This window comes from Anarhichas minor, unplaced genomic scaffold, assembly GCF_050575085.1.
Source record: "Anarhichas minor isolate MPS153535 unplaced genomic scaffold, ASM5057508v1 ptg000042l, whole genome shotgun sequence".
Lineage (NCBI taxonomy): Eukaryota > Metazoa > Chordata > Actinopteri > Perciformes > Anarhichadidae > Anarhichas > Anarhichas minor.
Genome location: NW_027466488.1, coordinates 4,973,694 through 5,116,618, shown reverse-complemented (window position 1 = coordinate 5,116,618; position 142,925 = coordinate 4,973,694). Strand labels below are relative to the sequence as shown.

At 39.9% G+C, this 142,925-nt stretch overlaps 2 protein-coding genes across 2 annotated transcripts; both read left to right on the top strand.

Moving 5' to 3' along the window:
* The first annotated feature begins 40,295 nt into the window (after nt 1-40,295).
* Nucleotides 40,296-101,207, top strand: spon1a (spondin 1a). The gene is made up of 16 exons (XM_076110128.1): nt 40,296-40,530; nt 41,618-41,724; nt 45,906-46,039; nt 53,844-53,917; nt 54,391-54,513; nt 68,209-68,357; nt 86,906-86,970; nt 92,402-92,603; nt 94,791-94,931; nt 96,368-96,443; nt 96,590-96,772; nt 98,959-99,129; nt 99,231-99,398; nt 99,756-99,920; nt 100,658-100,924; nt 101,044-101,207. Exons 1-16 carry the CDS (start codon nt 40,296-40,298, stop codon nt 101,205-101,207), a joined length of 2,424 nt encoding a protein of 807 aa, XP_075966243.1.
* Nucleotides 101,208-122,208: 21,001 nt separating this feature from the next.
* Nucleotides 122,209-140,888, top strand: syt9a (synaptotagmin IXa). The gene is made up of 8 exons (XM_076110145.1): nt 122,209-122,356; nt 130,218-130,426; nt 130,517-130,680; nt 130,837-131,407; nt 138,207-138,327; nt 138,424-138,595; nt 138,873-139,002; nt 140,826-140,888. The coding sequence occupies exons 1-8, from the start codon at nt 122,209-122,211 to the stop codon at nt 140,886-140,888; spliced, it is 1,578 nt and encodes a 525-aa protein (XP_075966260.1).
* Nucleotides 140,889-142,925: the final 2,037 nt, after the last annotated feature.

The window sequence follows — 142,925 nt, the reverse complement described above, 5'->3', positions numbered from 1 at the left end:
ATTAGATGAAACAAAAGACTGCAAACATAAATAAAAGCCAATGAGCCTTCCGATAGCTACTGAAATGAAGGAAACTCGTGCTTGCTAGTATTATTCCAGCAGCGACAAAAGCGAGGGAGGTCAACTCTTTAATTAGTGGAAGATCGGGACATTCATGATCCAATTAAGCTTTTTTTGATGACATGATTCAATTAATATCTTGAAGCTGCACATTTGTTTTTTTTTATCTCAATCACTTAATTGGCCATCTTAATCAGCTTTGTCACCCTATTTTATTTTGTCTGTCAGACTAAAGCCGCCATACCAGGGCAGTGCACAAAACATATATAAACTATTCAATGAAACGAAACGTCGTCGAATCATCGAGGACTCGTATTTCACCGTGGCATAAAATCCTTCAATTGTTTAAGGTGAATACTTAATGCAGGATTGCTGGCCTGGGAATGGAAAGTCGGACCGACTGCAGATGAGTACCTGTAAGCCTATAGCAAGGGTGCTGTAATGTGTTTGCATAAACATTGAGATGCTATAGATTGCCTACTTTTACTATATTATTGAAAACCACATGGAATGCTTTGCTGATCAGTAAAGTCCATGCTGTCATAAGATAGATGGCAGTTGTGACATAAGAAAGACAACTATGAGTGAAAATGCCTTTATATCATTTCCTTTCATAGGACAGTATTGTTATTGCAGCAATCCTGGATGAATTTAGCCTTTTTGCATTATGTTTTTTGAACAAACCCTCGCCCTCTTCCAAGAAATGTTCTTTTATACTCATGCCTGTTGGTGTCTACGTAGGTATAAGGAAATACTGTTTGTCTTAAACTCAACAAGAACTTTGTTGTTGCTTGTTTTCCCAATATTCCTTTTACCCATTATTCAGAGGAGCACTTAATGTCTTAAGAACTGTACTTAATACAGTTAAACCATTTTTGTGTATACCAGAAGTGAACACTTTTCCACATTCTCATGCTGGATAACTGAGAATACTTGGCGATATTAAATAAAAGGGTTTTATTTGGTTTATTGGTTTAGAAAAATGTATTTATTCCATAAAATGATACATAAAGTGAGCTAAACCTATGAAAATCTATGTCTTTTTGTCTTCCTGGCAGGTTTCTCATTTCCTTTTTTCATGTGCTTGATCTTGTTATATTTGATGTTACTCCGAGATTGATTTGAAAGTGAGACAAATGGAGAATGAAAGAAATATTAGCCTACATGATTGAAATTAAATAAAAGATTTTATTAAAAGAATCGATCATTAATCTGTGTCTTCAATACCTCTTTTACTTTCTGTGTGACATTTTTTCTGATGAGCAATACCAATAGAATTGAAACAATTGCTGTACTGATGCTCCCCTTCCCCTTTAGTCTTCTCTGGTATTTCAGTTAGCCACTTTTATCATTTTGGAACAAATTAGTAGTAGAGGTGATTATTATTGCCTTCTATTTACACCACTCTTCCCTTGCTCCATGAGGCAGAGTAATGGTTGATGGTGAAGGGATACAGAGGTGAGAGAAGCATATTGTTATCTGAATGGTAAATAAGTCAGAACTCTTTCTCCCTCTCTTCCAGAGAGAGAGAGAGAGAGGGAGCTGTGCATTCAGCTCGCAGTGTTCACGGTTTGATGGCATTCTTTCAGAGAGTTGTTGATTCTGTTGTGTGTATTTGTTAAGCTTAAGTTTGGCGTGGTGCTGTATCAAAATGCATTATATTGAATGGTGTTTGGAGAATGGTACATAAGAATATTGCACCAGAGGTAGACAGTGAGGGATGAGGGAAGTAATAATTAGCAATGTTTGGTTGTTCTACTGTAAACACTGTAAACAACCTGGCATTGCTGCTGTCATGATCTCTAAACGCACACAGTTTGCTGTTATCTAATCAAAAAGAAAGTTGTTTGACATTGTTACGCTCATGAAATGTGGCTTCATCTGTCACTTATCTTGTTGCCATTTCTAATCATAATTATTATTCACTCTCAAATCAGGTCTGTGTTGAAACACATCAGGAGTTTATCAATGTCATGTGCAATGTCGTCAAGGCAATAATACATTACAGCATTTCTTTCTATAGTTTACACTGCTGCACGTGTGTAGACGCTTTTATCTTTGTGCTCCGTTAATCTCTGTGTGTACAACACTTGTAAAACGACTCATACTTACTCTTTCTCAGGTAGAGTGTACAAAGCCACAGCCTAATGTGATCTGACTCTTGAGTGCCTATAATCTCTAATAAAGGATAATTAAGTATACAGCCTTCTCTTGTGCAGCACAGGCATTAGCTAATTACCACAATGGTCAGTGCAAGGACAGGTCAAGGAAAACACACTTGAAAGCAAATGAGTGAACAGAAACTGACACTGAAAGTGATGTTTCCACTCGCTGCACTTTCACATCATACCCTTAAATGATCCAATGACAACGGATATGCCAAATGATAACATTAAACTCTTCTATACAATTAATTTGATATGGATGAAAATGACACATTGTTTTCCACCGACTGAACCCTTCGCCAGTGGTGCAATTTTAATATGTGAACTCAGTGGGTGGTGTATTGAAAGTCAGACTCCAAACCAGACTGACTGAGTCTCATTAACTGAGGCGCCTCTGAACTGCTCAGTGGAATAAAACATGAAGATTATCTTATCGCCTGTTGTGCCTCTGCAACAGACGCTTGTTTCAAATGAATCATGCGTGTAGAGTAAATAAAGCTTTGCAACTTTTTCTGTGTCAGGGCAGTTGAGCTCTAAATAGACAAACCTTTTCATAACGGCGGTCTTGTGTGGTTCAGCCTGCATGTAATTCTATCGATTATTTCTCTGCCTACTGCGGTCGGTGCATCTGAGAAAATTCCAGTCCACATAACTTGTCCACCTCCTCAAAAAAAATGATCACACCACTGCTATGACCTGGTTACCGTGAGTGTAAAACAAGAGGAAGATAACTGTGTGTCCCCTTCAGTCTTCCCCCTCATATGCTGCTCCCTCTCCTCACATTTGTTGCACTGGCTGTTTGAAGACACTAGGGGTTGTCCAAGATACATTTTCATTATTTTTTTGAGATTCTCTGCATGCATGCAAAAACTTACCTAACTCAAAGTTTATTGGATCATAAATTGGTCCTTCACCTGTTCACAATAGCTTTTTATCTCCAGTATGAAATCCCCTTTTTGATTTGACCGGTTTGTTTTCTTTTACTGTCTCTACACAGACTCTGCAGCACGTCATTTAAAGGCATTCAGTAACAAATGGGTGCTCTCCACCCGTGCACTCACTGGGTGTTTGCTGACAGGAATGTAAAAATGTAACTCCTCATTTCTCCCAGCAGATTTGCCTCTGAACTTACTCTTCACTGTGGCTTGAAGTAGTAATATTTGTCATTTTTGCTGAATAATACTGATGGAATATTATTGGACCAGGTTGCTCAGGAAAGTTTTCACTGTTTAACTTCTGGTAGAGAATGATTCATGATAATTGTCCGCATTTGATATTTAAGCGTGATCAGGTATAGCTAATGTAAAACTAAATCAGAGGTTTAAGAGGTTTAATGTGTGGCATTATGGCTGGATAGGGAGAAGAGACTGAGTGTTGAAGGAAAGCTGGCATGGTTAGTGTGGCTTTGGCATCTGAAAGGAATATTGAAAACCTTAAGCACACACAGTGACAACCCAGTTTAATCGCAAGACCATTAGAAATGTGATCATGGTATGACTTAATTGACAGCTTTCTTTCCTCTTAAGCTGTAAGCTGTGATGCTGTATGCCTCCCTGCTTGTGCAAGTACATAGGGAATAGGTTTAATATTTGTCTCCCGACAACAATTGACATTTGTATTTTTCTGCCAGTAAAATTAATAGAGTAAGTCAGAACTCGGGAATCCACACAGTATGGCATCATTTATTTACTTTCACATGAATGGATCTCTTTTTTTTTTATGGCAGTTGTACTGGAACTGGGTTCCAGTTAACTCACTGAAAATTAAATCTACATTTCCTTTAATTTTGTCGGCAAGTGGCTTAAGTGTCCAACCAGGGATTGCGTCCAGTCTAAGAAAAATGTCAAATTGTCGGCTCACTGCAACTTAAGCAAACGGCTGAGAGGAAGCTGATTAACTGTTCATTATGCACAGGTGTGCACACATACACACTCCCACACGCACAAGCTCTCTGTCTTGCCACCACTTTACACAAGACAAAAAAAAAGGGAACCAAACCAGTAGTGCTTCCATCTGCCCTGAAGGCCACTGAATTTATAATTCCTCCTGAGTGCAAAACTCTATAAAACTAGGTAAGCCCGTTCTCCCATGCTGTCTGCCTCAAGTGTCTGATTTGGCTCAATAGACAGTGAGCCAGCTGTGTATGGGCTCAAGTATTAAAAAGCTCCTGCTGGTGAAGCTATCATGTAATGGCCCTTTAATCCACATCCCTGGTCTAGACTCTTCTCCATCATTTACTTACTGCTTTTACGACTTATCCCTACTCTGGGATTTTAACTATTTGGCCAAAACTGCAAACAGCACAGATCTATAGTTCAATAGATCATAGGCCAGTGAGGTTACATTTTGGATTCATTTTAGAACTCGGTTGGAAACTATTTGGTGGTGCATAGCAGGCTGGGTTTCTCCTTTGCAGCTTGGACATGAAATTACAACTCTGCCTCGGTTTTTAATTGAAAGCATCTTTGGCTGTGTGGGATATGCAGAGCTTTGGCTAGAGCAGGAGCAGAAAATCTGGCAAAGCTTCGCTCTCTTATTTGGATTAATATCTCCAACACATGTCTTTGGGGAAATGAATGTTACTGTAAGCAGCTTTCTTTCTTCCTCAAACCTTTTCTGCTGATTTCTTACTTTCTTGACCCCTTCTCCCTCTCTCTGTTGTCCCTCCCATACTCGCCCTCTGTAGATTAATTGCTCAGTGATTCCGTATGATAAGGACAGCTGTGAGTTTCCCTACCCAGCTGTTTGAAAGTGCAGGAGTCAGCAGGATTTGGCTGCTTGGTCCTCACTTCCCACTTCTTATGCGCTCCCTCCTCTCTGTTAGAATTCTCCTTCAAGGCTCCTCCTCTTGTCCTTTACCCTTCTCACTCATCGGCCTGCTTTCAGTGCAATTTTCCCTGCTGGTCCTGTCATGATGTGGGGAAAAAAGACTAAAAAAGCCCTCCAATTTGACTTTAATATTGCCACACGGATGTTTCAGGGCAGACGCCCTTCTTCAGCGTGTATTCTGGCAATTTCGCAATCAATACACATATAACAAGAATAACATACATACATCAAAACAAGGGCAGCCCCAACCTCTCCAGGAGCAGATTCTCATGATGTAGGACACAAAGAAGAAAACAACACAAATTAGATTCACTTCACAAGAAACAGTTTAGAACTGGGGATGAAAATGAGCTTTCAACTATATTTCTATATAATGCATCAGTTTTTAAGTATTGAAATTTATTTTCATTATATGTGGTCCCTGGTAAATAAATAATGAACGAATAAATAAATGAACTATAGTTTGTTTATGCTGGTGGGAAGGTTGTCAATAGAACCTTGATGCGGACAAAACAACCGTTTCCTTGATACATTGGAAAATGAAAACAGATTACAGATTATTTTTTTCCTACTCTGTCTAATTTGGCAGTTCCTCATTAAAAAGTAAGTGAAACATAGTGACCACACAGTTACTATACCTTTCATAATATTATGGTAAAAGACTGGAACCTGTGCTTTGTTATTCATAACACGAGGTCAAGTTGCAGTCTGTCCTCGTAAAGCTGTTTCTATATCTGTTCTAATTGTCTAGTCGGCATAAAAACAGGGTAAAGATCGTGCTCTTACCTGTAGTTTAATACTGTTGCATACACAGATAGGAAATGTGTGCGTCTTCTCTCAGACTCTGTGAAATATTATATATATGATATTCCTGCACATGTACAAAATATTTCTACAACTACAAAAAGTTTTTACACATGCTAATTATCTGTGTGCATTTTTTTGAATCGGATGCAATTTTTTTCATATGCAAACAAAATGTGATATTCAACTGCAGGCTGTACAATTATTTGTAAAAATCCTTTCACAAGATCAAAATACTAATGACCCTTATTTGCCTCCATATTTGTTGACTAAGTGTCCAGAGAGGAGAGCGGTAGCTGGAGTGAGCGCAATTACCTAAATACTGCTTGTTTTGCGGAAACCCAAAATCCCTGAAAGAGAAGGATGGGAGGAAAGGAGGAAAACTAAATAGAAAGCAACAGAATAATGTCTTCTATCATAGCAGTCCTGCCTCCTAGTAGTACTTTGTCTGGCTGTGTGTAGTGTGATTTACGGAGCAGTGGCAGAGATCCATTAACAATAAAACAACATACCCTCTATCCAGGAAGTGATTTATGTATTCAATAAGCCTCTCTGGCTTTCAGTCCCTCCTTCACCACATTTCACTTCCTTAATCTTGACAGCAGCAGTAACAAAAGTCAGTGTGGGAAGTGGAATCTGCCAAGCAAAGTGTCCTGTAGGTGAGAATACAACTGCACCATGGACCTGACGTAATGGTAGTTTGCTTTGGCTGTAACTCAATGTATCCCTGTAAAAAGCTCCAGCAAAGTTGTTCAGCTTTACAGCGGGTTAAGAAAAAAGCAATGACTCAAAGTAACCGATTTTAACTTGAAACACAGAACATCAGGAAGAGATGATTTATTGATCAGGGGATATTTATAACCGTTGCGTAGGTACAAAACGGGGCCTGAAAGAGGCAACTCTGACCCATGTGTACCAACATTTCAATTGGTGCTGTCTGCACCTCGGAGCGCAGAGGAGAGACCGAACTACCGACACTGGTGGTCATCTGTGGAGCAGCTGATGAAATTATCACCGGCTGTAAAATACCGTCAACTAGCGTTAAAGAACTGCAGAATAGAGCATCATTAGTTTTCAATATTCTTCTAATAATGTGCATATATCACCAAGTACGATATGAATTTGTGAGAAGTGTTTGTGAGTAAAATCGCTGCAGTGAACACGACTTTATTTATTCATTCATGGTTTATTCCATAGTGACAGATACAGCATACTGTACACAGACAAACTGTAAACAGCTATCTGATGAGACTATCTGAGCTCACGGGAGCAGAGGAGTAACCATCTTCATCACCTGCACATAACGATTGTGGAAATAAGCAATGTGTGGAACTAAAGCCGGTGACAGCTCTCAGACGATCACTCCATATCTTCAATATCAGTCCTAATCATAACGCCGTTAGAAAACACAAGTAAATGAATAAATTGTATTCACCTATCAAATTTCCTTTAAAAAAATCGATATCCAGGGTGCTGGATACCACTGAATGTCGCGATCATTTTAAAAGCACTCAGTCTGACTGCTGTAAACATATGTGTTATGCTGCACAATAGATACTCCGGCACTGTCAGGACTGCGTAAATGGAAGAATTAGGCGGGAACAAGTGTTCTACCTCTCAGTAGTCTCCATATTTCCCCGTAAAGACCCACTGATCAGCAGCTTATTTCTATGCATCAACAGTGGATTAAAATAAATAAAATAAATAAAGTGGATTACATTGACCATTTATGGTTGAATGTGGGCGTGTACAGGGCGGGATGTGAGGCTGAACCAGCTGTGCACATTTACAGGTTGATTTGGGATTTATGAAAAGAAATAGCTCACTGGCAGGCGTACACAAGGTTTTATAAATCTGAATATGTTTTTGGCTTACGTGCATTTCCTCCTTTGAACGTACGCAAACATTGAGTGGGGATCCTAGGCACTGTTTTATAAATGAGACCCCTGGTCTCTATAGTCTATACACAACCGAAGGGTGCCATCCTTTTTCCTAACGCATACGACATGTGAGGAATATGAAGAATTAGACTTCCTTACCAACCCTGTGCTATCAGGGGATGGAGGTAGCCCTTCGTCTCCTGGTACAGTGGTCTTGGCACTGATATATGTGTGCGTTTGACTGGTTCAGGGTCTTTGAGAGAGATCATTTGCAACCTTTCATTGCAGCCGATATCACTGTCTGATCTTGAAAAGGAATGAGACTATTTTTCTAAGCGTCTGTCTAACTACCTGTCTCAGACCTTCATCCAGGTGACTTACGTCTCCAGGTGGATCCTGTTCACTAGCTTTACAGGGAGTTTGGGTCCTGTTGTGATTCACTGTCGCTGGTGTTGTAACTTTTTCAAAGATCTGGGCAGGCATCACAGTGGCATCAATGGCTTGTACTGTTCCAATTACAGTGTGCCCTAACAAAACAATGTCATGATCAGTTGGGTTAGAGACATCAATCATGATGACTGGTAAAACACCTTTCCTGACTGGTGTGGCGTCAGTCCAATGTTGTTTTTGACATGCTCTGGAACAATACAGCGTCTCTTTACAGGATGAGCTTTGTTTCAGCTTCTTTGGTGAACCCACACTGCCACAATTTGCACATTTCTGGGACATTTCACTGGCTACGGTTAACACTCGTCCCGCAGGGGTGAGCACCTCCCGTTTAAAGGGGCCTCTCTTGATGGTCTGATTTCTCTAATTTTTAGTGGTGTAACGGATCACGGATCGATCCGATCACCCCTCACAGTTTGGCATACTTGTGAATTTTTGTTTTACAGTTTAATCTTCATAGTCTGTAATAAAGCTTTACTGCTGCTGTTCCTTTTCAAGTAACAAATCCACGAATATCAATGCAAAGTTGCAGTGAACAGAAATAAAGCAGTAGTGACTTCATGTGAACGGAGCCGGTTAAAAGCATTAAACGGTGAAAGTCATGGCGAGCGGAGGAACTTGAGAAGCCACCGGCGTCATATTTTTGATAATCGAGTAAAGTTAACTAGTTGAATGTAGGTCTGGACAGCTATTACATTTTACAGTGTGCTTGCTGCTTTTTAAAGTTTGATGTTGACTCAGTCTGTCTATTTCTGTGAGGAGTGACTTTGGCTTTGTGCTCCTAGGCTCCTGACTCCTCATGCTTCACTAGCCTTACTGCAGCGATTGCTAAAATCCCTCAGCCGGAAAAAAAGCTTCATTAGAAGGGGGAGAAAGTTAATGAACTCTGATCCCATGCTCACATCTGATAACGCACCTTCACTCCCAGCTTTCACTCCCTCGCAACCCTTCACCCTCTTTACCTTTACACATGCCTCTTCCTGTTTGTTCTGTAGACCAGAGCTGCATATGAGATGGCACTTCCTGAAATCAGTTGTCTAGACCTTTCTCAGATAGTAAAAAAAGGAAAAGGTGACATTTTGGTTTTTGGTTCCAAGGCACAATAAGGATGGTTGAATGGAGCAACCTCCACAGCCTTAATAGTGTTTGATTTCTATAGTGAGATGTTGAAGCTGTGTGAGAAATAGCAGGCTGCTTTGTGCATAGCTATTTTCTATTATTATCAATCTAGTTGAGTTTGTGCTGTCTTCCCCACAGAGCCTGACAGGTGGCAGAGGTAAAATGTATGATTATTTCATCACAAATTATTAAATTGGGCTCTTGAATGAATTATTCCGCCCCATAAATTACTGGATTCTCCCTAACCGTAATAATTAGTTGTTTTGATTGACGTTGATTTCTGGTTGAAATTCTGTCTGACCGTCTAAGACCTATTTTCACCGTCTTTTCAACCGGCTAAATTGCGGCTACAACATCAACGTGTCACAAAACACCAATTTATTTTATACTATTAATGGTTTGTTCAGTTGTAGGTTGACAGAGAGATAATATACTTTGAACGTATTCCTCCAAAGTCATATTACAAATCCGCTGCCTTATGTTCGACACCCAGCTGTGCTCACTCACCAGAGCAGCTCCAGTCTGCGTTCAGACAGTGCTGTGGGCGGGACACTGAGCGAGACTACAGAGTGGATAGTGGTGACTACAGACTGAGAGAGGCGGCTGCATCAGAGCCAAAAGAGCACATTTTTAAATTAAAATATCTTATCAGCAATCGCATAAACCCCCCCCCCCCTCAAAAAAACTAAAACAAAACAACAACAAACAATTATGATAACTAGAAATCCTGACTATTGCAGCCGTTAATTGGCCACGGTGATAATCGGCTGACCCTTAATCATAAAACAAGACTGTAATCTGTGTGTGTATCAAGCAGTACCCTACAGGTTGTGATAGTGAAACTACCAAATTAACATACCACAAGTGCATAGTCTCCAGATGGCAGTGCTCTAGTAATACGATTGAACTGGGATCACTGCCATATGTATAAATGTGTCCATTTCACCATTGTATTTGTGATATTAGTTTGCCATGTAAGAGATGGATTCCAATTGAAGAAGCAATTCTACGCATGGCTGACTCCCTCTCTTCTTCATACTGCCTTTCCGTCTGAACTGAACTAAAATGGGAAATAGCTTTGATCTCTTCTCAACACATTATTCATCGTTCACAAACTCTTTCATTTCTTTCCCCTTTCTATATGAAAATATGCTGCTTAAAAGCAGGTGAACGGCGTTCCTGTCTAAATAGTTATGCATATAGCTATCCTCTCTTAGTACAATAGCATTTCAGCAATTCCAGGTTCGGTGAGGCAGTGATTCTTACAATAGATGTCCATTTTCCAGGATAGGAATGATTTCTAAAGTCGGGAGCGCCTACAGCTTGGAAATCGCACTTCTATCTCACCTCCACCCTCGCTGGTGAACACTCAAACAAACTGACATTGTTGAATAGTGTAGAGAGGAAGGCATGTAGATATGAGAAATTTGTCGTACACTGTTGTATAAAAGGAATGGGAGGACACTGCTTTGTCCTTGTGGTGCTCCTAAAGCCTGCATATTAAATGTCATTGCCCCTTAATCATCCACTGTGTCCTGGTGCTGGCTCTTTATGTGCTGTCACTTTCTATCCAGGGACAATGGACTGGTTTAAAGTCCCCTTCAGCCACCGTGTGAGCATATGGTCCTAAATAGGGAGAAGTTAGTACTTAAAGTTGAGACCATGAAACAAAGTTATTGATCGCACACACACAGAGACACTCTCTTTCTCTAGACTTAATGCATACTTAATCTACAAGGTGGAGACACATTTCAGGAAGATGTATGTAGGCCTGTTGCAATTATCACATAATTGCTTAATGACAATTATTTGAACTGACCGTGACCATTTTGCATCATCGTTGGATTCCACAAAGTCAATGTTACAAATGTAGCAACATTAAATGTAGCAAGTGAATTAGGTGCGTTTTCTTCAACTGGGTTCAAATCCCAGGAAAACAACATCACATAAGAAAGCTTGACTGTCTAGATCTTACTGGTATTGGGCAGGTTCTTCAGTTTCAGCTCGTATTTGTTGCTTTCCGAAGCAAGATGATGACAGAGAGGAGCCCATAATGGATCTCTGGATTTGTAGCGGAGTGTCGCTACTACGGATGGAGCACAGTGTTTGACAGCTCTGGGGAAAGTTATGTTGGAGTTGTTGCTTCCATCCAGATTTTGTTATTAGATCATTTACATAAAAATGTTTGGATGGTCTGTGTGGTGTCAGTGTGTAGTGCGAGTGTGTGTGGTCGAGGGCAAGAGAGAGACGGCGAAGGCGCAAATAGCTGACAGGTGTTGAGGATTGAAGCAGAGAATAAGCAGATAAGGAACAGAAAAAGACAATTTAATCGTTAATCGCAATTATTTGTATGACAGTTAATTAAGAAAACTAAACGTTGACAGCCCTATTTGTAAGTTGTCAAGTTTGCTCAACAGGAGCAAAAAGTAGTTGCATGAATAAACATACTTTACTTAAGTAAGAAACACTCTAGTCACAGTTAATTACATTTTGATATATTCAACCACATTTGTTTTTCAGCATTTGTACTAAAAATAAGTGTTTAATTGCTCTGAAAATCTGTAGTATTGAATAACTGCCTTGGCACCACGGAGACAACTTTAAAATTAGAATTCACTCTTGACTGCGGTCAAGGTCATTGTGCTGTGATCCACTCATTTACCTGAGACATACACGATATAGATCCCCTGGTTAGTATGGAACAGCTGGAGTCTTTGATTGCTTTGTCCTCTGTGCTCATTTTCTCATGAATCTAATTTAGGATCTCAGTGGTGGAGAAGGAAGGAGGTCGTAGATGACAGTTCACAGTTATTACTCTTTTGAGGAGAACATGCTTTTCATGAGCTTTGAAATGGTACATTGAAAGAGCTGTAATATAAAATTAGTGTTTGCGTTTAACATCTTTTATAACTAATTATTTTCAGCACTGACTGTTCCCATATTTGCCTGCTGTTGTATTGTTGTATCAACAAGCCTAAAGAGAAAGAAATCAAACAACAACACTAAAGCATTCAGTTGAGTCGCTGTGATGTGAAGTGGTCGCTATTCTGCTAAGCCTGCTGGCCATCAACCAGTCTGCAGCTCTGCCAACAGACAAACATAATGCTCTGGTTCAATGAGGTGCCAACAAATAACAGATTATAGTTATTTTTGGGATACTCTTCTTTTCCAAAAGACTTATTGTCTATTGTTGTGAACGTCTATGCCCCGTTCTCTCCCCGTTAACGTCGACATTTTGCCGGTCATAAGGAAGAAGAATCCCCTTAATTTCCGAAGGAGCCTCTCTGCCAAATAGAGGTTTATGGCCGCGTAGCTTGGAGCTCCGGTGCCGAGTTCGAAGGATCACGTGGACCATTAGGAAGTCATCTCAGGCTTAGCTTGGTGTCTGGGCATAATTAGGTCATATGGTGTTTATTGCTATAACGTGTTGTTGTGTATGCTCACGCACCGCCGAGTTCCGTCAGTGCTGTGAAGGAATTACTGTGTTTCATACTGCTGCAACCGTGTTGTGATCGATCAGTCACCGCGAGTGAAGTTGGGAATTGTGATTCTATCACTTCCGAATCTAAGTTTCGCCGGGCAGGTATCTGTGTGATAGAGTAGCGATATCTGTATTTTACCGCAGCGGTGAGGATCTGCTTTGTTTTGAGGATTCTTTTACTTTGTTTGGTTTGGTTTCCTCTTCTTTAAATCATACTGGTTTAGCTAACTATCTCAGACACGTGTATAAACGCGGTCTCTATTGTCTCTCACCGTTTTGGAGTCTTGCGCCATTTTATAGTCTTGCGTGGCGTGGTCACGTGCAAGACTACCCCCTCCATTTTGATAGTCCTATTTATCTTCCACGTGTAGTCTCACGTGGCATGGCCACGTTTTAGATTACATCCGCCATTGTCTGAGTAGTTTCTCGCTCCTCCCTGCACATACACACAACCATATACATGCACATATACACACACGCACACACTCTCACCGCAGACTACTTGTTTGATTTTAGATAGTAGGCTTATAATTGTATAATGTTTTTTGTTAGCTTTGGATATTATTTGACTTCATCATTATTATTATTTGATATTTAATAAACTCTGTTATATTTTAATAAGCAGCTTTCTGTGATTACTTTGTGCATGTGTGTTGTGATAATATCTGTGCTCGAATTCAAACCTTCGCTGTTCACTCTGCATGTGGAATAGTACTTTGACTATTGACATTATGAGTGAACACTAATTTTACTGACATTAATAATTCTATTGATGTCAATAATTTAGTTTTTTAATATTTGCTGATAACCAAACACGCTCCTGATAGATCCCAGCATACTATTAATGCTGCCAATCGGCATTAATAGTATGAGTTGAGATGTTGAAATTGCTGTAATGTATGCTTGCAGGCATATTTGAAACATTTATCTCGGAATTTTTTTTAATTATAGTAAACGAGCCACTAAATCACCAGTTTACTGGAGCGCAGAGCTGAAGCTATACTGTATGTTTTAGATGATGCTGTAAAACTCTATGGAGGGAAACATTTAAAGATACAAAAGAAGCAAACAACACAAACCTTTGCTGCTAAGATACTCCAAACAGGCTATTAAACTTCACTCCCTCCAGCTGCAGCCCTCCTGAGGTTTGAATGAGCTTTGCCAACTGCAAACCCAGCAGGAGCACCAAATCTTGCATTGAAATGAGGCTCTGTAATGACCACTTAGTACTCAAAAGAAAGTCAAAGTGACTCTGCTGCTGCTGCAGGCACCAAATGCATCCACAACTAATTTGATATCAACTTTCCCAGTACAATGAAATTAAAATATGGACGTCCTGTTTTGTTTAATGACTGGTGTTTTAATGATGTTCTTTACTTTGGGTTTTTGAAGTAAACATCATGTGGTTTTCTGGTAGATTTGACTGTTTTTAAGCGTGACTGAGTAATCCAAACTCATTTAATATTTACAAAAATACCATGTGGAAGACTTGTAGACATCTGTCAGCAGCCTACTGCCGTCATGTTGGTAGCAATGTTTTTCACTCAAGCTTCAGATTACAGACTTGGAGATTGCATTATGCACCCTACAGGTTCAATTTATGAGAGAGAATGGTAGATAAATAACCAGACTTGTCTATTTGTTTGTTGTTTCCCCCAATGTCCCAAAATGTCACCCCCTGGTGAAACTATAGTTTTCTCTCCAGCTTCTATATTTTTCACACACGCACACACACGCACACACATCCAGCCCAATACCAAGATATTTATACTCTGGGACCCTGTCAATTATTATGTCTATTCAGAGTGATAATATGCAAACTATTGTCCGCAGTACAATTGTGAACAAGACAGGACCCAATATAGAACGTTGTGGAACCCCCTTTGATAGTCCTAAAAATACAGAACAGTTAGTTCTCAGGATCACGCATTATGGTCTATGAGACAAGTAGTCCTGAAACCATTGACCGGACTTAAAATCAAATTAAATGTCACATGATCCTCCGCGTAAAATGCTTTTGTTAGATTGACTAAGCAGATTTATAACCAAAGTAACAGCAGTGTCAGTACTATGTTTAGCTCTGAAACTAGATTGACGTGGGCTTGATATAGAATTTCTTGAGAGGTTTCATTTGAGCTGATTATTAACTAATGACTTCAGGACCTTAGCCATGTAGTCTCATTTTGAGGTTTGATTTATACTCCCATGCCGTCATCAGGTGGCCATGGATACTCTTGTGATTCCCTGTCAAACACATGAGCAAATATCACCCGATCGAGGCATTTTATAACACACTCTCTGTACCCTCACTCTATTGTGCCTCTAATTTTAGAACCTTGATTTTCAGTCTGACAGAGCTGCGTGTAACAGTATTTGACATGCTTATGAAGATTGTGTACTTTGCGATGCACTGACACACACCGATTACATATTTGAGAAATGCTTTGTAATATAATCTGACATGCATCTTGAATAGCGTAACATACATGAAAGCTGTCAAACGGAACAGAGAGATGGCTGATGAAAGCATCACAATAATCAGGGAGGGCAGACACAATATTTGTGCTTTGGCAGTATCCTCCACTTACTGACATGCTGCAAACTGAACACCATTTAACACAAACAATGGCAATTCCCTTACAATGGATAAATACAAAGTATTGGCTAAATGCAACTGTTGAAACATTAAGCTGTTCAACATCTCTTTGTCTCATTCTCAACGCTTGCAACCCCTCAATATGAAGCAACATCTCACTGCGACCTTTTGTCATATAGGTTGCATGTCTAGGAGTCAATCAAAGAGGGATTTTTCCCCTCTTCAATTGTTGTATATGAATTATTTTTAGTGGCCTTCTGCTGGGCCTTCCTCATTATCTCAAAGAGGATCCCTCGTGTCTTTTCAAGACTGTGGAGGTAAATCAGTCAAATCATTTAAAATGTCCGGTTGGTCCTGAAAAGTAATATTAACCCAAACACCTAGTCAAGACTTACTTTCCAGACTTAAGAGTGCACTCCATTCCTTTACAAAATAGTTACGCTAAAAAGAGCTGTCCAGCTTTAATACAATTGATACATATGACAACAGGTTTAGTCTTAGTCAGCAAATGGAACTCACTTGTCATTACATGAACTATCTATGGCCCTTACGTCAGGTGATAATAGGTGGTCATAGCTGTGAAATGGTAACGCAGTCTTAGTTCAAATATGGTCTGTGGTGTTGGATGTGAATGTCATCTGTGATCTTTCTGTGGGTCTCAACTGTCTCGTGGTCCATGACTTGGATCGCTTCCCACTCGATGCTGACTGGCTTTTCAGTCTCTTCTCCAGAGTCTTTTGCCATTTCCCTGCTGTAGTGTTCCCCACAGCTTTTGCATTTTATGTCATACACATTATTTAGGGTGTAAGACCAGAGATCTTACGGTATAGTGTCTCTAACTGCACAAGCGGTTAGGTACACTACATCGGAAACCGACAAATATCTGTGAACACCAGAGCAAAACTGGTCACTGGACTGGGAATAGATCAGAGGTTGTTGGAATTAGTTGAGACAGAATAGGTCAAGTTGAATTATATGCGAGTGACAAACTGTGCTACTCTAGTTTATGCCTCATGCTCTGATATCCAAAAATGAATAAACATCGAGCCATGTCATTGCATTCAGTGCTATATTTATTCTAGCATGTCTGGCATGATTACTTTATTCTGAAAATGTATATATATATAATATATATATAAAAAATAATAACATTGGTAAAGTCAACAGTATGCCTCTGTTATTTTATGAATGTATATGTATAATAATATAAATAAATGCTGCAGACATTTAAGTCATTGTCTAGAATTAATAGAAATTAGAGAAAATATTTATTTTGTGAGCAATTTCTACTTTAAATATGAGATTGAATCCTAGGCCCAATGCCAATCTCCCCCCTTACGGACTCACGGACTTTGAGGCGCACTCCCGCGAAGTCCGTGAGGGTTTAGGGCTGTCCCACTGTCACATCATTGAGTGTTTTAGGGCTCTCTCGCAGACATTTTGAGCCCTTTATGAACCCTTTCCGTAAGGGAATTACCCACAAACCATTGCAATGTGACGTTAAACACGGGGTAACCAGTGGACGCATGGAGAGGTAAAAAAAAAAAGTTAACAAAGAGGACGACTCACGTGTGTTCAGCCTGTCTTATTAAATTTACTCAGAAACATTAAGGGTTAAAGATGGAACAAAAAATAAACTTGACATCATCAAATATTTGATTTTGTCATCGAAGCCGTTTTGACAAACACGTGTAAATAGATTATATGAAATCACCTCTCATCTTGTGAGGAAAGAGCCTGGAAGACGTTCAAATCAGGGAGTGCAAAGTATGAAATAAATACCCACAATTATACATCATATTTTTTGTCGTTTTCATGACAACATGATGTTGCAGCAAAGTGCTGTCCCATTCCTATTTATACCATTTCAAGCCCTCACAGTCTCTCACACTCGACCACTTACCAGGTGACGTCAGTAAGTCCTTGAGGGTTCAGGGTTTGAGGCTTTAGGGAGGACATTGGGATTGGGCCCTAGACTTTCAGGCTCCCCTTGTAGATGCAAACTGCTAGAACAAACTGAAAAGATGGTAAATGCTATTTTTGCTTCCTTTCAACTCTTGTGTAGGCGACATACAATGAGGACGTGTGGACTGACTGAATGAGAGTTGGCATTGTGATGGTGAAATAAGGAGAAGTCAGTGGTCCTTGAGGAAGCAGTCATCCTGTCTGATCTGAAGGACCTACCAAGCGCCATGGCCATGCTGATGGGTTTGCTTTTTGCCCTTAACATAGACTATCCAAAGGAACTGAGGTACACATTTAAAGTTATTCAGGTCCTCATGAACATTGGTGCAGGACTGTGTTCCTCACTGCATGGTTTAAGAAACACTCCTGAGAAAAGCTATGTAAGATTGGGCTCTGATGACTCAGTGCTCAGATTTATGCGTCTTTTAATTAATACAACCGACAAAGGAGTTAAACAAATGTACTCATTTAGATCAAATGGACTAAGACAAAGTTAACAAAATAGGCTCCATTATTTATGTTGAAATGTATGTTTAAGTTCAAAGACCTGTTGGATATGTTCAATAAATTGATCAATTCAATTAAAATGAACATACCTTTTTAACTGAGCTGAAATAGAGTTTCAAGTTCAAACTACTACCCTAGGGAATAGCCCTAGGTAGTTCAATCAATGAACAAATCCAAATTAACCAAAGTAAAACAAAGGTTTACATTTAATCAAGATGACATTTGGTGAAGTTCAAAGAACACATTCTATTATTTCACTTAACTTAGAATTTTAAAGCAACCCTTTCACTCATACTTTTAAGTTCAAACAACATGTTAGATTTTACAGTGTAGCATGGGACACATGCACACACATGCATTTACTCACGGCACCACTGGCACGCAATTAGCCAAGTTAAAAGGGATGTTTGACAGCAGTGTTAACACTGAGTACATAATTCTCCCCCTCAATGAGTTTCTACATCTATTATTATCCTTGTATATAATATATAGCATCGTTTAGGTGTAGTTAGTACAAAGCAGCTTTCAGTACAAGTTTTTACTGATGATTTACATCACTTTTTGCCTTTCTTTGTGAATCCCATGCAGTGAACACTTCTTTGACTCTGCAAGGGAAACACTTCCTGTGAGCGCTGCTCTGTTTAGCTAATATTTTGCCCTATATGGCTACCAGCCTTATTTATGGAAAAATAGAATTAGCTGGCAATAATAAATGTGTATTTCCATGTTTTTAAATGAGATGAAAGCATGAAAGGATGGAACATGTACAGATTGAAGGTTCTTGCTAAAGGTAAAAGGGAAATTATATCAGTTCATAACCCGAGAGGATCTATGAAGTAATATTTTTGAGGACAGTCAAACAATTCATTCACTGGTGGACAAATGTCAACTTCACCACAAGAATTGTCTTGGATTCAGTAAGAAGAGAAGGTGGAAAATTGATAACACTCCATTCAGGCAGTCTGGTTGCTAAAGGAGAGCACTGATGTCAAGCTAGGTTTCTTGGTCTTGAAGAATGTCTTTGTGATGCATGCTTTGAAACTCATTAGTCCTCTTAAATGAGTTGCATGATAACCCCGCTGAATTGGTTTAAAGTAATTAGTTTTACCTTAAATTATTCATCAGAACCCACCAGAAGTGAGAGAGCAGAGAGGGAGAGACTTTAAAAATGCACACAGCCTTTACATCATTGTGATGATGGGGCTTTGGAAAGCCATGGAAGTGTTGTAAGAACGGAAGTGCTAGTAGAATATTTGCTAGTTTGTTAATGCTAAAATTATAATCTTTGCTAATGGTGGTATGCTAATGACATTTTTTTTTAACTTGCATCAAGTTCAAAGACAATGTTAAAGCATTGAGTTAGCGAGTAAGGTACTGTGTAAAATGATATCATAATGATAGCAGTTATAACCAAAACTATGAAAACAAGACCCAGGTTGGTTCGCCTCCCTTGATTGGACCGCACCCATCTTGGAACTTGGCCTTCATCCTAACTTCAAAGATAATTTGTTGAAATGCAGTCGTAGCACTTTTGCTACTCAAGAAAATCATGACAAACAACAAAACAAATACAGTGGTGCATTCCTGTGCATTTATTTTACCAGGGGGATTGTAATAAGCAGAAAGATTTCTATGGGCAATATGGCTGATATCCTAACATAACAAATTGGAAATCAGGGAAAACCTTTAATCGTTATGGCGTACATCATTGAACAGAGTCCGCCTCTGGTTGATCTGGGATATCAAGATTGAGCCACGTAAAGATGTGGGCATCGACTTCGCATTGCTCAATTTAGGCTGAAGTTTCCTGCAAACAGACATTAGCCAGGAGCAGACTGGGTGGTGGACTAGCCCTAGGTCCTAGCTGGGTTAGCTTAGCTTCCATATCGGCTCTCCGCCCTCTTCACTTCGCTTCCAGTGGCGTTTGGTCCAGCAGGTCTGGGCGGTGATTGTCTCAAAATCCGCTCCCCGCGAATTTATCCAATCCCCAATTTATCCAATCCCCAATTTTGATGAGTTTGATGTCCTATTCCTATAAGAGCTCCAGAAATGAAGACGAAAAGACAACAAACTAAGACAAAAATGTAGCAAAACTACAACCACACACCTGAAAAGTTAAATGACTTCCCGTTGCACGGTTGCGACACTATCGCTCTTAGAAAATCTATCCACAGTCTGAAAGACAGACTGACAGACAGACAGAAATATAAACACCTCGCAAAGTACTCAAAAGTGCGTCTGTGGTATAGTTCCCGCTATAGTAGGTGTCTCCAGGGCCACATTTAGCCATGATGACTCACACACTTATAGTATTGCTGTCGTGGTTGGTAATAAACACGTCTCTGAAACAGTTTCAACAAAATGTACTTCATAAACTACAAACTGACACATACAGTATAATTTTTCACTTAAAAACAATTAGATTTACTGATTACCAATTAATTCACCAAAGTGTTAAGGGTAGACGGGTGCTTTATCTTTTCTTTCGTGTATCTGCAGCTGTGATGTTCATCTGTCCGTATGTGCGCACACTCGTTTGTCTCATATATCTGTCTGAGTCTATGACTGGCTTCTCGCTGTGCACTCATAAAGTGACCAGACTGAGAGTTAATAAATGGAGCAGGTTCAGGACAAGTTCAGAGACCTCCGGCAATGACAGTCTTTTATTTATTTTTCCATGTTCAAGGACACCAGCGGCATACAAATTAGAGGTAGGAATAGTACAGCATAGATCGCCTGAGGTTTTTAACATCTAAATTGGTTGAATTTGGAAGTCAGATAATTCTAGTGAACTGAGTCAGAGCAGCGGGTGTTGTTTTATAAAATACTTGGTGGTCGTTGGAGGCCAGCTCTTTGATTTACTGGGTATTTTTTAAATTATTGATTATAAAATGATACATTATAAAGGGTGAATGACTGACTGCAAAGAGCTTTGTGTTTTGAAGACCTGACTTGAAAACTGGGAGCGTGCATCAAAACTCTGCATGACCTCTACAGCTTTTCTGTTCTTTACTCTTAAAATGGGACTTTTGCTTGCTGGTCATTTCAAATGTCATAGCCAATCAGACAGTCTCACTTGTTTTCTTTATTGATGTAATCAAACTGCCTCTCAGGTGATGAAACTGCAACTATTAATATTGATGATTTTCCATGTTACTAACTGCTGGTACACTTATAGTATAATGAGTACATACAGCTTTCAGTTATATTTTAGGAGCTTGTTATTCTGCTGCATATTGAAATATCTGGCATGATCTTTATATGCTGTGGGTTTCCTAAAAATTGTGAGTGTTGTGTCAAGGTGCTGCTATAGCTTCCTTATGTTAAACCCTGTTTGGTAGCACTCACACTGTAGGTTTTGTCAAACCAGTGAGTTTGTCCATGTCTTTGGCAACTGCCTGTAGGTTTGCTTATCTTTGTCTGCTATTATTTTTTTATAGATAATGCGTTGCTACTATTTTCTGTATGCTTGATTTGGGGATTAAAGCCTGTATTCTCTCATATATTGTGTCTTACGGCTATGATGAGAGTTTCAAAAGTTAAAGATGGTTAATTGTATTCATTATCTATTATGGTAATCATACTAGCCATTGTAGCTTTGCGTGTCACCTGCTATTACAGTATTCTGTTTCCCTAAGATTGAAGAGGGTAGCGAGTCTTCAGCAGAGCAGAAAAGGAAATCACTGTTATCAAAGGACTTGCTGTTCTACCTGTGTTTGATGGGGAGTGACTGTATCAGTGCTGATGAGGTACATCATTTAGGTACAAGATGAGATAGTGAGGCAGCAGATTGGTCGAATTAAAATCACCTTTCCATATGGATTTGATTTATTTTGCTTCTTTGTGGATGGTTTATCTATCGCATTCAAATATTGTAAAGAAAACTTATTTGGTGTAAATGCATAATTTAAAACCTTGTGGAGTGAATAAGGTAGGTGTGTGAGTGTGTGTGTTTGTGTGTGTGTGTGTGTGTGTGTGTGTGTCTATAACTGCTTAATAAGATCCTTCCGACTGGTCCTCACTTCTCTTCGGGACTGCTTTAGGGTAGGACTTTAGATCCCATTAAACTTGGACTGGGTATGAATGTAGGCTAAGAATAATTCTCAAGTGTGTGTGTGTGTGTGTCTATAACTGCTTAATAAGATCCTTCCGACTGGTCCTCACTTCTCTTCGGGACTGCTTTAGGGTAGGACTTTAGATCCCATTAAACTTGGACTGGGTATGAATGTAGGCTAAGAATAATTCTCAAGTGTGTGTGTGTGTGTGTGTGGATGGGTGTGTGGGCTTGTATGTATGTGTAATGTTCTGGATGCACTCGATAGGGGGTTCTTTGAGAATGCTCATGGCATTATTTTAATAGTGCCTTGTTGCAGTTGAGAGCTCATTTGTCACATTTAGTCTGTAGGTTTTGGTCCTCTCGCTGGGCGGCCATATTGTGCTCACGAAGCTCTTGCCTGCAACCCTATGGGATGAATATACAGTGGAAACCACGTACAAGAAGCACATCTGTCTGGGTCATATTGATCACAATAAGTGGATGATTATTATATATTACATATTATATATTTTTTATCATTTTATTTCTCATGGAGATTACCATCGAATTGACATTTATTACATATAAAGTAATGAAACGGACAGCTTTGCTATTTACTGAATTTCATTATCTGTTTAATTAAAATAAAGTACAGCTGTTTCAAACGCTTTTCAAATTACATTACTGTACACATTATATTACTGTACTGTGTATAACTGATATACACAAGTTTAGCTGCTGCATCGCGGTGGCCTGTTTTTGCCAATTTGTCATAAGCTTTGAGGTGACTGTCATTGGGAAGAAATAACTTTCTTTTACTCTTCATGATTTCAATATGCAGCACGAGTTACCACGAGGCAAAATAGTATGGGATTAAAGAATACAACATATAATTACCATAGTTTATTTGCATTTGCATTTGTTTATTTGCTGCCGTTGTTGATGTGTTGATAAGCGTATTTTCCCAAAATAATCAATACAGAAAAGTACGTTGTGGCCTCTTGTGTTGTGATGCTCTGCTCACATTAAACATATAATTTTTGCGCCTCACGTCATGGATTTGTCTCAATCACGCTGCGCTTCTTCTCTTGTCTGTTTCATCGTGAGTAATGAGCGATTTCAGACACTTGCAAAATGCACAACAGAACCTCAACTAAAAAAACAAATAAACTAATGAAGCACCAAAGATACCACAATTACAAGGAACTGTAATTATCAGTAAATTTCTTAGTATGGCTGTTTTAGTGCTACGGGTGGCCACAAAGGAACATTTCTAATATACTGTTGTTATTCAGATAATCATATAGTTGGTTAGAAAATCCTCCCCATAAGTTTAGAAGAAAACATTAGAGATGAGCCTGTAATTACCAAGAACAACACTATCCAGTCCTGCTTCATAAGCAGAGGTTATTATAATAGTTTTAAAAACCTTAGGGAAAATGTCTAATTGCAAGTGTTGATTATTGGTCTTGTTTCCTGGGAGAGCCACTCACACTGAGTTGTTACTAGGGATGCATTATAACTTCATGGCTACCAAACCACAAGTTACCTTTTGTGTTTCCCCTCATGTAAATTACCTCACCATCCAACCCAACTGACAACTATGAGCTTTAATAGGGTAACATTAGTTTGTGAATGGCACAAGGCAAAGAGATCATCATATTTAGTACACACTAATATACTATTGTATTGCTTTAGCTAAAACAGCCACAATATGTACAGCAGAGATTAAGATAAGTATTAATACAAATTGTATATGTGTTTCTATGCACCATTTGAAAGCAGACACATTGAAGCCCAATAGATTTGCTGCTGTTTGCAGACCCAGACTTTGCAGGACTTATGTAGCTTGACCAATAACATTGCACTGAACGTGAGAGCTGGAGCAGAACATCTGGAATAGCATTGGAGTTGTCATTCTCTTTTAATTCACAGAATAAGACAAATGTTTATGTAGACATAATTATTAACAAATAGGGATAAGGGATACATGTTTTATCCCCCACAGGCTGAGCTTGTTATCCCCTGTTAAAACCAACAAAGCTTCAAAAAACAATCCTATTGTCGCCAACTTAGATCTTCCCTCAATGGCAAAGTTCTGTGCACTTTTAATGCAGTAGACCAAAATCAACAGAGATAATGGCCAATCACAATACATATTGACTTTTGTCTCTGAGTTTTTGTTGATGGAATCTCTTTGGCTGTTGCAATCAGCTCATATCCTCAAGAGAAACATTGCAGTTATATCTCTTCAAAAATGTTTAATTAGATTTTGTGGTAAAGTGCTGCAACTTAGAAATTGTAATTGAAAATTAGGAACCCTTTGTGCATACAACTGTGATTTGAAGAGTGAAACCAGAATGATGATATTGAAATTGCCATCATCCTTTATAGAATGCAGTAAGTGCCATCTTTACTGCCATCATTTAGAGGTCTCTCCTGGTCTTGTGGTCACAGGAAATATGCTATAACTTTTATTGAGATTTAAAAAGTGTTTCCTTCTTGTTTGGCTGTGTTTTAAATATACAGAAGTATGAAGTATTAGTTCTTATTTGTGTGAAGTTGTGGACATTATGGAAGCAAAGGCAGGCTGCTTCAGTCATAGTGTGTACCTCTGTTGCCTTTTGTTTAAGCTGCAGAGTACCAGGACTACTTTTTAATAGAGATTTGATATGCTCAATTACATGCTGAGAAAAAGCATACTCTAGAGTGCAGTGAGATTGAGTGGGAGTCAGTGTTACCAACAATCGACATCCACGTCAAAAGACCATGCTAAAAGAGATGCTGGCATGTTTCTAAGCAACACACAAATGCACAAACACACACAGATCCGACCAGGAGTGGGAGATGTTTTTCACAAAGTGTACTGCAGCTTCTTCTGATCCCTGATAGTCCTCCATTTTTCTGTTTCCAACTACAAAACATCTCTAATGCTCCCCACAGAGCCCTACGCCTCCAGTCCCAGGGGATCAGTCAACCCTTCACATCACTTTCACTTCAGCACCTAGCAGTTCTAAACTCCCCTCTCTCCCACTTACTTTTAACTGAAGTAGAAACAAAGTTTAATCAACATGAATTAATTGCTTTTCAGAGTATATGGAGGGTAAAGTGCTTTTCCCCTGGAGTGCACATTTAAGTAAGGATAATGAAATTGAACAGTAGAAAAAAGGACAGATTCAGAAAGGTATTGCCGGATAAGTAAATTGACCATTGCACATATCTAACACACAAAGCAATATCACATGCTGACATTTTCCACTTGCCCATGTCACCTCTCTGCCCTTCACTATTTCTCCTGTTGATCTTCCATAGCCCACGCAGACAGCCCCCTGCATGTCTCTATCTCACACCAGCAGACTGCTTGACATTGTCTCCTCTTTGCTGTCAGGTTAAGATCACAAGCTCGTCATTAGTATTCAGGTGAAGGATAGCTCGATAGAGCTGAGTCGGCCTCAACTCTTGGCCAAAGTCTGGCGCAAACAAAGAGCTATTGAGAGCCGGAAAACAATAAGCATCACAATTCTTCATTCATCAGTGCCAGTGTGCAATATTTTTTAATTCCTGCCAACCTTATTAATCCGAGCATTATTTTGTTTTGTTCCGAGCGAACCTTCAATTTACCCAATTTAAAGGGCATTCCCATTCTAAGACTTCCACTACCCCCTAGGGTTTCTGCCACAGTTTCATTACACACTATAAGTGGAAACATATATTTTTGTAAATTGGGTGAACTGACCCTTTCGTCAATAGGGTATGGGTAGTTAAATATAAACAAAAATGTCTCTTTTTTTTTTGATTTAACCTTTTTTTTGTCTTGAGCAAGATAGCCTACTGTACGTGATGCAAATAAATGGTCTGATTATAGATAAGAATGCACGTATGCAGTGTATTGTAAAAGGTTCATATAATAGAAACCATGAGACGTCATTGCTATCAGAGTGTGTGTAAGAGCAGAGAGAGGCAGCTGCTGTTTGCACAGATGGATGGGGCAAAAAGTCCCATACAGGAGCCATAAGTGGAGAAGATGTGCCTCTAGCAGCCACATTTCTTCTTCTCAAGGTCAAAAATGAAAAATACAAGATTATTGTAGACAATTTGTGGTTAATTAAGAGGCCATAATCACAACTGGTTTAGAATGGTAGCTGTGCAAAGGAAACACAAATCTCATTATATCAGGATCAGTTTGTGTCTCTCTCCAACCTGACAATCTCATTGTTGCAGTTCATCCTGATCTGGACCCCATATTAGCTTTCATTCTCTCCACCACACTGAATCCAGTAGACCTGCACTGTATTAACACATACATCTTCAGTGAAGCGACTCTAACATCTTCTGCCATCTAAATGTTTCTCGTCACTACTTTCATTTTATTCCCGCACATTCTGATTCTCTCTGCAGTCTGAACCACATCTGTGCCCAGGGTAGTCATTTCAAACTAATGATGCCTGGAATAGAAATGTAGCCCTAAATAAGTTTTTTTTTCCTGTGTCCTTCTCACTTTCTTTATCTCTTTCTATCTTAATACTATACATATTCAGTAAAAAATATGGAAGATGTGACCTTATAATGTCCTTCTGATGTCCGTCTGACTGACCTCCGGCTGTGGAAATAGTAAATACATAAAAATACTTTACACTTTATTTTCCTGCTTCACGACTGGTCTATTCCTCCTTTAACAAATTGCAGGTATTGAGGGCTGTTAATAGGATGGGACTTTGTCGTTTAAATGCCTCATTTTAAGTAGAATTTAATAAGTAGAGGTAAAGTGAAAAGCTACGAGGCTGTCAGCACACAGCATCGAGCATCAAACCACTCTCTGACTGCAGTTCAGCTTCAGACACACACACACCATGTGCTTATTTTGTCCACAGTGTATTGAAACAAACCTCCCAACATGCCGGGCAGAAATGAGTAATGCCCCAAGCAGAGATTATATCGAGAAAGAAGGGATCGGAAGAATGGTTTAATGCGCAGGTAGCGGGATTTGGCGGAGTGGATAGTGTGATGGAGAGACAGAGGGAGATAATGCTCCACTACTATACGTCTGTTTATTGCCTGTAGGCCTGAGCCTGTTTGTGTATGTGTGTGGGTAGGGGTGGTGGATGGATGGGTGTATACTCATCTCAGAGCTGAAAGCGCTTATAGCACCGTAGCTTTTATGTCTATGACAATGTATATTGGAAAATGACTAGTGTGGGTGGTCTGTGAAATGAGAATTGCTTTCTTGTTAGATGAAGTTCATGTCACTATATAGGGGTAGAAGGAAGGAAGGAGAAACACAGGAGAGGAATCTGATCGCAGACACACAATAATTACATTTTACACAAGTCTGGACAGCAATAAAAAAAAGTAAAAAAACACATCCTGGGTTTAGAAATATCTGGTTTTATTTAATTTCTTCCTTTAAAAACTTTGGTTTGAGAAGACTAGTTTCGGAACAGACTGTTTACAGATGGAAGCAATAAAAATAATAGAGTTTGAAGCAGATTCCTTCAGTGATTAATGCTGGCAACAACCCCCCCCCCCCCCCCCCCCCCAGCTTGTTTATCTTAACTGTTAATCTGGATGGAGTCAAGATCGTAGTGTGTGGAAGCTAGATGTTGAAATCAACAACAGAAGCAGCAGGCGACAGCTCATTAGGTCTATAACAAGCATGCTGATTAGGGATTGGCTCCGGTGAGAGTAAGAGGTATTAATGGTAGTTTTAGACTGAACCAGGAGGTTGCCTTTCAAATTCTAAATACAAAGAAGCAGGTAAATATATGAAAGGGTAGGAGCAAAGAAGTGTGGTGGATAAATTAATAGAAATTAAGTTGTCTTCCTGATTGAAGTTTTATTGAACTCCATTTTCATCAGATTGATGAGGAGCAGCACTCTGTATAAAACGTTGTGTCTTTGTGTGCTTGCTTAAAACCTTTTGAAATAAGACAATAAATGAACAGTGTATACAGAATACAGCTGCCTCTTTCTTTTGTCTAGAGCTGATCTGTGAGAGGACTGTGGTGCTCATTGGTAGGCGGGATGGGTATGCTGGAGGTGGGTGTTCATGGTGTTCAAACAAACATGCTGGCTGACAAGTTAACATGCAAAGAACACCTGTGCGTTATTCGTAGCTAATGGTTGAAGTTGTCTGAGCAGCATTGGATGTAAGACTGAAAAAAATCTATTAGCTCCACAAGAGCTGCCCAAGATAGGCTTCTGCTGATACGATTGTCATAAGTTGAAAGCAGCAAACTTGTTCGGCTGAGCCTGGCTCCTGACGTCTTTACTTTTATTTTGATTTGGCTGGTCGGTCCCCCACTTTGGTCCAGAATGAAATATCTCAACAACTACTTGTTCAATCAGGAGAGACTTGATTAGAATTTAACAATGATTCATTATACATGCATAAAATATGAATAGTGCAAAGTCTTTAGCAATTGGACTCCATCCTTAAGTAATATCACCGAGGGTAGAGGTACTGGAGTCCAGACACTGGTGGTGGTGGTGGTGGTGAAGGGAGTTGCTGCAATCTGCTGATGAATGAGGAGCATGACTGTGATGCCGACTGGAGGTGACTGGGGTGGAGGAGGGTCGCATCTGCTTAGAGCTGAAATGACAACTGACAGCAGCAGAGAGAACACTTTTTAAAGTTTGACAGCTACGATGTGATTGGCTTCAAGGAAACTGCAGAATCTGGTTGGTTAACTTAAAGTGAACGCCCACAATCAGCTGATAGAGCAATCACAGGGAGAGAGAGATTATGAACGAAAAGAAGAGTAAAGATAGTCTTCCTGACTGCACTTACGCTTCAGCTTTATATGGTTTGAAAGGGCATTTCGGACAGACATTCATGGTCTGTAGCCAACAGCTGTGTTTTGAACCATCAGTTTATAATTTGAAGAAAGCACCATCCATAAATGGAGTTGCAAAATACAGAGATATGATGCATATTTCCCAAGCAATGAAGCTGGTGCTTTAACTTACCTGATAGGGCAGTGAAGCTTGAGCTGCTGCCCTTCAACTGGGTAGCCAGTGGTTCATTTAGAGTTTGACTCTTGTACCCAGTCTGGAGACATTTTATCTGTATGGTGTCATTCGGCTGAACCTCTCTAATTTGAATCATTTCTTTTCACCTCCTCTTTCTTGTTCCTCTCATACCTTTTTTTCCTCGACACGTTGTACTCTGATTGTAATAGGGTGAGCATGTGCTGCATATATGTGTGATTAATGGAAATTAATGGAAATCTCTCCCCAGAGGAAAATGTCTTGTCAGAAGCAGGCCTATTTCAAAGGCACTTTACTTAGATATGCGCAATTATTTGGCTTTTAGCCCTTTTTCTTGCAATCCATCCACTGCAAAATGATTTTCTTCTAACCCACTTCTCTGTGCCACAGAATTTCTGCCTGCCCTTCTGCCTGCTTGTCTGCTGCTTTGCCCCACTCTCGTTCTGCCATCTCCCCTTGCTCTTCCTTGTTTCACCATCAGCTCATCTCTAACCTCTGCCAACACCAGCCGGATTCTCAGCCATCTTCATACTCTGCAACCCGTTGATACACTTCGCTTTATCGTTCCACATTCAGAGTCTTATTCCTGCATTTGGGTTACCCCTGTGGATCGTTACAATTTCACCGCAACAACTCAAGAATATTCACTGGTTATCTGTCTTTTGACTGGATGTGATGCAGACCACGACTACTTCAGAAGTTCCCAGCTCCTGCTCATTTTATCTCCAAAAATCTTCACTAAAACCTTTTAGGATAATTTTGTCTTTCAATTTTTTTCTGCATTTTTCCTGCAAACAGGAAAACCGTTTGAAGACATGACTGCAGTTACATCATAAAAGGTCACATGTTGCATCATATCTTTTAGAATCAGCTGCTGCACCTTGAGTCATTTAGACGGGCAGTAATCCCAACAAAACTCATGACATCCTGGTGAGCCTCTGGATTGATATTGTAACATGTGCATTCCCAACATCTTTCAGTACAGGTATCCATATATTCTTTATGTGCACGTTTCTTCGTTGTAAAAAGCTGTGAAATGTCCATAAAGAGTGTTACATTGTCGACTGAAGCCACTGTACCACTTTCTCAACAGTATTTTACAGGGCCATATAAAGAACACCTGGACAACATAATGCAATCCAACACAATAGCTCTGTAATATATGCTGTTTTTTATATAGTATAACTGTCGCACAGGATCAAATTCAAGAGTCATTTTTGAGTCCAGTCAAGATTTGTTGTTGCCCTGGATAACATTATATTATAAGATGTTATTGTTATTTTATCCACCCCGTCACCACAAATAAATATGGCCTCAATAAGTTGAATCACCTCTCTGACACAACTCATTATAAGCTTCCCAAATGTAATATGTATGCAGAGTTATTATGTTGGATTGTGCCTGCCCCTATTATGTAGTGTAGTCTATTGCACTGCATTGTGATGCCTCACGTGATCTGTGAATTTCATTCAAGTCATCGTTTGAAACATCAAAGTGACATATAAGTGTACATATTATCATGTCATTATTGTGATGGTGGTTTGCACTCTTCTGTTATGATTACTGTACTGATGAGGTTAGTAAGATTATATTCAAGGGGAGACATTAAAGCAAGCCTAAATTAATTGCTTTTGAGTCACTGCTGTTCTTTAGGTGTAGAAAGTGCATAGACTGAATCTACGCTGCGTTCAACAGTGTACACAAAACAGTTCTTCCTGCACCCTTTTTAGTAAATGTCCTATGTCTCCATTGGAAACACCCTGCAACGTCACCGGTGCACACTTCAGTTCCTGTGTGCGTTACCCTGGCAACGGTGTTATTCTTTGCTCATTTGCAGATTATTATGTTTTACGCCAGCCAAACAGATCGAACTTTAGCTTGCTCGTAATTTTAAGGTCAACAGTAGACAATAGATATTAGAGTATTTGATTTATAGATTATTTTAGCATTGTTGTTTTTAGGTACTTTAACCACTTAAATTGTCAATCATCAATAATAAAGTTATTTACAATGACAATACATTTGTAAACCCTTTTATGAGCTCCATTGTTGTTGTTTTTGTGAGGTGCGTGGGCTGATGGGTAATCTTCCATCTCAATTTATGGCCAACTGATGAACCGCTACAGAGGTTCCCTTTGAACTGATCATTTTTGCTTCTTGATGGTTTGAATCTTACGTAACAGCTGAATACCCTGGACAGTACACTTGGCAGAGAGCTAATAGTCGATTGGGACACATCTTGATATGTGCTGAATTATATATTGTTCAATTCTTATCTCATTTTAAGTCACACTTGGCATTAGTAGAAAAAAAATCGGGCTCTTTTGTGGTCTTTTGATATGGTTTTGAGCGGCAATAGAGTGGGATGTGTTTAAGAGAGATGCAGGACCTGAAGTACAGGCATGACATTCCAGAAGAGAAAACATCAGTGCGTCTTTTGCTAACGCGCGTGGTTTCCTAGCTAAAGGTCATCAGCAAGTGGAGGCTGAGAATCAGAAAAGGTCAAAGCCTCTTTTCAAATGCGCGTAACAAAATGTATCATAACCAAGAGAAAATACAGTACAGGTCCCTGAACTCATAATGGTACAAATAGTACCATTGGTTGTGAGAAAACACAACAGATTATGAATTCATGTGATCCATTAGACAGACCTGTTGTACAATAGGATCCAGTTGTTGAATGTTAGTTGTGCCAATGAGAGTCTGTTGGCCGGACCAGTGTTGGAGAATGTCACAGCACTTATGGCACAGACCTCATAGATGTTAATGTGACATTTAAACCAGACATCATCTCTTGCCCTTCAACTTCGTAAGGACGTTGAGTGTCACAGTCCTCTAAAAGATATAAACTAAATGTCTACTGTCACAAGCATGACCTCACATGGTCAGTATTTGCATAACGTCAAAGACGTAAAGAAGTATTCTGTTTTACATCTAGGATTTACATTTCAATGTGACTCCACTGTAGATGCAATAATTGAATTTATATAAACTGTAAAGGTTTTGCTGGCCCCGAGGTTATCCAACGGACTACATCTACAATAAACAATTCCCCTTTTAGGGTCAATTGATGGCCAATTGATATCCTGAAACTATTAACACACACACACCATCCTGGTTCTTCAGTCTGTCACTGTTGTGTAGGGGTTTCAGTCTGTGAATTGACCCCTTCTCTGGTGAAGTGCAGTGTGATGGCTTATAATAGTGATTTATATAATTTTTGAGGACACCTGAGTGCCATATCTGGTTTCTCTAATGGGCCTTTGTTCATGTTGTGAGTATTTCTTTGCTTTACTTGTGAAGAGAGACATAGTCGAAGCACCTGACGCACATCATTTTACATATCATTGTCCAAACATATTGAAGACAGCCAGTCTTCAGCAGTTTATTTTGAATTTGTATTGTCATAGACTAGTGGCAAACTTTGTCTGAGACAGTTGGCTTCTGAGACAGATACGTAATAGTTCCTGACAGGGTGTGTGATTTCCTCAAAGCCATTTAGATATGGCCCAGGTCTCCTAAGAGTTAAAGACAGGATTCAATAAGTAATGCCTCAGCAGGTCCCAGAACCTGGCGATCCCGTCACCCTCTGGCTGACTGTAATCATTTGTGATAGCCCCCGTACGCTGGCTGGCCTCCCAACAGCACATGTTTCACTCAGGCTTTTAGATGGGCATCAAAATGCATTAGCTCCAGAGCAGTAGATGGGGGGCCTGTATGCGTGAAGCCAGGGTGGAAATAAAGACATTAACTCAGTCTGCCGACCAAGATTGCTGAACTGTGCTGAGTGACATCAGAGCCTGTTATACCATTAATGCACTTAAGTTCAGGATAATGTCTGTCGTTGTACTACATACATTGAAGCCTGCAGATGTGAAATATATTTCTGAAAACTATACATTAATGCAATAACACTCAAGGACTAAAACTTTGTGAAAAGAGTTTTAGTCCTTCTTTCCTGTCCAGATCATCTAACTGCTTCTTTTTCTCCTTCAAATTAAGTGGAAACGACACGGCAGATCTTCTCAGGTTCTCTGCATATTGTGCTATTGCATGGTAAATATGGCCTTAATGACTCGGCAGCGGGGGGCTCGGCTGTGAGCAGGCTCTCCTGCTCCACCACGATCAAATAAGAGCCTGATTTGATTTTCCCCCTTGACCTCTATTCCTCTCAGAAAACAACAAAGTACAAAGGATTTTTTTCAACGGGTTGTGCAGGAGTAGAGAAATTACGAGGCATGTAGAATGAGAAAAAAGAAGTGAGAGAGTCAATAATGGTTTTGAAGATTTTGGTCATGAAGCTATAAAAAAGTACATTATTCTCTCCTCCAACACAGACATGCAGCATATAAGGCACACTTATTGTGTGCATTCATACATGCACACACAAAAAGGTTTCACGTGCAAAATGTATTCATTAAAAGGAATAGTTTGACATTTTGTTTTTGCTTTGGCTGCGAATTAGATGAGAAGATTGATAGCGCTGATGTGTGTTGGTTAAATATAAAGCCACCACCAGCTGCCAGTTAGCTTACCTTAGCTTAGCACAATGACTGGAAACATTTGTCTTAACAAAAATGACAGTTTGGCATATAACCCTCCCAACACTGCAAATTGTACGGATTGTACGAATAAGATATAACAGTTGCAGGTAGACGTTCCCCTTGTCCAGTATTTGTGCTAAGCCAACAGCCTGCTCGCTTTTTCAGACAGACATCTGCCTTGTATTAAGCTTATCACCTAACTCTCAGCAAGAAAGTGAATTTAGCATATTTACCAAAATGTAAACATTTTGCTTGAAGCATAGCCTGTGTTTTATATTTTGCTCAGTATTAAAAGCAATTTAGACAAGCCAAATATCTTATTTAAAATGATAGCCGTTTTTAAGGAGGTTGTGGGCAGTGATAAAAATCTGTTTTTGCAGAACTGTTGGAAACCCTTCCTATAATTTGATCCCTTAGATGTGGCAGCATAAGAGACCACTTCAGAGGAAACCAACAGACCATGGCATCACTACAGAGGAATACACACAGTGGGTGTCCAGACCAACAGTAACAACCTCATGTGCTGACTACCACATCCACAAACCACATGTGTCCTGTCAAACTGATGTCAGAGGCGAGAAAGACTTCTGTTTTCCAACACGAGACATGAATCCTTAAACGTCCTGCTCCCCAGTGCTGAATTACTAACATTACACCAACATTTCAGCTGCATTGGGTCCATATTGCTTCCTGTTGTTAAGTTTTTGCGGTCCATAATTTCCTCTCTACATGATTTTTTGAATGAGCCACTTAACTGTCACTCTTTGTCCATCTTACCCGTCGCCAAATATCACACTGTATGCTGTGAGATTGCATGTTGTTAGTTTATCTATCTGTATAAACTACTTTTTTCTCTTTGGGGGGAGTAAAATACATGCCGATTTTCCAGTATAAGTGAGGTCAAAGCTGGTGTCATTTTTTATTCTTCTTTATAGAATCCTCTCTGAACAACATGTCCACCAGCCCCAAACTTTGTATATATTGTATTTTTGTGTCACCCCTCGCAATGAAGTCAGTTTTAATATAATAATGTTTAAGTAAAAAAAAAGTGTCCCGAAAAGGTCAGCTAAAAGTCAAGGCTATTTTCAGCATTGGTGTTTTTCACATCCCTAGTTGCATGCACATGTACCTGGCAGTGACATGACATGATTCACAGTCTCCTACTGTTGACTCTGAGTGGCTCCCCTGGAGCTGTTGGGGGCTAAGTGCCTCGAGGGAAACTCAAGAATAGTTGTTCAGGAAATGACTGCTCATAACTCATTCAACTTCACCACTCAGATTTCATTGACTTGTTTGGGAATCAAAGCAGATCCACCTGGCCACAAACTACTTCCTTAACAATATTAAGCAATAAAACATTGAGAACATTGTCATCTCTGCAGAGGGTATGAAAAACATATGCTGTTTTAAATATAGAAATCCATATTCAGGAACTTCAGTCGTAATTGTTTATTCATATACAGAACTTGTCGGAAGAATGACAATGACAACAACCACCAAACTTCAAAAGGTTTCATATGCCCTATAGCATATATGCACATGTGCTAAATGCAATCTCGAGCTTTACTGTAAATCTAGAGCTATTGTTTTATTTTTCTGAAAGTGGAGAGTGATCAGCACTTTTATAATACCTGAGGGAAATGTCTTTGAAAATTCCTTTATGCTGTGCGTAATTACACAGGTTTTCCTCAGCTTTAAGGTAACGTGAAGATCTTGCAGAAATTGTTCTGCTGCACGGTATATATATTGTAAAAAGGCAGGGAGTAACCTAAGGACTGAAGGTGAAGAGATACAGCTCAGCAGGGCTGCAAGACAAAATGCTTTCATGACACCTGCTGGTGTATCGTTCTGCTATCCAAACTCTGTTCCTCTCCTGCCCCATCATCCATCCATCAACCCAGCGGTAGATGCACAGAGCTCGCCACTCTCAGTTTTTCAGTGCCCATCAGAAGTGGTTACATTCTCATTACATGCCTGCTGATGCTTTTGAAGACTGAAATAAACTCTGAGGGTGTTGCAAGAAAATACCACAAAGGATAAAATGTATCCTTTCTTCTGTGCAAGATAAGGAGGCAAAGAAAAGAGAGGGATTACATCAACACTTTTCTTTGTTTAGTGCCTCACACCCAGCGTCGTGTTGTCGTTCATGTTGTGTAACGCGTCATGTCTTTATTTCAGTGACTGGAGAACTGTGGTGAACAGACAACTATCAAAACCAACATGCTTTGGAAGACAGAAGGACATATGAGTGAAAAGGCAGAAAAGGTGAGGATGATAACTGAAGCGAGGCAGTGAGCGATCCAGAGATGATCATTTATTTCTTAGAATTATTGTTAATGAGACACAGAAGGTCAAAATAAGCAAACAGGATAGATTAAAAAGTGATTAGTCTCCTAGTCTTACAGGTTTGGTCCAAACACCCACTATGTTTTCCAGACTCGTGCTTCAATCATTAAGGCTTTAAATGGGCAGCAAGTGGTAGAGGTTGGGTGAAGTCCAGCTTTTGGGACCATAGCTAAATACCTATGCTTCTATGTTACTGAGCTGAACAATACATGGTTGATTTTAATATTTCTATTTTAGTTGCTTATTCCAGCAATCAATATATCAATGTAGGATAATATGTTATATAAAAGAATAGTCCAAATGTCACTCCAAACACTCATGTATTCTTCATCATTTATTAAATTGCATCATACCTGGACACAAAGGACACTTTCCCTAATGGCGAGCACTTGGTCATGATCATGAGTAGTACCGGAACTCTATTGACATTCTGATTACTGATTCTGATTTTTAAAAAGTCTAAAGGTGAGCAGGAAAGCGTGTGTGCACATACAGTATAATGAAAGAGACAAAGCAGACAATAAAGACAAATCCTTATCCAAGGATTATATAAAAACAATTCTAACAGCGTGTGTCCCTTCCAGGGACTTGTGAATAACAATAATTCAAAGTTAATTGTTGTTTGAACATGAACATAATTGGCTTTGCAAACAGTGAACACTTTTAAAAACTTGCTCTTTCCCAAAAATCTCAAACTTGATTCATTGATTGGATGGATTTTAAACATGTTTTACAGGAGGTGGCGGATAAAGAAATCGCAGCATTACCAAGAGACAAACTAGCGAAAATGAGTAAAAAACTTTTGGAGAGCTTCTTTGCAAAGGGGGAAAGGCCCACTAAGGAGACAGAAGAAGAGCCGACAACTTCCAACAAAATGAAAGCTTCATCTAACAATAGCAGGAGTCTAATTAACTATCAGGAGTAATTCTGACCTGCCAAGCCCACTCTGCAGAATATGTGGCGACAGAGGAAGATCAGCTGCTGGAGATTGTAAATGACGGTGGCCTTAAAAGTATGTTTGAGACAACAACTCTGCTGGTGTTTTGGATTAAAATCAAGGCTGAATATCCTGAGATCGCCACAAAAGTACTGAAAACCCTGCTTCCATTTCCAACATCCTCTGTGAAGCGGGATTTTCTGCAGTGATGGCAATCAAAACAAAAAGGAGTAGACTGGACATAAGGAACAGACTTCGGGTGTCATTGTCTCCCATTACCCCCAGATGGGACCGTCTCGTTGCAGAGAAACAAGCTCAGGGCTGCCACTGATTCAGCGTTATTGTGAGTTGTATTTATTTATGCATTTTATATTTGTTTTCATGCCGATCGTATCATTTTATTTCGTCGTGTTTTTCCCCAACACCTTGAAGGCCGGTCCGTGAAAATATTGTCTTACATGAAACCGGTCCGTGGTGCAAAAAAGGTTGGGGACCTCTGAAAGATGGTACTTTGTCAAAAGTCATGGATTATGTCAGATAATCATAAAAAAGTCATAGTATACCATGTTGAATAAAGATCTTCAACCGGCCCCTACTGCTTTCAACAACTCCACAGAGGACGGACAGCTCTGAGGCAGGCCGCGGCAAAACCACTGCTCATAATTTCTATTAAAGTTTTATATATGACTGTGGTCAGGCTTCCTGAGGGGCTCCCTGGTAGTTGCCCTGGCTTCTCGGAGCCAATGCTGACGGTTGGCGTTCGAACTGTGGGGAAGACTCAGTCGCGCTCTTAAGCCCCACATGCGTGTGGGGCAAGCCACAGGCTGCCGTCAGCAGAGTGTAAAGATGGTCGACCAGTCTTCAATGCGACCTGGGGGCAGGAAGTCTGCGTGCCAGTCTGCCTCAGAGCTCACTTCAGGCTTCCGGTGTGTCCGATGTAGGATGCTGTGGTAAGATACTCGCACCAAACTCCTGTCGTGTAAACCAGTAACATATCTGACCTGTAACTTTGGGACAGTCTTTTTATGCTCTCATTCACTCACAACTCTCTCTGGCTCTCGCTCTCTGGCTCCTCTATCAGCTGACAGTGGGCGATTTCGCCACGGTCTCCCTAAGCCAATCATATGTTTCCCGTCAAACTTTAAAGACCTGTTCTCTTCTGTGCAGTCAGCTGTCATTTCAGTACGAACTGATGTGACCCTTCTCCCCATTCATCATCACATCCGGTACTCAAGGTTTCTTCCATTGAACTCAGTCCCACGCCACATGCCATCATCTAGATCTTCAACCTGCCCCTACTGTCTTCAACACCCCCACCAGTGTCGACTCTCCAAAATCTTTACTTTGCACAATTTAATAAATGTATTTGTTCACTGTAAATTAAGTTTCTCCTGATTGAACAACCTTTGCCTACCTGTATAAGTGTGTCAATTATCTCCCGTTTGTTTCAGTTCTCATATTTGTTATGTTTTATGTTATTTTATTTCAAACTAATTTGCAATCATAAGAAGGTTGGTCTCGAAAATATAGTAGAGTCAAATCTTTTAGGTGTGTTTTCTAGACTTACACTGGTTATGAAAAAAAGTAGGAAAATAATCCTTGTGTTGATTTTGGAAGTTTGACCAAGCTTCAAGACCTGAGAGACGATCATGATTTAAGAGTCTGCTTTTGAACAGCAACCTCCTGGCTTCCGTGTAGTATAACTCAACCTATCCACAAACATTTAATTAAACGTTGGAACGCCTCACCTCTACTGCAATGAGTTCGGTGCCATTGTGCTCCGGCAGCCACGGTGGTATGGGAAGTAAGGGTTGTCTGGGCCTGTACAAAGGATGTAGAGAACAATGATGATGATGAAGGCAAACACTGCGACAGGCAAGTCCCAGCGGTCCAACACTGGGGAGAGACCACTGAACAGAAAGACACTGGAGATGGGGACGGGGGGTGAGAGAGCGGGGGCGCTGATCATTTTTAATGAAATAGACCTGGTTTACAAGCTTTTTGCAGACACATGTTCACATTCACACTAAATGGCTTCACTGGCATCCATTTCTCTCATACTGTACGTTGTAAGTGGAGGCACACTCTGATGGTGTGGTGAGAGGCTTTGGGGTATTTCATTATTAGCATTCAGAAAAATGCAAAGTAAAGTATGTTGAATAAAGTCATAGTATAGCATGTCGAATAAAGTCATAGTATAGCATGTCAAATGAAGTCATAAATAAGTCATAGTAAAACAAATTCAGTTTATAACAAGGAACACAATTGAAATGTAGGTAACTTTGTATCTGAAATGCACATTTGCACTTCCTTAATGACTTTGACCCTTACCCATTAAAATGGCACCTTTGTGATATAGCTTTGTGGCAAAAATTGATGTCATTTTGGTTGCCATTTGCAGGCTATGAGTTTCAACTGTGGTGTTGTGGGAAATTATACTCTCCACCAGAAAGTATATAAGTGAAATATCTTTTAGCTGATGATTTGGAAACCATATATAAAAAAAACAGCTGATGGTCATTGTGATCAATAGTTGATACTACAATACATATAATTACATTGTGGCGTCATTCTCCAATTCCAATATAACTTTTAAAACTTGTATGAAACAAGACTAAATCTACCGCCATGGGAGTGGCTCTTTGAGGATGTATTTACACAGCTTTGCTTTTAGATAAATATATCAGCATGCAAACATTCTCACAGTGACAATGATTATATGCTGATGTTTAGAATGTATGTTTTCCATGTTCATCTCTTAGTTTGACGTGTTAGTCTGCTACCAATTGTCAATGCACGAAACAGTGTGACATCGTATTTATTGTTCTCATCAGTAGCCTCAGCAGTTCCTTTGAGTCCCAAACGATTGAAACCCTCTTTACTGCGATATGACTATAATGCATACATAGCTTCCTTCTTTTTTTTGCCTGATCGCTCTAATGTGTGAAACCAGGTGGGACACTCACATGCTGCCATCAATTCTGTTGCAATGTGTAAAGTATTTGTTCTGTTTAATGCACCAGCAGCCGATGAATTCAACACACATCACCTATCCTTTATAATTAGTCACACAACCGTTTGGCATGCTTCGTCGATTCGTTAGTGCGTTCGTGTGGTCCGTAAAGCTCGTGAGTGATGACACACTGACACACTGAGAGTTCAGTCCAAGTATGTCAAACGTGTTGCCTCCTCTCCGCACTCATTGGTGTGCATGTTGGTCTTTGTTCTGTCTGTTGGTTCAGAGTTTTGTTCACGCAGTCTGTTTTGTAACTAGCTGTGGCCTTGGAGACGGCCACACGGCGCTCGTTCCTCTCTCGGTCATTTCCTCGGACCCCTGCTCTCTCGCCTAGTCTAACCTGCGGCACACTGTGCAGTGCTCGGAGAGAGCGAGAGTGCACAGCGCATCCCGGTCAGTCCTCCTCCTCGCTATCTACTCACGCACCAGGATGGCTCTACTCTCCTAGCAGAGCAGAAGTCTACTTCACCAGTTGGCAAGTTGAGTTATATTTGCGGAGTGAAACGGGAGCTGAAACAAACGTCTTCTCCCGCTGACAATATTCTCCGCGCATCAACTCCGCTGTCGGGAACCTACATGATGACACCGACCGGGCTACCATCGCGCCTGATGCTCCTGCTGTGCTTCATCTCCACCGCAGCGTGCAATATGTTTGCATTCACCGAGGAGCCCTCTGAGAGAGCCGGGAAGGCAGACGGGTATTGTAGTCGGATATTACGAGCTCAGAGCAATAGGAAGGAGGGCAACAGCGAGTTTCGCCTCCGCGTTGAGGGAGACCCGGAGAGCTACCAGCCAGGGAGCACATACAGAGGTTGGTGTTTATCCGCGAGATTTACGCACACTGCGTTGGTTGGCACTATGTGCGTAATGTGAAATAAAAATGAATCCGCGGTCAGTAGGCGATGCAAACTTAAAACAAGTTTTACAGTCTGATGCGACGCAAGTGTATGCACCCTGAAAGTAGCCTAATCTATATTTCTTTCGTAAAGAGATGATCTTTTCTCCCACTGAAATATGCATTTGAACTGTTAAAAGCCAAAGGTGATAACAATTGACTTTGCTTTTATTTTTATTATGTTGTTTTATATGATCATTTTAACTTGTGTAAAGTATCTTTGAGTACCATGTGAAGTGCTTTATTAATAAAATGCATAATGTTAATAATAGTACTTATTATTATTAGTATTATTAACAAACCTAATATGGACAGCAATGAGTAAATAGGTTACGCATTAAAATCTCCTTCATAATCAAATATTAAAAAGGTTTATATAAAGCTAAGTCCCTCTGTGAACTCTTCCGTTTTGGTATTCTCTTTCAAACAGATTTTTTTAAAGCCAGAATGTCCCTGATTTCATAGCTTTTGTCTAAAGTGGAAGTTATTGGAAGCTGTTAATGGGCATGTGCCATCTGCTCTGTGAATCTCTAAGGCTCATGCTGTTCTGGACTCATATGTTGCATTGTGGTTAGTCAGCTTTTTTGGTTTTCTAAATAGTTTTATATCATCCAAAGCCATTGCTGAATTAGTGGAGAGTTGGTAATCACATATTTGCACTCACTAATACTAGAAATGAGTCATTTTGAAGTATAAAAATCGTATCCTTAAGAAGCTGATAAAGTTGTTCCCTGCAAAAAAGAAAGACATTTTTTTAATGTTCTGCTAGATTGCAAAATGTATGAAAACACTATCTTAAACATCTTCTGGACATACTGCCAGGCAGAGATTGAACCATTATATTGACTGTTATCTGAGTTACATCCTCAAAAACAGGTGAAACATTTGCTTGTGGATACAATCAGGCGGGAGTTAATCAAGCCCACTTTATGGCAGTGAGGATTGTAGCTCAGCTGCTTTCTCGGTCAAGTGATGCTTGTCTCTCTTGTTTGATTACATCCAGTGACTGTGATTGCATCCATCCCCTCCTACTTCAGAGGGTTCACCCTCATTGCCCTGAGGGAGGGCGCAGAAGGGGACAGGGACGAGGACTACGCTGGAAATTTCCAGGTAAGGTTGCAGCTAAAGACATGACTGCATGTAACAATTGGAAAAGAAGACCAGTATGTGTGTTATCTCTATTATCACAGTGCAGTCACATGGCAATTAATTAAACCATATTAGTCCACCACACCTGTAGTTAAACCATGGTACTTTATGTCTATCTTTCCTCTGGACTGCAGCACAAGCACTGTGCATGAACTGTGAAGAAAGAAAAAAGGCAGATCTTACTGTAGATTGGGGGGATGGGGGTTTTGACAAATTTTCTTTGCACAGCCTTCCTGTCTTCACATGTCAATGTGTGATTATTCTCACCTCACCTCCTCTAATGGGCTTGATATAACATATGAAAAGAGCATACTCTCAGCTCAGCTTTCCAGGGGGTGAAAGTACTGTGCACGTGTGTGGAATTTAGGAGTTGTGTGCCCACAAGCAGACATACAGTTCATGTATGTAGGAAGTGTACAATTGATGCAGTAGAAAAGGCTAATATGCATTTCACACAGGCAGACCACGCTGGAGTACTGTAGAAATGCAAGAGAGTTACACGCATGTGATAATGAGCAAATATGTGAGGCCTTTGTAATTTTAACACAGTGTGAGGAGTTGAGTCATAGAGAGAAGCAGAAGAGTGGTTGATGGGTTATATGTATGTGGGTGAGTTTGAACGAGGAAGGATAATAATCATGTAATACAACAATAAACTCAAGACATTTATTTTATTTCCTGAACGCTACAAAGCAATATACATGCTATAAATAGAGCAGCATGTAATGTGCGTAGATGCTATTACAGCACATTCACAGTGTAGAACTACATGACAAGTTGATGTAATATTACATTGATAACCTTTGAATTCATTCCACTTCACTGGTTCTTGTTGTTCTCTCATGCATTTAGCTCACTTTGTCATACCAATGTTTATGTCATCCAAGTCTAGGCTGCCGTTTCAAGAAATTAATAAAGCTTACAGTGCACAGGATGCTATCCTGTTTTTAAAGGATTCAAATTAAAATGTTAGAGTAATACTTGAGTGTAGTTTAAAACTGTAAAACCATGATGCAGTGTATTTCTTTTTTAAGAAAATGCAAGGCACACATAAAGTACATGAAACCAAATTCCCAGTGCTGAGAACTTCAAATTATATGTCTTCTTAGGGCAGACCTTGTAAGTAAGCAGCCTTTTAATGGGTTTAACTGCATGTGTGGGGTTCTCTTTTTCGGCTTCAGTCACTTCCCACATAAAACCCTATTATTTTATTGAACCTAGTAGAATACATGGGGAGATGTGCACAGCAGCCCTCAGGCTGCTCAGATCACAGCTACTGCCATGCTGTGGCACTCTCTGTGACCTGAGCCTTGAATATGGGAGGACATACAAAACAGGAACATTATATTTTTGTTCTGTCTTGTACGATTTTCTTTCTGTTTTATTTGTCCTTGCAATTGATTTCATGCTGTTGTTATTTAGTGCCAGCCTTGAGCGTGCTCTTCGGCAGTATGGCAGAGGGTGGCGTGGTGTGACAGGGCGCTAAACTTCAGGAGCAAAGAGGGGAAACACTACATCATTTAGTCATGTTCAGTCACTTTGCTCTCCACACATGGATGAGACTGAGTGTGGAGTGCACAGCGAATGATAGATAGATGTGTGACCATAGTTTTTAGATGTTGGCATCTAAAGTAAAAAGAATGGATATGTCTGCTAGGTTGTAAGAAGTTGAAGGTCTCTTTCACAGCTGCAGATGATCACCTGTTTTGTTACAAGCACCATGTGACATCTCAGTAAAAATAAACTGCCGTCCAAAGAGATATCCCTCTATCATCACCTGCTCAGTTAGACTTTCATGTTTTATGTCTTTTATGTCAAAAAACACAGACACACACACACACACACACACACGCACACATATCCAGAAGCACACACACCATTCCTCCATTCTGAAAGGGCCCTGGGTGGGCCGGCCTCCAGGCATTGAGAGAAGAGAAAAAAAAGAAGCAGCAACAGAAGACGTCAGGCTTTATTTATCATACAGCTCATTTGAAATCTGTTGGTGTGCCCCATCTCAGCCGTCTCAGGACAGCTCCCGACTTGATGAAAAGCACTTTTATTGAGCTCTCTGGGAAGGTCAGATGCCACTGTGTGTATGTGTGTTTGTTGGCAAGAGCGTAAACCAGCGGGCAACGCTGGCGATGTCTGATGAGACATTACTTCTCAGCAGGGTGAGATGATAGAACAAGAAATGGCAAACGTGGCTATGCAAAGGGTGAAATCATCGCCACTTTGAGTGCAACATGACATAATCGTAGATGAAGACATAACGGAGATTGTGGGTGCATCGTCTTTACGTCACATTTCCACAAAGATGATCAGATATAAGGGCAACAAAGATGTTTGACACGTAACCCTTGTGAAAATTGTTCCATTTGCATTCACTTTTCCAGTCAAGTCTTCATGTTATTTTAGATCAATGTTATTCTTTTGGTCTGACCAGCAGCTGTAGAGCCAAGCACTTATACTTTGATGCACACATTTGTGCATAAATCATGAAACACAACTCAGTTTTTTCAATTATGTGTCACATTTTTCTCTTTTCCCAACACTCAAAGTCTGTCTCTTTTGAAAATGTTCTAGAAGAAACATGTCACAGGTCATTTAGCAGAAAATTGGTTACTTCTGTTTGCAGATGGTGTTTAATGCATTCCCTAAGACTTCACTGGTTTTAGAATGTGTTGTAGTCCAGTCAGGCCACCCCGGGATGCCTGTTAGAAACCATGGGAACATGGAGGGGAGGGGCTGTATAATCCGCCAGACTGCATACACATGCACCGCACGTGTAACCACACACTCTCACACACACACACAAAGCTCCCAGGCTCCCCTTCTGACTCCATCTCTCTTACACTCTCTAACACACACACACACACACACACACACACACACACACGCACACACACAGAGGCATGCACATCCACACACAATCCACTTTAAGAGGGAACTCATTCATAACATGGCATGACAAAGGAAATTCTCTGCTGACAGCTTTATGGAGTGAGAAAGTTTCCCCTTTTTACTGCCCTGATGTCACTTCCTATCAAACAGATCCTTAGTCTCTGGGCAGTGAATATTAGCTGGCTGGCTGTGCTCCCTCATGCAACCCTCTCTACTAATTTCCTTGTCCAGTTAAAATCAATGAGATGCTCAGTGTCTCAGTTGTGCACCCGAGTAGAGGGCAGCATGGATTTGGACTCTTCAGTTTGACCCAAAGAGTCTGGGGACTTTTGTCATGTCTATAGTGATGGAGTCATGATTGGGCATTTGGGTGTGAACTCTCGATTGATCGAGCACTGATGACTTCACTTCAATTTACTTTATTTCACCAGTATAATTCCCTCAGTATTAATACTCGATAAGGAAACTGAAAGAAGTGTCACCCATTCACTACACTGGATTGATTACTTTGCTGTTTGGTGTCAAATGCCTTAACCAGCTTTGTGTCCTTGTCCTCAACAAACAAACAATGACAGATTTTCACAAGAAATGGAATGAGGACGATCAACCGGCCTATCTGTCTTATTCTGACCAAGTGATTTTACCTTACGATACTTTAAAAAGAAGCAGTATCTATACTCCTTGTTAAACGTTATATGTTGTGTCCTGTAGCTCAAGAAAAAACCCGTAAATATTAGAGAACAACATATATAACTTCTGTTTTATGTGGCAGAACGTTTTTGCTTCTCGCTTCTCTTGTTAATGATATCAAATATTCAACAATCAACAATCATATTGATTATGGGGCCAATAGGAGGAATGCTGAACCTCAGGATGCTTAAACAAATATGCACTAGTGTTTGAACCAGTGCATGTGGGAAGATTCTGTTCATTTCAGCGTATTGCTGCTAAAGTCAGATGTGTTTGCTGTACCAACAACTCATGTTGTGTAATTTGGATTTATTTTTGGTTAAATCCCCTGAGGGGGTGTACAAATATGAAATGAATGTCAGTTTCACCTTCTAATTGTATTCATAGGCACTTGAGCTAACAGTAGCAGAGGAAATGAATGTGGAATTGTCCAACGCATAATGTATAAAATCACATGCAGATGTTTCAAGGGCTTTTGATGAAAGACTTGTCTGAGGACATTTTTATTCATCACTAATCTCTCTCTGTGTGTGTATGTGCTTGCATTACAGATAATTGATGAGGAGGAAACACAGTTTATGACCAACTGCCCCCCTGCAGTGACGGAGAGCACTCCTCGCAGACGCACCAGCATCCAGGTGTTTTGGACTGCGCCCCCCAGTGGCTCCGGCTGTGTTGCCCTTAAGTACGTATACTGCGACTGATGCTGAGCCTGATGAGGAGAGGCGAGTCCTCAGCTCAAATGCTTAGAGATACGCTACACACTAATGATGGAGGATTAACTTTCAGCTAAACAGGTCCTTGTACTTGGTGAACGGTAATTAATTATGTTCTATGAGGTCTGGTAATGTAGTGAGTAAGGCTGCCCCTTTCTAAGTTTAAATATCGTTGTTTTTCTCCCTGCATCAATGCCCACGGATCACTGGAGAATATAAGATGGAAGTCTCAAGGATAGATTGATTTGTGATGATTTCCTGCTGATCATTGTCAAAGCCTACTATACGCTTTTAGATGGTGTAGTTCCACCTTCCAGGCAACCACTTGTTATTGTATTTTTTGCAATTGAAATTTATCATAGCAGATTGATAGCGTTTATATCAACGAGGACTAAATAACAGAAAAACCTTTTTGTGTAATGCAATACAGCACAAGAAGCTACAGACACAATTAATGATTCATTGCTTGTCTTATGTGTTAGAGTGCATTACTTTTAGCAAATAAACTGGCAAAGTAAATCTGTTCTATGACATGCCTTCCCCCAAGCTAAGCACAGTTAAATACAGAACGTCTTGTCAGATTTTCATTTCCCTGGGCTTTATAAACGATTCATTACTTTTAATAATTATATGGCTGATTGTCACCGATCAGTTCTGCTTTTGCTTGGAAGGTAAGTAATGTTCACCTGAATCAAGACAGATCATGGTCTAAATACAATGGTTACTCCAGTACTGTGGGGAAATAATGTGAGTACAGGAGGTGGAAAGATAGGGACTGTGACTCACAAGGCCCTGTGATCAATGCATTATTTAACTGTGTTTGTACCCAGCGGGTTTCTATGCGGCCTGGGCTACATCTCTGCTCTTCCTATGTACAAAGGGATGATGAAAAGGTTACATTTTTTAGTAACGCATGTTTTCATGTGACTGATACAGAATGTGATGAGCTTTCCTTTTCTATGTCTCTGTGCTTTCCATTCCCCTTGTGCTTGTCTTTCTGGAGTATCTTCATGACCTGCCCTCTCAATAACGTCTGAGCTTTCCGATACTCTCCCTCACTCCTCGCTGTCTCGTCCTCTTTAAAAAAAACCTGTTGTCCTCTTCGTTTTCATCTTCACTGTGGTGTTGTCATAGTTTTCTTACAGCAGGTTGTGTCATACGGAGCCTCTGCGCTCTTCATAGAGACCAATGGGATGATGGCAGGATTGTACTCAGATAAGCTCATGGATAGAGCGTAGAGTGACAGAGCGTACAGCCTAGAAAGGAATACTTGAAAGTGCAGAGGTGTGGATGTAGGGCACAGGCTGTAGGGCAAGGGATAGAGTGAGAAGTTCAAAAGAGATGCCTCTGGAAATCATGAATACAGGTTTAAAGTGGATATTTGCCACTGTTCTTCCCCCTAACTGGCACTCATAAAGATGACAAGGATGTTGTATGCCTTTGTGCTGCAACAGAACAAAAGTCTTAAATAAGTCTTATTGATTGAGGAGGTTCAACTCCTGTAACTGACTGATTTTTATATGTAAACTGTTCAAAGGGAAAGACATTCTTGTACAATACGGCTGTGTAGGCTACTATGTATCATAGACACACACCAGTAGAGAAACAAGGGAACATAAACAAGAACATACTGTGTAGTCAACAAATATACATAATGTGAAATGATTGCTAATTTCATAGATACGCGTAGAGAGGACATTTTCATTACCACCACATGGCAGGGCAAATGTTTTTTTTCTCCAATTTGTATCCCAAGAGAGCTCGGTCAGTCAGTCTGCCTTTACAATATGGTAATTTAATTTAAAAAAAACATCTGGCCATACAATTAGAAGTGTGTGTGTGTGTGTGCGTGTGTTCCATATATGTTTCTGTCAGAAAGCTCCTGTGACTCAAATGTTGTCCGAGAACTGTTTCACCTCTCGAGTGGTTTGTTGCAGTATAATTGACAGTCAGCTGATTTAGATTTTAGATGGAAAGACTGAGCTTGGTGGTTTGGTTTCGTCTATGCTTGGTCTGTGATGATAGGGTCAGGCAAGGAAGCTCATTCAAACTCCTGAACTCAGAGCACAGACTTTGAAAATATTACCATCAAAGAATCACATTCAATCAGGCCAAGGTTTCTATCACTGCATCTCAGCTGCTGGTATCCCACTCTTGTTTTGTTGGGCTGTGTACTCACCCCTGCACTACCAAAATCGTGTTGAGCTACAAAAACAAACAGAGTAATGTGTCTTTCCACTTTCAAAGGATCTTTGGTCAGTAAAGGCACTGGCATGCAGAGAACACTGAACACAGTTTTTTTGTTGGCTACACGTAATCACTGCCAGTGATGTTGGTCATTTTAATCTGTAAAAGTGTTGTTCACACTGGCGAAGAAGCTGCCTCTTTGATTTTTTGCTCTTTGCAAATAAAACAGAGTGAATAGAGATAAACATTCGATAAGGGTTGGATAAGCCTCTAAGCTTAACAAATCACGGTATTCTTCCAACTAGAAACGGGATCTTCTAGAATTGAACTGGTTATTAGAACCCAACTCTAGTACTCTCAATTCTACTCTACTCTAGTAACTCTATAGGCACAATATACTTAAAAGACTACAACCTGAAGAAACCAGTGAAAGGGTTGTTTTTCAGTGTGTTGATCCAAATCATTACCTCTGACCATTCGACTTTTTTCAAATCAAATGTTTAGCTTCATGTCTAATTGGATTAAAAAGAATTGGCTTCCATTTTGCTCATCGGGGGCACTTAATGATAACATCGAGCATGACCTGTGGTTGACCGATCAGGACTTAATGTCACAGGGGAATCCTTGTGGCTGAAGCCAGAGTAAGTGACATCAAAATATAGTCCATATATTGCAGACGCCATTGAAGTTGCAGCAATCTTTTATCTTTCCCTTTGTCTGTAGGAAGCAATACATTTGTCATCCCTCTCTGGCACTGTGCAATATGGGGGCAGTGCGATATATTCTGATGGGCTGTTTATTCTTTTTAATATTTTCCTCTTTTTCTCTTTATATTAAGCTCTTAAACTTGCATCCATCCATCCCCCCCCACACACATTAAATCAGTGCACTTTCGGGGTGATTAGGATCGGCGCGGAGGTGTGGATACGGCAAAGTGAGATAGAATTTAAATTGGATGTTAAATAAGCATTACTCCGCTTGATTGTCTGGCCAGCCTGGGAGAGTGGGCAAGCAGTGAGGCAGAGGGTGCTCCTCTCTCTCAGGGAGATATGTGAAATTGGGGTGAGATTGAATTAAAGCGTGAACAATTAGAGATGTGCTGGTTCACTCACTTACCTTGAATCCTTTCATCCATGTTATTTTTTTAGGCCGTTTTCATACTTGCTTTTACAGACATTATCATAATCTCACATGTACACCAATATACCCTCGAGAGTAAACAATATATTTTTATGAGAGAGAATAATGGTGTGTATCACTGAAATTATAAAGACAGAGAGAAATGATAAAGTGAGAGAGAATAGCGGTGCGTGTGAATTTGTATAATGTGTGTGAGACGGAGTGAGTGCACTGACGGTGTACTGTAGTATAATATAATCGTATAACTATGTGAATTTTTCTGTCATTTTCTGTTAGAAGGAATGGCAATGCATGTGGTATACATTATTAGTATGTAGGAGAGAGCTACAAAGGTAATTTGACTGAAAAGGAAGGCTGTGTACAGCCTTGAAATCAATACCTGAATCCGATCAGTGGCACTGCTGATAGCGTTGAAAGACTAAATAGAGGAGCATTTAACTCAAGATAGTGTGTTTTAAGACAAATTAAAATCCTTATGTTTTGTTAGAACGATAAAAATCTTTTCTCATTGTTTTTCTTTTCATCTTTTGGGTGTAAAAGCTTGTCACAAGATGAAATTTGAGAATTTACCATTTACCATTTTACCATTTCGATCAACCACTTTGAGCTGAACTTTTGTCGGACGCTCTGTTTCTATTCTTGTTGCTTGCTTTGAAAGCCTGCAATGGACGAGGAACGGCTGATTCTTGAAGTTGAAATGAGGAGTTATCTAAATGATACCTCCTCATTTCACTACATAAACCTAAATAAGGTGGCAGCTGGCAGGAGGGAGATTGCCAGGAGATCGGCTGAAAGTTTCCTACTTACTGGCTATATTGTCATTAATGTAATTTCAAGTTAATCTCACAATAGAAAACATGTTTATTGTTTAAAAAGTAAGTACTACTCATCCATCTTTTAGGTGGCTGATCTCTGGAGCGCACAGCTGACACGTCGTTTACGTGACGTAATGCAGCACTTGCTGTAGGGACACGGTGTCCCTCTCCTTGTGGCCAAGTTCTGTGGCATTGTTACAGTTGCTGAGTTATTCCTTGTTCAGCCTAACCTTGCATTTCATTTGCAATCGATGAAAGGGACGTTATGTGACTAAAATCATGCCTTCAATGTGCATGAGGCAGACTGCTGTTGTGCTGCTTTTTTTAAATCAAATCATTGTCATAAAACTGTCACAGTATTAAATGCCATAAAAATACCATAAAAATGTCATATTATAGTATGTGATTAAAATGTACGGTATAGTGTGTCACAAAAAATTCATAATAATGTCGCAGTATAGTAGGCCAAAAAAAAATTCTTTGCATGCTATAATAATGTTCTAAAAAGATCATACAAACAAATATTAAATGTCCAAAAGGGAGTCGGGAGAAATACACACAGTATCAATATTTATCATATAAACCTTTGTGACTGGCAGCTTATATATGTTTTATTTTGAATTCCTACCTTGGTAATGAAGTAATATTTTTGCCCTGGGTGTCCACGTTTAAGACAACATCATACTTTATTCCACGGCGGGGACATTTGCAGTGTTACAGCAGCAAAAGGGGTTATTGCAATCACAACAAGTATCAGTTAAAAAGGACAAGATAGGTCTATAGTCAGTAATTAAACAGTAAAAGCGTAATATAATTGAACGGTTGAATTCACATTATGCCCATAGGAAATACTAATATTGAACAGTTGAATTTATATTGCACATGAATGAATTGTCAGTTTTGGTTTATGGGATCTGCTGGAAGCAGTGTTCATTTTACCCTGCCTTCGCGCAATCTCAACTGGGATTGTCAACGGGGATCAGCCCCCCCGCGACCCCGAACAGGATAAGCTGTTAAAGATAATTGATGGATGGATGAATCCATCCATTATGCGATCTGCTGGAAGCAGTGTTGATTGTAAAGTGGGAAGGCAGGAGGATGGAAGTAGCTGCAGTATCTCTCCTTTACACACCGCAGCCTGTGACTGAAGAAGCTCTTTATATAACCTGCATTACAAATGATGTTAGAATGGGCGAAATGTAAGACACGCTTCTTGGAGTCCATCTACAACGTAATGTCACCATGCCAGCCCCGCTTCAGTGACTTCCGCATTCGCATCATAATTACGTAACCTAGTGAAGTGAAGTAGGATTCTCTGAGCAGCGCGGTTGTCTTGTCAACATACTATATTGTAACTTTTTACGACTTTTTTCGACATACTATGCTATGAATTTTTTTTCGACATGCTATACTATGACCTTTATCGACATACTATACTATGGCTTTTTATGACTTTTGCAAAATACTACACTGTCTTTTTTCAACATATACTTTTTTTTACATATATACTATACACCGTAGAATCTGGACCCAGACCTAAAACTGATAGATGATTGAGAATTATTAAATGTTGACAGAGCGAGTTTATTTATTTATTTATTTTTCCAGCCTTTATGGCACTCGTTCAGCGGTCCAGGGAACACACCAACCAATTACATGCATTGTAAACCATCTCACTACTTGGCCAATCAAATATGTGTGTGTCTCAAGTTCAGAGACTGTGGCGATTATTATAAGTGGTGATGTAAAGCGTTACTACGAGGTAAAGCACAAATCTTTTGAACAAACGTACCCACTCACATCCAAAATGAAGTTCATGACTGAACTACATTTAAAGCTGCAGGGCAAAGACAATTCAGTTAAATTCATTTTTCTAAAATTAAGTACTTTATTTTAAGAGTCACATTTTTTTAAAGCTTTCTGTTATGTATTTTATTAATTTAGTATTATTTTACTTGAGATGATGGAAGATAATGTATTTATCAAAAAAAAGTATTTCAAATAAAAAACATAATCGAAAATGACATACTATAATGTGCTATTAAATATCATTAAAATATCATGGTATAGTCTGTACTAAAAAATGTCTCCGTATAGTATGCCATAAAAAATGTCACGGTGTAGTAATCCATTAAAGATTCTTAAAAATGTCATATTACATCATGCCATAAAATATAATAAAAATGTTCTTAGTCTAGTATATATATCTTAAAATGACATACTCCATAAACATGTCATAGTATATAGTAGGTCAAAAGTAGGTCATAAAAATACATCTACTTAAAAACATTACTAAAAATACTTATTTCCACGCAGTCCTTAATATTTCATAATATTGTATGTAATTAAAATGTGATAGTTTAGTATGTTATCAAAATGCCATCGTATTGTGTGCCATTAAAGTGTGACTGTATAGAGTTGCAATAACCCTAACGCTGTAGAATACGAATGTAATAGTATAGCATGTCATTCAAATTTCAGAGTGCAGTAAGTCCTGAAACTGTGATAAAATAATAAGAGAAAATGTAAAAGTATAGTTTGACAGTACATATTATTAAAATATCTTGTAAAAAACATCATAGTATAGTATGCCATTAAAAATAAATAGTATAGTATGCCATCATAATGCCAAAGTATAGTATGTCATTTAAATGTGTCAATAAAACTGTGAATTAAATTATGTGAAGTGCACAGCATTTTTGGGTGACTGAATATCTATTTACCCCAAGTCACTGTTTTTCTTGCTGTCAGGGACGAATCAGCTCAGCTCAATAGAACACAACCCAGCTCAGCTTAGTGTGATACTAAATGGTATCCTAACAGTCCAGCTGGACTCGGCCCACCTGGAGCACATCCATCCAGCACATCTTTGTTGGGTTTTATCCCCATGGACACCAGGCTGGTGTTTGTGAGGAAGTTATGGTGCCTGGAGGCTCGTTTTCTCTTTCAGTCTTCTGGACTGCTGAAAAGGTTTATCTATGGCTGATTTACATGTCAAGGCCCCTCTCAGACCTGTGTTCCCCTCCACCCGGTGGAACAAGCCTCTCAAGACAGCTCAATCTAGAGAAGCTCCCCTCTGCCAGGCCTCTAATTTTGGGGAGCATTACTGTTGGCCAGTCAATCAGTTCTTATCGATACAGTGAGTAGCCTACTAGTTTGTCTTTTTTCTTTCTCTGAATTGTATTTATAGTGCCGAAGAAACTTTTTTAATGCAGACATTACTTTGTTAGTTGCCGTCTTTCTCTTTCGGTTTTTCATCAGCCTTTCAATTTCTTAATGCTGATGCATGCTTTTGTGGTATTTGTATGAGACATTGAATTCCTCCATCTGAAAGACAGCCTGATTTCGCAATTATCCTGCTGGCTCTGATACCTGCTTTTAGAAGTCTGCTGAAAAAAACAGGAAGATGATTATGAACTCTGCACCTGTTCCATCTGAGACCATCCTCCGTTCAGACTTTATCACATCTTGAAAGCCAAGATTTTCCACATTTCCTGCTGCCTTTTGGCTTCTCTTTAATTTTAAAACTTCACTTTTCCCCGTACTTTTGCCCCTTATGCTTGCACTTGGTGCTGGTCCCAACAAATGTCACTCCTCACTGCCTCCATCTCTTTTTGTTCGCTTTGTGCAGGGCAAGCATTGTGCAGAAGAGGATAATCTATTTCCAGGATGAAGGCTCACTCACCAAGCGAATGTGTGAGAAAGGTAGGCTTCTTTTATTGACATTGAATAAATCATTTACCATGCATGTCTATACCTTCAATCTCCCTGCCATTACTCTGTTTCCACCCCGCTTACAGTCTCTTTTTTGTCTGTCTTCTTTACTCTATTTTCTTTCATTCTTGATTTTGATGCAGGGACAGTCCTCTCTGCTGTTATGCTCTGGCATGTGACTGATTATAAATAGAGTGTGACCCCCTGACTGTGCATACTATTGGATGTCACACTGTGCAACAAATCAAAGGAACCATGCTATATCCTCCCCTTTTCTCATGCCTTTTCTCATTTCCTCCCTTCTGCTCCCCATGTTCTTAAACCACCCAGCCCCTGTTATGACGAGCACCACTCTCATCTGCTCCTTATACTAACGAGCAATCTCTCTACACCTATCTCATGGTCTTCTGTATTTCTGTATTTCTCTCTCTTGATCTTTTACTTTCCCCCTCATTACTGTACAGAATCCCTGTATGGAGAAGTTACAGATAAACCTCTGAACAACTGTTGTGCCTGTGGAACAGCAAAGTACAGAGTCACCTTCTATGGGAACTGGTCAGAGAAGATTCATCCCAAAGACTATCCACGTAAGCATAAACTCATCTGTTCTTTGTCATGTGACCTCAGCTCCATTACACATTTAATGTGTGCTGATATTCTATTTTTTTCCCATGAAAAGCCTTAAACCAGCAGTGAATTAATGATGCTAGTAAGTATTCCCAATGTTGCCAAAGGCTGTTATAGTTTGTTCCATAGACTGCATGCCATATACCGTTATTGTTTTCCAGTGAACATTACGATGAACATGGGTTTTGCAGTTTATTTTCAATTGATTCCACCTTCAGCATCTGTCTGTTATTATTACTCAAGAGTTCACCACACCTGCAGCTGAAATGAGTCACCAGCAAATGCACTATTTGCTCCTGTGTGAGTAACCTTTGCTTAAAAGAACAGTTACAACTTTTAGGTAATTATTTAACCTTTCTGAAAGCGAACGTTATGGGTTATGGGGCGATTGCAAACAGACCGGGAAGGGAAGTCGAAACATAATGAGAAATGGACTGACAAATCTATGATTTTGATCTTTTAATACAATTTGTTGACAATAACAAAAAATGACAGCTCTGTTGTAGCACCATACTCTAGCATACGTTCCCAACATATGGGTGGTTTAGCCCCAGTACCTGGATCTCAATAGTGACGTGTGTGGTTAACTCTCTCTCTTTGGTTGAGTGTGATGTGTGTATAACCTTGAGCCACAGCATCAGGATGTGAATGGACTAAAGGATTACAATGGCTTTCTTGTCTAAGTCAGGCTCTCGCCGGTCAGATCAATATACTGATTAGAGTGGAATAAGATAAACCCTGAGATCGAAAGGAGCCTTAATTTACTGTCTTATGGTGGGAGTAGTTGGTGTGTGACTCACTCTCACATACTGATTCGTAAACACACCTTAAAGATAGGGCAAGCTGTGTAGTGTCTGTTTCATCCTCACTCATAAAGTGTTACAGTTGGATTTCTCCTTGCACAAAGTCATATCCTCAGTCAGCTCAGCACATCATGCCACTAGGTAACCAGTTATTATAATACAGTGCATATTTTGTGCTGGACAATAGTATTCACTTGATACAATACTGTAATTGCATGATGATCTGTCCCCATTTGTGTTCTGATGATACTTTCAATTAAAAAAATAATAGCTATAAATAAACTTGGTCTAACTTTTCCTTTCTGGTCCAAGTAGTACTCAGGCATTTTTTGCTACCTGAGATATGCTACTAATTTCCGATGTCGTCATTCAATTTTTAGCACATGCCCTTGAAGTCTAGGAGCCTTTGACCATTACGGTGACACACATTCCAGACCTAGAATTTGCTGTAAAACAGGCCATCGAGACTGTTTTTATTTTTACTACCGACATGATAACCTTGACAGTTCTATTTTCTTTCTCCCCTTTGTCCCCATTGTAAGTCAGGCAGCAATGCGCCAGCAGCTCGCTTGGACATAGGGAGTATATCGAGACGGAGAATGGCCTGGTTGTCAACAAAGATTTTTCATGGGATTAGTGGGAGATAGAGAGAGAAAAAAGGAGTGGTGGAGAGAAGAGGAGTTTAACATTCATTTATTGATTAAATAAAGTACCCTATCATAGGAAAATCCCTCTTATACAAGGGAAGCAATATATTGAAGTTCAACCTGAAATAATATAGACCAAAACAACAGCTGCCTTCTATCTCCTGTATACTTAGCCCAACACCTTCTTCTTCCCCTTGACAGAGTATAAAGTGGTTTCATATGGTTGCATATGAGGCATATGATGTATTCACAAACACAAGGAGAAAGATCTTCAATCCAAACATCAAAACATCCACATCGCCGTCTAATTGATCAAATTCATGTGCATGATCACCTATAAATAAACAATATAATAATACAATAAGCAGCTATGTATTACTACAACTTTGCATCTTCTGTGTAGGACAGCATGTCCAAAGTCTGTTAGTTTACAGACATCTGGCAATGCACAAAACGTTAGTTGATTGGCAACAGGTATGTCCAGTGTAATCCTTCATTTCGTGGACAACATTGAAGTCAAATGGTCGTCAGCTTCAATACTGGCACTAATGCCTACTAAAACTGTATTAAAAAGGATAAATGACACCCACAAGGCTCAGGGACAGCTTCATGAGGTCCTGCACCACAAGGCTCAGGGACAACATCAAGCGGTCCTGCACCACAAGGCTCGGGGACAGCTTCATGAGGTCCTGCACCACAAGGCTCAGGGACAACATCAAGCGGTCCTGCACCACAAGGCTCGGGGACAGCTTCATGAGGTCCTGCACCACAAGGCTCGGGGACAGCTTCATGAGGTCCTGCACCACAAGTCTGACAGCCAAGCTGGGTGAAAACCGGTCATCCGGTGCTGTGTCTGTGCCTCCCACAGTCAGCCTCATTGCCAGCAGCAGGCTGAACTAATCAGTTAGCAGGTTACTGCAGCTCGACGCGCAGTGAACAGACTACCAGGGAACTTGTACCACTTGTTCTTTTTCTTTTCAGCGACCTTTCTCTGCAGATCCTCCAGCTGGGTCTTCACAGCGAGAAGGATCGACTCCTGCTCTTCCTTCTGCAGCGTCTGCTTGAGCTCCTCCGCGGCCCGAGTGAGGGGCGACTTTTCCTCCCTCCACTGTCGAAAACCCTCAAATTGCTGCTCGGCATTCCTCAGTGCAGCCGCTAAGTGGTCGACCTCCTCTTTCTTATGGTTGAGCCGAGCCACAGAGGAGTCTCTGTTCTCCTGCAGCAGGGAGGCTTTCTCCTCCTCCCACTGGAGACGGTCGGCCATGAACTGATCCATCTCTTTTTTATGGACCGCCGCCTGGGCCTGAAACATGCTTCTGGACTGTTTCATCTCTTCCATGTGGTAAAATATGGCCCTCCACCTTTGATGAACTTGAGTCTTCTGCTTCTCCTCTTTCTCCTCCAGAACATTCTGGAGTTTTTGATTCTCCATCTTCTGCTGGTTTAGTTGACCCACAAGGGAGACTTTGGTCTCCTGCAGCTCAGCCTCCACAGCAAGGAGGTCCTCCTGAAGTTTGGCCTCCTCTTTCTGATGGTTGAGCCGAGCCACAGAGGAGTCTCTGTTCTCCTGCAGCAGGGAGGCTTTCTCCTCCTCCCACTGGAGACGGTCGGCCATAAACTGATCAGCCTCTTTTTTATGGATTGCCACCTGGGCCTCAAACATTCTTCTGGACTTTTTCATCTCTTCCAGGTGGTAAAATTTGACGCTCTGCCTTTGATCAGCTTGAGTCCTCAGTTTCTCCTTTTTCTCCTCCAGAACATTCTGGAGTTTTTGATTCTCCATCTTCTGCTGGTTTAGTTGAACCACAAAGGAGACTTTGGTCACCTGCAGCTCAGCCGCCACAGCAAGGAGGTCCTCCTGAAGTTTGGCCTCCACTTTCTGATGGTTGAGCCGAGCCACAGAGGAGTCTCTGTTCTCCTGCAGCAGGGAGGCTTTCTCCTCCTCCCACTGGAGACGGTCGGCCATAAACTGATCAGCCTCTTTTTTATGGATTGCCGCCTGGGCCTGAAACATGTTTCTGGACTGTTTCGTCTGTTCCATGTGGTAAAATTTGACCCTCTGCCTTTGATCAGCTCGAGTCCTCATCTTCTCCTTTTTCTCCTCCAGAACATTCTGGAGTTTTTGATTCTCCATCTTCTGCTGGTTTAGTTGAACCACAAAGGAGACTTTGGTCACCTGCAGCTCAGCCGCCACAGCAAGGAGGTCCTCCTGAAGTTTGGCCTCCACTTTCTGATGGTTGAGCCGAGCCACAGAGGAGTCTCTGTTCTCCTGCAGCAGGGAGGCTTTCTCCTCCTCCCACTGGAGACGGTCGGCCATAAACTGATCAGCCTCTTTTTTATGGATTGCCGCCTGGGCCTGAAACATGTTTCTGGACTGTTTCGTCTGTTCCATGTGGTAAAATTTGACCCTCTGCCTTTGATCAGCTTGAGTCCTCATCTTCTCCTTTTTCTCCTCCAGAACATTCTGGAGTTTTTGATTCTCCATCTTCTGCTGGTTTAGTTGAACCACAAAGGAGACTTTGGTCACCTGCAGCTCAGCCGCCACAGCAAGGAGGTCCTCCTGAAGTTTGGCCTCCACTTTCTGATGGTTGAGCCGAGCCACAGAGGAGTCTCTGTTCTCCTGCAGCAGGGAGGCTTTCTCCTCCTCCCACTGGAGACGGTCGGCCATAAACTGATCAGCCTCTTTTTTATGGATTGCCGCCTGGGCCTGAAACATGTTTCTGGACTGTTTCGTCTGTTCCATGTGGTAAAATTTGACCCTCTGCCTTTGATCAGCTTGAGTCCTCATCTTCTCCTTTTTCTCCTCCAGAACATTCTGGAGTTTTTGATTCTCCATCTTCTGCTGGTTTAGTTGAACCACAAAGGAGACTTTGGTCACCTGCAGCTCAGCCGCCACAGCAAGGAGGTCCTCCTGAAGTTTGGCCTCCACTTTCTGATGGTTGAGCCGAGCCACAGAGGAGTCTCTGTTCTCCTGCAGCAGGGAGGCTTTCTCCTCCTCCCACTGGAGACGGTCGGCCATAAACTGATCAGCCTCTTTTTTATGGATTGCCGCCTGGGCCTGAAACATGTTTCTGGACTGTTTCGTCTGTTCCATGTGGTAAAATTTGACCCTCTGCCTTTGATCAGCTCGAGTCCTCATCTTCTCCTTTTTCTCCTCCAGAACATTCTGGAGTTTTTGATTCTCCATCTTCTGCTGGTTTAGTTGAACCACAAAGGAGACTTTGGTCACCTGCAGCTCAGCCGCCACAGCAAGGAGGTCCTCCTGAAGTTTGGCCTCCACTTTCTGATGGTTGAGCCGAGCCACAGAGGAGTCTCTGTTCTCCTGCAGCAGGGAGGCTTTCTCCTCCTCCCACTGGAGACGGTCGGCCATAAACTGATCAGCCTCTTTTTTATGGATTGCCGCCTGGGCCTGAAACATGTTTCTGGACTGTTTCGTCTGTTCCATGTGGTAAAATTTGACCCTCTGCCTTTGATCAGCTTGAGTCCTCATCTTCTCCTTTTTCTCCTCCAGAACATTCTGGAGTTTTTGATTCTCCATCTTCTGCTGGTTTAGTTGAACCACAAAGGAGACTTTGGTCACCTGCAGCTCAGCCGCCACAGCAAGGAGGTCCTCCTGAAGTTTGGCCTCCACTTTCTGATGGTTGAGCCGAGCCACAGAGGAGTCTCTGTTCTCCTGCAGCAGGGAGGCTTTCTCCTCCTCCCACTGGAGACGGTCGGCCATAAACTGATCAGCCTCTTTTTTATGGATTGCCGCCTGGGCCTGAAACATGTTTCTGGACTGTTTCGTCTGTTCCATGTGGTAAAATTTGACCCTCTGCCTTTGATCAGCTTGAGTCCTCATCTTCTCCTTTTTCTCCTCCAGAACATTCTGGAGTTTTTGATTCTCCATCTTCTGCTGGTTTAGTTGAACCACAAAGGAGACTTTGGTCACCTGCAGCTCAGCCGCCACAGCAAGGAGGTCCTCCTGAAGTTTGGCCTCCACTTTCTGATGGTTGAGCCGAGCCACAGAGGAGTCTCTGTTCTCCTGCAGCAGGGAGGCTTTCTCCTCCTCCCACTGGAGACGGTCGGCCATAAACTGATCAGCCTCTTTTTTATGGATTGCCGCCTGGGCCTGAAACATGTTTCTGGACTGTTTCATCTCTTCCATGTGGTAAAATTTGACCCTCTGCCTTTGATCAGCTCGAGTCCTCATCTTCTCCTTTTTCTCCTCCAGAACATTCTGGAGTTTTTGATTCTCCATCTTCTGCTGGTTTAGTTGAACCACAAAGGAGACTTTGGTCACCTGCAGCTCAGCCTCCACAGCAAGGAGGTCCTCCTGAAGTTTGGCCTCCACTTTCTGATGGTTGAGCCGAGCCACAGAGGAGTCTCTGTTCTCCTGCAGCAGGGAGGCTTTCTCCTCCTCCCACTGGAGACGGTCGGCCATAAACTGATCAGCCTCTTTTTTATGGATTGCCGCCTGGGCCTGAAACATGTTTCTGGACTGTTTCATCTCTTCCATGTGGTAAAATTTGACCCTCTGCCTTTGATCAGCTCGAGTCCTCATCTTCTCCTTTTTCTCCTCCAGAACATTCTGGAGTTTTTGATTCTCCATCTTCTGCTGGTTTAGTTGAACCACAAAGGAGACTTTGGTCACCTGCAGCTCAGCCTCCACAGCAAGGAGGTCCTCCTGAAGTTTGGCCTCCACTTTCTGATGGTTGAGCCGAGCCACAGAGGAGTCTCTGTTCTCCTGCAGCAGGGAGGCTTTCTCCTCCTCCCACTGGAGACGGTCGGCCATTAACTGATCCATCTCTTTTTTATGGATCGCTGCCTGGGCCAGAAACGTGCTGCTAGACTTTTCCATCTCTTCCAGGTTGCAACTCTCGTCCGTCTGCCTTCCATCAAATAGAGCCTTCAGCTCCTCCTCGGTCTCCTGGGATTTACTCTCTAACCTTCTCAGGGCAGCGTTGACTTTTTCGAATAGATAGGAAACCCTTCCCAAATTCTTCTCAGCCTCTCTCTGTTTTAGAGGAGACTCCATCTCCAGTCCGACCCGCAGGTCCTCGGTGTTGGCGGTCTGCAGATCCAGATCGGTCTTTGGCAGCCGCGCTTTCAGGTGGCCGATGACCTTCTCCTTGCAGTCGGTGCGGTCAGTCAGAGCCTCGTGCAGTATGACTTTCAGGACGTTTATATATTCCTGCATTGCTTTCTTCTCCTGCCTCCACGTGTTCTCTCCATGATCCATGTCGTTCACCTTTGTCTCCTGCTGGACAGCAGTGTGTCCTATCAGTATCTCCTGACCTTCCATTGGCTCTGTGAGTTCTCAGAATGTGTGAACTGTGTGTGAATGTTTGATAACTGAACAGCATGGTAGAGGAAAGAAGGTCTTATATAGCATCAGATAGGAAGGACGAACATCATTGTTGCCGTGGATACCAGCAGGACTGACAACATCAAAGCCACTAAGGCATTCCATTCTGGAATCTGGATGGTTCCATTTAGAGAACCCCCCCTCCCATTTCAAAATAAAAGCCTGTGTTTGTGTGTCAAACATTATGAATATGTCTCCTCTCCCCCTCTCTCACCCACCCAGTCCCACCCTTTCAAAATAAAAGCCCCATAGAGGAACTGTATCTTTTTTTTGGGAATATTTTATTTTTCCAAGTATTTTAACAATGCATACAGAACACAGTACATTAAACATTACAAAACATTACATAACAAGTTAAGAAAGAAAAAAAAACACAAATAGATGAAATAAAATTAAGTAAATAAATGAAGTAAATAAATAATTCCCCCACCCAAACAAAACAAAAAAGGTTGGTGCATAAAGTGACACAGCACAAAGAGACTGCAATGACACAGTGTATATTGTAAATCAGAGCTCTAAATGGTTACAGTCCTACACTGTAACAAATTGCTGTAAAAATACAAGAAATTCTCAACAGTAATGTACTGTTCTTCGTAAATACAGTTGGATACAGTTAAATCCAGCAGAAGTTGAGGCCTTGGAAGAAAAAAAATATTAACAGCAGCTACTGTCCAATCTTGCAGTATACTACAGTATTTTTTCCTTTTTCAGTTGACTCTAAGCCCGCCCATTACTCTTCAAAATCACATTACATCAAGTATCTACTGCTTAGTTAGCACATAGTCAACCTAAAGAAAGTGAACAGAAAGCTTTAGATAGCATAGATCGGTGATTTTATACAGGATGGAGGAATAACAAAAAGAGAACATTTGAGTAGACGATTTTCCACGAACTCTGACTGAAGCACCGAAGTAGACCGAGCACCACCTGCTGCTTCACCTCGTCTACAAACACCGCAGCGGACACCGTAGTCCATCCTGCCCCTGTGGCTCACTGAACAAGGTAATTTCGATGTTGTCAAAGTTATCATGACCGTGTTCAGTCATTTTGTGTTGAATTTACATTGTATTGTATTGTTTTTTTGTCGATAAGGTGACTTGTTGTTAGCATGCACGTAGCATGCATGCTAACGTGTCCAGCTACCTTTAGCTAGCTTAACGTTACTCTCTTGATTAACAACATAATATCGTTATTTTTCTGTCGAACGACGTTACCAGCGATAGTTATTTACTTTTTCAAAGACACCCAAATGAATGTCTCAGCAATTGAATCAACAAGCGGTGTTAGCTAACGTTAGCATGGTTAGCTAACGTTAGCATTGAGGCTATGTTAACTTGGGCTATAGCATTATGTTAATTTAATTTGGATTCAATTACTGTTAAATCAAAGGTCCGATGTAAGTATTGATGTATTCAAATCTAAGTAGGTTTATGTGAAAGGGCTTTAATATATTTTAGAATTGACTGTGGGGCGAATGTTATTTCAAATAAAACGTTTTTTAGGAGTTGTCAAGTTGCTTTTCTCCCCATGAGGAAAGGGACACTTATGATGCAAGTCGATGCAAATATGAGCTAAAACGTTGATTGACATGTGCATCTGTTGTCTCCCAGGGTGAAGGTGGGGAGTTGACTCTTCTTGTCATCCAGCTGCTGATGGCCTACTTTGATGAGAGAACAGAGGGACTGATACTCCTTGCTGATGTAAGTTGGTTTGTTTATGTCTACTATTACTGTACACACAATTTCATTCTTAATTTGGATACCATTGTCCATGTTCTACAGATGTCTGCCACTGCAGTCGACGTAGAGCGCACCCTGACCCTTCCAGCCCGTCCACGACTGATACTGCTGGGTAAGTGTCATATAAGTTAGACAGAATGATTTATGTTCTTTACTCCATGCCTGTCTGTCTAATTTCTCTTTATTATGTCTCTGTCTCATAAATGTATGTTTTGCTGTGCTCTCCCATGGATGTTGCTATCTCATTGATGTTGTTTTTGCCCTCCCAAGTCCTGTAAAAAAACATTTCTAGCAGAATAACTTACAATAATCAATGTAAATACAGTAGTTAAGGGGAAAGATATAGTTCAAAACTTCATCAGCCAATTCCAATACTTTAAAAATGCCTGGATAGGGCCCCAATTCCTATGTTTGATATGGTTTCAGAACATTAACTGTAATTGTTGTCTGCATTAGTTGCTGGTGACGAAGTCACAATTGGGCGCTGGATGATGAGCATTGAAAGCCACGTCGTCTGTGAAGGCATCCAACCGAGCTTCATCACAGGGCTTGCTGCAGTTTTCGCCAGCTACTATGTGTTCAACTTGCAATACCAAGAGGAAGCTGCAAGGACACTGGAGTTTGTTCAAAGGTATGTTTTCTGCGGTCTTAAATATTGTTTGGATTTTTTTCTGAAGGTTAATATGTTGCAAAATGATTGAGCACAAAAATCAGACCTTGTATGTTCACATTTTTTACTTGTATGAAATATTCACACACATGTTAGATGAAAATAAGAATTCTCTCATTATTAGTAGACACATAGGTCATTATAATGAAAACAACTTTTGTATTTGTTTATTTCAATGGGGTTCAGTATGAAGTGCAAATACTCTTTACATACCACACCTAATATGCTTTCTCTGTTATTTAGGCGCTTCATTGGTCTCAACCCGGAAAGGGGGACAAAGGCCAACCAGGGGAAGGTGGTGTCCAGAAAGACAGGGAAGCTGGTCCAGAAGAAGGCAGCAGCTGTCAATCCCCATGTGGCCACCCTCATAAAAAACCTCCTGGACTTTGAGTTGGGCTTTATGTAGTCCCGGCACATTACCACGCAGGACATCACAAAGGTGAAGGAGAGATAAAATTGTTTTGTTTTATCCTGTTGTCTCAAACGTGCAGTTACAGATGTGCTCTTTTACATTTAGAATACTATAAGAGTTTTATACACAGTAGATTGTTGAGAATCTGTTCAACACGATTCAGTGTTCTTGTCTGATTGTACAATAATGTAATTACTTACAATGTTTTTTGCTCCTGAATGTTTGATACATTTTTAATGAATGTGATTTTATATGTTGCTTTTATTATTTGTATTTTGCAAAAATGTGATCACTGTCAAATTGTCAGTTATTGAAGGTGTTTGACACTGCATTGGCTTTAATAAAAGCTTTTTAATGTAAGGCCATCTCTTGTTTGAGTCGTTTCTATGCTTGCAATTTTCAGGGGTTTTATTTTTAAATGTAACATTTTTAAAGCATTAGCTTCTAGCAGTGTCGTACTGTAAATATACATTCTATAGTACTGTAATACATTTTACGGTAATGAACTGTTCATGGACAATACAGTAGGAACACTGAAATAACAGTATAATGCATTTTCTATACAGCACTGTACTGTAATATTTTTTACAGTATTAAACCGTTGTAAATTACAGTAGGTACGCTGTAGAATTACAGTTGAATGCTGGAAGCTGTAGCTGCCAGCTGTTTACTGTAATTTAACGGGGAAATTTGTTAGTGTATGGTACTGTTAGTGTTGTACCCATGTACTCCAAATAAGGCTGCCAGATTTTCAAAAAGAAATGATATCTTTTTCTGAGACTATATGTGATCTTTTCAAGAGGAATACAACTGTTCATTTCCACAGACCATTTGTCGATGAGAGTGGGGGAATCAGACTTCCACGTCATTGCATTACATTTCCTGGCCACACATAAAGCAATTTCTGTAAGTTTAATTTGGAGCTTTGTTAAAGACCTGTTGAGAGTTCTGAAGTTTCCCAGTAAACATAGCTCAGGATCTAATGGAAAGGTAACCCCTGTGATCTTAGTTATTATATTACAAAAGTCATACCAAAAGGACCTCACCTTTGTGCAAAGCCAGGTACAGTGTAGGAAGGAGACGACCTCTATACCACATCTGAAACACATTTCTGACAATTGGCATTAACCGTTGCTGACAAACTGTTCTTGCACAAATCTGACCAGAGTTCTTCATCAATTGTTATGTTCAAGTCTGATTCCCATCTCATCCTGGATCTGTGTAATCCTGGTTTTGGGCCCTCATTCAGCAACATGGAGTACATTTTAGAAATAAATTTGTACACATTTCCCTGGTGAAGCAATTTTTCCACATTAGTTAACACAGGTAGAGTCATTCCAGGGCCCAGGTTGGTTCTCAAAAAGGATCTTAACTGGAGGTAACAAAAGAAAGTTCTACTGGGCAAATCATATTTTCCCTTCAGTTCTTCAAAAGACATGAGGAGTCCTTTATCAAAGCAATCTTCGAGATGCTGGATTCCTCTGTCATGCCAAGTCTCCAGAATCTTGTTACTTAGAGTCATGGGCACAAGTTAATTTTGTATTAGAGGTGTTTTTGGTGATAGTCTCATATTTAGTCCAAGAGTTTTGTGAACTTCATACCATATTTTAATAAAATGTTTCAAAATAGGATTGTCTGTCCTCTTGGATATGGTTTTAGAGTTCCATTTATAAATAAAATCACTGGAGGTTTCTTCTTTCAGAGGATGAAGTGCAATTTGTATCCAAGAGGGGGCAGTATCACTGTCAAAAAATGACGAAATATATCGCATCTGGGCTGCTAAATAATATTTCTTCAAATTGGGTAGTCGAAAACCTCCTAGACTATAATCCCATGTTAATTTTTCCATTGACACCCTTGGCATTTTACAGTTCCATAAAAACTGCCTGATGTGTTTGTTGAGGGTTTTAAAAATGGTTTGAGGTAATGGAATGGGTAAGGACTGGAAAAGATACTGCAACCTCGGGAGAATATTCATTTTCACACAGTTTATTCGACCAATTAGAGTAATGGGTAGATTCATCCATCTGTGTAGGTCGTCCTCGATTTTACTCAGCAATGGGAGGTAATTAAGTTTGTACAAATTTTTAAGATCATTATCTATAATTATTCCTAGATATTTAATATTCGGAAGCCACTTAAATGGGGTTGTTTGTTGGTATTCAGTGTGATCGAAGTTCGTGAGTGGAATAATTTCACTTTTTTCCAGATTAACCTTGTATCCTGAAATAGCACCATAGGTGTTTAGTAGCGTCTGTAATTTAGTGAGAGAGTTAACCGGGTCTGTTAGATACAAAATTACATCATCTGCCAGGAGATTCATTTTATGATTTATTTGGTCCACTCTGAACCCCTTTATATCTGGATCCCGTCTAATTGCTTCAGCAAGTGGTTCAATAGCCAGGACAAAGAGTCCTGGAGACAGAGGGCAGCCCTGTCGACTCGATCTACTCAAGGGAAATGCTGTCGAAGTCTGTCCATTTGTGGTAATTTTGGCTCTGGGTTTATGGTAAAGGGTTTTCACCCAATTGATAAACAAATGGCCAAATCCAAACTTGTCCAAAACTTTGAATAAATACGGCCACTCTAGCCTATCAAAGGCCTTTTCAGCATCTAATGCTACAGCTACACTAGGTTCAGTTTTAGATTTTGTTAGATGGATAATATTAAAGAGTCTGCACAAGTTATTGGCTGATGAGCATTTCAAAATAAAGCCGCTCTGGTCTGGGTTTATTAATTTTGGCAAATATTGGCCAAGCCTGTTAGCCAGGGCTTTGGAAATCAATTTATAATCTGAATTCAACAAGGAAATGGGTCAAAAAGAGGAACACTTTAATGGATCTCAATTTTTTTGTGAATCACAGTGATTATGGCAGTGGAGAATGATTGAGGAAGAGTTTGAGTTTTGGATGCTAAATTGATCACATCCATTATAAGGGGGGTAAGTAAGTCCTTAAATTCTCTGTAGAATTCAGGAGGGAAGCCGTCCTCTCCTGGTGATTTATTGGGTTGTAGTGAACATAAGGCCTTTTCAATTTCTTTCTGGGTGAAGGGCAAATCAAGATTATTTTGGTCTTCGTGGCCGAGTTTCGGCAATTCAATAGTGGACAGAAATTCATCAATCTTAGATAGATCCTCTGGCGATTCTGATGTATATAGATTTGTATAAAACTGTTTGAATGAGTCGTTAATTTCTGTTGGTTTGTGTGAGATTGCACCCGTTTCAGTTTGAATTGCATTAATTAACCTTGAGTTTTCCTCTGTTCTCAATTGCCAGGACAGAATTTTGTGAGCTTTCTCTCCCAATTCATAATATTTTTGTTTGGTTCGTAAAATGTTTTTTTCAACTTTGTAGGTATGTAATGTATTGTATTTCAGTTATTTCATAAACGATAAGGTAGTTTTAGCTGCTTTTGTTTTGGATGTTGTTGTGGCTGATTTATCTAATATAGCATCTAAACAAAAATTGAAATCGCCTCCTACAAGTATGTTTTGTTGTCCCCCTGATACCTTCATAAAATATCTTGAATAAAGGATTCATCATCATAGTTAGGTGCGTATAAGTTTAACAGTAACTGTATCTTAATGTGAAGCTCAGAATGAGGTTTGTACAGAAATGATGGGAGCGTCAGCTCCCATCATTTCCAAAGGCTTCTCAACCAAACGTTTATATCTCAAATACAGAAATGATGGGAGCGTTAGCTCCCATCATTTCCAAAGGCTTCTCAAACAAAGATGTACATGTCCAGTACAGAAATGACGGGAGCCATTTGTGGACTGTCCATCACAAACACAAGATTGAATCCAAGAGTATGAATCTAAAATGCAGAAAAGAGAAAAGCGATATCTCAATCGAATCTTAACGATACTACCGGTAACATCGCGTGTGTGGCTATATATTGCGACGTCTTCGGGCAGTAGAAGCCACACTGTCAAAATTTCTTGCGAAATTTTCTAGTTGAATGATTAAGATATACCTTTTGGAAACAGGCTGGGATGTCCAACTGATGAAATGCTTTTTTGTCTTATTCCACCAGGTCGTGCCAATCACTGGTCAGCCATTATTGGGGCCTCCCACTCTGAGAACTATGTGGTGTGGGAATATGGTGGCTTTTCTAGCGATGGAGTCAAACAGGTAGCTGAGCTGGGTTCCCCTGTCAAAATGGAGGAGGAGATCAGACAGAAGGTAAGATTCTCTGATGATGAATGATGCACCGTAGATGTTGTGTATAAAGAACAATGGAAAAAGATCCATAAAAAACAATGATGCACACTCTCCATTTTTGCAAGATATACAGTCAAGGTATTTAACAAAAGGATGAGTTCATTCTTTTGTTCTTTCTGGGAATGTGTTGCTTTTTCCAAAACGAGTAAGAGGTCAGTTTCACAACACTGCAGGGCCGTCAGAGAATGTTCTCGGGTGTGCACACCTGACTTCAGCATAGAATGAATTGCTTTGACATTGTTGTTGAGATTGATTAGTGCTTTCAAGCATCTACGCTATTCTTAGCCTGACTCTACCACTACTATGTACTGTGTACACAACCAATACACAGGATCTGGGGGAAGGGTACTGCTGTCAGACCTAGTTTGGATGTTGAAAGATGAAGTTAGAAAGAAATATCACTTCCTGGTGTGTCATGAAATGAGGCCAATAATACATTCCTACAAAAGGCTCAGCATTCAATTCTTCATATATCAGTTCATCTTTGATCAGACTTTGGGGCTTGACATGACCCTCATAATGCTCACGGGTTGGTGCTTTGGAGACAGCATCCACAGGAAGTAGCTGATATTTCTGTCATTAACTCAGTGTTAATTAGTAATCCATTTCAACATCTCCCTTATTGTGCCCAAGGGACATTTTTATCTACTTTCACTTTCGAACAGTCTTTCACAGCTTTTACCTTCCTTTTACATATTAAGTTGTAATTCTTATATATTTCTTGGAACCACTCCTATGTTCTTTCTCCCTCCTAGGCCTTTCTTCTTGTTATTATTTCCACAAACAGTATATCTTTATTCTTTCCTTCATCTCCATGGCTTTCTCTCTCACTCTTGGAATAACCGTGCTGGCAGAGCAGATGGTCCTGCAGAGTGCTTATTGCTGGCTAATAATGAAGACCTGGTGTCACAGCAGATAATGAGTGCATACTGTGAGCAATGGTGTGTCTGTGTCATTGCTGCCTTCCCACGGCTAATACAACACACTTTTTTGTATTATTCTCATCTGTCAGCCTGGATCATGAGAAGCATTTCCTCTAAGGTTAGAGGGGAGAGTGAAGTGGCACTAGTTTTGATTGACCAGTTCAGTAAGTGTAATGAAAAGAATACATTCTATTAGTTATTTGTGACTGAATGCTGTTGGGTTTGCTGTTAATTGCGATTATTTCTGGAGCACATGAAGAATGAGAATGTACCCACACAATCAATCATACATGCCCACCCAGTGATCAGTGACATAAACCAAGAGGGACAACCCTCTGCTTTCTATAGGTGCGTCGAGGGTTATGTACAGTACATACAACAGTTTGATTGTACAGTATGACAGCAGATATAGTGAAGTGATTAACCAGAACAAAATGAGGCATTTTCCTCACCACCAGCGACAATATCATCTCCAGGTGTTGCATGGCTCAAGCTGTGGTTGTCCAAAATAATTGCTAAAATTGAAGTGTGACTGGCTGACACATGAATGGAGGGTGATGATTATGTAGGCGATCAATAAAACCCTTGATTAGGCTGATACTAGCAAGCTGCATGCTATTCCTCACTGCCTGAAAAAAACTATTTGAAATCAGCCTTTTTCAGTACTCTGTACATGGCTTAAGTAGTGCCATTCATGTGTGTTTGTTAGTGGACATATGGTCTTACTGTAAATAGGTGATTGCACTGAGCTTTTATCATGTGTTTTTGTCTCACATGACATTTGGGTTCTCGTGATTGATGTTCACACCTGCTTTGATACTTGGAAGCTAAAACATCTTTTGTTTCCCTTGACAACTACTGCACACGTTCATTGTATTCACCTTTATACAAATTACACATAGTCTGGCATTCCCCTTGAGGTGAGGAGGCTGGTTGAAGGAGGCTCCCTCTTTTGAGCCATGCAGTGTTGTGTAAACGCTGACACAAACAGAAAGCTGATTCTCTTTTGTGTCGGGTGGGGCGTCAGGGGGAACATCTAGCTCTGAATGCAACATTGATATTCATAGCCAGGCTCCACTCCAGCCAAGGGGTGCACTGATCAGAATCTTCATACAAAGTTTCATTTGCAGAGCCGATCAGGCATGCAGACCGTGCAAACATATGTACATACACACATACACCGAGCCATTTTTTAATCTTGCTCATGTCAATTCAGTGTGATGGCTTTATTTTCTTTCTGAGTTCGTCACTCTTTCAGAGTTTGGACAAGAGTGTGCTGCACCATCTGTCTTGCTGTTACTGCTCATCAGATGTGTTGTGCCTGTTCCTGTCCTCTGGGAATAGATGCATCTTTAGAATTAGAGCTTTATTAAACTGCAATACTACAGAAGCGATAGTACTTTGTTCTAAGAATTTCCATTTTAAAAGATAGAGTTTGTATATTTAAAGGATGTGAAATACACATTTCATTTGTCCATCCCATACAAGCATGCTGCTTTGCCTGGTCATCTCAGTGCTTACTATGTGAATGGTAATAAACATGTAATTGCATGTAAGAGCCTGATCTAAAACAGCCTACACCCACACAGTCTCAGCCCCTCTGCATTGCACATAAGCAATCATGACAGCATGCCACTCATCCGATTGAAAATGCCTGAGATTATAAGTGAGACCATTACTGCCCTTTTAAGACTATATATATTGAAATGAACAGCCTAAATTTACAATGCAGTGGACGAGAAGGCGTTTTGTTTTGATTTATGATACCTTTCCACCAGAGATGGTAGGGGATATGTCTAGTTACAGTTGGTAAGTTACAGAATGTAATGGGGGATGGTGAATGGTATACGGACTTGCATTTATACTTCTTTCTAGTCTTCCGACGACTCAAAGCCCTTGACACTACAGTTCAACATTCACACACACATTCATACACTGATGCATGGTTCATAAAATGTTCTGACCTGCTCATGAGATTCTAAATAAATGCTCACTTACACACTGATGGCACAGCCTTAAGGAGCAATTTGGGGCCTCAGAATCTTACCCAAGAACACTTCAACATGCGATCTGAAGGAGCTGGTGATCGAACCGCAGATCCTCCGATTAGATGAATGACCCGCTATAGCTCCTGAGCCTCAATAACTCCCAGATCTTTTTAAACAGATGTGTAATACTGCTCCATTTGCCAAGTACAAATGCTCTTATCAGAGCACTTGGCAGCACAGGGATGCAGTCTGGGTCTGTTGTTGTTGTTGTCCCTCCTTTCATGTCTGAGGTGATTTGTATATGCATTCAGTCATTACAGAAGCTCAGTGTGTCACTAATGAGAAGTTTAATGAGACTCTCTCCATGGTCCAACGACCAGGGCAGAGGCCTCAGACGGATTATGAAATCCCCTATTTCCTCTCGCAGCATGGGGCGTTTTTCATTATTGCACAGTACGGACGCTAACGGAATCCTCTATTATCCTGAGCTCCACAGCTGCGCCACAGAGCAGCGACAAAGCAAATCAGGCAAAAAGAGACATTACAGATTAATGACAGGAAATACAGATCTGTGTCACTTGATACAGCTGTGGTCCTTATTATATTGTCTGGCATCCTTTTTTCTGTTCTTACAAGGGTACAAGTGCAGATGAAACTCATAGATCATTCAAGTGACTCCTGGAATGCCACTTGATTCTTTTTTGAATCTAAGAAGTCAATAAAGGATATTTCTGCACAGAATTCATATAAAGGTTTTATAATGATAACGCCATTGGCTACGTACCACAGTCAAATTGGCAGGTTGATGAAAAATATTTCACAGTCTGCAAGGAGCTTTATGACTGACTTGCGCATTTAGTTTGCATGATGAGCAAAATAACAAAAGGTATTATGCAAGAAAATATCAGCTATTTGTTCATCTTTGTCCCTCTGCTCCTCTTTCTGTGCACTTTACAAGGGTTCAAATGATAATCTTGCAGTTCAGTTGTGTGAGAACAGTAAGGTCTGCCATCTGTAAGTGGAAGGCCTGCAGTCGGGTGCGTGGGTAGAGAATAATAGATATACAGGTTCTTTGGGGTCCATGACTCTCACTGAATAAGCAGGTGTGTTTCTCTTTGTGTACAGAGAATTACTTCACAACCGTGTTTCAAAGCACACAAATCTGCATTCCCCATGTGTCTTTTGTATGACCTCTTGTATTAGGGTTCACCAGTCATACATCTTATCAGAGTCTTTGATGTCGGGAGAAATTATGAAACTATTTAGTAGATGCTCAGGGAGAAGAGCTTTATGGTCTAGTCTATTGATCTTTATTTCATCTAATCATACCAATCTACTGTTACTGTCTGCTCATTCATTTTTCTGTTATTTCTGTCAGAGGAATGCTTTCAGATAATTTTATATTAACTGGGTTTCATTTTAGTCATTGTTTAACCAACGGTACACTTAACAAAACATCTTGGAAAGAAGCTGTTATGTTATTGCTTTAAAGTGCATTCATGTGGTGCACAAATAAATTTCACTCAATTCATTGAAATCATTGCAAAATTGAGAAAAACTCTCAACTGACTAAATTACGATTACAGTAAAATATATTCTTTACACACTAAAAGTGAATGCTAAGACAAAAGCATCAAAACCTTAACTTTTGTTACCATGTCTTAAACAAATGCAACAAAAACACTTTTTGCAAAACATTACACACTGTTTCTTACATTAGATACACATGTTTAAGAACAAAACATTGATAAATACCAGAAATCGGCAATCTACACCGACATGAAATCACTTATAGACTAATTGAACATCAATCGGCCTAAGGCTCAGCACTACAAATAGACCTCAGGTGAGCTCACCTCTTTAGTGCGATCTTTGCAAACACGGAGGCAGGAGAGCGAGAGGAAGAGGACGTGAGAGGGAAGGATGAGGACGAGAACAAGGAAGGGGACCAGGGATTACCTTGCAAAGAAAATAAGCTTTATACATATTTTCTGAAGCCTTTATATTTTTGTGGTCAACATGTGCGCAGATGTACTGTACTGGAACAATTATTTTACAGAAACAAATTAAAAAGAGATATAAGGTGGTCAAGACAGCAGTGTTTTGTATAAAGTATATCGAGTAATGATCAAATGGTGCATGTCTGTATTATTTTGTTGCAGAAATGCCATTTTGAAAGAGGAATGTTAGGTGTTGATTGCAAAGTTTCATTATGACATAGAAGTGAGATGTTAATCTCCAAGTGTTGTGTCTTATTCACCTTTTGTGGAGAGTTTTGACACAGTGAGTCAAATTCTGCAACTTGCTGCTTGTAAGCAATTGTGTTTAAGCAAACGGTAAAAATAAATATAAGAGCTGACATTTTGATAATGAGCCACTGAGAATTCTTTCTTCTTTCTGCACATGCCTCCTGTGGCACGAAGACCTGCATAAGGCAAACAGATTAGAGAAGCCTGGATGATTTAGGTTCAGTTATTTTCTTGCATCATTAAGTTTTGTAATGCCTTTTTGAGATCCAATCTCTCATCAAACAAAAGGAGATGAAACAGCTCTTCACCTTGATGTCATTCAGAATTGGTTTTTCAACCCCCACATTTCATTCATTTCCTGGCCTACTAACGATTTTGTGCCTGGGTTTACTGTATAAGAGAATACGTGGGGGTCCATGCAGCATGCAAGCATGTATGATACATCAATGAATGTTTTTATTTATCTTCCATGAAAGGGTCTAGTTCATGATTAATCATTCAGAAAATATTGGTATGACAGTTGTATTTGAGATGACTATGACACTTGAACACAGCAACTGTGCTGTGTTCAACTGTGCCTAATACAAGGGGTTTGTTGAAAGGTGTCAAGCTGTGAAGGGGGTTTAAATGCTTTTTGAATTCACAGTAGTTCCGATTTTTTCCTCTCTAGTGCCTCTGCGCTAAATCCTCTCATAGCCATGCTATGATAAAATGGAGAAGGTAAACCTGTGTACTTAATCTTTGCTATCTTTGCTATCTTTCAATTTCAATGTGGATTAAGTGATGTAAAACATGCAAAATTGCTAACATATATTAGATACTTCACGAACAGTAAAGCAAATGTTATTTTTTGAAGTGTTTTTGCTTAGTTGTATTTTCTCTTTCAAAATTAAAAAAATTCTGATAATATATGTCTTTAAATATTTAGATGATTGTGTAAAATGGATGCAAAATGCTAGCCCTCTGGACTAAGCAGAGAGGAAGAAGATTTTAACATGATAAGTCACACATAAGCTACAGGCTCTTTTTCTACCTTTCTTTGTTTCTGTTATTGCCATACCCTCGTATTCCTTGTGTATCTCACTGTGCGTATGCTGCGGCACAAGGTCAGGTTTGCCACAGTTTGATACCAATTACCTATAAAGGGGCCTCCCAGAGGGTGAAGTCTTGACCCCACCTCTTTGTCCAACCTTGCCAAGCTACGGTACACCATGCCAAACCACAGTGGGTGGAAGAGCATGCAGAAATTCCCAAGCTCTTCGCTATCAACCCCCCATGGTCACTTCGCCCTATAGCTACACCACTCCTCTGTTTGCTTAACATTTTTTTTCTGGGTGTCCTCTTAGACGTCTTTAAAAATGAAGCAACTACCCACATTTGGTAGAGACTCATTTTTTAATTTCAGCTGGCAGTTTTCCCTCGGCCTGTCAGGTCAGCTTTATGAGCCAGGCAGATATGTTTGGGAAAACAAAGCTCTCAAAAACCCTAATGCCTGCCTTGGCTCCCAGGACTGTTGTTATGATTGCCGAAATTGAGCAGTACAGACGGAGACAAGCGCATTTTAAAAGGCAGCGGTGTAGTGTTAGCCAATCTATGCTTCGTGTATGTGCATGTGTGTGTCTCAGTGTGCACATGCACGTAGTTTGGTTATATGCATGTGTTCTTTAGCTTTCCCATAATGAAGAAGTCAGAGTAACGTGTTACTGTATCATAAGGTTATAATAGTTTTCCTATACAGGTATTAAATGTATTAAACTACCTCAAGCGAAGGAGTTCAAGTATCTCGGGGTCTTGTTCACGAGTGAGGGTAAGATGGAGCGGGAGATCGACAGACGGATCGGTGCGGCTGCAGCAGTAAAGCAGGCGCTGCAGCGGACCGTCTTGGTGAAGAGGGAGCTGAGCCGGAAGGCAAAGCTCTCAATTTACCACTCGGTCTACGTTCCTACCCTCACCTATGGTCACGAACTCTGGGTCGTGACCGAAAGGACAAGGTCGCGGCTACAAGCGGCCGAAATGAGCTTCCTCCGTAGGGTGGCCGGGCTCAGCCTTAGAGATAGGGTAAGGAGCTCGGTCATCAGGAGGGAGCTTGGAGTCGAGCCGCTACTCCTTCGCGTCGAAAGGAGTCAGCTGAGGTGGTTCGGGCATCTAATTAGGATGCCTCCTGGACGCCTCCCACTGGAGGTTTTCCAGGCACGTCCAACTGGGAAGAGACCCCGGGGAAGACCCAGAACACGCTGGAGGAATTACATCTCCCAGCTGGCCTGGGAACGCCTCGGGATCCCCCAGAATGAGCTGGAACATGTTGCCGGTGAGAGGGAGGTCTGGGTCAGCCTGCTTGGCCTGTTGCCACCGCGACCCGACCCCGGATAAGCGGAGGAAAATGGATGGATGGATGGATGGAGGTATTAAATGTAGATAGTATACGTTTGAGGTGTGGGTGTGGCCCTTAATGTCAACTTGACTGGTCCTTAGTGCAGCTGGGCTACATACACAGGGATAGAAGCTGGATTAGTCTGTAATGTGAGACATCTTAGCTCTCCTTGTGTCCAGAGAACTAAGAGGAATAAGAGAGTAGTAACAAGCAAAGGAGATTGGACAGGACATTGCTCCAGACACTCCTTAGTGCATCATCATTCAAGGATTAAACGTTTGCCTTGTTTATCTTATTTGGCTGTCCCAGGAGTTTTCTCTGAATAGTTGTCAGTTCCTGGAGTGTGAGATGACACAGTTAAGGGAAATTCAAATTCATGCTAAACATTGGGCTGTTTTGAGTTAGCTTTGTGTTTTTAGTCTATAACTTTTAGTCTATAATTTAGATATAATTCCATCTTTTATCAGTCATTAATCAAGTCTCTTGTGGTGTTTCACGTGTTTATCTTTTTTTTAGTTTCATTTATTTGTAAATTTAACTGCGATGTCATACGTGCTGTTGGTGCCCAAACTGCTACAGTTTGCGAACACACAAAAGTAAGTGAACAAGTTGTGGACAGGGGTTTGAAAACCGTGTCAGAGAAAGAGTTCTAGTGGAGCAGATGTGAAAATACCTGAGCGGTTCACACGGTGTTAAAGAGACATATATGTATGACAATGCTGTATGACACATGTATGGTTCTTATATGCATAGTCAAATGTAAATAAATAGGTTGTGTGAGATGAAAGAATTTCCATCCCATCTGTTGCAAACTGCAGCCACTGTGATTTAGTCCACATTAACGTTGGTTATCATTTGGTTTTTTCCATCATACAGAATAACACAAATAATCCTCCTAAAGGTTTTTGCTGTGTCAACTCAAGGTTACATATTTAGAGGTCACAACAGAACCTGTACAGAGCTGAATTGCTGATTCTCCTGAATTAGGTTTTGGGATAGAGAATAGAGGCTTCCGTTTTCTTTTTTTAAGACCTTCATAAGATGAAGGCCAGCTAAATACAATAAACCCTCATTATAAATCTTTTTGATCTTTTATTCATGAAGTGGCCTCGACAAATCTGCTTCCAGTAACGGCTCTAGCTGTTATGTTGTCCCTATGTAAATGAGACCATGGCTCTGAGGCCCCTCATTCACTGCAATCTCCATACCATTTGGTAGGTTGGGGACCTGGAATCTGTCTTCCCCGGCGTGGGTCAAACAGATGAAGGAAACAGAATGGGATAGCAGTAAAGGACATAAGAGCATCCAGACATGTCCACATGCATAATTCTGACAAACAAAATCAAATCGATATTATAGTTAAATATATATATATATATGAAGTAAGCACAATCTAACCAACATTTTGTTTGTCTACTGAAAAGAGTATTATCATCTGTTACTATCCCTAATATTAGTCTAGCTTTTCATCAGACGGGAAGAAGGCACAGATTTATTATCTAGAAACACTGTTTTTGTACCATTACAGCTTTGGTTAATTCCAGGTTATTGCTTATTCCATTACTTAAAGTGCGACATCTTTCATTTCTAACGTTGCATTAATTTGCCTCAAATGCATTAAAAAGCTCATTACTCTCTCTCTCTCTCTCTCTCTGCACCCACAGTAATAATAGTTACTCTGTGGTTATGATTGTTCTCTGCTTGCAGAGAGAACAAAAAAAAACATGTTTATGTTATCAGCTTAGGTTGGCTTCATATTGGATGATGGACCTTAGGGCAATGAAGCTGGCCAGTCGTTGTAGCAGTGTATTGGAAAGTTGTCAATCATAAATACTGCGTTGTGGTTTCCATTTGATTTATCAGGGCTGACTACAGCATATATTGTCTGTTTGGGCAAACATTCTGTAAAGAGATATAGCTCTGACAGTCCCTTTAGTTTTCATACTGTTTATAAATGCAAAGTAACAATTTCCCTTTAGCATGTTTTTGTTGTTTTTCCCACTTTGAGGTAATTTGGAGTTAATGCCTCTTGTGAGTTTTGGACTGATTCTAGTGCATAGCTGTTTGTGAAATAGTGCTTCAATGAGGATGTAAAAGACATCTCTGATGTTGTATATATGATAAATGGACGGAGTATATATGGCTTTAATTTGATCAGGTATTAGCCTGAGTTGGTAGAATTGTGTTTTCCTACCAGCAGTGGGCAGTTTTAGGATTGTTATACATTCTGCAGTGCAGTACATCTAACGTCAATGGCCACTGACCTCCTTACAGAGCAAGGATTCTGGAAGTAAGAATGAAAGTAAGCAAACGGAAAGAAAGCCTAGAGAGCGACAGACAGGCTGAACCGGGTCATCAAAGGCACTTACCTCGATTCATCTCTAATAATATCCCTCAGCCCTGGGCCCAGGTCTGCTGGAGTTGCCTGTATAATGGCTCAGGCTGCTTGATGAATGAGTGTGCCAGGCAGCACGATAGGCTTCCAGACTACTCTGCAAGGCTCAGAGATTGCCACCGAGGACAACCACAGTCAGCAAATCAATTCACAGCTCTCTAGAGAAGTAGTCAGCGCTTACAAACTCATCTGCCTTAAGCACGGACAATTCTCTTGTCACCACGTTTCGTCATGACCCTGCGGAACGTTCTCCTCTTCTGTTTTGAGCAAGATCGGTGTGACTGAAGTAAATTCACCTATGCAGTATCCTATCTGCCGCTTATTCTGCAAGGCAGGATATGGGTATGTCAGAGGAGATTTAATTAACACCTGAAGGCTGTGTAAGCCTTTACGCTGTGTGCTGATAACAGCCAGCCTGCATCCCATTGGAATTTCGAAGCAATTTTTTGCGTGTATTAATAGTTTGGAGTATGTGCTGGGACAGACAGATCAGATATTCCTGGGTAGAACTTTGATAACAACATCAGAGGAGCTTCTCTCTCACCCAGGGAAAAGGCTCCCTTTAGACCAAGCGGGGCTTTGGCTCCCAGCTCTTAAATTTCCCGTAATTGTGGTCTCCTAGGGAATCATTTGACCATTTTGAATGCAGAATGAAGTATTCTACCATCTTTAGCCTGAGTAGAATCTATCTGACACATAACTACAGTAAATACTTACAAAGTTAAGCAACAATATAATAAACAAAAGCGTATTTAGTAGTTTGAAGTTGCTTATTATTTGTGTTCAGAAAATGTGAACTTTTCAGCATCTCAAATTGCAGCAAGAGATAAAGTAGAAATCATGCAGCGGTCATTCTCCAACTATATTTGATTTGATTCTCCATGGCACAATTGTCAGGTTACTTTGACATATTATAGTGATGACAAAGTATATGAATGGCTTATCAGCATGGTTCTGCACTCAGAGGAAATTCATATTTCCAATGTTAATTAGGTGAAAATCTAACAGAGGTATTTGCATGGTAATTAGCATTAATGATCTTTTTAGCATGGTGATTATACAAGTATGTACTGCTGATATTCCAATGGGATATGAAAAAAGAAGTTCCATCTGTTACTGCTTCATGTAGATGTCTTCCTGCTATTGCGTAAAGGGTAAAGGGATGCTACCTCCCTCATTGTGTTTACATAGCCACCAGGAGCTGGGAATAACCATTAGTATATCCAGGTTATGTAGTGATTCACAGTGGTCTGTAGGCTTTATCTTTTTGTCTGTCTGCTTCTTTCGGAAATCAATATTTTAATTCATCCCAAAAAAAGACAATATTTAATCAGGGAGTTCAGTTAGGGACAGAGTGGGCTCTATGGTAGCTCTATGACAGCTTGACGGAGTAGCAGTGTTATTCCAGTCTTGTATCTGCATTAATGTTCTTGAGAAGTCTCACAAAAAAGTCTTTGTTAGGCTAAAATCTGAAAAATATTTTCAAACCAGAGCAAGTAGTAGATTGCAGAACTGCTTTTATCGATGTTTTAATTTCTTAATTTTGTTGCTGCTTAAATGTATAATCAAGGTTACTTTCATACATCCAAATCCGTACTCATGACTTTAGATCCAGTCTTAATAGAGATGTTTGTGTATTTAATCATCAGGTATTCTTTGACATCATCTGTATAGTGTTTTCACAAACACATAAATATCGCTATCATAACATGAATGCTGTATTAAACTGCTTTTTTTAAGCAGAGTTAAGGTAGTTGATTGAGTAGTTTTCGATTGTTTATTCTGCAGCGAGAAAGCACATAGACTTCTGTATAGCTGCTTTTCTTGCCCATGTTCACATTAAACCATTACAAATGTCAGTGGAGCAAGCAGGCGATATTAAACCATATTAACACAGTGCCTCTGTTAACCATTTCTTATTTGCAACGAACAGTTTAAATGCCGTTCCTTGCCTAACAGGGAATTACAAATGCTAAATCAAGCATTACAAATGAAGGTTCACTGCGCTTGTCAGGACTAGATGGAAATTATTCATGCAATATGAATCTTTTCCATCCAAGATAAGAGAGTATGTCATCCGTACTGCATGATGTGTCTTCTCTAATTGATACAAGCAGTTCTCTGTTCTGGAAAGGACTCCACTGAGCTTTTAACAATGATCTTTTTTCACAACATAAGCTGGTTTGAATAAGCAAACGTATTAAAAAGAAAAATGTTCAAGCTAGTATACAGAGGAGCTAACAGAAGTAAACTGAACCCACTGACTTCCAGGACTCACAGGTGGGAAAACAATGGTCCAAACCTTCTAACAGGATAACAATGTTATAATGGGAAAGATATGTTATGATGTTTTTGAGGGTTCCTTTGAGATTAATTATTTTACCTTGGTTTGTGAAATCAAAGTAAGAAGTGAATATTTGGAATCTGGCAGGAGCGGGTTTGGTTTCTAGTAAGTATAAAAATGTAATTATTGATAAAAATAAAATGATTAATATCAATAATGATTATTAACATATATTAACAATAATGGGGCAATACCCTGGGATCAGGGACCAACAACCAAACTGTGGATTAAGTCTCAAAAAGTATACTATTCCACATTCAGAGGGAACAGTGAAGGGTTGAATCCCAGCAGTGACTTTACCAACCAGCTATTATCACCACACATTACACAAAATAATCACAGAAAACTGCTCCTAAGATATAATGAGTTTATTTACCTAACAATACCGATCAGAAATCAATAATATACACAAACAAACATCTATTATACAATTACAAGCATAATACCTTCAAGCAACAAACGATCACATGGTGAGGGGAGTGTGTGTGTCTGTGTGTGTATGTAGGAGGTTGAGGAGAAAGAGAGCGAGCAAGATGGCGGGTATATTCACGTAGTGGTTTACGTCACGCGAGACTTAACAATGGCGGCGCGGCAGCAATTGTTTAATGGGGCAATAAGACACAAAATGGAGTCTGCGCTTACACGCCACGTGTGTATGCAATAAGTGTGACGGCGTATATGTGTGTGAGTGCGTGTACGTGTGTGTGGATCCGTTTGAAAAGAAGAAGAAAAAGAAAACACTCAAAACAAGGCAGATCCTCACCGCAGCAGTACAATAAAGCACATATTACCTATTACGCCCCTACACAGTTGTCCTGGTAATAGGAGAAAAGAAAAAGACCTGAGGGTTGCTAAGGTTTTCTCTGCCAAGGAGAGTACCATGCACTAATTAAGTATTACCTCACAGAGGCAATATTTAAAGACTACAACCTCAGCCCGCCTTGGGTTAGGGTCTCCTCAGTGTGAGGGACTGTTGACTCACATGCCCACTATACAGAATGTTGCTTGTCTAACTTTGCACATTTCATCAGTAATATTGCATGTATAACAACTTGGTAATAATTCATGGCGGTATAGTTCTCTGCCACATGATGTGAAATGTGGTTTATCAATTGTTAAATGAGTTGCCATACAACACCCAGTGTTTGTTTGGAAAAATAAAACATAATGAGTGAATTAATTGCCAGACATTGATAAATGTGCCCTAGCTTTGCTGGAATATTGTGGAGTAATTGAATTGGAGCAGATGCTGTGTTATTGTAAGGAACATTTTAATAAGTCACACTTTGTACTCTGTGATTCGAGCTGTGGTGTTTGTCCAGTTGGGCAGATGTGTCCGGCTGCTGTGATCTGACAGTGATTAATGACACACAGGGATTGTGATGCACAACATGATGCATCAATGCAATATGATGATTAAAAGAACAGATTTGTATTCCTTTTAGATATGTTGGAGCATAATTGTAAAAGTGATGGTGATTCTCAGTGGATTGATGGAAAATAATGTCATAGGTAACAACAGGACTGCTCAGAACAGGACAAAAGACAAAGATCAACTGTATGCATCAGTATTCATTTATTCAGTGAAAGCAATTTGTTTCCTAAATGCATCTATTCAAGACAGCAATAAATCTGCATTATTTTTTGATTGACTGACAATATATTTTGAAGCAGCTCGGGTTTTGAATGAGCTTGGTAGGTCTCAAGGCCATACAACTTAGTCAGCATGAACAATGTTATAAATTGGGAATTCAATTAAAAATGAGAAAGCTGAAATGGGAACCTTGAAATGTGAAAGCACTGAGAATCACTATGTGGGTTTATTATTATCTGCATGGCCGTATATAACCTGAAAATACACTTCTTGAGCCAATTCTGAAGAGTTGCTAAGAGGTTGTCCCTCAGCCACCACCCTGCAGGATGCAACATAATTACAGATTTTCTTTTGCTTAATATTAAATTAGTAGAAGGAAATGACAGGCAAGAAGCATGGGACAAGTTACATTGCTAATAGGGTTCAGCTTTAGACATCCCTGTCATTAGTGGGAAAGACACACCATTCAAGCAGCAGACACTCTACTTACACAAAGCCTCATCTTTGAAATTCTATTCCTCTCTGCCTGCCATTGACATAAAGCAAGGAGTGGATTCTTTAATTAGTGGTGTAAGATTTCCAATTACCAGTTAATTGAAAGATCCTTCATTTACTGTTCTGAAACATGACATGCGCATGCTCTCTTCCTCCAACTATACACATTGGCTACTTGTAAACTGAGAGAGACTTACTCAGTGATGGGGTTACATACAATTCACTCCAACATTAGCTAATGGAAAACAAAGCATTCAAATCTTGCATTGGAATGTACTTCAGTTAATTCCCTTTAAAAGGAGCATACACCTCGAGTGTAGACTGAAAGCACAACACTTCCTGTAGTAGTTTATATATCACTACTATGTAAACGCATTGTTGGTAAGACAAAAACAAGGCTGTTCTTTTGTTGTGGGAAAAAAACTACACGTATAACCCCTGTCACCAGATCAGTGATCAAGGGGGAGCTCTGACCTGAGGATGTTGTTCGATAAAATGTCAGGGTACCAGAGTCGTTCGGAATCATGGGGACCATGAGTATCCTTACCAATTTCATGGCAATCTGGTGAGTTGTTAACATCCTGTGTCTTTCCACAGACACAAAGTGCCTGTAGCCTTCAAGGAGAGCTGCAGGATTGGCCCTGCTTGAATTATGCCAACAGAGAAATTAAATGAATTTGTGTGAATAGGTATACATTACATTTTTTATGTAAAACAGAAATGGAAAAATGCATCTACGTCAATTGTCTCCATTTTATTATGTTTTATGTCGATAAAACAAGTATACTGTAGTTATTTTCAAATGGAGGAAACAACACAACTTCATAGATGTTTTCTGCTAGAACAATGCCAAGAAAGATTAAGGAATGTCTGAGGATTTGTAACAACTCATATCACTGTCAAAAGCAGTCCAATAAGGGTCCCTGGCTTGGTCGATTAATATTCTTGCTGAAGTTTGCAAGTTGTGCTTTTGGTGATTAAGGAGGCTCCTTGCTTGTGTAAAGCTCTTGATTTCCATAAATCTTTTAGTGACTAAGATGAAAAATACGAGTGTGCAGCTCAAGCAACATAAGCGCAAAACATTTAAAAGTAAATTGTAAATTAAAATTGCCCTTGCCACACAAGAAACTGAACCCAATGTATCAGAAGTTATCTTTTGTGTGTATTTATAACTGTGAGACTGTAACAGACAGTACAGGACAAGTACATTCCAGCATCAAATACAATATAAACATAATACATTTTGATGCTACAAATACATCTTCACCAAAAGAGAAGATCAGTGATGATGAAAATTACAGTACTGTCCCGAGTAGTACTGTCCCGAGTAGTACTGTCCCGAGGGGCAGATGATCCTCTGGCTACAGCCTGCGGACACTATACTGACAAGTCTGCAATTAATTATAAAATGTATCCATTCCATCAAAATGTCTAGGGAATTGCTAAGTGATGGGTCTCTGGTAATTAGCAAGTAATTATGGGAAATATTGGATTACATCCTCTATATTGATCCTACAGAGACTTTTTACATTTGACTGAAGACTCAATTAGGGCTGAAGGGAATGAGAGCCAACAGTGAGATTCTGTACCCTGTTTTATACACATGCTGGGGAAAGTTTAGCTCAATGGTATGATGCATTGGGGAGTATAAATATTATGAAAAAGTTTCAATAAGATTTAAGTCTCTGTGACACAGGTGGGCATGTGGGGGAGGTCCTGGCAGTGGTGGGTGTGTATGTGAATACACACGTAGTTTTGTTTAGGCTAGATGTTTTACAGGCTTTCATGATGAATATCCTCTCTTATATGATACAATTTAGTGCAGAGGAAATAGTTAAATTAGTACGTTTTTTTTAAACTAAAATCATAGAAAAGGTTCATCTTGATTTTAATGTCCATGTCCTGCCACCACAAACACGCTGGTCAGTTTGCTTAATTGCATTTTCTGTGTGTAATTAGCTGATTTCCCTCATCCATGGAAAGTGTTTCTTGTTTGGGAGTGTGTATATAAATAAATAAATCTTGCAACAAGTTTGCTTACCGACACTTTGGGGGAAGGAGCTGAGTCCAGCTTGTCCTATCCTAAGAAAAAACTAATTACTTTCAGAGTTGCACCCCTTTAAAATCCACACAGTAGTCTCCACGTTGATATTTCATTTTCACTTAATGGTGGAAAAAAGCATTTTCCAACCTTTTCCCACCTTTAAAGCAGACCTTTTCAGAATTCCAGGAGGCTAAGCTGATTAAAAACCCTATTGTTTGGCCATTCAGGTATGGTTATTGTGGGATGTTCAAGAGCAAAGTAGAGAGAGAAAGAGAGAGACTGAGCAAACTGATGTTGTTTCTGGGGTTGGAGTTGCAAAACATGAAATTTGTCATTTTCAGCAGTTATGAGTCGCATCTTGACGGTTTAATCGATTCCGCAAATGGCTGCCAACAGACTAAATGGTGGGCGAAGGTCTTTTTTTTTTAGCTTGCTCACAATCCTTGTCACTGTCTTGGATAATGCTGGTAGTGAGTTATCTGTTTCTCTAAAGGTCTTACAGCAATATTCGCTAGCTCTAGTCCTCAAAAGACCAGCTCCTTTCTTTTCAACTTCAGCCAGGGAAATAAGTTAATGAAAACATCTGTTCTACATCACATTTAGGAGAGTGATGCTCTAATAAAACCAAAATGTTCTCGTTCTGTATTTTTACCTGCAGTAACTTAAGAAGTTGCACTGGCACAGCTCTAGTGTATCTTCAAAATAGATAAACATGCTGCCTTGTGTTGAAGAACGAACCAAAACATTTCGTCACTGTGTGAATTCACCTGAAAACCCAAACCAGAACAGCACCTTGACTTTTCGCACTTGTCAGCAGCTATTCTTCTGCAAGTATTTCATTGACTATGTTTACTAGAAGCTTCCCAAATAATGTAATACTGTGTCGCGTTGTGAATCCTTTGCACAAGCACATCCCATCAGTAACATCATTGGATCTGAAATGGGATTAGTCTGTTGTGCTTATTATCAGCCTGTCAGATTTGCTGCAATGAAATTCAATAACACAAAGAGAGAGATGGGGGGGGTCAGAAAGTAACCCTTTCTGACCAGGGTTACTCACATTATTGCAACAATTTAGCAGATTGTGATTATACTTACATACCTTTTTTTAATGAAAGCAATAATGTGAATGGAAAGTAAACACTTAATCTGTCTGGCATTGTCTGAATAGAACATTTGTGCCCGTGCCCTCTGCCCCTCTGTGGGCATTTGACTGGAAGGTTGCAAGTTTGATCGACCCTCACACCGGCAGAATTAATTTTCACCATGATAGATTCTCATCCTCATGTGTTCATGTGTCCTATGCATACTATCTTAGTACCTGAGGGTAAATACAGTACAGGCTAATGTACCACTTTTAACACAAACCTAGCTCAAAAGAAAGAGTATTTTTAGGTTTCCCATAGTATGCATATAAACATAAAATGCATCCAACAGGGGTTCGACACAATAACGCAAACACTATACAAAACAATTTAATCATATACAATGGCTCTGCAATTGCAATTACCAAATGTGTTATGCTTATAATGTCCATGTTCAGTTGTTGTTTGGTATTTTATTAGATTTCATGGTACAAGTGCAGTGCCCGTATGTGGAGTGGGCTGATTGCTTGGACCCTGGTATTGCTGCATGCAGCGTTGTCAGGACACGTGCCCGTTTGGAGCAGGCTGTTTGTTGGTACCTAGAAGTCCAGGGAAGTGAAGAAGAGTTTGGTTGTAGCGTTAGTACATCCAGCATCCAGCAGCAAAAGTGAACTGCAAAGTTTATTATTATTGAATGTGTCACGTGTACAGATTGCACCAACTTTGATAATGCACGTCCTTAGGTCCACAGCAACACACCGGCGAAGTGTGAAGTAGATTGGGACAGAGATTTCTTGCTTTGGATTGTACTCCTTCATACTATCTTGGACCTTGCTTCTGCTCTTTTGACCACACAGACCATCTATATCCACTGACCATAATGACTTTATAGATTAAAGTTTGAAAATGAAAAAAAAAATCCACTTATCCTTTAAGCGTTTTGGTTCAAGAGTCAATCATCAACTGTTTCAATGTACCGAGATTGAACCTTTGTGTCTTTTTGTCTGTCCCTCCTCATTAGGGTGATGACGTACTGACAGTCATCAAGATGAAAGCACAGTGGCCAGCCTGGCAACCACATAGTGTGTAAGTAATATATCCTGATCATCATATTCTCACCACACATCTGCTTCTGATTTTGCTGCTGGTTCTGCAAGTTTAATCAAACATTTTATACAAATTGCAAATCATCTACTTTTCACAATTATGCAAAGTTTACACGCACCCAGTGGTTTTCAAAAATGTGAATTTAAATTACAGTATTACGTAGTCTTCCTCTGTTCTCGATCTTATTAAAGCTATCATAGAGGTCTTCTGTATATCAATATGCTGTCCATGATATTCAAGACCATAGAGAACAGAAGACCCACTATATCCTACTATAGATAATTATTATTATATAAATTTAGTATCTTGGATGTCAGAGGCTTAAATTAAGTTAAAAAAAAATAGATTACATTGGACAGGAGGACATCAGGAGTGATGGGGTATAGAACTTAGCAGTCAAGTGAAAAGTCGTGCTGCTTTTGTAGTTCTGTCTGTTAAGTCTAAAGTGTCATGTAACTCTTACATTACAAACATTTATGAAGTAAGGCATTATGTAAAAACAGGATTACCTTTAAGTAGTTTGTAAGAAGTTGTTGATTGACAGCTGACCTTTAGCAAACAGCGTACTTACTAGTTTTAACGTTCCTCTAGTACTTGTCTCACCCCAGCTGTGAATTTGTAATATACTTTAATCACTCTTGAGCAACTCTGTAGCGTCTGGGTCGTGGCGGCTCCTTTATTTAAATTGGACAATATTGTTTAACGTGTTTAGAAGTTAAGGTCGTAGTAAATCAGTCACTTATCTGCCAGATGCACTCATTAAAATGTAGGGCACAGAACATGTTCAGCATGCTCCTTAGGAGATATGTCCTCTGTGATGGATTGTCCTGAGCAGTTTTCAAGTCAAACCACGTTAAAATTACTGCAATGTAAGACATCAATCTAAAAACTTAATGGCATGCTTTTGAAGATAATCAACTCTTACTATATAAAGCATTCACACGTTGTAGTTAATGGGCCAAAATATTCTAACCACTTAATAGAAATGATTCCCAAACACGATACCGTAGGTCCTAAGGTTTTAGGTGGCAGAACTTACAGTAAGAAGTTAGTATCCAAAGTTGGACCCAGAGCTTGCTGATCAGTAAAAACCCGGCTCAAAGGTGCCCTGAAACTGCCAGCCACAACATGCTTACAGTGTGCATGCTCATTTACTCCTAAATTCATAAGAGCCATTTAATCTCTTATTCATGAGAAAAACAAGAAGCTTGTTGGCTCAGAAGAACTTCAGTGGCAAAGGCCTGTGCAGTGTTGTTTCCTCAACCACAGGGCCTCAGCGAGGGCCATGGGTTTAGTCTCCAAAATAAAGACCACAGGAATAGAAGCAATGGTATCCACTAATTAGCTTACTTTATGCCGTACGGGCAACCAATTAATTATTGTTTCACACAGTGATTGTGGACAGCACATCAGATCCATTATGTTGGTTTGGAGCAAGAAAAAGGAAGGACGTTTTGTATCGATAACTACATGATGGTGTCCTCACCATGGACGTAGGCTAAAGAAAGTCTTCGTTTTAACTGGAAAACATACCCTGTTAAGTCTTAAAAGGGTCCTCAGAGAGTTCATTAGCTTTACGTGTAATGTGCTGCATGGAAAATGCATAGATGCATATTTCTGTTAAAACATGTTTGTGCTTTTTCGGATGTATGCATGTCTGTATACAGAGGGAATTTTGCTGTCATTTAACACAAAGCTTTTCTCTCAATTAGAGTTAATAATCGTCAATTAAATCTTTCAATAGTCCTTGCTTTGACAAGAGAGACAGGAAGAGAAAAATACAGAAAGAGAAAAGAGCAACCACACAGAATAAGGAAGTGATTAAATAATGCTTTGGTTAAGACTGGGGTTTAATTACATTACTAGTGCTTCATTTTAGGTTAGTGCCTCTTCTTAAACCAAGCTTGCAATTTCATTTGGTTATAAGGACGGAAGTGATTGCGGGAACAAAGGGCAAAGCAGCAGAGATGTGGAAGGAGAGTAGATTTAGGGAGACGAAAAAGGGATGGAGCTGAAGTGACAGCCATTATCACACATATTACAGCAGTATGCCTACTGCAGTGGCTCTCCTCAGACTCAATACATAATAGAAAAAAATAAATAAACTTGTGTACGGTAAGAAAAATATCTCCCACAAAATAAGGTATACTAGTCAGATCCTTGTGACAAATAGCAGATTACTTAATCACCTGTCCATACATTCCAGGGTTAGAAAATAAATCAAACCCAATAGAATTAACAAGCACATCCACAGAGGTCCGTCAGTAATTTAATAAAATAAGATAAAACAATATGCTTAATAGCTTACTGTGGTGATCTATATAGTCCATTAAAGTTACAATTGCTTTGGCACCACACTGCATATTGACGGAAAGTAATTTTGTTGCTAATCGAGCCTGTCCCACTTCATAGTCCTTTCACTGCCACAGAATGTTTGACTCTGAAGGGAATGAACACACACTTTTTAAAAATTTAAAATCTGATCCTATGCCTTTGTTAATCAGTCTCTCAGTCAACCCATGCAAATGACTCAGTCGGTAGTCCTAAAACGCTGGGATTATAAAATAGGTCACCAACCAATAAATGTCACAAATCATCACGGCTTCCTGACCATATAGGGGTCTGAGTCAGTTATTTTGCTTGCCTATCCTCAAACAAATTTATAATAGCGCTGTTTACTGGTATCATTTCTATGCTTCTTCAAAGATACACGTTAACTTCCGCAAACCTCAAGTGGAACAATAACTGTCCTGTAATTAGATCAAATAGCAGCTTGGAAGCAAGTTTCATTGTAAAAATACTTATTTTTCAGTAGGAAGAGTAGGAAGTGGCCTTGTGCCGTAATAGTAAAAAACAGTATATTCCAAGTCTAAAAATATTATTATATACCACAAATTACTGTACGAATATTTTTTTTGAATTGTTTAGCCAATTGGAGCGTCCCTATATGGCAGGGCAGTGTGGTCGCTCTTCCTCGTACAGATAGCATGGTATGTTCTGATGGCTGTCTAAACTGTTCTGTACCATTACACATTACAAATAAATACATTATACTTATAGGAGATGAGGCCCAGGCTGAAGTTGAGTCATTTGCTGAAAGCATTTGCTGATTCAGAACTTGACAATGCAATGTTAGTTATGTCCCTGACTAACTACACAGACAAAGACTTATAGTATATCAGTAGCAGGCACTGAGATAGCAGTTATACACTAATAATGCCAGTCCGGTTGATGTAGCTTCAGTATGAGATCAGGCTACTGCAACATGTCTTTCAAGTGCCACTTCTTTTTTTTTTAAGCAATGCTTACCTAAGCTAACAATTTGAGTTTACCAAACTAGTGTTTTCAACATTGTCCAGCATGACACCTCACAATGAAATATTACTTGTAAAATTAAAATAAAATCCCTCCCTAACTGAAAGACTTTCACAGGATAGTTTATTAGTTCAATTATTAGTTAAATTTTTGTAGAAACCCAGAATTCAAACACAATTAGCGTGAAAGATAATTGCATCCATTCTTAATCAAACTCAATCAGACACTCTGTCACTAATACAATGACACCAGATTGTGGCGCAAAAACACCAAATGAGCTTGTTGTACTGTATCCTCCTATTCTCTACCGAATCACCTTATTCTGGACTAAAATAGTTGCATTCATGACAGCTACAGTACCTCGATGACACTCAGCTGGCTCACTTTCATCTCGCCATTCCCACTTTGTCTCTTGTCAGCTGCCTTTCTAATAACCAGAGAACTGCTTTGGTGTTCTGTGGGTTACATTTCAATAGCAGCTAAAAAATGAGCTGGTTGTCATCGGTGTGAAATATGAAGCTTTTAACGACAACAATATAGCCTTTAATGAGCTAACTTCTTAATTTGTATTACTGTCAGAACTACTATTTCGGGCAATATATATTGTTTATGTGTGCGTGCAGTGTGGTATAGAAGTGTATGTTTACATAGTAGAAAGACATGAAAAATAAGGTTGTCTAAATTTGTAAAAAATGTTTTCTATATTTTTTACTCGTTGACCATTTCAAAAGAACTTGTAGTTTAAATAATTGTCAGTCTATTAAATTATTGACCACAAACTGTTAAAAGGTGTACTGCAGTTACACTGGTATTGTTAGCTCGTCGTAAGGCAACATGAAGATCCAATCAATCGGATTTCTAAATATCCATGTGGCAACCTCAGACTTGCAATATTCACTGAGCAGAGGTCCCGGAGAGTGAAGTCAAGTCGTGTGTTCTCAGAGGATAATGGCTTTTTCCTCAGAGGCCATAATTAGTAGAGTGTGTAGGGCAGGACTGAGTTAGCTGGAGTCAAATTGAGCATGATGACAGGTGAAAAGAAAATCACTAGCGAATTGTCTGGTGTTACAACAAGAATCTTCCCACTCCTAATTAATCTTGCATTGGCTGGGAAAATTCTTAATTAGTTTAGCTGTCAATCATTGGTCCAGACAGACAGTCAGAGATGTGCCTCCTCTCCTGGAAGAGAGCAAATGTGCAGTGGAGATCGATGTGGCCTTGCTTTGTCAGTCACTATTTGTAAGCACTGTAAGTATCTTTCAGTTTTCTCTCTCTCTAAAGGAGAGTCAAAGTTCCCCACATCCACGTGAGCTTGCAACGGTGTGAGTGACCGAGTTCTGACACCCTGAAATAGATGGGGTATCTCTGACGCTAACAAATGTGTTTCAGGAATAACAAGAGTCACGTTCTAACTGTTCAACTTTCATTCAAATCATATCAATAGTTATTAACAAACTCAGTATAGACTACACTTGTGATCGGATGCAGATACATATTCAGTCAACATTGTGTATCTTTTGCTGCTGTGTATGTATTTATTTAAACTAGATATATTGGCATCTTGGGCAAAAACATGTCAACAAATGAGTTCTTCCTTCTCATTTTCAGGTTGTAGCAGATTGGCATTGGTCATGGACTCAGGGCCAAAAACCTTGGGCATACCGGACTGTTTGTATTATACAAACCTTCCCACTGGCTGCCTATTACATTAACATCTTTACAGCCTCCTATTCAGAGTCTGGTTTAGACTTTTTAGCATCCTGGTTTTGTTGTTGTTTACTGTTAACCTTGCATCAGAAACTTTTCCTCGTACACTCTATTGGCCGTTTGAGGTCAACCTGCTGGTGACTCAATTGGAAATGTCTGACTTTACAAGTTCACGTGGGGCAACCAAATGCGTCATTATGCTTGCTTTTGTTCAAGCTGGACATCTCATTTAAGGTGGAACAGGTGCAGCCTAGCCTCAGGTCTGTTGAAGGACACACCTTTGTGGGCCAGTTGGGATACAGCTAACATCTCTCTCTCTCTCTCTCCCTTACTCACACTTACATACGGCTTTGAATCACACAGACCTCATTCTCACTCTCTTACTCAGGCGGTCCGCCCCCTCGGCTGAATTCTCAGTGGACCGGAGTCGTCACCTCATGTCCTTCCTGACCATGTTGGGGCCCAGTCCAGACTGGAATGTGGGTATGTCTGCTGAGGACCTGTGTACTAAGGAGTGTGGTTGGGTCCAGAAGGTCGTCCAGGACCTGATCCCCTGGGACGCAGGCACTGACAGCGGGGTGACGTATGAGGTCAGTCAGAACAATGAAACATTTTGATATTAATTACAAAAACAATGTAGTTTATTGAAAAGCATTATGTCACCTCAGTAAATTGCTTCTAAATGTTGAATGTGTGACTCAACTCAGGTTACAACCCCACAATCCCACAGCAATCACAGCCTTCTGCAAGGTGCTGTTCTGTCCACTTTTTACTCCCTGGATCACCTTCCTCCTCACTCTCATCACTAGCTGAGTCTTCCCTTCACACTTGCGTTTTGACCTTGTCCTTACGCCAACCTTTTCCTCTTCATCTGCCTGTCTGCTCACATTCACAATCACTCCCTTCCTCACCTCCTCACATACTGCCAGTTAGCAACAATTCAAGTGTCATCACCCATTCAATTCTCCTTTATTAACAGCCTTTAACACCTTCCCCTCGCGCCCTCGCCCTGAGTTACTGCATGCTCAGTGTCTCCAGTCAGCACCAACATATTAGGCTGTGGGTGTGCATGTTTAACCAAACTCTATGACGACACAAGCTCACCGATGAACTCACTGAATTGCGCTCTCTGGTTTGTTTTGGTCGGCCCAAGGAATAATTTCACTCCTCATCTTCCCCTCTCTCTCTCTCTCTCTCTCTCTCTCTCTCTCTCTCTCTCACTCTCACACACACCTACACCCACATGCACACACACACACTCCTTTATACACCACTCCCTGCTTACAGACACTTTGTGGCTCACACTGACTAAATCGAACTGCACTGTAAGGGCAAGTCAAGTATATTCAGGAACTTTGAGTTTGTCGTCTTTTTAACTCGGACTACAATGACAATGTTTGGAGACTGAAAGGAACTCTCAAAAAGTCTGTTCACACACTGGTATTTCATATTTTTTCCACAGCAAACACAGCTTCAGCTTGCCATCTGCAGTCTGATGCATACACTTTTGGACAACTCCATAATCCTTAAAAACAGCAAAAACGTCTCACAGGAAATCATCTGTAAAACTTTCTGTAAACTAAAAGTGCAACATTTGATTTGTATACAGCTGGGGTTTTCAAACTTTGAGGTGTGCCTCCCCCGCGAGGAAGAGATGTAAGGCAAAGATACTCTGTTATGTCTAAGGGACAACAACAGGAAGTTAGTTATTGTAGTATGACCAGTTGATTTGGTCATTTTATCAACACGGTCAGCAGATGGAGCTGCAGCAGCGGCCATCACACACAACTCACTAAAGCGAATTTGGTACTTTTAAATCACACTTTCTTCATATCTCAATCAAAGGTGAACACATTAAATCTTTAATCTACGATATTATCCCCGATGTCCATCAAGGCAAATAAATGATCATAAATCCACTAAAAGAGAATCATCAGACTTTTAAGTTTTCTTCAGGATCAAAGTAATCCAGTGATAGTCTGTAGCACCTGGTATAGAGTAAACTGAATCTCAGGTATCCGCTCTAATGCTCTTTCTGTCCAAATACACAATTCTTTATAACATAAAGATGTAATGGCATGTAACATCTACAAAGATGTAGGTATTGGATGCCAATTAAACAAATATTACCATATCTTTTATTTAAATGAGAATGTATCTGATAATAACGACTTAACACACAAATATCATGTGAACGCTTTTTAAAAAGATTAATGAAATAAACCCTCTTTCCAAACATTTTGCAGCAGAGGACAGTGGAACAAAGTGAGGTGGGAATTTGGCTCTCCGTTACAAAATAGTTAAAGGCACAGGCCCATAGCAGAGTAATGAGATCCATTCTCTGTGCCATTACTTTTACTGTATCTTTTAATTAGTGACCTCTCATTACCCTTCTCCCTATCTACCTCTCTCCCACAAACACAAACAGAACTGCTGTTTTTTCCTTTCTGTTTGGTCTCAGAGGGGGTTGAAGGATGAGCTGGTCTTCTGCCGCCAGACAGCCTCTGGCGGTGGTGCTTCTATCAACCCCATGCTGGCAGACCTTTGCTGTTGACTAATAAGAGCATCTTCCGTGTACAATACAGCGCTCCTTCCCAGCTGCTTTCCAATGTTGTGACTAGTCCTTTCTATGACTTGTGCTTTGAGTAACTTTGAATGACTTTGTGCTCATTGTAATGGCTTTAAAAAAAAAAATCTTGACAGTGTGTTATTTTTGAAATCCCAAAGATCCACAGCTTTTTTTTCTCTTCTTCTGTCTTTCTGTGTGCTTCTTTTAGTCTCCCAACAAGCCCATTGAGCACCAGGACAAGATCCGTCCCCTGACCAGTCTGGATCATCCACAAAGCCCTTTCTATGACCCTGAAGGGGGCGCCATCACTCCAGTGGCCAGGGTGATGGTGGAACGCATTGCCAGAAAGGTTTGTCTTCTTTTACCCGTCAGCTTTTGATGCAAATATATATACTTTGTTTCTTGTGTAGGATAATGATCATAATTGCAAGCAATTGCATGATTGTAGCATAAAGGTAATCATACAGTGTTGCGATTGCTAACAATAATGAAATACTAACAATACTTGAATTGTGTTGTACATAGCTGGAGAAGGCAGTATAGTGACCCAGTCATAAGCCCCTTCGTCTCACAGCACATTTTAAAAACCTGATTGCTTTATTGCTGTATTTGGAGGTGATGTGCACCTCCTCTTCACATAGTTTGCCTGCTTAGTTCACTCTTAACACTTGTGATTCCATGCTATATTGATTAATCAACCAAATTAGAATACAATAAAAATAGAACTGGCATCTTTTACTATCTGCCGTTGTTTTGAAGTATTTCAAGTTTATAGACGTATATTATTTAAAAACTTCAAAAGCAGAGAGAGAGGAGGGGAGAGACACCTTTCCATTGTCTGTATCACTGTTCAGCAGGTACGACGGTGAGTTCAATGCTGTCCATCAATACAGCAATTGATCAATGCTTGATGTAACTCCCTGTATTTGTGGTGTGGGGTGGGAGTAGTGTTTCACAAGGTGAAAAGGAAATCATTGGGACACCTGTCGACACGTGTGTTTGCTGCTTTCCCAATTAAACAAAAAATAGATTTAAGCTCACTGAAAAGTAATTTATGTTATCAATTGTATGTGTTTTAGTAGTTGTAGACAGTAGTAGGTAATGTGCAGGTGATATTTCAATTTTTTTTGAAGATTACCTATTGGGTATTTTATGACTTTATCTGATGGTTGAGAGGGTTAGCAAATGTGGCAAAAGAGAGTAGGGTCACGACATACAGAAAACTGCCGCCCTGATGTGTAATATCTTGACCAGTCATCACCAGTGTCAATTATTCTTAAGCAAATAAAAATGACACAAAGCTTAAAAAAGATAATTAAAACATGTATGGCTGGTATTACAATAACTCTCTGTGAAATATAGACTTTTTAAAATTATAATTTGAGGACTGAAACATTCCCATGGAACTCTGGCTTCAAACCAGAGAGGGATAAAAGGTTAGCAGTCCTTCAGTGGCATCTAGAGGCAGCTGTGGGGAGTTAATTCCATGATCCCATTTGTCATCATTTACTTACACACATGCACACATACTCAGTTTACACTTGCAGAATAACAGAATGCATGGACTTCATTCTTATACAGTACTTTCCCTGTTTGTTTGATACCACAATTAAGATCATTTGAAAGCTTATGCCGACCATCTCATTTGCCAGCTGTCAATCTTTCATATAGCTATTAGGAACAAACAGAAGGATTTAGACAGAGCAAACAGAAAACCAAAACAATAGAGAACATACAGACTGCTGGTGTCTGTCCCAACATCACTGTGTTTCTGTGTGTCCACAGGGCGAACAGTGCAACGTTGTGCCGGACAATGTGGATGACATTGTAGCAGATATTGCCCAGGAGGAGAAAGAGGAAGGTCTGGATCCTGCTCCCATTTCTCTCTCTCCCTCCCTCTCTCTCGCTCTGTCTCTCTGTCTGTGTCTCTGTCTGTGTCTCTCATACAAGATTAAAAGCATAGTGTAGGGTTATTATAGTATCTTTTTTCCCTTTGCCATCTTGCAGATGATACCCCTGAGACGTGTATTTACTCCAACTGGTCTCCGTGGTCGGCCTGCAGTTCGGCCACTTGTGAAAAGGGCAAGCGGATGAGACAGAGGATGCTAAAGGCCCAGTTGGACCTTAGTGTGCCCTGCCCCCACACCCAGGATTTTGAGCCTTGCATGGGGCCTGGATGCAGTGATGAGGGTGAGTAATTATCTCAAGACTGAGAGTAACTGCGTCCATGTGGTAGCTGATGATTTCTAGAGATTTAACGTCCACCGATCACCTTAATGAGCAATTTTAATCTTTGAGATTTGTATTGAAATGTTATGATTATTGCTTCTGTTAAGGGAACCAGAGTGATGAGCCAATAGCAAGACAACACACATAATTAACAACTATTCAACTACAAATTTTTTATTTTTTTTATTTTTTATAATTTTTTATTGAAAGACAAGAGACAATATTAGACAATACATAGGCATAACAACAAGAGGATGACAAGAACAGTGGGATAAAAGCCAGCAAACATCATATAGTCAGTGTGTGTGTATATGTGTATGTGCGTGTGTGTGTATATGTGTATGTGCGTGTGTGTGTGTATATGTGTATGTGCGTGTGTGTGTGTGAGAATGTCCTTGAGCCTTTTGAGATGGAAGAAAAACAATAAATAGTAATAATAATAATAATTAAAAAATAAATAAAAAAAAACAGGTAAGTGTGTGTGCATATGGATGTTCATGTACAGTATGCATGTATGTGGGTTTCAATTGGTTGTCAGGCAAGAAAAACAACAAAACAAAAATCAATAATAGTAATAAATACATCAAAAATATATATATATACTATACAAATTTTAATATTAATAGGATGGGTGGTGTCACGTTTGCAGAAACATAGTGAGGGATGACCAGGTGGAGTAGTGTTCTGTTGTATTGTATACGATGGACGAGGTTAGATTTTCCATTGAAATATACTCTATCATTAAGTTTCTCCAGTGTGTGATGTGTGTGTTATTCCTTGATTTCCAGTTCATGAGGATAGTTTTCTTGGCGATAGTTAGGGCCACAAGGAGTAATTTGCGATTTGTTTTACTCAGATGTATTATTGAGATGTCTCCTAGTAAGCACAGTGAAGGGGATAATGGGACGAGGCAGCCCAGGAAGACAGACAGTGACTCAGTTATTTCTTTCCAAAAGTGATTAACTGGTGTGCAGTGCCAGGTGGCGTGAACATAGCTATCCGGGCTGTTTTGAGTGCAATGTGGACAGATATCTGACGTGAATCCCATTTTAAACATTTTTTGGCCAGTGTAATGAATTCTGTGAAGTATTTTATGCTGTATTAGTTGTAAATTGGCATTTTTAGTCATGAAGTAGATGTTATTGCAGATTTGGTTCCAGAAATCAGCATCAGGAGTGATGGACAGGTCTGATTCCCATTTTCTTGATGGTATGGATGATGTTTTGTCAGACTGTGATATTACTCTACATATTTTTGAGATTAACTTTTTTGAGGAGGGGATATTAATTAATTCTGAGGTTGAGGGGGGTAGTTCTAGGTTAGTGGCCTTAGTGTTAAGTTTGGATTGAACGGATGATTTGAGTTGCAGATATTCCAAAAATTGATTGCTCCTGATGCCGTACTTCAGAACCAAGTGAGGGAATGAAACCATGGCGTTATTATTGAAGATGTGTTTCAGATGAGTGATGCCTTTAGCGGACCATGTGTGGAGATTAAGAGGTATCTTGTGACTTAGAAAATCAGGATTGTTCCATATGGGAGTAAAATTTGAAGGTGCAAAAGTGATGTTAGTGATTTTGTGGAATTTCCACCAGACTGTCAGAGTTTCTGCTATTGTTAGTATATTGAAACAAGGATGGCGTTTGATAGATTGGCTTAAAAATGGTAGGTCGGAAATCTGAATGTCCTTACAAACTGTCTGTTCTATATCTAACCATGTGTTGTCTGATTGGTTGGGGTGGATCCATTTAAGAATGTATTGAAGTTTATTTGCTAGAGAGTAGTGAAAAAAATGTGGAGCTTCAAGTCCTCCTTGTGTTTTTGTTTTTTGTAGTGTGGCCAGTTTAATTCTTGGTGTTTTATTTTTCCAGTAGAATTGAGTAATGATTGAGTCAAGCGATTTGAACCAGGAGTGGGTGGGTTGAGACGGTATCATTGTGAATAGGTAATTTATTTTAGGAAGTATTGTCATTTTAACTGTAGCTATTCTGCCCATGAGTGATAATGGTAGGTTCATCCAGCGGTATTCAACTACAAATTCACTGTTTTGAGTTTCCTGTGCCTTCAAATCATTTTGTCATTTACCAAAATTGCAAAACCTCCGGTAAAGCTTGCTGACATCTTCCTCTTTGTCATTTGACTCTCAGATGCTTCAACCTGTATGTTGTCAGAGTGGATCACCTGGTCTCCCTGTAGTTTGTCCTGCGGGATGGGCACACATTCCCGGGAGCGTTATGTGAAGCAGTTCCCTGATGATGGCTCAGTCTGCACCCTGCCCACAGATGAGACAGAAAACTGTGTGGTCAACGAGGAATGCTGTGAGTTTCCCCTTTTCCCCTGCCAAGTGTATCAGTTCATACTATATATCTAATGTAGCATTGTAGGTTTACTGTGCCTCGTCTTTCCCTCTTGGCTGCAGCTCCCAGCAGTTGTCTGGTTACAGAGTGGGGCGAATGGGACATCTGCAGTGCCACTTGCGGTCTGGGCATGAAGAGGAGAGAGCGCATGGTGAAGATGCCTCCTGCAGATGGCTCCATTTGTGGGGCAGAGGTGTTAGAAGTGGAGAAGTGCATGATGCCAGAATGTCGTGAGTAGCAACATTTTCAGGACCACAACTAACCTGACACCTCCTTCACTTTTGCCTCATTAAGCAACCAGGCACAAGGGGCCAGTAGCTGTAGATGTGAGGAGCACTGGTGAGACAGTCTTACATTTAGTATTCCTTTAGCAACTCTTTGAACTTTAATCATACAAGATTTTCGTTCAGATTTAACTCTTAAACAATGAACTCAGAACAATAAAACTTTTGAATCAGCTTTCGTCCCCTTGTCCTTCATGATTAAAATGCCAGGTGCTGTTTTGCTGCTACTATTCATGATGCACTTTTTCTTTTAAAATAAATGAGTTGATTAATTTGAGTTACTGTGACTCCTGTTGTGTGCAGACACAATCCCCTGCATGCTGACTCCGTGGTCTGACTGGAGCGACTGCAGTGTGACTTGCGGAAAGGGTTCGAGGACACGACAGCGTATGCTTAAGTCCCCCGTGGAGCTGGGAGAGTGTACAGAGGAGTTAGAACAGGTGGAGAAGTGTATGCTACCAGAGTGTCGTAAGTGTTTTTTATCTACACACCCACATACTGTACATGTATAATTCATGGTAATTTAAGATAATTCATCTTTGATATGCAACCTGGTTCTTTTATGCAGATACATACACTGCTGATGCAGGTTGAGTAAATGTGCTGTATTCTTATTCAAGCTTAAATTCAAACTTCAATGCATGAAAGGATTTGCAGGAGTGCATTGAATATGACATACAAGTTTTACATCAGAAATCTGACGTTTACGAAATATTTACAAAGAAAATGTGATTAAGATAAGCAAAGATTTTGAGGTTAGTCAGAGCTATAAGACCTCAGTAAAATGAATTGAAAGGCGTTTGAGATAGTTTGGAAACAATGTCTCCATTACATAATTTGTGTGTAAATCCATGTGGTTTTAGGACTCACAGTTGTTCATATATACTGTATGTATTTATTTTTCATGTCAGTGCTTATAAGTTTACGGCAGTGATGATGATGCCACATCAGAGCCATGTGAAATTAAATCCCAGCCCCGGGCAAACAAGAAACATTTTTCCCTGTTGTATCACTGTATAATTTAAGATTAAATGCACTGTATTACCTCGACATGGATTCATATGTAATCCATGACAATACAGTACACCGAACACTGAATCTATCTATCTATCTCCTCAGAAGTTGCTGTACTCTCATGTCTGCTTTCTACTCTGTCACATCTTCCTCTAAAACCACTTTCTTTCTGTTGAAATTTGTCTCCTCAGCCATAGACTGTGTCATGTCAGAGTGGACTGAGTGGTCCGAGTGCAATAAGTCCTGTGGGAAGGGTCATACGATCCGGACACGCATAGTAAAGCTTGAGTCTCAGTTTGGAGGAGACACGTGTCCTGAGACCATCCAGAGGAAGAAGTGTAAGATCAGGAAGTGCAACCGAGGACAAGCCAACAGTGACGAGAAGAAACGACGCAAGGAACAGCGTGAAAAGAGGAGGAGCAAACAGGGCAGAGCTGAGGTCACCTCAGAGCATCCAGGTTGGTATTCCCCCCTTAAATTAAGAACTATAATGCCACACAGATAATTATAAATATGTTGAGAGAAGCATTATTGTGATGATCTCCCTGTTTTCCTTTTCCTTGGTTTCAATCTTTAGGGTGTAAAATGAGGCCGTGGTCGAGTTGGACTGATTGTACCAAGCTGTGTGGTGGAGGTATTCAAGAACGACTCATGACAGTTAAGCAGAGGTTTAAGACTGCCCAGCTGTCCAGCTGCAAGGACAGGAAGGAGATCAGGGCTTGTAATGTGCAACCCTGCTAGGAAGGAGTAAGGGAAGGGGGGAGATGTTGAAGGGAGGGAGGGATGACTATGGGGTTGGGAACAGGACAGGGCATAGCACACTGTCGCACAATGATCCAATGCACTCTGTTCAGGGCTGAAACGGCACATGCTTGAAGCTGTCTTGGTTAAATCCAGAGCTCAGGTCGGGATCAAATTAAAACTGGAAACTCACTGGAGAACTCTGGATTTACACTAGGCTGATTCTTCTGTGCTTTTAAACTAGTTCTTTTGCAAGATTACTGTAAACGTGTTGTGGTATAATATATCTTGAAAAATATGATTATGAAATATAAATTGATTTAATAATAAGATAAAGAACTGTTATGTCTTGTGGTATCCTTAAGTAGTACAGTATATTCCAGACTTTAAAGCACAGCCATTCCAGTGTTTTATACGCCTTTAAATTGCTCAGTTGTTTCTAGGACACAAATTCCCAGTTGGCTTTTCACCCAGCTATATTGTCGTACATGTAGATGCACATTGAGATCTATATGATTTTGAGCATTGTTAGACAATGTTGTTATTTTTTGCTGTGGAATGTTTTGATAAGAATGTGTCCCAAGATTCTTACCAAAGTCTTGTGTAGATGTTTTCTATATGTCTTCTCCTCCTTTTCTTTATCTCTGTTCCTCTAATATATTAATATTTTGGAATAATATCACCTTTACAATAAAAGTAATTGTGACAACTTGTCACCTGGATGTGTGTTTTTATTTTAGAGGATAAAGACAGTAGGCAGTCAAGGGTTTACATTTCTGCTGCCACTAGATGGCGACACCTAGCTTAAAACCTTTGCCGTTCATAAGGAAACTGTTCATTCCCGAGGTTGCTTGTTCCAATGCCATGCTGCACCAGCTGACTGTCTCCCTTACCGCTCTCCATAGATATGATAGCCACAAGGGGGCAGTGTGATGAATGGAAGACAAATTCAAAATTACAAAGGGTATTTTATTCATTTATGTATTATAATTTGGTCAGTGATGGAAGAATTACCCCAGATACTTAAGTAAAAACATCAGTACAACAGTATAATTAAAGTAATAACATGTAATACAAAAGTATTTCATCAAAATATATCAAGTATCATAAGTAAGGTTGGCCTACTTATGATGCAGAATGGCCAATTTCAGATAATTCATAATAATAATAATCTATTCAGAGTGAATTATTTTTAGTCAAAGCCAATAGAGCGAGAACATTATTTTACACTAATGAGCTTCTAGACAGAAATTGAGGAGCATTCAAAGATGTTTATTTGTCCCTACAGACTCTTACTTTAAAGGAACATCCAGTTTGGAGTGAATTTGATGTGCATGTGCTGGCTGAGATCTTGAAAGAATCTGCCCCCTACTCTCTTATGTCATAGGGGGGGGGGCGGGGTATCAGGCTTTCCTCACTGTGGGTACAGGGGTGAAACATTAAATACACACATCACAATGAGACATTTCTATGCCAACACAACCACACACATGGGGGAAGCCTACACCCTTCACACGCGTCGGAAACATGGATGAGGGATTATTATGGTCGTGAATGAGCTGTTAAAACATAAATTGCTGCAGAGACTGTGACAAGAGGTGCAGGGGTTTAGAATAATTTTTAAAAATGGCCGTAGGATGTGTGTTTGTTTATCTTTGTGTGCGATCTGCTGGGAAAACCCATTCAGCCCTGTAGTGCAGTGCAGGCTGGTGCTTATGTAGCCGTTCTGAGATCAGACTCACATTGGAAATTCAACTCAAAGATGCAGTTTTGCCAGTAGACCTTCCATGTCTCTGTGATATTATAATGAGTTTCCTCTCTCTGTGGACACATTGATGAATATTTATATTCTGGGTGAAGGCCACACTGCTGTCGTCACAAACTGAACTCTCAAACCTCTCCCTCATTTAGCCTGTTTCTCGCTGAGCTTCAAAGGTTTCAATAACTGTGAGAAGAATTCAGGTCCATGATGTGGTGATAGAGGGACTGCCTCGTGAGTTGCAGCATCTTTTAGCATCACTCATCTGAAACATCACCTTTTTGATAGACTGGTTTTATTTCTGTGCCAGAAATCTTTGTGAGGATGGATGCATGTCCTCTAGGTTACTGCAACACCTTACTTGTTTAAAAAAGGCCTCAGGCGCAACACTGTGTGCTAAAGCAGTGCACAGTGGGTTTATGCATAAAAGGTTTTACAGTATCTATACAGTTCATTAAGCATGGATCACCAGTCTCTTATTTATTTTGTACAAGTTAATTTCATATTTTGCATCTTGATCAAACCCTTGTCTTTTGGTCACATATACTGGTTCGACCATTGAAGACCACACTGTTAACAGAGATACAATTGCTTTAATTCACATTTTTTCAATTCCAAGATCTATGTGCACATCTAATAATAAAGCTATAAATAGATACACTTGCAAGAGGTACAGAGACTTTGTTTTTTGTTCAGCAACATGACTTTGCAGCCATGCCAGCAACAGCGTTCTTAGGCACAGTTTTTTTTTTTAGCTTAATACTAACTTTTGCTTGCTAATATGCTCATAATGACAAACAATGCTAATGTTTAGCAGGTATAATGGATACCATGGTCTTAGTGTGTTAGCATGAACATTTGCCAATTAGCAGAAAGTGCAGCGGAGGCTAATGGGAATGGCATTAGTTTTGCATGTATTGGACAAACCAAAATAGTTGCGTGATGGTGCTGGATAAAAAGTCACCTAAATTATTACATTTCAGATGGAGGGGGGAGGCACATTGCCAGGAAATTGATAGTTAGACATTATTAAGCATGTTTCTGAATAAACTCACCTTCTCGCTTCAGAATATTCAACTTTCCTAAGGTTGATTCAATCAGTTCAGCAGTGAGACAGATTCACACTCAGATATGCTGTCTCTTTGTCTGGTGTCGTTTTGGTTACCAAGGCCCATTAAAAAGTAAATGCCCTCACTTTGTAAGGCGACACACAACAGCCTGATAATACAAGATGATAATGTCCTTTTTCAGAGAGGTGTTGATTTCACTTAATGATAATTTTAGAGGCTATAATATATGGTGCCGTTGAGATTTATTGCCTTATACTGAGAGGTGTTTCTAATATTTTGTCCACCCTATTGATACTAACGATGTTAACACTTGATTCCTCTCCATTGTTTTAGTTTCCTTGTCCTCTCCTCCACAAAGCACTCCCACTGAAGGATGTCATCGGACATTTGAACTACACCTCACACACCCAGCTGTCCCAGGAATGGGGAAGATGTGTCTCTGAATTTCTTGTCCTGGTGTTTCTTCAAGAGGTCCATTTACAAAAGTCTTTTGGGAATATTTCTCTGTCCTTTTAGGGGGACTGTTGCTGCATGTGTCTTTATATGTTTTTTAGTCTGTATCCCTGATGTCCAGCAAGTGTAAACTGTCCACTATTAGTAAATCTGTTGAAACAAAAGATGTTTAGTGTAGGAGATCACTATAAGTTATGGGAGGTGTATGTCCATTTCTCAGCGTGATTACGCAACTGTTACAACACATCATCATAAAGCAATTTAAGAATGTAAGCTCCTAATAATGATACATAACTGCCCCCTTCCCCTTTGGTAATCTACATAATAATATACATGTTAATTCAACCTTAGTATATCAGCAATATATTTTTTTTAAACTTAATTATATTTTTTTGCTAATCATTTTGCATAGGAACAAAGCCTACTCTTCAAACTGTTGCATGACACATATTGCAGGCATGCCTCATAATGGTATGCCATCTGAATCATGATGTGACACGCTTTTTGATCAGTTAAAACAATCATTTGTCTCCCTTTAAATTATTCTGAATGACGGGGGAAAACTTCAATTGACTGGAGTTTGGTTATATAAAGTGGATTATTATTGTTTTCTTTCATTTCGCCAGCAGACATTTGTTTAGCTTTGTAAAGGCAGTGAGGCGTGCGTGGAAAAAGCTCTGTGGAACTAAGATGGTGTAGGACTGAGTTGGCAAATTCTGCTCTCTTTGGTTTGATTTGCCTCTGAGCCGCTCTGATTGTCACTGGGTCAGTTTATTCATTGACAAAACATACAAACGGAAGGAAGAAATAAATAAAGTTGTTCTTCAGTTTTTTAAAAGAGGAGGGAAATGCAGCTAAATGCAGATTTACATACAGTAAAGCTCTCATTTTTATTGGCCTAGGAGGCAGTTCCTCAGCCTGGACAAGGAGACAGAGGAAATATAGAATTTCATAAACTAATAAACCTCGGCGAGAAAATCAATATGGTTGCTATAGGCCTGCACAGGATCTTTTCCACAAATGTATAGACCACAGCAGCAATCAATGCTTAATTACAGGGGGATTCTGTGAGGTACAGGAGGATTCTGTGCGAAGTCCGTTAGCATTAAAGCATCTTCAGAATATTTAGTTAAATAAACAATCACAGTCTGTAAGGCAGAGCTGGTGCTTTTCTGTGTGAAGTTTGCAGCCCTGGGCTGCAGATTGCCTCCCTGAGGGTACAGTTCATTATCTGGCTCCAGTGTTATGCATGTTTCATTTCAAAACTGAAATGGCTATTCTGCTTACTGTCCTGATCATTTTTTCTCTCTCTTTCATTTACTGTCACCCCTTTCGACAAAGACTAGAAAAACCCGTTTACAGCGATAGCACAAGATGACTTTCCTGTCATGTTGTCTTCCTGTTGCTGGGGAAACACATTTTGCAGGCATTCGCAGAGCACTAATCTGAAATTGACTGGCATTCCACAGCAAGGCTACAGAGGCTCACTATGAGGCTGCTGTAGAGCCTGATTTTCATTATAAATTAAAGCTTGAGTGGGTGACAACACAAATGGAAAACATAACATTGAATAATGTAAGATTAATGTCAGCAAGTGCAAGTTATTTTAGGGTACAGTGAGTTAGAATAGTAACATCATTCTAAATCTTTCATATCTAAATGTTGCCCTCCCGTCAGTGTATGATGACGGGCGCACCAAAGAACGGCAGCAGACACCTTGAATACAGTTTAAACAAATGTTTTATTGAGGGTGCCTGTTCTCTACGTTACAGTCTTCTCTTGCTGTTCTTCTTCTGAGAAACTTTACAAGGAAGCGTGAATACCATGCACAGACAACCCCCTAGTGGTGAGATGGCGACACCTGCTGGCCGTTTTAACTATAACACACATTACAATATAAAATTAGTTTGTCAAAAATCCATTTATCTCACATAAACATCATAATAAATCTGAAGCTGTTTGGGGACCTTTTAGTTGGGGGCCCAAGGCAGTTACCGGTAAAGTTTGCCCGTGGTGTTTTTTCCTGTGAACCAGAATGTATTTCACTGGTGTTTCTGACCGTCCATGACTTTGGTGTGTGTGACAAAACTATGTCATGGCAGTGTTGAGTGTGAAGTTGTTTGTGTGAGCGGTTCTTGAGAAAGCTGCAAGCAGTAACACCACAGGTCAAGCATTCAGCCTGTTCTGAGCAGACATGTTTTTAAAGGGCACTGCACTAGTTCTACTCGAATTAAAAATGACAATCTCATTCACGGTTGTTTGAATATTAATAATTGCGTGTGTCGTTTTTCTCCATTGTATACATACAAAAAATGGACAACATTTTTTTAACCAACAACTACACTCCAGATTGCCTGGCCTGACTGACACTGTTTGCTTAGTAGTTTTCTCACTCTGGATACAAACCCTTAGGATTTAGAAGAATGTCTGTATCTCTGTTAGCTTAAAGAAAACAACCGGTTTGATAGTCATGGCTAAATAGGGTAATTGTCTCAGGATAAAAATCCCTGATCCAGATCGCCACCAAGACAGAATCTATTACTCCATGGCCTGAGGAATATCTGTGTACTGGATTTCATGGATTTCTGTACACAAGTTTTTGAGATATGTTGCAGACTATCAGACACAAAACACAACCTCCTCAGCAGAAATTCCCTATTCATGTGGGTTCTTGTGATGAATGGACAGAGAGGACAGAAAGGCAAGGACAAAGAGGACATACAGTTTCATAAAGGGAAGTTTTGTTTTTGTGGTGCTCTGTTGAAACGCTTCCCTTCAAACTACTTCACATCATCTCTCACAACACTCTCTAATTGGCTGAGCCCCAATGCCCTAAAGTTACCCTCTGTCCAGCCAATAAACTGTTGATTTAAATCTAATACCACATCCCAATTTATGTTTTTAGAAATGCTTTTATTCCTCTGTTCCTTACATTTCTAGTTAAGTTTATGTTTTGGGGGCGTTTCACCTCAGAAAATATGGTCCTAAAACAGTGTAGACACTGAGTGAAGACCTAGCAAGCTGCTTGTGAGATGGTTACATCCTGCTTGTGTGTGGCATTTAGCCACAGGTTTTCATTTACATACAAGACACCTTGCCAAAAATATCGCCAGTGTTTCTCATCAGTACTCTGACCAGAGTCTTCGACTTCTATTTAAAATTCTGTAAGCCACGCAAGAAAGTAGGGGTTTGGTTTCTCTGTCTCACTTATCCACTTCTTCTCTCCTTTGTGCTCCTTGTCTTTTGCACTTTTAAAAAACAAAATTCCATCCACGTAGCATAGAACCATAATTGTGTTTAGAGAGGAAGATCACAACTAAACCAGAACATACACGTTTTTTTGACTTTTGCAGATATACTTCAACACACTCTGCTCTCTCTGTTCCATCACAACACATTCCCTCCCTGGAGGTAAACTACATTCAGGACATGGCCACAGTTTAAGTATCTCAGAGTCAAGATGAAGCCCCCGACAATCCAGTATTAACTGTTCTTTTGGCCTCTCCTGATTTGTGTGACAGAGATGGGCAAAAAGCATGGCTTCTAGCAGATTATATCACTGTTAATGTGTTTGGTAGCAAAAAGGCATCACACACCTAGAAGTTGTGCTAACCAATACTAAACCAGACAGGACACCAGAGGTGTGATGGTGCTATGGTTGCAACAGTAGGGGAGCTTTTTCCTGACATCACCATCAACAGATGATACTGCCCAGACTAATTCTATGTGATTGATATAACTTGCATTAATGAAACACACACAATGATGGCTTTCCTGCAGCTATTAGAGTTAAATTTGAAGTGCTAATTAATGTGGCACACCAGCAATATTTTTGGCAGCACTAACATGTACGAATGCCAAACTGTGCTCAGTTAGTGTGATCAGGAGAAACAAAGATCTCATTTTAAGAATCTCATTGGAGGAATTACCTGTTTATACAAGCTAAGGGCTCCCAGTGCAGCCCATTGAGCATGTAATGGTTCCTACTAATGTTTTCTCACATTGTTCAAACTCACTCTGTGTCTTACTCTCTCTCTCACTCTCTCTCTCCGTGACTCTCTCTCAACAAGGAATTCTTTATTAAAGGCAATATAACTCATATCCTGTTTATTTCTCCTGAATTGGCTCGTGTTATTCCCTTTAACCAAAAGGCTTTAAGCTATTGTTTTTCGATGACTTGGTTATTACTTGACATTGTAGGCTTGCATGGGATGTGGAAGGCATGTATAGGTGTTTGGTTATGTCATATGCAGAAGTGTGTGGCGGTGTCTGTATATGGATTAGACCCTGCCTGCTGCCTGTGCTTTCTCTTTTCTTCCTGTTTAGCTGTGTTGGGGATTCTTCTTGGCGTCAGCAAAGAGCATTAGGAGCCCACGTGCGGGTGTAACCCCCCAGCAATAAGCAGGGTGTGCAGCTCTTTCTCATTTCCGGGCAGTAAGGAGGCTCACAGACCTCACAGGCCTGACACAGACAGGCAAAGAGAGAGCAGACAGGCTCGAGCGTGACTCGGGCTGCATTCATTGAAAAGCCGAAACCTTCATGTAGGTTTGTCAGGGGTGTGTGGATGTGTTTATTTGTGCTTAAGAATGTAACAGCCATAAAACAATGAGAAAATAATGCCTTATTTCTCTGATTCATAGCTTTGTTCTCATTCACGCCTGCCCCTCTCTTCATTCACTCTCTAGCTCTCTCGGAGCCTGAGATGAAGAACACATTGTTCATGTTGCGTTTACAAACAGCAACCAATAATGTGATTCATATTGTAGATATTGAAGAGTTATCAGCAAATAAGTCTGTAAATGTTTTTCTTATACACCTACATTATACTCCATATACTCCCAATATTCAATAAAGTGGAAGAGTGCATGCAATGTCAATAGAACAATTAATGCAAGTCAATGCTTCAATGATGGCCATACCGTTTCTACTAAATTATACTTATGTGCACATGAATGTTTGGATACTTCTGAGAACCAAAAAATAGATGCATGATAAACTATATTTATGAATATGTGGTAGCCTTTATTTTTCTCTTCAAATTGTGTGTGTTGTGGAAGTACTTCATGATGATGAGAATGTGTATGTGTAAATGAAGCACGAAGAGAATGTAATGGAATCTCAGACCATGGTTTCAGATCCAGATGGTTTTGATCGAGTGAATTATTCAGACACGGAGCTTCTTCTGAACATACTGGAAGCATGCATCTCAATTCAAACAAGAGATTCTTCAATATTATGATACATCTTTTGTTGCTGCTGTAAAGATGTCTTTCCAAGTGTAAACAACACAAGCAGCAAGTGGTCTCTGAATATCACCACTACAATAGAAATGCATCCATAAAATGCATGAAGTAGCATTCCTCCATAGATTTCAGCCACTACAGTGAAACATTTATGAAATAGAGAATTTAACTGATATTATATGATAAGAGAATGTTATTAACATTGGTCATTACTGTTCGTATGGTGCTACATGTCAAAATCATGTGTTATCACAGTTTTTATTTTCCTTTTAAGAGACTATTTGCATCTTAACAGGTTTAACCATCCGTGTGACTAACACTGTTATTTTATGAGTACATTGTGCTTCACAGCCATACCCCAAACACACAGTTTTCCAATTAGCTTACTTCTGTGTTGCTCAGCAATCTCAACTGTGCCAGCAGATGCAACACCCAGAAAATGATCATTCTTAATTGATAAATCCACCACAGTTAACGAAAGTCTTGGCTACTGAAGATCAGCTTTTCCACAAGATTACCTGGTTAATCATGGTGAAACATGGAGGCTGAAAAAACACTTATTCTCTTCTTGGAAATTTATATGTAAAAATGCATTGCAACATTCAGGCTAAAACGAGAAAAAGAATCCATAATTTTGCAGTAATAACAGTCCCAAAGAGACTGGCCAGCTGGGAGTCCATGTGCCCCATTTCCGTGTGGACGGAACAGATTTCACCCTCAACAAATCTGTGTTTTCATCATGCTTTTCCTGTCACATGCTTTGTCCAGTAAGTAACAGGTAGTCGGTCAGTTCAGGCAATTCCCAGCTGTTCTGCACCAGTGCCGCCCTGATTCGACACTTGGCGAGCAGAATAGTGATTAATCCCTTCACCTAAGGATGGAAACAGACAGCCATAACCGGGGACATAAGAGCTTCAGAGGTACTTGCCGCACTGTTACCACGGCAACAGGCTGTGTAGGGGGGTCATCATCATCGGCCTTCTGAGATTGGCTGTTGGCGGTTTGATGCAATGGTTAAGCTTAGTTGGTTGTTCTGCCACAGAAAGAGCAACAGAAAGTGGTTCACTGGTTTCCAATCTACCATGATCTGGTGGATGCAGATTTATTGTGGTCTATTATTCATGATATATGTGATAGTGATGGCAAATCAAGGTATGGAGATGATCAAATTAGATTGTTATATTTATCTGCATATAGTTTTATGCTCCCTAATGGCACCCCTTTTTATATCTGGAGCATTCAGTTGTGTATCCCTCACCATACTGAACCCATGGGACACATGTGCAATATACACAACCAGCCTCACAGATTATATTCGTAAAATGATTACTGACACGATAACGTAGTGAACATGAGATAGGTTACTATCCCATAGGTGCATACTGTATGTTCAATATAATATGAGCCCAGGAAACATGCTGTACTGAAAGAGTTAGCTGGCTCAGCCCATTTCAGCTATATGGAGTGTTGGGTCAGGACACAGAGACTTACTTTCGGTCATCTACGCACACAACAGGTAAGGTTTACTTGGATAAAGTCCTTTCCTGGGAGATTTCTGGAGTCTGTGTGGGCTGGCATTTGTGATGGGAAAATATATTATCGTATTATGCTTAGTTTTAAAGAATGTAAGTATTAAAAGTACAGACACAGAACAGTAGTTCTGTAGATTTAATTAGTTTAGTATCCAGGTGTCTTGTTATCTGTTATCTTGTACACTGTTTCTTTGTTGGTAAGACGGAGACACAGAGAGACCTTGACTAACAGACATCCTTTGTCTGAAATACTTTTACTCCCCTTTTGACGCATTATCTGAAGTTGTAAAGGCGTGAACCTTTGTATGCATAAATGATGTTGAATATTGCACTTCGAAGAAGGTTTCACGCAGTCTACTGAATACGTGGCTGTTGTGCTTTCTTCCCTCTTGCGCAAGAGAATAAACGGAAAAAGACAACTTTGAATCTTCTGATGACTTCATTATTGATTTGAGAACACAAACTCTCAGCTCCCGATTAACCAAGAAATTTTCCATCACACATTACTATGGTGATTAATTGGCTTGTGAATGTGTGCATTGCCAGAGCCTTTTCTACACATACATTATTCAGTACATGTAAGCACACACACAAGCAAACACACAACTGCAACCAGCCCTGCCCTGATCCCATGAGTCTATTTTGAGAGCTCTCTCACAAAGATGCCATGAACCTGCTGATGCTCTGGGAATGTGTCAGACTAACTGACAGGATAGTTACTACATTGGTCACAGTGGTTACCACCCCCAGGACATGGATAGCCCTTAAAAGATAATCAATCAAAGGATACTGAACACAAAACATTTTAACATCATTTTGTGTTCGCAACTGTCAAAGCACACCAATAAGAAGGTGCAACCATCCTACTACTGAACACCTTCATTTGCTCACAGTATTTCGTACTTAGTCATTTAATACTTTTTTTGAAGGAAAAATGTCATTTTATCATGTGTTTCATTAGATATTACCAAGACTAGTGCAGTGCCATCTTGGGGCGTGGCCGTTAAGAGCACATACCTGTTCAGAACGGGTCAATGTCTTGGATCCTTGCTTTGCTGCTTGCAGTGTTCTCGGAGGGCGTGCCTGTTTGTAGTGCGTGGTCCTTCGAGATGTGTGCCTGTTCATAGCAGGCTGATTGCTTGGCCACCGGAAGTGCTGCCTGCAGTGTTGTCCTGAACCGATCATCGTTAATTGACTCCAGGGGAGTGAGGAAGTGTTTGGTTGTACGATTAGTATATCCAGCATCCAGCAGCAAAATTGTACTGCAAGTCAATGAGCCGCGGCCTGAAAAGGCCCACTGCGGACGATGCGTGTTGCAATACACGTAAGTGGCCACAATGTCTAGATAGTAAGCTCTATTTTACACAAAGGCATGCTTAGATCAATACATCAGCTCAATCAATCGGTACAGTCGTACAGTCTCTTCAATGTTGACGTCATGTTTATATTTTGTTGACTTTGCAAAAGCCCCGATGATTGAGGGTTGATTGCTCTCAGTGGTAGGAGGAGTTTTGGTGCAGCTGCTATTTGTGAATGTAGTGGATGACAGATGTATTCTGTTGGAGGATGAGTTTTAAGATGGGAGTGGAGATTTGTGGTTTTTCCATTTTAGTCCGACTTATTTATCGCATAGTTTACGGTGAAGCGGTCAAGAATAGAGGAAGCAAGAGAAAAAAGAGAAATAGACTGAATATAGCGCAACACTCATAACAGGCTTTGCATAATTGAATATCGTTCTGTCATCGTGTACATGTTAGGACCATTATCATGGCCAACCAATATCGTGTTGAACGATAATCTCGTCATTTCGCCCAAGCCTAACGTATCGCGTACCAACACACAGACAGACATCCCTTTCTCTACAGTTACATGAAATGACAACTGCCAACATTAAATATATTTTTTCTCCAAGAAAGAAATAATGTTAAGGGAGCTTTTAATCCCTCCCCGATTATTTCATCAAACTCTAGCAAATCGAATCTTCTCTAGTAATGTCAGCTACATTTTTTCCTCATGTTTATGGAAATTATTTTCCTGCTAAAAGCAAATATGAAACATCTGTTAGTGTGCTGCATACCATGTGACTACTTGCAATTTTGTGTTTTCTAAGTGATTCAAATTGCATTAACGATTAGCAAAGCAAAAACATTCCCCAATGCCTTGTGGCCAAATGAAACAGAGAGCAACTAAGCACTAAGCACTGCAAAATGGTCCGATCCTTTAAAATGTAAATTCAATTTATTGTCTACAAATACAATTCTTATATTGCACAGCTTTGGGGCTGTGTAAAGCACCAGCAATATAAACAGCACAGCATTAATATAGGAGGAACATAATTTGCACATTTGATGTAATTATGCTATTTATATTGTACAATCAACAGGTGTTTGAGGTTAAGAATTTACACTTGGTATACAGCGGTTGTAGTGCAGGTAATCACAGAGATATATTGTAGACTTGGCCCCAGAGATCTATTAAAAGAGCAAGTTGCATGGCATCAATTCTAGGCTTATTTCTCTATTCTGAGGCTTACTCACCTGTGCATGAGGTGGTAAGTCAAATACACTCAATAACATCAAAATCTGACAGTTAAAACAGATACACTGAGAGCTCAACAATTGTTGACTGTGTCTTGATTTCATCCGAATGCCAATTTAATTTATCTTTGCCCAGTACAGCAGGCATGTCAGCTGGAGCTGGAAGCGGCGTGCGTGTTTATCTTCCTCCGTCTCAACAAAATCCTTTTTATAGGAGCGTCCTCCCACGAGTCTCAGCAGGTTTAGCAGGTGTTAACCTCTCTCTGGGAGGCTCCCTCCTGAGGCAACATAGAGTCTAGCAGAGCAACACTTGTCATTCCCTAAGCAGCTTGCAGTCTGCCAATCATACAGGTGGAGATGATGGAGATGAGTCTCCCTCAGCCCTCAAGCAATATACCATAATAAAACCCACACTGCCTTTCTAGCAAGTTCATGGGGCGGTTTCGACAACAACTTTTTCATTCGATCACTTTCTATCCGCTTTGTTTTCTCTTTCTTGTGTAGTCATCCATCTGCATTGAATAACTATGCACACCCTTCAGTAAAATATTTGCTTTTCCTACTGGATGGAAGGGGTTCAACTGCAGATGCATTGTGGTTTCAGACAGGGTACTGTGTATTTTGGCCTTGGCTGTGACTGTTTCAGCTTTCTGTCTTGTTATTGTCTGACAACTGCAGTAATGATGGTTAATAATTGTTAATAAATGCAGTAGAGATTCTGTAAGGTCTGTAATCACAATAATATTAGATGAGAACTATTATACATGTTCCTTTGCTTTTCTTTCTGTATGACTTGTGTCTTGATATAGTCAGATATTTCTTAGACCTTTGTGCTTCATGTAGTAGAATTATGCTGTGAACATAGCCAGCTTCTATGTTCTCACAGTAAAAGAAACATAAAGTAAACGTTGTCCACATAGACTACAAGGCAGAAGCACCTCATTTTTATGAAACGTATTGATATTTCACCGTCTTATTGAGTTGAAATACATGAACTTACATGTTGTGAAGTTATCTCAGCAAACCTGATCATGATCAACCTACAGTAAGTCCAAATTGAATCTAAAAAAAAATTCTAGGAGTGCATAGATTTTGTGCATCACTCGCAATCAATGGAATTCAAACAGCAAGCTGGAGAGAGATTACGATTTTATCTAATCCAATTATCTTACATAGAATAGCAAGTGCCTCTGTGGTTATTTTTTAGCATCATTCACATATTATTCTGTATTCTGGCTTGCAGAGAGGTTTGTAGCCATCCAATCAGTTTACACTTAACTTTTCAAATTGATGCTTTCATGGCTGAAATTAACTGCCTATTTTTTAATTAGCAAACCTCACCCTCCATCCCCACTTATCTTTAAATCAGATTACTTGGGAATATGCAGTTGGATCATTGTACACATAATTGCACAGAGCTGTGAAATTTGTGGAATATTTTTTAATGGTGTGGTAGGTGCTGCTCAGACAACTCTCGGCCTGTTTGACAACTCGGCATTTTCCATGTACCATTAGTGCACTATTGGCTGTACTGCTACTGTAGTATAGCAGCAGGTGTCACAGTATACTGCTGCATCATTACTGTACATCCAGTCTTGTGGGATAAACTGTTTGTAAATATGCCAGAGACCATGAAAGTATCCCTGCAGTGACTCTGTGAAACATTTGCAAATAGTTATATGATAAATATGATCATTTTCAAGGTCACCATAATTATATGTTGTTAATGGAAAAGCCTCAGAGGGATTGGATAAATGCAATAATGGTCACTGTGCATGCCATCCATTCACTGAAGTCTTTAATGCTACAACACTGAGTTAATAAAGTCAGAATTCTGAAATCAGACAGGCCTAAATGCAAAAGGAATATTTATCTTATTTTCTCTTCTTTACTTTTCATTAGAAATGAAAAGATGACCAAAAGAAACTACTGAAAGATACTTTATAACCCAGCTCACTACTGCCAAATGTCTAGTGGTACAGTGGTTCTGAATCATGTATGTTTATTGTAAAATAATTACTGTGTTTTGCTCCTGAAATTGCTTCGTCAATTCTCTTTGACAATAACCAATGACATCATGTGCTTATGTCAGACAGGAGTCACTCACTTCTGATGTTTCCACTGTCATAATGTTTGTAACAACAAACAGTAGGCTACCAGCGAGAAGCTGAGCTCAGTGTTATATTCCTCTCTCTCTCTCTCTCTCTCTCTCTCTCTCTCTATATATATATATATATATACAGTATGTATATATATAGCAAGGTGCAAAACCAAGGGAGAAATAGAGACTTTTTTCCTAGCTCAGCAGCAAAGTCAATAGATAGTATAAGTTGATACCTGGGGGTACAATCATATCAGATAATAGCGGTTGGCTCTTCTGTTAAGGATACAGATCTTATCATTGTCACTGTCTAGTTTTACCTCATTTAAAAGGTTAGCCATTGTACATTAAACATATTGGCCTCAATCAAGTTGAAAAGGGAGTAATTATAAAGCATAGAGTATTAACTCCACAAGAGTTGGAGTGAAAACACTGGGGATGCTGATAAAGTCCATCAGTATAATTAAAGTTGTTGAAATTCAACATTACTGTACACTGACATTCCATTTAAATACTGTCCTCTGTTCCCATCACAGTGCTATGAACACTTTGGAGCATGCTCTAAGTATGATGGTGATGAGGATGATATGCACTGGCTGCTGAGTTGGGCATTGTTTATGGATTAAACAGGCCAGTTAGTCAGCCTTAATGTGTATGAATATGTGATGCACATTTAGATAAAGTGAGTGGGTGGCAAATAGAACTGCATCTTACCAAGTGTGATAGTAACCAATCTGTTGAGGTTGAAAATATTAAACTGCCATAATGCATACTCTCCCATTGCCTACGTCTGTGTCATGTGTTATTATGTGTTATCTTGGCTGTACCTCACCTGCCCACTCGGCCCCTTTGTAAAGCTTAGTGCTCCTACACACCTGCTTCTCATCAACTGATTACCCCTGTGGCCCACTACATGCCTGCTCAGCTGTCCCTAAATGGCTCATTATGTTACCTGTAACTACATACAGGTGTCTGTTCCACATCATCTAAGCTACCTTAGAGTTCGAGCCATGTTAATTACCGTGCATGTTATCTGCTTATGCGATTGCATGTTATTTCTGTTCTACTTTCCTGCTGATTCAACTGATCTATCTTAAAGTTCGTAAGGAACTCGACCGCTAAACGGCACACTTAAATTAACTAGCTTGAACATGTAAGAGCTGTACGTCAAATCAAATACTTTTTTACTGTTTGAGTTCTGTAATATTTATGATAAAGTTAATAACCTTATGTCATTTCACGTTTTCTGTCACACTCGTGCACTATACATTTACCAAAACTGTACATAGCCTCCTGGGTGTATCCAAATTTAACATCAAGTTATTAGAGCATTGCTGTCATCCATGGATGATACATGTATGGTCACACAAATCCCAGTCTGAGAAACCCTATCGGCTTTATGGTGAATATGTCTTTGTATTGCCTGAGTGTATTTTCTTCCCTCCTATCCCCTCCCCCCACACACGGACACCCTACAGTATTCTGTTCTTCATATACCCAGCACGATCTCCCACTCTCTCTCACACACTGTCTCTCACACACATACCAAAATATCTTGAATTGGCTCTGCCTTTTGTGCCTTTTTTTGTTTTGAGAACCGTTGCTCAAACCCTCAAGGTCTTTCTTGTAGCCAAAGGAAAAAATAGCGGCACAGAAAGAGCAATTGAGATGAGAGAAAATTCCATGCCGTCCTCCTCCTCTTCTCTGCACAGCTTCTCTTCTAACCACACTTTGTATGATTCAAAGAATGCTGAGAGGCTTGGGCAGCAGATGTGAGATTTCAGGGAAAATAACGAGTAATGAATCCCTTGAACACTCATCTAGTCACATATATGCTGTTCTCTCCTTCCTGTGGCTGATGGATCCATTTGTCAAAAGAGGTGCTTCCTATTCTTCCTCTCATGTCTGCACTTCAAACACACATTCAGAAAACTCCGTCAATGCTCACTTTTGTGAGTCAGTATTCTTCACATTTAAATGACTTTGTATCCTAAAATTAATTATATTCATACGTTGAATACTGATAAGCTAATAGATACAATGAAACTGTGAGTTTCTTTTGGTTTTTGCCTAATGATGATCCTCTGTTGAACATTTTGAAAACCGAAGGAAGCATTTTTGATATCTCCATCCACTCAATGTGAAACACGTGTTTAGGGGATAATTACCACTAAAGCCCTGAAACAAATGAATTAAATTCTGCAGCAGCAGCAGCAGCAGGGGAAAGCCACAGTTTTATTGAGATTATCTTCTCAGCATTGCAAAGCCAGAGGAAGACACTCCCACCACGTCTGTGACCAAAGGAAACATGGAAGCAAAGAGGGATAAAACAATAATACAATACCAATAAATATGTCTCAAGGTCCTCATCCCAACTAAATCAATCAGAATTTATACATATATGTAACCTTGGCTTCCATATATTTAACTTAACGTTTATGGTTTTGCAAACTTGTGGAGAATGCATTGTTTCGTGCATCATATGCATGTGTGCCTTGAGTCTTAAGCTTGAAAATCCAAACACAAACGTTCACAAAAACAGAGATTCTTCACTCTCCCAGAACAGCTGGCCCGTTCTCAGTTCTGATACGGACTGATATCACTGCTGCCTTTGACAAACTCACCAATCATTTTTTCTCTCTGTGCTAGCATAAATAGTTATTAGCATGGCAATTATGTCAATCCTTCATCATCAGTTGTTTCTGTCAAGTGATGCAGAAAGATATACACTGTGCTGCCTCACACACTGGTGTCCCATGAGGTTCAGTGGTGGGACCCTTCCGTTTGTCACTGTACACAGAATCTCTTGGTTGTGTAATCATGACATATGAATTTCCATCCATATGTTGATGACAGTCCACAGCTGATTGATTGGCTGATTCAAATTACGCATGAAATAGATTAGGAATAACCTATTTTTATCCTGTGTACACCATTAATGAATGATTAAGTGTCTGATGGAACTTTTTTCTGATTTTCCTTCACCTTATTTGGATCACCATCCTCATGGACCAGATGCAGTCCACTCTGAGCTGGGAGAGCGTACGGGAATGCAGTATATGCAGTGCGTGTAAGCATTCTTCATATTGGCCTTTTATCACTCTGAGAACACTGCTTCAGTGATGTTAGGATTTAGAGGTACATGGAGAGAAACGTGGAGTTATTTAATATAGGAAATATTAGGAAGTAGTTTACGATGAAAGACGACAGCAAGGAGAGATGAGGAAAATGATTATAGAATAAAAATGATGGTGTGGAGGAGGCTGACAGAATGGAGTTGAAGAGAAGAACTGGGCTATGAAGAGAGCCTTCTGTCTTTTACAGTTGCCATGGACACCAAGAAAGCTGACTTACTGCTGTGTGAAGATTTTTTTTGAATGGAAAACACACACACACACACACACACACGCTTACCACAGATTTATTGCCATCATTACCACCATCACCTACTTGTCTTTCCACTCACAAAACTCCCACCTCCTTAACTCTTCAAAGAGAGCCAAAGGGCATGCATTTTACATAAATAGCATGCAAACCACAATATCATGTTTTCTTTGGGGCTCTCCGTGAAAACAAGGGACATTGGCTTATGGTTAAAACGAGCCTGATGTGATCAGAGAAATATTTAGACTGTCGGAACCCTCTCACCTGCATCCAATAACGTGAGCTGCCCCACTACCCTCTTCCGCCACCGCTGCAGACCAGGACTGCCCGTTCTCCATCACTGAGGCTGATGTTTTCCAGTCATTCATGCGGATCAACCCACACAAGGCAGCCAGCAAGGACGTCCTAAAGGTCTGTGCCCACCAACTGGCGTGGGTATTCACAGAGATATTCAACTCGTTCCGTTCCCTCCGAACCGTCCCGGTCTGCTTCAAATCCTCCACCATCATCCCTATTCCCAAACAACCACAGGTGGCCAGTCGGACTGGCACCCCATATAACGTATCCTCACAGAACAGCCCACCCCCATAGCATTATCCCCATAACCAGCTCTCATATTTCGAGAGGCTGGTTGGATCCATCATCTCCCCCATGCTGCCCCCCACCCATCACCCCCTACAAACACAGCACTTTGTGACTCGATACTAGACAGAGTGGACAACTGCACGTCTTTGCTGACCCGATATGCCATAGGAATGACACAGGGCTTAGTCCTTAACCCCTTCCTGTATTCTGTCTCCACCCACGACTGCACGGAGCACAGGCTACAAGCACCATTGTAAAGTTTGTGGATTACACAGCAGTTGTCGGGCTGATCTACGGTGACGAGACGACCTACAGGTATAGGAGGTGACTGTCCTGGAACAGTGGTACCAGGACAACCGCCTCTCCCTGAACGAAGCTAAAACCACAGAGTTCATTGGGAAATTAGAGGAAATATATGTCATATTTTATGTCTTTTTACATTTATTTAGTGCTTCTTTAGTGGGGCCTCCCAGCGAAGGTGTTTAACACAATTTTGTATGACAATAAACATCTTAAATCCTGTGCAGAGGAGAGTCTTTTAGGATGCCTGCTAGGCTCTCATTTTTACAAAGCACAATACGCCATTTGTGAGGCAGCAGAGCAAAGAGATAAATGCACAAAGGCACAGCTCATTAGTATAAATGTTTATCTTGGGAGATGACTGCTGGGCATTTTGTTGGTGGAACAAGCATTAGAATCATCAGCAGCATTCCCATTTATTTGTAATTTTCTCGTCTATAGTCCCTTATCTCTTTTTCCCTTTTGAAATTATCAGAAAATGTGGGACATCCTGAGGCCCAGTTATATTGATTAAAAGTATTTACATGAGGAAATTCTGTTTGTTCCCTTTATTTGCATCCTCTTTGAACTTTCTTTCTTTCAGTAACCTCATTAATGATTTCTATATCCATTACATCAAAGGATCATTACTGTATAGAAGAGAGCCAACCATATATGTCTTTTTATGATGTCTCAGACTGCCTTGTTTCACTTATGGTGTGTTAGTGCGCACACTCGGGCTATTACTTTTTCCACTGAAGTGTGATTGTATGCACCCTGACATCACATAGAGTCCATGCGGTAATTGCTGGGCTTGTCGATCACTGAAATCAACTCAGTGAAGGTGAAGGAGTGTGCCTTCAGAGAAACTACATACTGATCGATTAAGTAAATGCATAACAGGAATGACAGCACGACAATGTGCACAATATTGACATTGATTGTCCCATGAGAAATATATGGAGCTGTTGATTATAATTATGCCCTGAGCAATCCAGAAACGATTAGGAACAAGCGCCTGCTCTTAATTTGCAATTAGTTCAGGGTATGGCAAGATAAATCATAACATGTCACTGCAGATAACTGCGGTTGTCTTGGCAGGACCATGCCTGAAGTGGCATTTTATCATATGGTTCTTTTAGTTATAACTTGTATTGCTTAAACCTGCATATACCACCCTAACCCTCTTCCCACGGAAAGGCTGGGAACCTGGCCTTGGTGGGTGCAGCGGCCAACAACATCTGTGAGGGGGAGGGTGAAGGGAGAGGAGACGAGATAACACGCATATATACTCTGTTTTGTTGTTTTATTAGGGTTAGACCTCCGAACCATCCGTGGGGAAAGAGCTCTATCCATTCAGCTGAATTATGATTGAAGTGTCTGTTCATTAAATATGTTTTTAATACTTTAAGAAGTTCCATCGTGATTATTTCTCACAGAGAGGTTAAAAATATTTTTTTTCCACCACAAAGAGATCACTGGAAAGATAATTTCTCTCAAATCATGTCATCCTCTGATTGGCCACGTGCAGGCACATAAAACCACACCAGGTTCAACGTAGCTTTTGCTACAGGTTGTACAGCTCTCGAATGCATCTATCCCTCCCTCTAGTAAAATGATGCTCAACTTTACCTGAGCTCGCTACCGCTTGAGGAACAGGCGTAAAGACAACGGACCGCCTGGTGCAAAGATTCACTGTAGCGAGAGTCCGGCTCTGAAGCGCGCACACAGTCAGCACCCTGGACAGCGCGCGGCGCTGCAGTGGCGATGCGTGGATTCAACCGGTGGCTTTCAACCACAGCAGCAGTGTGAGCGGACCGTTTTCCTGACTGTTACATAAACTCTTTGTGTTCCACATCTAGAAAACGCTGCTGGCATTCTGGATCACTTGGAATAGTGTTTTTTTGTCTCCATTGTGTGGGTAGGCGTGCCGCTGCCGGTTGCGTGGTTGGCTCCAGAAGCCGTGCTGAGTAACGTGGAATAGCGACTGTCGGGCGGACGGAGTGGTGTGCTGGTGGTGCCTACGAGACCCTTCATTTATAAGGATGCTGGTGGGAAATGCCTGGAGACAGAGATGACGAGATTTGTCAAAAGGCACTTGAACTCCTGTCAGATCTTTGCTCGAAGGGGGAAGTGCAGAACGAACACTGCCTGGATTTTATCTACTATTTCCGAGACCTTGCCAGGCCACGCTATACGGATTCAGGTGAGGCATCATTTGCACGCTTCATTCACGGCTTGCATTTAATTGAACCGAAGTGAACGTGCATGTGTCTTCTTTCATTGGACAGTATGCGCCTAAAACTCAATGCGTGGTGAAGCTATTGGATAGAGTGCATTCACAACCAACAAAATACACTTGCGAGGCGACAGGCTCTCCTTTTCACTGGCAGAAAAATTTTAGGTCTATAATTTTCAGTTCTTATTTACAATCTACATTGGAAAAAGTCTGACATTTTACAAGATTCAAAATGTGTGGTATTACTCCAGTTCCTTTTTGACACATGTGCACGGATGCCAGCAGTGATATCGTGTAGTCGCAGAATTACACATCACAAAGGCAGTGACTGCACAAAGGCTATTATCCTCCCTGAATGAGTTGCACTTGAACCTGCGCTCGCCGGTCGTGTCACACTAACTGTATCCTACCTTGCAATCCTCCTCATACTCCATTCATTGTGCTTCTATTAGTTTGCATTACCATCAATTATTCCTCAGCAAATGAAAGTCCATTGTGAATTCCCACTCCTTCCCTGTTTCTGTCCCTCTCAACACCCCTCTCCCTCAACCCTCCTCCTGATTTCCTTTATTCCTTAACTCTCTTAGCTCTTAGCCCTTAGCTCTCTCCTCACTCCCTCATCCATCATATAGGCCCTATCTGTCGTGTCTTTTCCAGTAAATAGTGGATTTTCTACAGCATGTGCTGTAGTGGAGTTAGCTATCAGTATGGCTTTCCAATGAGGTACAATTTGAGTTCCGGCTGACATGTGTTACCCAGCATGATGGCAGCACCCATACTAAAATTATGAATATAGTAGATAGCAGTAGAAAAAAAACTCCAAATACCTTTGAACCAGAGTTGAAGGTGGGCTGGATGGGATTCAGTGTCTCTGTTAAGGGCTGCTTATGAACATTTGTGTGTGTTTTCACAAACATTCTGGACATTCAACAGAATCATGACCTGGCAACTTCAGGAACCCATACTGGTAAAAGTTAATGTAGCAGAAAGATAATCAGAGTCAGGAGCGGAGCAGATGGGTGTCTTCTGGGGATCCAGCCCAGAATGTTTTTTCAAAAGCCCTGAATCTTTAAGGTTTTTGGTTTTTGAAATACCTTCAACTTTTTGTTATTGCCCCTCAGTTTCTCTGACTGAATCTAATATAATTGAATAATTAATAACTCTGCCCTAATGGTCAGTTCAAAGTATTGATGAACAAATCTACTTGGCAATGTTGAGGATCCTTGATTTGCAATAACAGATGCCCAGATTATTAAGGAAAGATGGATTAATCACCTAAAAATCCATTTTGTGAACTACACTCCAGCACAGTATAACAAAAATAGGTTTCAAGATCATCAATGCTGTATATTCCAAATTCCCACTTACTTATGTATGTTATGTAACTTAACATCACAGAATTTGCCTTATTTTAGGTTGCTGGAGTGACATTTGTTGTTTTATATTTTCAGAATGATGACAGCTGGAGAACAATTAGATACAACATACGGTGTAAATTCTACATGTTATTTCGTCCTTGGCAACTATCTTGTCTTTCCGAAAATATGTAAAGATTTCTTGGCATTCTATTATCAAATGACTTGAAAAATAGTGCATATAACCTTAAATGTGAGAAAAATCTAGGATGCTAGGTTTTGGCTGAGCCCTGAATGTTTCCAACATCTGGCTTTGTCCCTGATCAGAGTGATCCATTGATAAGTATGTAATTGGAACATATACAGTGGAAAGATGAATCAATACAAACCATCCTTTTTTTATGATCTAATGAATGTAACTTTAGGCCTATTATGCTTTAAAGGAAGGGTACGACATTTAGTGAGATGTGTTTATAAGCTCTGTTACTGAGAGTTAGAGGATCAATACCACTCTCATATCAACGGCTGGCCTGGCCTGGCTCTGTCCAAGGTGTAAAAACGAAGTCGTGGTTTTACGGGTTATTTACGGTTATTTCTTGTCCAGACTTCCTGAAATCTCTGCTGGTTGCCCGGCAACCTCTCGGCGATGACAAGACTCCGGTAAGTCCCCGTTACTGGCTGTAAGAAGTAGTCGTCGGGACAACATCCCATGGTGTGTGGACTGCTGTTTTGAAGTCTTGAGTTCGGCATTTTGGCCAGACGCCATTTTGAATTTTGGCCGTCGCCATCTTGTTTTTTTGCAAAGAGTGAAAAGAAGGAACCATATTTGGACTGCAGAGGAGTGACGTAGAGACGCCGTGTACGGCTCTGGTAGCGGTAGCGGCCTGTCAATCAAAAGGTAGCAATGCCCTAAGCATACCCTGCTTTATCGTCTATTTTATTCTAAATGGGACCATAATTTACTAAATAAACATAAGGAAAAAGACTTGAAACTAAGAAATGAGACCCTAAACTTATGTTCACACACTGAGGTAATAAATCAAGTAAGAAGTAGGGTCATTTTGGCAACTAGATGAGTCACCCCCTAATGGCCAGAAGAGAGAATGCAAGTTTAAGGAACTTACACATTGGTTTCACTTTTCAGAACCTGAGGTTACCGCCTGGTTCCTGGACAAGATTTAGGCTGGGTTCATGTCATTTCAGAAATAATGCAATTAGCAGTTTCTGAGTTATACATAGCAGTCATGTCAACATCTGCTGGGAAATTTGTCTTTTTCTGAAATATTCCAATATTCCCAAACAAACATGGACGCTTCACGTCAAAGTCTGCCTCTTCAAGCTAATTTAACCCAAATTTAATGAATATGTAACATTATCAGTCACTGTGTTTTTTTTTTCATCCTCACAAATATACAATTATACAACCATCTTGAGTTTTCGGGTGACATGAATGCTAAAGTCGACAACTGAAAATCGAGGGGACAATTAAGCAATTTCCAATAAATACAGTTTTTACTCTCAGAGATATGTTTAAGGGAAAAAACATCTCAGGAGGTAAAACTTCATATATTGTGTTTTCAGCACTTGTTTGCCTCCTACACTATTGCACCTTTGAAGGTCCTGTGCTCTAAAATTGGTCCGTCCTCTTTGTTGTGATGCAGTCTCTGAGTCCTTCCAGAGATTCTGACACGCGGCCCTCTGCAGGAGGCCTGCCAAGCTGACTGTGGGCTCAGTGTCCTCAGATGGCAAGTGCCTCAATTTCTCCACATTATTCTCCCAAATCACACATACTCTGGTATTGACAGGATCTCGAAGCACAGAAAGGACAGTTTGTCTGAGTTCCTGTGCGAGGTCTAATGACAGCGCCCACACACAGAACCAGTCCTACGTATATTAGCCAGCGCTGTTGGATTTGGAGGATAGGTTATACAAAACTATTATTGTCAGTCTTTTGAGATTTGCTGTGGCTCAAACTATAGAGCCTTTAAATGTAGTGTGACATAGTCTTATTTACTTTGAAATAATATGCATGTTAATTGCCGAACAAAATATAAAAGCTAAGTAACAAAGTGTTACAGCATTCCTTTGTAAATGTTTTAGAATTAACTTTACATCAGATGTGTAGTAGAGCTTGCCAGGTGTGATTCAGTTCAAGCTGTTCTGTGATTTAGTTAATCTTAAAAACACATGTTATTCTCTTGGTGAGAAATCCTCTCTCTGTCATATCAATCAAATGAAGTATCATCAAAGACTAAAACTAAAAACACCACTGAAATTATATTATATATTATGATATAACTTGACATCTCCACCTACCACTTCCTTCAAGTTACAGAATGTTGTTTGATAGCTATCACACTAAAGTTAGCAAGTAAAAATAAATGTGTAGTGGGTATTAGATTTCCAAGCTTGATACAACAAGAAAAATATTTTGAAACATTTGAAATAAGCCCAACAGTGAGCCATCTCTTCATCTCTTTAATAACTAAATATATTTCTTTCCATATATATTTCTCCATGACCGTGCTGCAGCAATGATGGCTGAGGAGGTTGGCAGAGGGCTAAGCTAAACTATTACCAACATTTTCTCTCAAATGTATGTATGTATATACGTATATATATATATATATTTTCATGACCCGGCTCAAAAAGTCATAACATGAGGGAGACAAGACGAGTATAAAAGTAATAAATAGACATTTATTGAAAGTACCACTAACCAAACCTAACTAAATTAACAATCAAAACAAGGCAGCAGCCAGGTCCTCCAAACAGGAGGCAGGGAGGAGAGGCACAGCGAGGAGCCACAGCCAAAGAAGAGGGGCAGCCTTTATAGCTGGGACCAACCCAAAGCTCAGGTGTCGCCCATCAGTGGCCGATTATCATCCTGGAAGACAACTGAGGAGAAAACAGGACACAGACCCCTGGTAGGGAGGGGTCGTCACAATATATATTTGAAAAGTGGTAGCAGTCAAAGTCTATTCTGAATTCAAAGTTACAGGTCAGATATGCTACTGGTTTACACGACGGGAGTTTGGTGCCAGTATCTTACCAAAAACTAGCAATAAAACCTTAAGGCCTATATGCATGCCACTGAAAGTCACCGTGATTAAAATGCAAGCTGTAGAAAATCGATAAGCTTCGATCCACCAAATTGAAATGCATTGCTGTCGCCTTGAACTGCTTCTCACGAGACTTTGGCAAAAAGAATGCAGACTCTCACCAGCTGCTGCAGTCTGCTTTTGATCTCTGAGAGCCAGCTGGCATCTCAATGCTTAAGGAGCAACTGAATTATAATCTCCATGCTGTTTGGAAGCAGACAGAACAGATTATGCGATCCACATAACCTCTGTCTTCTTCCAAATGTAATGAGTGTACATAACGATTAGCATTGATGGCCATTAGCATTAATGCCCATTATAATGAATGTTCTCCTTAATGGAGATCCCCTCAGGTTTATGTGTCAGAAACTGCAACTGTCCCAGGGAGATATCCCTCATCTTGCCTTATTTAAGATTTTATTTGAGCTATTCTGGACTAAAAGATTCAGTGTATATGCGGCCTTTCAGGAATGGAATATAAATTTTGGGGTGTTGAGTATAGTGGTCAGTGGTAGGTATGGCTTCCACTGGTGCATTTACTACAAAAGCACGTCCCTATCTTTTAAAAAAGAAAATTCAACATGAATAACCTCGTAATGGGCTCGTTAGCATTGGTGTATATGTGCTGATCACATGGACAACATAACCTCACATACAGATACAACAAACTATCCGTATTCCTATAAACATGTATAAAAAAAACACTTAAATATCTAGATATTAGATATCTTCACTGCTCAAATTTTGCATTTCAGCAGCACTAACCACAATATTGTATTACGTCCAATACGCAACACTGAAGATGGAGATGACAGCTAACTAGACCTGTAAGAGAGTCGTTTGATTTATTTACCACGTGACATTTGTGTGTTTTTAGAAGCACAGTATTAGCCAGGAGTGGTGAAGGATGTTGTATAAGTGTATTCCTGAAAACAGAGATCTGCAAACTGACTGAAGTTCTCAAAAGTAAATTACCTACGCTGACTAAACCATCTCACCGCTGTTGGGTGTCCTGAATTAAGATTTACATTAACAAGCATCGCGCCCCGTGGCGCAGTGTGCCTCTCGCACTTGATAATGACTTTCCACAAGTTTCAGTCCCTCCGCCTCAGATTATTTCCCTCCTATGAAAGAGTTTCTCCCTCTTTTTCCTGTTCCCTCCATCTGTCCGTCTCTCGCCATTATAAACGCTGTCCTTTTCCCTTCATGAATTCTCTTTGGTGTGTTGCGTGGGTCGGAGATCTGAAACCTCTAAAGAGTGACTAATTCTCACTGTTTCAATGGACACTTGAGTATTGTGTAGACTTGAAAATAAAATCTGGACCAATACATTAACACAAGGGAAAAAACAGGTGAAAGGCATTTGAAGATAAACAATGCACTGAAATTGCTGCGTATGGCAATAGATGTACTATTTGCTCTTGATGGCCAAATGCACCCGGCTGTTATTAAAGCTCATTAAGTTTTAGAAGAATATTTGTACAGCACTTCATCACTTCACCTCATAAAAACTAAAGCATGCATAGGAGAACAGAGAGTGAGGGGGCACAGTACATAGAGTGTGTATGCCTTTGATAATCAAGTAGGTACAGTAGTCTGAAAAATAACTGATGTTAGAAATGCATTACATCCTTATATTATTGTGACCTATGCAGATCTAAACTCTACTGGTGTAGAGTATATTAATGATATGCGTAGTTCATGCAAACAATTAGGCATTACTTCTGTTTAAAAAAAGAAAGAGTTTATGTTAGTGCACACAGTCATAGATTGGACCTGAGTACTATTTAAATGTTTTTAAAAAAGGAATTATTTCGGGAAAAGTCACACACTTTTTGAGAACAGAGACGATTCAGAAAGCCCTTGAAGACTGTTGGTTTACACCTCACCTCCCTATTCATGGTGACTCGCACACCCCGTGCTGGTGTAAACAAATGCACTGTAGGAATATTCATGCCATGCTTTGTCAGCATAAACTCTTACTTGACAGAGTGTGAAATGGTGTGATACTCCTGTAAAGCTTTTATACTCCCACAGGCACTGCTTCTGCTCTTGCCCACAGGTACATTGACATCCATTTATGTTGTGCATGATAGCTACCGTAGCATTTTTTGCTGGAACATGTCTGGTGCTACTACAGAAGACTGGTTGGGTTTAATAACATGGCTAAACAACAACAACCATTTTTTACCAAACTGTTATCTTTATATCAACGTCTTCAGTTTTCATTTATTTACACAACAAAACAAAGTTGTAACCATAAACTTAAAATAAAGAGGTTTTAAGCTCAATACCTATATTTGCATGTCCACTAAATCCCCAAATCCTCTTGAAGGCAGATATGAGGCTCCAGGGGATTATTAAATAAATGTAGTTAATTCTAATTAATCTTGCTGAGGATTCCGTGTCAAAATAAAGAAAAGAAGAGAGGAAAACCCCACAGAAACACCACTGTTATAGTAAGACAAAGATAAATAAATGTTTTGTTATGTAGTACAAAGAAGCAGAATTAGTCATAAAACATTTTTCTGATGCAAAGGGGGTCAAATTGTTTTGATTTTGGGCCACTTACAGAAAAGTACAAGGAGTAATGGGCCAAACAATAGTAAATGTGTAATTACACCAGTTAAACTGCTTAAAAAAAATCAAAATAACTACGCAACACTACTAAACATTTGAACATTTGACATTACAGTTGTTTATTAATACAACAAGTTATTTTTTTTCATCTGCTGCTCTTAAATTTAATCTAAATTAAATCAATACTTTTAAACTGTAATACAGTGCATGGCCCACTTAACATATTATGATGTTATTAAAAAAGTCCGTAAAAAGGTTAAGTTAAGAAAGGTAGAACAATGCCAAATTATTTGTTTATGCCCTAAGAGCACACTTAAAAGATTATAATGTAACTGTAAATGTAAGTCTAATCTTAAGATATAAAAACAGAACCTCCATTAATGGTGAAATATTGGTTTCTCTGCCAAGAGGTTAAGACCAAGATAATTTCACTATTTAGTCAACATCTGTTTAAACAAGGATGTGTAATGTGCATGCAGTGCCACTTATTAGAAATATACACAAGCGATATCTCCTTTCAAAAATCCCCGCAAGCCATGAACTGTAAGGCCATAGTTTGACTACCTCAGTTCTAATATGACCCCACCGTTCACCGGTACTAAGTAACCACCTTTACATATCAAATATCCAATGATAAAATATTTGTAAAAAGGTTTTCGCGCGACTTGATTTATCAAAGTTGCTAATAATGGTGACGATGAAGGGGTAAAGGTGTAGCTTTGCAACAAAGCAGGAAGCAAACTGAATTCACTGTCAGATCGTTATTTCCTGTCTTTCTTGTTACCTTCTCAGATATATCGGTGAGTCTGTTGTCACTGGTAGTGACTGCCTGTGGCTTGGCTCTGTTTGGGGTCTCCTTGTTTGTCTCCTGGAAGCTCTGCTGGATACCATGGAGGGAGAGTGGGCTCTCCCCTACCACCAAGGAGGTCCATGGGCACCTCAACCCTATAATGAGCCCTCTCCCCTCGCTGCTCGCATCCAGGCAGCCAGTTTACACAGCCGTGGACCCCCCGCCGCACAACCGCCGTGAGTCATCACACTGCTCCATCGCCAGAGAGCCCACTCCTGTGGCGTCTGTGGTGTCAGTGGAGGCTCCAGTAACTCCAGTATCACCACCACCTGTGGTCATGGCCACATCAGAGGCAGCTATGAAGATCAGTCACACATCTCCAGACATCCCACTTGACGCCCAGACTAAAAGCCGGGAAAATGGGGTTCACACCAACCCTCGTATGCAGAAACAGACCACTGAACCCCCACTCTCTGGCCACCTAATATCTGAAATTGGGTCAGTATAAGATTTCTGATTACTTTTTGTTTTGTCTTAGTCAGAACTACTAGATTTTTTTTTGAATGCCTACATGCCTTTTCTGATTCAATCCGTTGATGTTGTATGGTGATGTTTGTTGTTTTCCTCTGCCGACAGACAAGGGTCCATTCGCAGGCATATAAACCTGTCTAACCCAGACTTCAACGTGGCTCAGTTCCAAAGACAGGACTCTCTCACTGGAATGGGGCTGGGCCTTGGTCGCCTCAAACCTGAACTCTACAAACAGCGCTCCCTTGAGGGAGATGAAGGCAGTCGCAGAGGCGGGGGTTGTGGGCGCCTCCACTTTATCCTCAAATTTGACTGCGACCTGGAACAGTTAATAGTTAAGATCCACAAAGCAGAGGAACTCCCAGCCAAGGACTTTTCTGGCACCTCTGACCCTTATGTTAAGATCTACCTTCTCCCTGATCGTCAGACCAAGCACCAGACCAAGGTGCACCGCAAGACGCTAAATCCCGTGTTTGATGAGGTCTTCCTGTTTCCTGTGGCATACTCTGAGCTTCCTACACGTAAGCTGCACTTCAGTGTCTATGACTTTGACCGCTTTTCACGCCATGACATTATTGGCCAAGTGGTTGTGGACAACTTCCTGGATCTGGCAGATTTCCCCAGGGAGACGAAACTCTGCCGGGACATCCAGTGCGTCTCCTCGGTGAGTCAGCTCTTATGTTCAATATGATGTCATGCTCACTTAGATATGCCATGTTATATTTAACTTGTTATCATTACCACAAAAGGCAAAAGGTGTTTTAAGAAGTCTGAACGATTTGCTGCAACTTTATTGAGAGCTACATATTTGGTTCAAATTTGAGTCCTTCATTTCAGCACACAGCTTGATATCACCAACCGGTGTAGTGATGACCTGCCAATTTCTTACGTAATTTCTTCATTATGCATGTTTTTCATGTCATTTTACGCCGCAGCAATATTAGACTCTCAGAGCAAGCCCTCCGGAAGTCAGGTGACCCAGTGTGAAGAGCAAGAAAGTCCACAGGGGGAGGAGGGCAGAGTGTATGGATAGGTCGCACAAACACACAAACACATGACTTTCAGGAGACCGCTGATCGTGTTCCATGTGAAATCAAAATTCAACCTTCGACTTATTTACATTGAGTACTTAACTGATGTACGTAATTTAATTTACGTATCAAAGATACTTATTTTAACCCAAACCATGATTTTTTCCTATATACCTAACAAAGTAGTTTTGTTTGAATTCACAACGTTAACCATTTGCTTAAAACTGCTACTGTGCGTCTGTATGTGACGAGTTAAGAGAACGGTGCGTTAAATGACACACGAAAACTTGAAATGCGTAGACATGACACGAAATATTCCTTGTAAGTGGCATGCTATTTATACGCCTTACCATGAGATCACGCTGCTGCACAGTCCGTTTCTCACTGACAGTACAATGTATCAAATAAAGTTGCCTGCCTTTGTAAACACACTGAGCTGTCAGCTCTGAATAAACGAGAGAAGAATTAGTTGGTAGATAAGGTTAATAGGTTTCACTTTGAAGAAAGAAGATTTCTATGTCTCTCGCTGCTGGTGAGATTAAGAGTCTTGTAGCATTGAGCAGAATATCTGTTCACACTGGACAAAGTCCTCCCCTGCACTATTTTACAGACAAGACACTATACCAACAATCTCAAAAACCCAATATCTCAGGCATACTGCTATATAATCATTTTTATACATTTGCTTCAGTGCCTTTCTAATCTTAAGAAATGTTGGAGAGCAGTAAATGAAAACAACGAATCTCTGCAAATGCAGAAATTCCCTTTATTAGAGAGGGCTGATAACATCAGCCAGTTGATACAGATGAAGGACAGAGAGACATTTTCACGAGGAAACACATTTACTGTATCTTCTACCTATTTTAAATTCAGTACCCTCGGCTGGGACCGCACCTTTTTTAAATATATGTAAATTAAATCCAGGGCAAGACTGCCCTGCAGGATTCAAAGTCCCTTATCATGTTATTGACTTTGCGAGAGTGTGTGTGCGTGTGCGCTCTTGTACAATTATCTTTGTGAGGACCAATTGGATATTTAGATAATGAAGAAGAAAAAGAAGTGAGGGCAGAGAGAGAGAGAGAGAGAGAGAGAGAGAGAGAGAGAGAGAGAGAGAGAGAGAGAGAGAGATTGTGTAACACCTGACTTGAGGATGAGGGTTTGAGGATTTGTCACTGTCCATAGAAGTCAGAGCTCAATGTTTTTGATTGTTTCCTGTTAAGACACCTTGAAGCCTTGTTGAAATATATCCTCCAAATCGATTGTGGAATGGACAATATGCTTCAATATTTTTGAGTATATGCTTTCAGTGATTGCTTCATTGACAGGCATCTCAGTGTGTGAGCTTATCCAGCTATAATTCACCATTGATCCCTTTCTTCATAGCATGCTTAAGTGGCATTGATAGGAGTCCTTGCTATTGATTGCTGCAGACAATTCATTACATCCTAGGGAGGTCAGTAAAGCAAGATCAATGAGGTGCAGGTGTCGTGGTGGGTTAAAGTTCCATAGCTCCTGCCTTCGGTTATATCTGTAACGATACAATTGTATTGTTGCAATCTTGTAAACATGACGACACTGCTGAAATAGGTCCAACGAGACAGCAAACACAGCCAGTCAGTGTGTAAACTGCAATAGACGTCAACAATGGCAGTTTGGGTCATAGTTCACCTTTGTTTTCTCTTCCAAATAAGTTTGACTAACGTGGGGTTTGTATACCTGTCTGACTGCAAAGGTTTCTTGTACTGTTGGATACATTTTTAGCAGAAATATCAGAAATATTTTGTGAGTGCAATGTTTATAACCGTTATCATAATTGAAAAAAAAACTGAGCCCAGTAAAGAAAACCCAAGTGTTGTTTTTCTTTAAGAAAATACTTTGATAAAAGCTGAACTGTAATGACAATTACCTGGGACAATTTAGCAAAACAGAGTCAATTCTACAAAGCAGCACGGGACCATGTGACTGAGCAGCTGTGTGTGTCTGTTTCTTGTGTATCTAATAAGCAAAACATAATTTACTTTTGCTGGTGTCAAGGTTTGTCTCTTGCTTCTCTGTTCCTCACTACAAATGCAACTGATCCAACTGTCAATCCAAACTAAATATAGACAGAGTACTATGATGATATATCAGTAATTTAGCTGGGTAAAGAAACCTGTTAAAAAATGTGTTTTTACTGCTGCGGTCGCTCACATGAGTAAAGAGAGAGATGCATCATTTTATTTTCACATTCATTGTCCTTCAGAATAACTGCTTCACCGTGTATCATTTTTGTGTATGAATCTTGATGCCAGATGGTAGTTTTGCTTTACAACAGCAGAAACACATCTGAAAGGCATCTGTTTCTGGTGAATTTGTGTAACAGCTGTATAACCATCTATAATTGCCTATCTGAGCATGTCTTCCATATCTTGTTCCCATATATGTTATTTATAATAAAATAAAAATCAATGACATGCTGAAAACCTTTCACCAAATATAGAAATGTTACCAGTACTTGACATCAGACTCTTTCAGAATGGGAATGTGGCAAATATTCATGTTCAGGCAGCTACCTGACAAGAAGCAAAGTTAGCAGTTAGTTATGAAGAACCAGTCAATAGTTTGAGCTGTTTTACAATGCTAGAAAGGTATTGGGAATGACAGTACATGTCAGTGTATGCATTTTTGTTTTTGATGATGATTCACTAACAGTTAATGAATTTGCTCCTTGAATTTCAGTAATCATTTCCATAATCACCATTGTGGTTTCTCTAGTTGTGAAAGTAAGCAGGAAGAAGAGCTACGGTAGTAGAGGGAGGAGACAAACGCTTAGGCACAGAGGGATACATCAATAACACCATTCTTTCATTCTGATGGCAAGAATCCCATCTCTCTTTCTCTCCCCCCCCCCCCTCTCTCTCTCATTCATATATATATATATATATGAATATATATATATACACAGTATATATATATATATATATATATTTGTGCAACCAGTGAATGCTGAAAGCAAAGGCAGGTTACATAGGTTTGGTTGACCACACTTACTACACTGAATTGTACATGTAGGCCATGTCGACACAGTACAAGGCATACCGCCATCTTAACCACACTTGGCACATACACAAAGTCAGCAGCTGTGTCCCACTTTCACAATGCATACAAAGTCTAACTGGGTTTTGAGTTCTTACTGCAATAAAATAAAAGTATATAAATAGTAGATTTTAATTTAGAAGAAAATACATTAATTTGAATTTGTGTGCTGTTGATGGACACTATGGCCTCATATTACAGTACATATAAGAAATAAAAGAGGCACCGCTTAAGAGAGAGCTGCATGTAAATCCTAGAAGACAATATTTGGAAAAGGGTTCAAAATGTTGTTTTAGGTACTGTAAGTTTAATTAGATGCAGCTGTTGTAGTTTGATTGATGTTTATTGACACTCATCTTGTGTCATTTACTCAACTTAATTTACAGAGCTCACACAACATTGTTGACGAAGACAAGGAAGAATAAGATAATCATATGCTCATGACAATGTCATATCTGTACAAATGGATAAAGTACATACGTTTATTGTAAACTAACTAAAACTAAAACCAGTAAACTACAATACTATAGTGTTAATATGTAGTGTTACTGTGTAAATGGAGCATTATCAGCTTGGGGACCAGGAAAACATGTTTAGAGTACTCTGCCTCTGCTGTTGTACTCGGGTCACAATGTGTCTGCTACTCTCAGGCTTCAGACTCTAATGAACCCTATAAGTTCACTGGGGCAAAGTACACCACCTTAACACCAGCTTGACAGATTCATAGACACATAGGGTCACAACGTGTCATGCAGACGTGGATGACTGCTTGGCCTTACCAGCACCCTCAGCACTGTGTAAGGAGCCATGCACAAATGCAATTTATTTGACCTCTCAAAAAGCAAAATACAGCAACAGCACTCTCCTCACATCAAAGTGATGCCTACACTGTTTTATGGGCATGTCTGACTGCAGGCAAGTCATGACCATGTACTGTATGCCGCCAGAGAAATGGACAGCTAGTGAGACGCAGAGAGAAATGATATGAAGATATTTGTTCAGCTAGTTTTGTCAGATCGAAATTCGAGGTTGATATTGATAAAGATATTTATATTCTTGGGTAAATTCTCAAATTCTGATCATTTTGTGGGGCGGTGTTGATACTGCTGCCCTTCAATGTTGCCCAGTTGGAATAGAATGGTATGTGACAGGTGGCAAGAGTTGCACAGTATCTCGAGTGCTCCATTCTCACAGTTTTTTTTTTTTTGTAAGTTTCTCGCTATACTCAGCTCATGCAGAACACACACACACACACACACACACACACACACACACACACACACACACACACACACACACACACACACACACACACACACACACTCTCTCACACACACACACACACAGTATACACAGACTCTTACACTTGCACAAATGCTTGTTTTCAGATATTTGCACACATGCCCTCATAAACAAGCTAATCTTTGCACACCAGTTCAGAAAGTACACGTGTTTGCGTGTTTAGCTCTGTAATAGAAGCGGATTGAATTGATTTGAATTCAATTCAATTTATTTTTGTATAGCCCAAAATCACAAATTACAAATTAGCCTCAGAGGGCTTTACAATATGTACACATTTGACATCCTCTTGTCCCAGGACCCTCACATTGGAACAGGAAAAACTCCCCCAAAAACCCCTTTAACGGGGAGAAAAGAGGAAGAAACCTTAGGGAGAGCAACAGAGGAGGGATCCCTCTCCCAGCATGGACAGAAGTGCAATAGATGTGATGTGTAGAACGTGAATGTTCACGGAACATGCTTTTTATAATTTTGAAAACGACAATGGCAATAAAAAACATAACCTTGTGTAATACAATGTATTACTATTAAATGTGGGAATGCATGTTCGAGAAGGATTGTCAGTTTACCCGTCATGTAAATGAAATGTGTTATACCACAGCCTTGTTGAATACTTGATTTTGATTGTAATAAAAGACCCACGTCAAGATACGTCTCAATTTAGGTCTCAGGCTGGGAAGTCTTAAACTCTTTTACTTTCTCTCCCTATTTCACTCCCTCGCTTTCTCTTTCCTACAATCAAACACACACAAACACACACACACTCACTCTCACAGATTACAGATAAAAACAAGTGCCATGTCAAGAAGAGAACATGAACACTGAGCAATGCTGAAACATCGTAGACAATAGCAGAAATAGCAAAGTGTGTGAGTGACAAAGAGAGAACATCAAATATCATTTTTTATCCTGACCTATTTTCATAATAAAGTTACAATCTAATCAAACTTTTTCAAACACTGCTAATTCCAAAGACATATATGTCAAATATGCATATTATCGCACTGTATCTCACACTATGCTTACCTATTTTCTTAAAATAGTTTTTCATGATTGTTTTTCGCACAATGAAGTTGAATTAACCAAGATTAATAAGTGAACAATAATTACATTTTTGTCCTCTCCATTTCTACAGTTTATTAGGTAAATGATCATCCACAGTTAGCACATATTGTACTTTGGCTAATAAACACCTGTCTATACTGTTCAGCTCAAGCAGAGTAAATTACAAAGTGTGTGTTACAAAGGCAAATTAAATAGCATAAAAAGGAACTATTTTACAAAGGTGAAGCTCGCTTGAAATAATCCACAAAAATGTTTCGCACTTATTCCTTGTTTAGGATTTTTATAACAATTTGACACTAATTTCATACTTTCATCTCCCAATATATACAAAAAAAAATGAGAAGCCATGATTTAATCACAGTTAATATAGCAGCTCTGATTAGCAATATGACACCATCTATTCTCAGTTCTCAGGTTTTATGTTCACACAATAAACTCACTGAGCTTCCCTTTAAGAATGATTACAGTGAAAGTTAATAGTAATTAGTAATATGACACCTGATTCATAATACAAATGCCATCTCCCCAACAAACCAAAAGAGATTCTACTGGAGGAGGAGTTGTCTTCACCAGACATGTTTGTGTGCTTTCCTGGTTCTCACTTCTTTGGTGAAGTTATTTTAAGAGCAAGTGATAAGTGAGCTTCTGCCTTTCTGCAGCTGAACAGAAGTCTCCATGTTGGGTGACATGTGGGAGGCTTTTATTTGAGCAATGTGACAGAAGGGAGTAGAGAGAGAGAGAGAGAGAGAGATGTTTCAATTATGTAACCAGATGTCAGATGGCCACGCCATTATTCTTCACCTTCGACTAGTGTACAATGATGAAAAGCAGCAGTACTAGAAATAATGTCATTCATATAATTCAAAGAGTAAAGTTGATTTTAAAAACAATAGATACTTGCATAACAAAAATGAGTAATAATAAAAAAGGAATACTATCACTATCAAAGAAAAGGCTGATGATAGAGTAAATGTGTTTTGTGTTGTCTTTCAGGATAATGTGGATCTCGGGGATCTGATGCTTTCGCTCTGTTACTTGCCCACTGCCGGCAGATTGACCATCACCATGATAAAGGCCCGCAATCTCAAGGCCATGGATATCACTGGTGCATCTGGTAATTAGAAGCTGTTATTGTCTATAACTACTGAGTCTCACTGGTATCCTGAATGAAAATGAATATCTTCCCGGGCTGCTTCTCTCACTTTTACAGATCCATATGTGAAGGTTTCACTAATGTGTGATGGTCGCAGACTGAAGAAGAGGAAGACATCGACAAAGAGGAACACTTTGAATCCCGTCTACAACGAGGCCATTGTCTTTGATGTCCCCCCAGAAAATATAGAGCAGATCAGCCTTTTAATTGCAGTGATGGACTACGACCGGTTAGGAACCTTTACAAGGCTTTATATAAGTCATACAGTAGTTTGCACCTCGTTTGCATGAGTTATTTTTAATTCATATGCTGCTGGACAAAAATATGAAACATTTCAATATGTGTGTGCATTGTAGGGTTTTTTGAACTCGGATTCTTTGTTTCTGTCACATAAATAGTTTGACTGTTTCAGTTTTCACACTCAAAATGTGGTGCATCATTATTTTTGGAACACATGGTGGGTTGTGATCACATGTTTGTCCTCTCTCTCCCTCCTGCACCTACAGCGTAGGCCATAATGAGGTCATTGGTGTGTGTCGAGTTGGCAACGATGCCGACAGCCTCGGTCGAGACCACTGGAGTGAAATGCTCACATGTCCCCGAAAACCTGTTGCCCACTGGCATCCAATTGTTGAGGTGAGGTGACTTTGCTGTGATTGGTGTGACATGTGTTTTTTGGGACTGACCACATTACGAACATGAACACATTTTTGCTCACATACAACATCATTTGATACTTACACTGTCAAAACTGCTCTTACACATGTAGGTTTTAGCCCTCAGGCAGGAACACGCTGTTACCAAGCAGATATTAGAGCAAATTCTAACAATGAACGAATTAATTGAAGTTTGGTAGAAGGTTATAATCTGATATTAATAGACCATGAGAACTGTGTTCAATTCCATAATATTTTATTTTAATGCTTATTTTAATATTTTCTTAGCTGTTGGAGGCAGAGTTTTGTTACGAATCAAAGTGAGATCGAAATGTAAATTTCCAAGAGACAATATTAAAAAAGCTTTATGTATCCATGTGGTATAATATACTGTATGCTGCCAACATGTTTGACATGATACAAGTTGACAGTGAAGGTAAAAGAAGATTACTTAAGGCAAATAGATGGAATACTGACATTTATGAAAAACAATCTATTATAAAAAATTAAGTTTGAGCAGCACAAAGGATTTTACAGCAAGACCGGTGATAACTGCTGGATGAAAAACTGCAGCAAGTGTATATGAATAAGTGATTAAGCGTATCACTAGTCATGAAAGCACAGTGGTCTCATTAATATTCACTGATACAGTAGTGTGTTGTTACTATCATGCTGTGAGAAGAGTTTTGATCAGCAGTCATGGGAATACGGCTGTAAGCTACTGAACATCGAAGTAAAGTGTTTCAAAAAAAAGCAAAACCTTCCTTTAGGTAGAAACCATTTTCTATAGCCTAGTTGACATTATACTGTATATCTGATTTCATAATCTTATGTGAAGAGAAAGTGTTGCCCTGTACATATCTGGCTGATGGAGGAAACACCGGGCATGTGGGGGTACATCTGGTTTCAGACGAAAGCCACTCAGCTCTCTGTGGGTAGTTCATGTTTTTAATAAAAAGAATGCAATTATCCAAATATCTACCCTTGAAGGAAAAAAATTACTTCCCGGGAAGTGCTAGAGTGGATGAGGGAGAGAGCTAAGAAGATTATATTCTTACAGCAGAGAAGAGGAAGTGTCGCTGAGAAGCTGATAGATGGTATCTCTGACCTGTGCTCTCAGCTTGGAAAATGGCTTTATTGTGTGTTTTGTGTGCACATCAAAGGTTTCCTTTTTGCAAAATACAAAGAGACAATGAGAGAAAACTGAAAATTGAGCTTTTTATGTTTCTTTCGGGGCTATTAGAGTATGTAGTAGGCTACTTTGAAACCTACATTGAAGCTTCAAGAAACCCCATTTAATATTTACTTCCCTATTCATCTCAGTCAAAGGGGTCGTCTTCACAAGCCTCTCATGCTCACACCACTCCCAAAACTGTAAAGTAGTCCTAAAATGGCGATAGGTTTCAAATGCAGGCAGGTCTATTTACTAGTTTGTTTGCCAAGTAAGCCGCTGTAAGAGCTTTTATTTTTTTATTCCCAGTTGGTAAATGAAACAGGCACAGTAACACAGTCTAGTCCACACAAATGTTATGAATATATAAATAAACTGACTTCACAAGAATCAAAAACCAAATGGGAATCATTCATTGTTTCTTTTGCTGCCCAATTCATAACTATGTAGGTGGTTACTACATTTATTACGTTTCAAGAGGAAAAGCTTAGATTTTGAATATTTGGCTCTGGTTTTATTTGATACGACTGTACATCTGTTTATATGTCTGTGTGAGAGAGGATTTGTTTTTGCACATGCATGGCACAGCTCTAACTGTTGGTACATTGTTTGTGCTTGACTCTTCATTGCAGTACCAAGGGACTAGTAGCCAGGGAGGATCCTGTAATTCTCTGAAGACGCCTCCCTCTCCGTAGCCTTGAGCAACACTGCATATAAGAGCACTAACCGACCTGAAGTCTTGGCTGTACCTTTGGACAATAGTGCTGCTGAGTGCTGCACACATATGGTCATAAAAGAAGAATGCATACATTGATAAAATACTGAAAAGAGAGACAAAAACTGTCTTGAGCTCCGCTCAATAGGATCGGTTGCATGTTGAATGACCACAAAGATGGATGTTTTCTTTTCTATAATGTTCCAAAAGAAAAACAACAGGCGTATGCAGACATTTTGAGTCTGTGCTATTCCTGGGTTTATACAGTAGTTACTGTTTTTTACATAGTATTGTTACTTATTTTAATGAGGTGAGTCTGTATTTGCACATTGTACTTACAACCAGTTGAACTGCCATACTGTTTATTCTTTTTTAAATTTGGTGATGAATTGGTGCATGAAGTCATGGTTTGGTGGGATATCTTCTCCTTGTTTGTTTCTATTTCTATTTTTGGGAATAGGATATGTCGTTCTGTCAGTTGATGTACAGTGACGGTTGATTTCTAGACGGTATCTGTAAGAAAATTATGTTAAATGTTATCAATAAATATCATTCCTCGTAAAAAACAACCATCATTTATGTCTGACATATGTCTAATTTGTTTGTGGTTTATTTCTTCATTTAAGGAAATATAAGAAAAAATATTGTCTGACTGTAGTTCTACATGGTGGACAACTAGGAAATCTGTGAGCATGTCCATTCCATTACTGTTTACAAATAAGTGTTATTGGACATGCAGTCCATACAAATATACAGCCATGTGGCAAGAGGCAAGAAAGGCTGTGAGCAGATTATGAATGCCTGTAGGCTCAGCACAGCCCAGAAATGAACTGTTGCCTAATTAGCAAATACTCTAAAGCAGTTTTGAAACACATAACTTATCACAGAACACATTTGCAATGGATCCCTTGCAGTTTGCATTCAATTTATGTTTTGACTATTGACTTGAATGGAAGCACTCAAATGTGTTGGTCCTATTTGGCAAAATGTTGGTGAGCAGTAAACTGTCGGATTCACAAAGAACCGTCAGACACTGATGCTGTGTGTTATGGCCCTGTTTTTTTGTTTTTTTTAATGCAAACAGGAAGTGATCTTTAATCTGTTATACCATGTTTTGGTAGCACTTTATAATAACTACACACTATGAAGCATTAGTTAAGTATGAGTAAACACTTAATTCATCATTTATAAAGCATTGTTCCTACATTAATAATTCATTAGTATGCAGATCATAACAACAGTTATAAATGTTTTATTCTTGATTAATAAGCCCGTCTATTATGTTTCATTATTGTGTTTTCATACGTTATAAATGATGGATTCCCCATTTGTAAATGAAGTATTATATATTTTACAAACCAATTATTAAGGAGTTGTAGATGATTAATACGATAATTTATAAAGTGTTGGTAAATGAATAACTTATTTAGATGTACATTATTCATACATTTATATATATAATGATTTAGATATACACTAGTGGTTAGGGACTATGTTAATATATGCTTTATAAACGCATATTAATACTGCAATTCATGATTAATTCATGATTTATTAAGGTAGTTACTACTCGTTAGTAAAGTGTTTTGTGTGACCTCATCTAAAGTGAGGACTATCTATGCCTTACAAAGCATTTATAAATGACATTGAAGGGCCAGCAGTGCCTCAAGACACAGTTTTTGAACAGAAAAGGCAAATAGACACAACACAAAGTGATCAAGAACATATTAATATTTATTGCAAGATGCAAACAATATACTGTTAAATACAAACCTCTCAGCCATTAATTCATGTAAGAAACAAACAAACAAAGACATTCTCCTTCAGGAGAACATGGCTGGATACAAAACATTTGTAAATATACGACTGGAGCTAACCAGGAGCTTTGTATATTAGTTTACATTTACTTATTTAATTATTCATTTTAACCAAGCATATCGATCTCATTCACATCCACTCCACATATAACAGCTCGTTAGCCATCTGTCACCTGGATTGCTCTATTTACAACGGAGGT

Bases quoted from the DNA above. Each gene is read 5' to 3' on its own strand.
- spon1a (XM_076110128.1), top strand. From the start codon at position 40,296: ATGATGACACCGACCGGGCTACCATCGCGCCTGATGCTCCTGCTGTGC. The intron at 99,399-99,755 runs GTGAGTAGCAAC...TGTTGTGTGCAG, and splicing joins GTGCATGATGCCAGAATGTC to ACACAATCCCCTGCATGCTG. The intron at 99,921-100,657 runs GTAAGTGTTTTT...TTGTCTCCTCAG, and splicing joins GTGTATGCTACCAGAGTGTC to CCATAGACTGTGTCATGTCA.
- syt9a (XM_076110145.1), top strand. From the start codon at position 122,209: ATGCCTGGAGACAGAGATGACGAGATTTGTCAAAAGGCACTTGAACTC. The intron at 122,357-130,217 runs GTGAGGCATCAT...TTACCTTCTCAG, and splicing joins GCCACGCTATACGGATTCAG to ATATATCGGTGAGTCTGTTG. The intron at 131,408-138,206 runs GTGAGTCAGCTC...GTTGTCTTTCAG, and splicing joins ACATCCAGTGCGTCTCCTCG to GATAATGTGGATCTCGGGGA.